Genomic DNA, 144,179 nt, shown 5'->3' on the forward strand with positions numbered 1-144,179 from the left:
ACATCAGCTGATGTCACAAAGTGCTGTACAGAAACCCAGCCTAATACCCCAAACAGCAAGCAATGCAGGTGTAGAAGCACGGTGGCTAGGAAAAACTCCCTAGAAAGGTCGGAACCTAGGAAGAAACCTAGAGAGGAACCAGGCAATGAGGGCTGGCCAGTCCTCTTCTGGCTGTGCCGGGTGGAGATTATAACAGAACATGGCCAAGATGTTATATCTTTGTTATTCTTGTTAAATTATTATTATTCATTGTTTAATATATATTGGACTGCTATTATTATTGTTGTCACTAGGTAAATGACCTGTGCTATTGAGTCAGATTGAGTGTATTCAGTGTGACTGTGGAGATTTAGTCACAATAGTGTGTTCAGTGGTCCGTGGCTCAGGCCCCTCTTGGGCTCCCAGATCCTTGGCCCCAGTCCCACAGTTCAGCCATTGTAAACATTAAGCAAAGGCCAAGGATTCATACTGATATCCCCGAAGGTACACAGCCTTCTGCTGCATGTGTGTTTGTGTATGTCTGCTCGGTAATGACTGTTTCAGAGCTTGTGTGTGTGTGTGTGTGTGTGTGTGACTTTAAATGAAAAGAGAATCTAGGACCATAGAACATGAGAGCATGTTGGGACTGAGAAGAAAAACAAACGAATTGGCATTTATGCCCCCCCATGTGTGTGCGCATGTGTGTCAGAGGGGGGAGGGGGGGAGGGGCCCCCCCTCCCCCCTCTGACACACATGCGCACACACATGCAAAGTTGGGTGGGCAGTTGTTTGTTTTTAAAGGAAGAGGAATATGCATAAAGGGAGATATGGGAATAGTCAAGGAAATGAAACATCCAAGAACAGTAAGGTGACAGACCAAATGTTTGGGACGAAGAGTGAAGGGAGAGAGTGAGAGACAAAGAAAGAGAGAGAGAGAGAAGGAAAGAGAGAGGAGGGGGGCTGAGAAGCTGAAACCTAAGCTTTCTGGACTCTATTTTCCATTCCTTCAGGCATTCTGTGGCTTGTAAAAAAATGCACTGTATATTTGAAGTGTTGGATCACGTGACAGGGAGGGTTTGTAAATCAAAGTGCATAATGATTTCAGTGGGGGAGAGAGAGGGAGCAAGAAGAGAGTGAGTGAGTGAGCGATCAAGGGAAAGAGAGAGAGGGATAGAGAGCAAGAGAGAGAGAGAGAGAGAGAAAGAGAGAGAGAGAGAGAGAGAGAGAAAAGGGAGAAAAGGGAGAGGAAGGCAGAATGCAACAGGCTGTGCTTTATCTTCGCTCTGAGAGGGACTTCTGACTGATGAACTGAACTCTACTACACATATCTCAATCCATTATCTTCCTTCATTCGTCCATCTGTACTCCAGACCCACTGCAGAGCTGGTGAGTTTGGGCTTCGGATTGAACTTTACAGACCGTCTCTCTTTTTCCAGTTTTTTCTTTGTTTCTGAGTCTTTCTTTGGAGTGAGAGAGAAAGAAAGAAAGAGAAAGAGAACATGTCAGAGCAGGACTGAGACAAGAGTGTTTGTGTGGTGTGTGTGTGTGTGTGTGTGAGTGTGTGTGTGTGTGTGTGTGTGTGTGTGTGTGTGTGTGTGTGTGTGTGTGTGTGTGTGTGTGTGTGTGTGTGTGTGTGTGTGTGTGTGTGTGTGTGTGTGTGTGTGTGTGTGTGGATGGAGAGATGATTGAAACAGAGACTGCTTGTGTGTGTTTGGGGAGGAATGGGACTCTACAAGGGGAGAGTTTGAGTTTCCTGAGGACAGCTTTAATTGAGAACAGATTTAAAGAGAGAGAAGGAGGTAAACTAGTGAGAAAGACAGAGATCGCCTCTTTCTTGTGCTTGACCGTTGTTACAAGTGTGAGTAGATGTGTAGTATTGTATGCATGAGTGTGTGATATGTTTTTTTAACGTGTTCTTGTGTGTGTTTGCTGATTGTATGACAACTTTATAGTTTCCTAATCAAACGCTTACATTCTTAATGTGACAAACTGGCATGACATGAGCACTGCGTTGCATGACACGATATGTGAAAAACCTTGAATCTATGCACAAACTGTTGTCTCAGTAGTGATCAAAGTGATTCCTCATTCCATTTGAATATTCTCACATGGTATCGTCCGCACTAATGTTATGTTATAGGGACGTGCACTGCATGTCAGTGTAATACACCTTCATAATGCACTTTCTTCCCCATGTCATGATATATGTGCACCGAGTGTACAAAACATTAAGAACACCTGCTCTTTCCATGGCAGACTGACCAGGTGAATCCAGTTGTAAGCTATGATCCCCTATTGATGGCACTTGCTAAATACACTTCAATCAGTGAGGATGAAGGGGAGGAGACAGGTTAAAGAAGGATTTTAAAGCCGTGAGTCAAGTGAGACATGGACTGTGTATGTTTGCCATTCAGAGCATGAATGGGCAATAACAAAATATTGAAGTGCTTTTGAACGGGGTATGGTCTTAGGGGACAGGTTTGTGTCAAGAAATGCAACACTGCTGGGTTTTTCATGCTCAATAGTTTCCTGTGTGTATCAAGAATAGTCCACCACCCAAAGGACATCCAGCCAACTTGACACAACTTTGGGAAGCATTGGAGTCAACATGGGCCAGCATCCCTGTGGAATGCTTTCAACTCCTTGTGGAGTCCAAGCCCCAACAAGTTGAGGCTGTTCTGAGGGCAAAAGGGGGATCTACAACTCAATATTATGAAGGTGCTCTTAATGTTTGGCATACTCAGTGTATGTCAGTGTAATTCCATCTCAATGTCTTTATAGTATGGGTCCTTATATGTCAGTATATTTCCTCCCCATGTTATGGTCACACCCAGCATAAAGTAGCACAGACCTATTAAGCAGTGACTACGCTAGGATTAGACAGAGCCTCTACTTTGCCCACAGGCTGCTCAATCATATTGTGAATTGTCACTCTCGGCAGATGCTTCATCAGTCATGCAAATGGCTGGAGCTGGTCTGGTCTGGTCTGCTCTGGTGTGTGTGTGTGTGTGTGTGTGTGTGTGCGTGCGTGCGTGCGTGCGTGAGTGTGTGTGTCGGTGCGTGCTTGCGTGCGTGCGTGTGTGTGTGTGTGTGTGTGTGTGTGTGTGTGTGTGTGTGTGTGTGTGTGTGTGTGTGTGCACTGTGCAGTAGTCCTGTCACATAACACATAAGGTTATGTAAACAGGTTACAGAGGTGCAATTATACAAGCGACATGGAAACATTGAAACGACGTGATTTGAATATCGGGAGATGACTGAGAGCCGTGTGCATCTGATCTCTGTTTCCTTCTGGTGTGCAGTGTGTGTGTGCGTTTGTGAAAGAAAAAACAAACTCTTTGACCCCATGTAGTAAACCTTCAGTACATGGTGTTACATGTACTTCCATCCTCTCTCAGCAACAACCTGCAACCGTTTGAGGATCCTCAGTTTGGGTTTATTTTACAGGAAAAGTGAAACTAAGTGTTTTACACACATTTGTGAGTCACTCATACAGTGGGGATAGGCACAATTCTTGTCAAGAACAACATGTCCCCCTCAATTTTATTATAAATAGATTAAGTTATATTATTGAATCGAATTTGTTTAGATTCAACTTTTACCATCTCTTACTTTGTGTACAAAGCTGTGGTTTAAATGTTGTGTTCCGTCTTGCTGTGATATAATGCTGATCAGTAACACTCAGCAGCTCAGTGTTCTGACCTCAGTGTGCTGATCTATGGAGTACAGCTCTATGCAATGCTTATCCTGCCCTTTGCCAATGTAGCGGATGCCCGACAAATCTATTCCAGATTCATTTTCCTAATGTCTGGTGGAATGTTAGTCAGCACATCTAGTAACTATCTTGGCATGGAGAGACGAGGAGGAGGAGGAGGAAGAAGAAGAGGCAGCAAATAGAGCACAGACAGGGCACAAAGGTTTAATGTGGCTAAGCACCACATTAAATGCTGGTTTGTGTCCACACACACTAATAAAAACACACATTCACTATAGTAACACACTCTCTCTCCCTCATCTACACTAACAAGCACTGACAGTCTCACTGCAGAATTAGACGTTTATCCCACTTTTCTCCAAATGTCACATTTCAAAGTTGCTCTAAATGTCAAATTTAGAAGGTTAAGGTTTTGGATAGAGTTAAAACATTAAGTTTAGGCACTCATTCTGAATGGTTAAGGTAAGGGTTAAGGTCTGGGGTAGGGTAGGGTTAAAGCAACAACAACAAAAACAACCTAGACGTCAAATTTCGAAGTCAAGCTTAAGCGACCTGCCTAATGAACAAACACACACACACACACACACACACACACACACACACACACACACACACACACACACACGTTTCCCTAAGAGATCAACACAACACACTAGTGTGTCCCACCAGAGCGAGACCAGCCAGTTCCAGTAAAAGCATTGTGTGTACAGATGTAGGATCTTAATTTGATCACTCTTTTGTTGCTGAGAATGCAAACTTGTAGTGTATTTTTATGGGGGTAAAATACTCAGACTTGATTTTCCGTAACGATAAATGTAACCCCTACAAAAATTACAATTTATTATAATCCACATAATAATTAATATTTCCTGTTGGGTCAGCATAATTCTTCTGCTGTAGCAAACTGGCTCAAGTTAAGATCCTGTCTGTGAAGTGTTTGGCAGACAGCATGGTCGGAGTATGTCTAAATATACTCCACGGAGAGTCCCTTTCTTTTATTCTCTATCACCACAACTCTGTGTCAGACTGGATCTCTCTCTCTCTGTGTGAGTGAAGTCAGTGGAGGTTTACTAGAGCCATTCCTTACTGTATATGTGATGTGTCTGAGTGAGTACTCATGTCTTTGTGTGCTAGTGATCCTGGTATTTATGAGAATGTGTCTATGAACTGGCAATCTTGTGTATAGTCACTGTGAATTGCACCGTTCAGTTTAAATGTGTAGTTAGCTGTTAGCTGTTATGTGTGTTTTTGCGTGTGTATTGTGTGTGCGTGTCTGGGGGTGTAGATGTAGGATCTTAATTTGAGCCAGTTTGCTCCAGCAGGAAAATAATCCATGAAAATGATCCTGCAACAGGGTGATTAAATTAAGGTCATACATCTCTATAAATTTGAAGTCAGAGATCCAAACACTTAGAGTGGTTTTCATCACCCTGTAATTTTCTCAGACCAAAGATATCTGGAAAGAGTGTCAACTAATCGGCCTGAGCAACAATACTCTCAATCCCATCAAACCCTCAGGTCACCCACTAGCAACCAATAGGAAGGCACAGGTCTAGGATCAGTTTACACTCTCTAAACCCTAACCTTAACGATCAGGGTGGGCTAAAATGACTAACTATGCCAATGACTGCCATCTCTTTAATGGCCATTTAGTTAGCCCCATTCCCTGATTCACATACTCTATGGGGGTTAGTTTGGTTAGAATATACAGTACATAATGTATACTGTACATATGTGTATGGACCTCTGAAGTCTGGAAATGTAATAAGTCGTGGAGCCCAATTTATTTCAAATAATGTATGCTATTGTTAAACTTGTTTCTATAGCATTCGTTTATGACTAAATGTTTGTTTTATGATCAAACTCACCTTACCTGCCAGACTGATGTTTCTTGTCCTGTCTGCCCATACACTTTAGATACATTCCCAGCAAACACACATGTATAAAAATGTATACACGTGTGTCTAAGTAATATTCTCTCACACATCTTTCACACGCACACAAAGAGAGATTCATGACGCACCTGCAGTGTTTGTGCTTAGGTTATTACCGCCTAACTCCTTTAACTGCCTTGCCATCTCTGTCTCTTTGTTCCCTTCGCTTTGCAAGGCAGGGCCCTCAGTAGGAGAATGTTGTCTATCTCCTCTCTTTCTTCTTTCTCTCTCTCTGTTTCATGGTCTCCACTCGTCTGTCAACACGAAGCATTTCTCATTACCTCTCTCTCTCTATATTTCTCTCTCGCCCCCCCCACCTGCCTGTCTGTCCATACCAACCCACTTTCAAACTCTCCTCTTTTGAGGTGCTGAATAGAACAAATAGTAGATGGCAAATATACTTTTCCATACTGTATCTGACAATAACATTTTTTTTATAATTAGTGTCCAACAGCAGATTGTGAGAATGTTGAGAAATACAGTATGTCATCATCAGAAATAGGGGAATTGTAAATCAGTTGGATATTGTAAAAAAAAAAATGATACAACGGGTGGATCTAATCCTGAAGGCTGATTGGTTAAAAGCACATTCCAGCCAGTGTCTATTCCCCAAGTTAACACCGGCTAAATCTATCATGTTAAAATGCCTATCTACTCTGTTAATCTGACTGTGCAATCCATTGTCTCATCAGGCCACTTAGGCAAGTTATAAACTTGATCTCCACTATAAAAAGGAGTCGGGATGAGACAGACAGACAGACAGATAGACAGACAGGTCGGCAGTGTTTCTCAGCCAGTTGAAATCTTGAATTAGCTGGTATCATTTTTATGGATATAGTTTTCAGTCTTTCCAGCTTCAGTTGGAAGTGATTATGTTAGCTGTGTCATTGGCCTCTGAACATCAGTGTCCTGATAAGTGAGCACATGTTCTACGCCAGGTGAAATCCCACCTCATTAGCTCATTGTTATGGATGTATCTAAATAAATGTCTCTAGAAAACAGCTTAAACAAATGCAAATGCAGCTGTTGTTGTTATTCTGGCTGCACTGTTTGACGTGACCGTAAGTTAGCCGTAGTTAGCCGTAGTTAGCCGTAGTTAGCCGTAGTTAGCCGTAGTTAGCCATAGTTAGCCGTAGTTAGCTAGTCTGTGTCCATAGATACAGAACAAAAAGACTGAAGGACTGGGTCGCGTCTCAGGAAACCGAACCGATAGAACGAACAACCAACCGGCTTGGGTAGCAACCCTAGATCTGTGTCGAGACTATGTCTTGTGGAAGGATGAAATAGTATGAATTTATTCATACAAATTATGTTTTTAAATAAAATATGTCAATCATTGTTTGAATATGTTGGTAACCTGTTGTATAAAAGTGATAATGCCCCTGAAGCCAGTGTTTGGAGGATATATTGGCACAGGTGTTGTTAGGCCCGAGACGAAGTCGGCTTCTGTGGCATTAAACGTAGCAGTGTTATACACCTTTCATTGTGCATTCATTTTGTTTTTAGACATCTTTCCCCACATAACCATCAATCAAAATATACATTTACTGTGAAATATAATGAGTACATTGGTTTAATCACCAAAACACATAATCTTCTCAATTTAGTAATCTTAACAACCAGTTAATCCAATAGCAAGGAAGGTAAGATACATGTTTCAAAATTGCCCTTTGAACGTAGTATGCTACACAGTACTGTAAATGACATTAAACTGTTTTCCCATTGTGCACTAATATTGACTGAATATTACATTTCCAGAATTTTGACCCCATGTGTGATCAAAGGTGTGGTGATTGAAGACAGATTTCACAATGTAATGAAATGAAAGGAATAAAATGGCAGTAAATATCATGTTGTCACTTTGGATAAAAGTGTCTGCTACATAAAAGGCATCAATCACGGTATTACAGTACCCTATTGGCCAATGCAAAACAGTAGAGCACATGCTTCAAGAGATCTATGCAAATGCATTGAAATGGAAATACAAAAATATCTCATTTACATAAGTGTTCACACCCCTGAGTCAATACTTTGTAGAATCCCCTTTGGCAGTGATCACACCTGTGAGTCTGTCTGGGTAAGTCTCTAAGAGCTTTCCACACCTGGCTTGTGCAGCATATTTTCATTATTATTTTCAGAATTCTTCAAGCTCTGTCAAATTGGTTGTTGATCATTGCTAGACAACCATTTTCAGGTCTTGCCATACATTTTCAAGTATTGGATTTAAGTCAAAACTGTAACTTGGCCATTCAGGAACATTCACTGTCTTCTATGGTAAGCAACTCCAGTGTAGATTGGGCCTCTGGTCCTGCTGAAAGGTGAATTCAACTCCCAATGTCTGGTGGAAAGCAGACTGAACCAGGTATTCCTCTAGGATTTTGCCTGTGCTTAGCTCCATCCCTGAGCGATTTCTTCCTCTCCGACAACTGAGTTAAGAAGGACGCCTGTATCTTAGTAGTGACCTGGTGTATTGATACACCATCCAAAGTGTAATTAATAACTTCACCATGCTCAAAGGAATATTCAATTACTGTTTATGTTTACCCATCTACCAATAGGTACCCTTCTTTATGAGTCACTGGAAAACCTCCCTGGTCTTTTGATTTGGTTGAATCGGTTTTTGAAATTCATTGGTCGACTAAGGGACCTTACAGATCATTGTATATGTGTGGGGTACAGAGATGAGGCAGTCATTCAACAGTCATGTTAAACACTGTTATTGCACACAGAGTGAGTCTATACAACTTATTATGTGACTTGTTAAGCATATTTGTACTCCTGAACATGTTAAGGCTTGCCATAACAAAGGGGTTGAATACTTATTGACTCAAGACATTTCAGCTTTAAATTTTATATTCATTTGTAAATATTTTGAAAATCATAATTATACTATGACATTTTGTGATATTGTGCGTAGGCCAGTGACAAAAAATATATATTTAAAATTCAGGCAGAAAAAGTACTTTTTAATTTTTTTTACTTAAGGTGAAGTTAAATCATAATAGTCATCATCATAGAGGTACATTTGAGTATATATAATACTTTTTATGTTTCTACAGATGTAGGACTTTAATCTGATCCAGTTTGCTACAGCAAGAAAATAATCCTTCAGCAACAATACATGTGAAGTATTATGTGGATTATGATTAATGGACATTTTCATAGGGGTTGTTGCATGTTTTGTTCGGGCAAATCAAATCTGAAATTTCTAAGTGGAAATTACACATTTTAGAAGGCTTTTAAAAACTCAAATTTTCTACCAGTTTGATTGTAGAAAATTCTCAGCAGCAAAAGAGTGATCAAATTGATTGTAACGATGTTCGTCTGAGGAAGAAGGAGTAGACCAAAGCGCAGCGTGGTACGTGTTCATATTTCCTTTAATTAACTGAACACTAAATACAAAAGAACAAGAGAACAAATGAAAACCGAAACAGTCCCGTATGGTGCAAACACTGAAACGGAAAACAACTACCCACAACCCATAGTGGGAAAACATGCTGCCTAAGTATGGTTCTCAATCAGAGACAACGATTGACAGCTGCCTCTGATTGGGAACCATACCAGGCCAAACACCTAGAAATATAACACACAGAACCAAAACATAGAATGCCCACCCAAACTCACACCCTGACCAAACCAAAATAGAGACATAAAAAAGGAACTAAGGTCAGGACGTGACATTGATGAACTTCATGTAGTTCTCAAAATCTATAGGTTTACCAAACGTTTAAGTGATCATCAATTAAGAGCCGTCAAATTAAGTAATAACAGTAATAGTGTCTGGGAAAGGCCATGGGAAAGGCAATGATTCACTTTTTATGAACATGTGTTGCAATGTGAAACATGTATTTGTAGATGAAACACTGATTCAATTTGTTGAAAAAGTGATGGTATGATTTTGTGTGTTGTACTTAGTCAATTAAATATGGGCTTAGAGTTTGGAAACATCTGCCTTTTTGATTATCTATTTAGAGTGTTGTACTAATAAGAGTTGTGAAAAGCACCACATACTTGTGAAAATAAAACAAAAGCAATTTAAAACAAGGTAGGCACTACATCACTTTAGTTCAGTAGTTATCAGTTTTGAGCAGTTTGATTAAGTGATAGTTAATTGTATTGTTAACAAATTACAAGAAAATCATATCAAAAGTACTATTCATATTGCATTTTTAATATGTATTCAAATTGTAATTGATTTGGTGCAGTGAACAAGTCAATTTGTGAATGTGTTTGTTGTACACAATCAATTCAAAATGTGCTTAGAGTTTTGAAACATGAGCCATTTTTTGTCCTTAGAGTTGTGAAAATATACCACGTACTTGTGTAAATTGCACCAAAGCGATTGATTTTATTTTCATTTGAGGGGACTAGGTACCAGCAATAGTTGAGCTTTACTTGCTCAAAATGTAAATGCCTGTTCTTCTTGTTTCCTCTTGTGTGCCAGTATAGTCACAATGGTGTACTGAGTACAGAGAGAGATGTTGCTCTTTTGTCGACCTTTCAGTTTTTCTCTATGAATATCAATGGCAATTTCATTAAATGATATATTTCCAGAATTGTATTTTCTTGTTTTCCAGCCTGGACGAAACAAACATATTTTTGTTCGGTAACGATGACGTATTTTCTTTGGTGTTACATAAAGGACTCTTAATGGAAACCATGCAGGAGTGTGGTTCTGCTTTAAGTGTTGAGTTGGAGTGCTTGTTCACTTCTGATACAGGCTATTTAACAGCTCGTCTGTTCTGCATTGTTTAAGAACAACTCTCTTGTGTGTGGCTACTCATCACATTTAACTCTTTCCAAATGAACATTTTCCTCCAAGTAGGACTGTTCTTCTTCATGTTTAAAAAAAAATGCTTTATGCTTCACTTTTATTGGTGCACTGCTATTTAGTTCAAAATCTTTGTCTCATAAGGTACCGTGTTTGGTACTTTAACACTGTGTTTAAGTCTGTTGAATAGTGGTCATTGTCATTGGGTCAGGTTGTATCATCTGGCCACCTGGTGTACCAGTGAAGCTGTCCTCTGTCTGTGTGTTACTTTAATCACAGCCTCAGGCATGCCTTCAGATCAACATCCACTAGTCCTTTAAACACAGCAGGTCACCTCTAGTCCTTCCTCTGTGGCGGAACGCAACCCTCGACCCCCGAGAGAGAGAGAGAGAGAGAGAGAGAGAGAGCAAAAGAGAAGAGATAGAGAGAGGGTAACTCCAGCACTAGGGCAGACTGACACAGACCCGTGAGCACAGAGCTAAAAGGTGCCTACTAAATGCCTCGATTAAGAGTGACCCCTGAACCCTATCTGTAGCCTGGAGCGACATGGGGTGACCTCAGTCGCGACCTGGCAACCCCAGAGTCAGCCGGAGGGGTTGGGCTCCCCATAACGGCACCATTGTGCGTTTGATTTAAACATTATTATCATCATTACCGTCATTAGTGCTGTTATTGCAGCAACTATTATGATTAGGCCTGCCATTAAGAGAGTAACAGTATTATAGTCACTGGCGTATCTGTAATTACCATTATTTATGGTTAGTAAGTTATTGTAAAGGTTACGACAGTGATTGTAACAGTAACAGTAGTATTATTACAAAGACTGAAAGCCACTTTTATGTTATTTTGACATTATGTGGCTAAAGCACAGCTCAAATGATTGTTTGCAGTGGAAGGTATAGAGGACAGTATAGAAACACATTATAGGCTTGGTTGGATAAAACATATTCCAATTTCCATAGGCGGTATTATGAGGCGTGTGAGAAGCAGTTACTGCTGCCTAAACAAATCCCATGTTTCTGTACCATCTGTCCGTCTGACAGGGAGAGATACAATGAGATGGCTGTGGCTAGAGGAGACAGGAGCTGTGAGTGAGAATGTAGACTCAATGGTTACATAGAAACAAAGCAACCATAATGAATGATTATGAGGTGAAAGTTTCCACAATTGGAAGTAAAATGTTCACATGAGGTTAAACATTTCATTCACACGACAGTGTTTGTGTTAGCACAAGAGTCTAGTTTGCGTCAAAGAAGTTAACAGTCGTAAAAAGGGCATTGTCGTTTTTTTACTTACCATCTTGGTCATAAATAGTATCTAAATATCTGGCTAATAAAGGAAATGTATATGCATAGTTACAACAACAAAAAATAGCAAAGCCAACAATATAATAGCTTTCATAAATTATAGTTATTGTTCGCAAGCCTGGACCACAATCGTAAAAATATTTTGGTTTTACGAGACCGATGGTAGCCTGTTTTTTAGAGAGCCAGCTATATGTCAACATAGCTCATATACTATGGCCTTTTATTTTGTCTGGGAAAGAGAGAACATTTAATTGAATTGTGTATTGTTTGTGGGCAAATATATTTTGCATGCGAGCGTGTGCGGGCGTGTGTGTGTGTAAGTTTATCAGCATGTCTGTCTGTGCGATTGGCCGTGTGTGTGTGTGTGTGTGTGAGTGTGTGTGTGTGTGCGTGTGTGCGTGTGTGTGTGTGTGTGTGTGTGTGTGTGCGTGCGTGCGTGCGTGTGTGTGTGTGTGCGTGTGTGTGTGTGTGTGTGTGTGTGTGTGTGTGTGCGTGTGTGTGTGTGTGTGTGTGTGTGTGTGTGTGTGTGTGTGTGTGTGTGTGTGTGTGTGTGTGTGTGTGTGTGTGTGTGTGTGTGTGTGTGTGTGTGTGTGTGTGCCATGTGAAACTTGCCATGCGGACCGTTTGACCCTGTGCTAATTCAGACACAGCAGACATCACTTCTGCAGAGAGAGGGAAAAACACACACACACACACACATACAAATACAAGGTTATATACTTTTTTTGTATTTTGACTACATACTTTAACTCCACTTAACAAATAAGCCCATGTTTTTAACTAAAGACGGCATGATTTTACACACTTCGATTTGAGAGGATTGGAGTTTGGGACTTTTTCAGTTTCTCTCCTGCTGCGATTGTAAATTCTCCATCCCTCAGTCTTACTGCATCAACTGTATGTAGTAGCTGCATAACCTGGCAGTTTTGACAACTGGTAACAAATTCTAACCAGTTCTAATACCAGCTCTAATTCCATATTGGGAAAATATATTAGATCGTAACGTCTTGTTCTATAGAACATTTATGGATTTAATGCTGAATAGTTGAGCTGCATGAGGTTTTACACAAACTGCTTTAGATAGCTGTGAATGCTCCTCAAATCTACATCACTTACACACAGTGATGGTCCGTCTCTGAATTAAGTGAATTAACTTGTATTGTTTCAGTAAAAATATCCAACTGTACACATGGAGATTAAAACCTTAAGCCAGTCGGTGAAACATGTCTGGCAGGCAGAGAGGTGATTTAATAAGTCATTAAATAATGACTTTGGGGTCACAGTGTGCAGTTTTTATGAGTTTGATTAAAGCTCTCTCTGCATGCCCACCTCAGTAATGACCTGGTGTGTGTGTGTGTGTGTGTGTGTGTGTGTGTGTGTGTGTGTGTGTGTGTGTGTGTGTGTGTGTGTGTGTGTGTGTGTGTGTGTGTGTGTGTGTGTGTGTGTGTGTGTGTGTGTGTGTGTGTTTAAGTCAGTAGTTAGAGGCATATTAAACCGCGCCTCCATATTACTCTGTGGGTTGCATTCGCCACATGAAAGCTGGATACTTAAAATCCCCCAGAGACGCTTCGCCTCACAAACAAGCCGTTGTGTGAGTTTAACTCAGTTGGAAAAAACACATTTTACACTGTACATGGTCCCTGAATAACAAGAGGCAGGTGCAGTTGGTAACACTGGAGGACAGCTTTTACTTGTGATTAGCTTCAGACAGGCTTTTATTGTTTGTTTTATTTGTAAAGGAAATTAGAAGTAGGATTAGAAAAATATCCAAAGGTCATAGTTATATATCCAGTGGCTGGTGTAGGATATTTGTAACCTTTATTTAACTACACAAGTCAGTTAAGAACAAATTCTTATTTACAATGACAGCCTACACCGGATGACACCGGGCCAATTGTGCGCCGCCCTATGGGACTTCCAATCACGGCTGGTTGTGATACAGCCTGGATTTGAACCAGGGTGTCTGTAGTGATGCCTCTAGCACTGAGATTAAGTGCCTTAGACTGCTGTGCCTTAGAACGCTGCGCCACTCGGGAGCCCAAATTCAAGCCTATGCTATACAGTATAAATATATGTATACATTTTATATGTCTAGCCGTTCGACCAACGTCAAATACTTCTGTAAAATAAACATTTTCACGAGAACCAGTGTGAAGAGAGGCAAGAAATGTTTTTTTTGTTTGGTGTGTGTTGAGGTCTGCCCTTCAGTTAAAGGTCTTTTTGGATAAGAGAGGGTGGAATGGAAAACCTCCGACACACACACACCAAAGCTGCTTTTAATTCCTCTGCATTCGGAAAGGTGGGCGTCAGTTACCTGTGCACCCCTCGGGTGTGTGTGTGTGTGTGTGTGTGTGTGTGTGTGTGTGTGTGTGTGTGTGTGTGTGTGTGTGTGTGTGTGTGTGTGTGTGTGTGTGTGTGTGTGTGTGTGTGTGTGTGTGTGTGTGTGTGTGTGTGTGTGAAGAGTGGCAGGTTGAGTCAGGTCGGGACTTGGGGTAATGGACTTGAGGGTGATGGTGGGCGATGAGATCACTGAGACAACACCCCTTTGCCCCCTCCACACACACCATGTTTGTACGTGTGTGTGTCTCAGCAGGGCCAGACGGCCCAGTCTGAACCGACCCAGCCCGGCCTCATAAAGGCAGCATTGAGGCCTGGAAGCCCAGAAACGCACAGCACTGCTTTTGTTGCCCTGCCCAAGGTGTGTTACCCCTGGAGGGAGAGAGAGAGAGGCTCCCCTGGCTGGTGTGACTCATTAGAGAAAATGCAACAGTTCTCTGGGTTGGAGGCTCATTATTTTGTGTGTTTATTGGGGGAAATAAACCGTTTCTTTATTTTTATGTACGTATTTCATCAGCCAGTTCGCTCCCTCCCTCTTTCTTCACCAAAGTCCCCTCTTTCTCTTCTCAATCCAGCTCCCAATGTGGGAGTAATTAATGAAACGCTACTCACCTCTTACGAATGGAGAAAAGGCTCAGTGCCTTCCAGATGCCTGAAACAAACTCTTTCTTTCTCTCTCTCTTTACTCTCTCTCTCTTTTTCCCTCTGTTTTCTATCCTCTTTCGCTTTCACCACTTTCTTTTTTCCTTCCCTGCTTTTCTTTCTTTCCTTCCTTCTTTTTCTCTTTCTTTCATAGTACTAGAGAGACTTGGGTCTTGTGTTGTGATCAGTAAGGGAGCCCATTGCAAGTGAAGCAACACCAGGGCTGTCTGCGGTGTGATTCCTCTCAACAGATCCCGTAATAACTTCATCTCTCCTCCATACTTCACCTCTTCAGGGGCAATTTGAGATAGCAATGGGGCTTCCGACTGACCCTGGTTCCCACCAAACACTTCCCCATAAGGATGCTTAATAAAGTCAATGATTGTGTATCTGTGCGGGAGTGAGTATGTGTGTCTGAAGGGATAGTCTTTGCACCACTTACTTTCATTTGTATATTGGACACCCGTCTATATCAGTCATACAATCCCACCTACTCAATTATTTATTTTGTTGCCCATACTTCTTACTATAAGAGATTCTTTGTCTCTGGCGCACAAAAGCCTTTTTTCTCTCTCAGTGAACATATTTGGATTAGAAATTGGCCCTCACAGAGTAGTGCTGAAACCCCTGAAGATCCAAACATTTAAAGAAAATATGTCAATAAGAGAATTTATGGCTTGAAAAACAATTTGTGAGATAGTTCATGCTTTTGTTTGCGTGTACATGCATACATGGGTGTGGTTGAGGAATAATGAGTAATGAGCTACAAGGCATGGTTATTCACAACAGAACACAACAAGACAAAAAGCAAACAAAACAACCCAACCATAGCATCCCGTAAACCTCCGGGTCAGAGCTCGGCCTAACAGCAGACCTGATGGAACAAATAGAACAATGAGAAGCAGATTAAAATCCTGGCAGAGGGATGTATTTCGTGGACTGATTGGAAACGGTTGAGAGGGAGGTTTAGGGATGGAGGAAGAGGTGGTTAGAGCAGGGGAGGGGATAGAAACAGGAAGAGGAGAGGAGAAAGAGAGAGGGTAGTTGTGATGATAGATGGGGCAGGGTATTGATAGGGGGCGTAGAGGATCCACTGGGTTGATTTAGTGGATCGAATGTCTTGGGTAGAAGGGTTAATCCTATGTGTATAGTGTAGGGGGGTACAGTGTGACCTGAACAGGAAAAATGCAGGGCCCTATGTATTGTATATGGTATATGGTATAGGGAAGCACACGTGCGTGAGTGGTGTGTGTGTCCTTTCTGTGACGTGGCTGGGTTGGCCAGCCGGCCTGGCCCCACATGTGGAACAGTTTACTGGAATGGAACTCAAAATTAGCGGTGCCCCGCTGCAGTAGGCTGTAATTAGCTAGCTCTGTGAACATGGGAGAGGGACAGACAGACAGACAGACAGACAGACAGACAGACAGACAGACAGACAGACAGACAGACAGACAGGGGGAAGGAGGAAGAAAACAATACAAGTATGTGTTTGCGCTGATGGGTCCGTTTTCAGGGGTTGAGTGTGTTATGGCCTCTTTGTGTACATTTGTGTATGTGTGCATGTTTGCGCTCTTGCTCAGTATGCCACCCTACTGCCCCTGCAGTGCCCCCCAGTGCGTGGAACAGGTCACTGCAGAGTGAGTGTGTGTGTGAGTGTGTTTTTCCACTGTACATGTTAATCCATGGACATGTTCTTCCCTGTTTTGAGACGGTACTGTGAGTTCCTCACCCTTCCCTCCCTCTGCTCCTCTCTCCTCTCTCATTCTCCCTCTCCCCCTCTTTCTCTCTCTTTCTATCTCTGTCCTTCTCACCCACCTTCTCACTCTCCCTCTCCCCTCCTCTCTCTCTCCCTCTCCCCTCCTCTCTCTCCATCTCTCTCTCTCCCTCTCTCCCTCTCTCTCCCTCCCTCTCCCTCTCCCTCTCCCCCCTCCTCCTCCTCTCTCTCTCTGACTCTCTCTCTCTCTAACTCTTTCTCTCTCTCACTCTCTCTCTCTCTCTCACACTATGATTCATAAGCTGCAGCATGCCGAAAACAACACTACATTCTTTGGCTCCTGTGTGTTAACCACAGATCTACCGGCGAGAATGTGACCCCATCCACTCATCACATCACTCTGTGGGGGGTGGGACGGTACACCAGGCGGAGATACGGAGGGAGGGAGAAAGGGAGAGTTACAATGATAGATAGAGGAAATAATTTGAACTGACACGGTACATCTTCTGCTGCCTTCTGTGTATCTGACCCAGAAGATGGGGGGGGGGGGGGGGGGGGGCACACTTAACCCTTGTTGTAATGGATTAAGTGTGTTGGGCACAGTACCCTGGGCAGAGCAGCCACAGTTTCAGGCTGGCAGAGAAAACACAGAGACTCTTTATAGTGGAGTTGGGATGATGGCATTGCACTGTTTGGAAGCCTTTCTCTGCTCTGTCTCATCCTCTCAGTCCTACTTTGTACTTATTTTCCCTAGAAATGTCGCTGCCTCTCATTCTCTGCCCACTGCTGTCTTCATCATATCCCATATTCCCTTTATTCCTCATCATTCACTTTTCTTCTTACCATCTTTTGAGTCTGCTACAGTTTCTCCATGAATGATGCCATCCCTCTTATGTTTGTAACAGACTTCTCATTGGATCATATATTGATGCATTTGGATTGAGGCTGTGTAGCCTACTTTAAACTGACAGGCATTGTAACTAACCTCCTATTCTCTGTTCTTTCCCTCTAGAGAGCGTAGATCTGAGGCAGTGTTGCCCAGGCTTGGTGTCTCATCTGTGGGTCCCACCTCAGCTCACCATCCTTCCTCAGCCCTGTACTCTCCAGGCCCGCAGGACCAACCCCAATAAGACCACTGCCTGAGCGGGACAGTGGACCGGAGCTATCCTGGACCGGAATTATTCTCCCAACGCCATGGCAACCAATAGGGAACGGCAGGTGGGTCACATGACTGGCTTTTCACCTGCTGTCTACCCCTTTGCCTTCAACTCCATGAGGAGCCACTCCCCCTTCGACCTGCTGGCCAATAGCAGCCTGTTTGGACGATTTGGGGCAGACCTACCGAAAGAGATGGCTGCATTGTGTAAGTACTGTTAATCATATTCTCCATATTCAATACATAATGTATACACACACACAATAACATACTCAAAAAGACACCCTTTTGCTATATTTTACTCAGTCACAACTCTTGGGATGGATTGGGATGGAGAGAGAGAGCAAGAGAGAGAGAGAGAGAGAGCGAGAGAGAGAAAGAAAACAAGAGAGATTGAGAGAGAGCAAAAAACAGCCCTTCCAGGAAAGCAGGGTTTTTCCATGTGGTAAAGCAGGCAGGCAGGCCGGCAGGGGAGGGGGGGAGGGGGGGTGCAGGCAGTGGGTTGGCAGGGTACAGGGCCGGGGCCAGCCTGGCCTCTCTCTAGTCTGAAGGCAGCAGGAAGAACAAGTGTCCCTTTATGAGCTGGCTTTACAGAGGTGAATCAAATTATACCATATAAAAAACAACATGAAAAGAGAGGGATTAGAGAGAGAGAGGGGGGAGAGGTTTGAAACAGTTTCTTGTTTTTGAATGGGTGAGCCAGTGGGGCTGTCAGAGTTTCCACACAAGTTCAAAGGGGGTGCTGTTGTCCAGAGAGAGAGAGAGAGAGAAAGAGAGAGAAAGAAAGAGAGTACTCCCATATCTATGTGCAGCACGATTTGTGACCTGTTGCCACAAGAAAAGGGCAACCAGAGAAGAACAAACATCATTGTAAATACAACCCATATTTATGTTTATTTATTTTCCCTTTTGTACTTTAACTATTTGCACATAATATGACATTTGTAATGGCTTTATTCTTTGGATAATGTTTACTGTTAATGTAATGTTTACTGTTCGTGTAATGTTTACTGTTAATATGTATTGCTTATTTCACTTTTGTTTATTATCTAGTTCACTTGCTTTGGCAATGTTAACATATGTTTCCCATGCCATTAAAAGCTCTTAAATTGAATTGAATTGAGAGTAGAGAGAGGAGAGAGAGATAAGAGATAGTTGGATAAATGTAGGTAAACTTGAACTTTTTCACAAGAACTTATACAGGAAACTAACCTCAACATTAAAACCTTCAATCCGAATCAAAATTCCATACCTAAAACCTTGATTTTGGACAAAATTACATGAATGGACTGTTACTACCAAGGACTATCAAGAAAAAATTTGAACAAACCAAAACCTGCGGAAGAAACACAGCAGAACCTGGAAATACCATCCAACACAAAACTGAGTGATTCATATTCAGTCTGAAGCTTCTTCTGAAGCCAAAAAGTAAAAGACAATAATAATTTTGTTATATAACGCTAAGTAAATAAGTATACTAAGCTACCAAGCTGCTAGGACAGAACAGACCTGGAGGCACCTTCAATTAGCACTGAAGTGTGAAGGCAGATGTGTGAAAACTCCTGAGCCCAACAATGGCAGGAGAGTTTCACAGCCCAGGGTGGAAACTCAGAATACGAGACATTGAGGAAATTGAAACAACCTCTGTCAACGTGTACAATTCTGGGACAGTAATGGTGCAGGGCATCCTCATGCAGTTCCAGCAGGACTTTTACAGGATCAAAGAGAGAGCACACTGCAGGAAAATCCCTCTCTCTCAGTGACGACTCCCCCATCCTGAGTGAGTCTGATCACACCTCTTCAAACTGTCCTGCAGACGAAGATAGGTATTCCCCCAGCACTGATCACACCTCTTCAAACTGTCCTGCAGATGAAGATAGGTATTCCCCCAGCACTGATCACACCTCTTCAAACTGTCCTACAGACAAAGATAGGTATTCCCCCAGTACTGATCACACCTCTTCAAACTGTCCTGCAGACGAAGATAGGTTTCCGCCCAGTACTGATCACACCTCTTCAAACTGTCCTGCAGACGAAGATAGGTATCCCCCCAGCACTGATCACACCTCTTCAAACTGTCCTGCAGACAGTTAGCACTGAAGTGTGAAGTCAGATGTGTGAAAACTCTTGAGCCCAACAATGGCAGGAGAGGTATCCCCCCAGCACTGAACACACCCAGTCCCACAACTGCACTGTTCCTCCATCATAGAGAGGGATAAATTCACAGAGCTGGAGAGAGACATAGTGGAGCTCAGAGAGCTAGTCCACACAATCCAGACAGAACAAGACAACAAAACAGACCAGCACCCCCCCCCCCCCCCCAACAAGACCCGGAGGGCAGAAGGTGGAGATGGACGGCTGTCTGAGAGAGCTGGCTGCTCTACGGACTGAGGTGAGAGAACTGAAAAAGGCACACATGGCACTGAAGGATGAGGTCAGAAGGCTGAGGTGTGACAGAGAGCAGGACACTCCCCCGGACAAGCCAGAAGAACAGCCCCCCTCAGACCCGGACCAGCACTTCAACATCACAATTGGACAGACAACACAGGACCCACCAACCCAACAGACCCCGCCCCCATCTAACAGCCAGCCTTGCAGCTCCCCCGATAGCCCTCCTGACAACCCCCCCACATCCACCGAGGACACACAAAACCCACAGATTGTGCTTCTCATTGACTCAAATGGCAAATAGATTTGAGAGGATTAAGTTTTTCTCAAACACAAAGTGGCTAAACTCTGGTGCCCAAACACTAGGCATGCCCTGGAGCTGTTGTCAGAGACTAGGTTCCCCCAGCCACATCATAATTCACCCGTGCACAAATGACATGAGGGCCCATCAGGAAAGAGTGGCAACAGCACTCGCGGGTGTGATTGAAAAAGCTTCTTCCACTTTCCCCAACGCACAAGTGGTTGTCACCCTGCTACCATGAAAATACTTTCACCCTGCCACCATACAGTGGGTGAATGCAAGCATTTTGCGAGACTGTGATTCAAAACATAATGTCTACCTGGCCCACAACTCCACCCTGGACTTGAACAGCCTTTACAACCAGGTCCACCTCTACAAGGCAGCAATCCCAACTTTTTCCAGGACCCTGAAGGATGTCACCCTCAACCATAGCCCCAGCACCTCACACAGGAACAACAGAGCAACAGCCACCCCGCCCAGACCAGCGAGATACCCTCCCAAACCTGTAAAAAAAACTCCCGAAGGACCTTCACCAAGAGAACCCATGCCAGAGGACCTACACCCAGACCACAGCATCACCTGCCACACCACAACCAGCTAAGAACACCACAAGCAAACCCTGGCCACACCGTATATAGGCCCCCCATATCAGACCAATGTGCCATCTGCCCACCCCATGCCACCCACCCCTGCGGCAAGGACCTCAGCATGACAGCAGAACATATGCCCAGGCCGTGAGCAGAGCAACAGGCCCAAACCCCTCTATTACACCCGCCCAAGCCCCATCCTGCGACCTAAGAGGTATGTATCAGATGCTCAACATGCTCTGCTCACACCTACTGTGGTGGTCCAGGCCTAAACCACACAAAGCTTTCACTATCTCATCCTGGAATATACAAGGTCTGAGGTCATCTGCCCTTGGCCTAAACAGCAGGAACCCGGATTAATCAAATACAGACATTGTCATCCTACAAGAAACATGGTATAAAAGAGATGGATCCACTGGTTGCCCTCTAGGTTACAGAGAGCTGGTATTCCCATCCACCAAACTACCAGGTGTGAAACAGGGAAGAGACTCAGGGGGTATGCTAATTTGATATAGAGCAGACCTAACCCACGCAATTACATTTGTCAAAAGAGGAACATTTTACATCTGGCTAGAAATGAATCAGGAAATTATCTAAACAGAGAAAAATGGCCTCATGTGTGCTGCCTATATCCCCCAATAGAATCCCCATACTTTAACGAGGACAGCTTCTCCATCCTAGAGTGGGAGATCAACAAATTCCAGGCTCAGGGACTTGTACTAGTCTGTGGCGACCTAAATGCCAGAACTGGACAAGAACCCGACACCCTCAGCACACAGGGGGACAAACACCTACCTGGAGTTGACAGCATTCCCTTCACCATATGCCCCCCTAGACACAATTACCACAACAAAACAAACAAAAACGGGTCCTGCAACTCTGTTGGGTATGCTGGGTATGTACATAGTCAATGGTAGGCTTTGAGGGGACTCCTCTGGTAGGTACACCTATAGCTCATCTCTTGGTAGTAGTGGTAGTAGTATTGTAGACTACTTTATCACTGACCTCAACCCAGAGTCTCTTAATAAAGCGTTCACAGTCAGTCTACTGACACCCCTTTCAGATCACAGGAAAATCACACTCCACTTAAAATGAGGCTATGCTCAAGGAACTGAATAATATTAAGAAATACTATAGATGAAAAGAAAATAACAAAAACTATTGGGCAACAACAAATTCAATCCCTTCTAGACAATTTCCTGGACAAAATGTTTCACTGTAACAGTGAAGGTGTACACTTGGCAGTAGAAAACCTAAACAATATATTTGACGTCTCAGCTTCCCTATCACATCTAAAAATGTCAAGCAGACAACCTAAGAAAATTAACAACAATGATAAATGGTTTGATGAAGAATGCAAGAACCTAACAAAGAAGTTGCGAAACCTGTCCAACCAAAACCATAGGGACCCAGAAAACCTATGCCTTCACTATGGTGAATCACTAAAACAATACAGAAATACACTACGGAAAAAGAAGGAACAGCACATCAGAAATCAACTCAATGTAATTGAAGAATCCATTTTCCCACCACTTCTGGGAAAATTGGAAAACTCGAATAAAACGACAACATGAAGAGTTATCTATCCAAAGCGGAGATGCATGGATAAACCACTTCTCCAATTGTTTTGGTTCTATAACAAAGAACAAACAGCAAAAACATATACATGGTCAAATGCAAATCTTATAATCAACTACTAAAGACTACTAGAACCCACTGGATTCTCCAATTACATTGAATGAACCACAGGACAAAATACAAACCCTCCAACCTAAAAAGGCCTGTAGTATCTGAAATTAAATGATAAAATATACAGACCACAAATTCCAATTGGCTATATACTTAAACTCTTTAACATCATCCTCAGCTCTGGCAAAACCTGCTGCATTACCATTAACTTCCTCAATGAAGAAAATGTACTGAGCAAATGTCAAATTGGCTATTTACCAAATGACCGTATGACAGAACACGTATTCACCCTGCACACCCCAATTGACAAACAAACCAAAACAAAGGCAAGTCTTCTCATCCTTTAAAAAAAAGGTTTTGACTCAATTTGAGGGTCTGCTGTACAAATTGATGGAAAGTGGTGTTGGGGGAAAAACATACAACATTATAAAATACACGTTCACAAACTACAATTGGCAAAAAACACACATTTCTTTCCACAGGGCCGGGGGGTGAGACAGTGATGCAGCTTAAGCCCCACCCTCTTCAACATATATAAGGAATTGGCACTAGAGCCGTCTGCAGCACCGATACCCACTAATGATCCAAATCCAGAAAAGAGCTGTTAAATTCAACAACTACCTAAAAGGAAACAATTCCCAAACCATCCATAACAAAGCCATCACATACGGAGAAATTAACCTGGAAAAGATCCCCCCCTAAGCAAGCTGGTTCTGGGACTCTGCTTACAAACACAAACAGACCCCACAGAGCCCCAGGACAAACCAACCAAATCATGAGAAATCAAAAAGATTATTACTTGACACAATGGAAAGAATTTGCACAAGAAATGAGCAAACTAGAATGCATTATGGCCCTAAACAGAGAGTACACAATGGCAGAATAGCTGACCACTGTGACTGACCCAAAAATAAGGAAATCTTTGACTTTGTATAGACACAGTGAGCATAGCCTTGCTATTGAGAAAGGCCGCCAAAGGCAGACTTGGTTCTCAAGAGAAGACAGGCTATGTGCTCACTGCCCACAAAATGAAGTGGAAACTGAGCTGCACTTCCTAACCTCCTGACATACGTATGTATGACCATATTAGAGACACATATTTCCCTCAGATTACACAGATCCACAAAGAATTTGAAATCAAATCAAATAAACTCCCATATCTACTGGGTGAAATATCACAGTGTCCAATCACAGCAGCAAGATGTGTGACCTGTTGCCACAAAAAAGGGCAACCAGTGAAGAACAAAGACCGTTGTAAATACAACCCATATTTATGTTTATTTATTTTCCCTTTTGTACTTGAACTATTTGCACATCATTACAACACTGTATATAGACATAATATGACTTAAATGTCTTTATTCTTTTGGAACTTTTGAGTGTAACGTTTACTGTACATTTTCTATTGTTTATTTCACTTTTGTTTATTATCTATTTCACTTGCTTTGGCAATATAAACATATGTTTCCAATGCCAATAAAGCCCCTTAAATTGAAATTGAGAGAGAGAGAGAGAGAGAGAGAGAGAGAGAGAGAAAAAGTCAACCCAGTATCACAGATTATCGTGAAATAGACACTAAATGTACATGAATGCGTTACGAAGACAGAAAATCATGTAATACACACAAGATGCGTTATGAATAACTTTTTTGTGCCTCACAAATGTCTAATTATGTAATTTCTGTCTATTTCACAATAAGCTGTGATAGTGTGTTGAACAAGTAGAGGGATGAGTGAGGGAGAAAGCATGTGGGAAATAATTTGAAATACTACTATCTCTTTTAAGCATGTTGAAAGGAGACTGAAGTCTGACACACACACACGCACGCATGCACCCACACACACACACGCATGCACACACACACACAAGCACACACACACACACACGCACACACACACACACACACACACACACACATGCACACACACACACACACACACATCCAGCAGTCCCAGGGTAGTCCTAGTGGTTAGAGCATTGGACTTGTAACCGGAAGGTTGCAAGTTCAAACCCCCGAGCTGACAAGGTACAAATCTGTCGTTCTGCCCCTGAACAGGCAGTTAACCCACTGTTCCTAGGATGCCATTGAAAATAAGAATTTGTTCTTAACTGACTTGCCTAGTTAAATAAAAATACACAGTACAGTAATTTCCTTGCCCCTGTTCCTCTCCAGCAGACATGTAGAGGCTGAGAGTAATGTGAGAATGAGCAATTTGCTCTGTTATTAGTGCCCTGGCTCTGACTATAACCACATGAAACACATAGATGTCAATACTACAGGAATGAAGCCTGGAGAGGAACAGATCAATGACAGATGGATGCTGGAGAGAACAAAGAAAAATTGACACTAGTACATACAGTTTGATCGTAAGTTGCAGTGGACTGCTAACCCAAATGGTTTGAGGAAACAAATGGCCTTGAACGGTTTGAGTTTGAAAGCTCAGACATTTGAGTATTTTGAATTAGTTCCAAAATCATCATTATTGACACTACTTAAATACAAGGTACAAATCTGTAGAACTTGAAACTATTGAGATAAGTTAGTAAAAAAATGTAATAGTGCCTAGGGTTTTTCTTGGTCAGGTTGGATGGTCAGGAAAATCTACCAATACAGTATAACAATTGAACATTCATGCTAACAATGATCTCAACAATGAGCATACACTTTGATCCAAAATGCCCTCCAATTCAGTGTAGTGGTCATAAAAACTGTAAAAGACTTGTAAAACAAAACACTCATGACTCCCCCTCTGCTTTCCCTGTCCTCCATGTCCAAACTTGTCTGTTCTCCTTGCCAGGCTTTCACATGTCAGTCCCTCCCTCCTTCCGTCCCTCTTTCCCTCTGCTCAATCAATCCCATAGGGATTTGAGGAAGAGGCAGAGAGCAGTAGAGAGGACTCCCCATTAAACCCCCTGGCTGAGCCATGGTTGGGGAGTAATCTGACAACACATCCTGCCTGGAGAACACACACTCACTGGCAGACGAGCACACACACACACGGACGCACTCTGACAAACACACACACAGACACTAAACGATAGGAGTATGCACCCGGGTCGTGAATGCACATGCACGCACGCACGCACACACACACACACACACACACACACACACACACACACACACACACACACACACACACACACACACACACATACAAACACACACACACCACACATGCCACTCCTGCACACACAGGCAAGTCGACACCGTATCTGCTATGCTGGCATCAAGATTAGAAATACCTGTTGAGCACAGTGTCAGTGAGAGAGATACAGTGAAGTCCAAAAGTATTGGGACAGTGACAAATGTTTTGTTGTTCTTATGGCTTTGTCCCAATACGTTTGGTCCTGTAAAATGTGCGGACTATGTACAAAAGGTGCTGTAATTTCCAAACGGTTAAAACTGACAGTCGGTAATCTAATCTCATAGTCATTGTATCATTTCAAATCAAAAGTCCTGGAGTAGAGTGCCAAAACAACCAACAGTGTGTCACTGTCCTAATACTTCTGTAGCTCACTGTAGCTGCCTGATTGAGTTAGTAGGGGAACGTTGTGGTATTGCTGTGTGTGTGGGTGCCTCTGCATGTGTGTCCTGATCTACCAGGGAGATAATCAGCTCATCTGGTCACAGTGGCTGTTATCTGTTGATCCCTGCTATTATCTGGAGTCTTCAGACCAAACGGCAGGGAGTCCATTAGCACCACTTAATACCTGATAACATCTCAGCCCTGCCCCTCAGAGAGAGGGAGGGAGGGAGGGAGGGAGAGGGAGGGAGGGAGGGAGAGGGAGAGAGAGATCTGCCTTTGGCCTAAAGAGCAGGAACCCGGACTTCACCAAAGAAATCGGTAATACAGACATTGTCATCCTGCAAGAAACCTGGTATAGAGGAGATGGACCCACTGGTTGCCCTCTAGGTTACAGAGAGCTGGTAGTCCCATCCACCAAACTACCAGGTGTGAAACAGGGAAGGGACTCAGGGGGTATGCTAATTTGGTATAGAGCAGACCTAACTCACTCCATTAAATTAATCAAAACAGGAACATTCTACATTTGGCTAGAAATTAAAAAAGAAATTATCCTAACAGAGAAAAATGTCCTCCTGTGTGCTACCTATTTCCCCCCACTAGAATCCCCATATTTTAATGAAGACAGCTTCTCCATCCTGGAGGGGGAAATCAATCATTTCCAGGCCCAGGGACATGTACTAGTCTGTGGTGACCTAAATGCCAGAACCGGACAAGAACCTGACACCCTCAGCACACAGGGGGACAAACACCTGCCTGGAGGTGACAGCATTCCCTCCCCCATATGCCCCCCTAGGCACAACTATGACAACATAACCAACAAAAACGGGTCACAACTCCTGCAGCTCTGTCGCACGCTGGGTATGTACAAAGTCAATGGTAGGCTTCGAGGGGACTCCTATGGTAGGTACACCTATAGCTCATCTCTTGGCAGTAGTACTGTAGACTACTTTATCACTGACCTCAACCCAGAGTCTCTCAGAGCGTTCACAGTCAGCCCACTGACACCCCTATCAGACCACAGCAAAATCACAGTCTACTTAAACAGAGCAATACTCAATCATGAGGCATCAAAGCCAAAGGAACTGAGTAACATTAAGAAATGCTATAGATGGGAGGAATGCAGTTTGGAAACCTACCAAAAAACAATTAGGCAACAACAAATTCAATCCCTCTTAGACAATTTCCTGGGTAAAACGTTCCACTGTAATAGTGAAGGTGTAAACTTGGCAGTAGAAAATCTTAACAGTATATTTGACCTCTCAGCTTCCCTCTCAAATAGAAAACCGAAGAAAATTAACAATAATGACAAATGGTTTGATGAATAATGCAAAAATCTAAGAAAGAAATTGAGAAACCTGTCCAACCAAAAACATAGAGACCCGGAAAACCTGAGTCTACGCCTTCACTATGGTGAATCACTAAAACAATACAGAAATACACTACGGAAAAAGAAGGAACAGCATGTCAGAAATCAGCTCAATGCAATTGAAGAATCCATAGACTCTAACCACTTCTGGGAAAATTGGAAAACACTAAACAAACAACAACACGAAGAATTATCTATCCAAAATGGAGATGTATGGGTAAACCACTTCTCCAATCTTTTTGGCTCTATAACAAAGAATAAAGAGCAAAAACATATACATGATCAAACACAGATCTTAGAATCAACTATTAAAGACTACCAGAACCCACTGGATTCTCCAATTACATTGAAAGAGTTACAGGACAAAATAAAAACCCTCCAACCCAAAAAGGCCTGTGGTGTTGATGGTATCCTCAATGAAATGATCAAATATACAGACAACAAATTCCAATTGGCTATACTAAAACTCTTTAACATCATACTTAGCTCTGGCATCTTCCCCAATATTTGGAACCAAGGACTGATCACCCCAATCCACAAAAGTGGAGACAAATTTGACCCCAATAACTACCGTGGAATATGTGTCAACAGTAACCTTGGGAAAATCCTCTGCATTATTATTAACAGCAGACTCGTAACATTTCCTCAATGAAAACAATGTACTGAGCAAATGTCAAATTAGCTTTTTACCAAATTACCGTACAACAGACCATGTATTCACCCTGCACACCCTAATTGACAATCAAACAAACCAAAACAAAGGCAAAGTCTTCTCATGCTTTGTTGATTTCAAAAAAGCCTTCGACTCAATCTGGCATGAGGGTCTGCTATACAAACTGATGGAAAGTGGTGTTGGTGGTAAAACATACGACATTATAAAATCCATGTACACAAACAACAAGTGTGCGGTTAAAATTGGCAAAAAACACACACATTTCTTCACACAGGGTCGTGGGGTTAGACAGGGATGCAGCTTAAGCCCCACCCTCTTCAACATATATATCAACGAATTGGCGAGGGCACTAGAAAAGTCTGCAGCACCCGGCCTCCCCCTGCTAGAATCCGAAGTCAAATGTCTGCTGTTTGCTGATGATCTGGTGCTTCTGTCACCAACCAAGGAGGGCCTACAGCAGCACCTAGATCTTATGCACAGATTCTGTCAGACCTGGGCCCTGACAGTAAATCTCAGTAAGACCAAAATAATGGTGTTCCAAAAAAGGTCCAGTCACCAGGACCACAAATACAAATTCCATCTAGACACGGTTGCCCTAGAGCACACAAAAAACTATACATACCTTGGCCTAAACATCAGCACCACAGGTAACTTCCACAAAGCTGTGAACGATCTGAGAGACAAGGCAAGAAGGGCATTCTATGCCATCAAAAGAAACATAAATTTCAACATGCCAATTAGGATCTGGCTAAAAATACTTGAATCAGTCATAGAGCCCATTGCCCTTTATGGTTGTGAGGTCTGGGGTCCACTCACCAACCAAGACTTCACAAAATGGGACAAACACCAAATTGAGACTCTGCACGCAGAATTCTGCAAAAATATCCTCCGTGTACAACGTAGAACACCAAATAATGCATGCAGAGCAGAATTAGGCCGATACCCACTAATTATCAAAATCCAGAAAAGAGCTGTTAAATTCTACAACCACCTAAAAGGAAGCGATTCACAAACCTTCCATAACAAAGCCATCACCTACAGAGAGATGAACCTGGAAAAGAGTCCCCTAAGCAAGCTGGTCCTGGGGCTCTGTTCACAAACACAAACACACACTACAGAGCCCCAGGACAGCAGCACAATTAGACCCAACCAAATCATGAGAAAACAAAAAGATAACTACTTAACACATTGGAAAGAATTAACAAAAAAACTGAGCAAACTAGAATGCTATTTGGCCCTACACAGAGAGTACACAGCGGCAGAATACCTGACCACTGTGACTGACCCAAAATTAAGGAAAGCCTTGACTATGTACAGACTCAGTGAGCATAGCCTTGCTATTGAGAAAGGCCGCCGTAGGCAGACATGGCTCTCAAGAGAAGACTGGCTATGTGCTCACTGCCCACAAAATGAGGTGGAAACTGAGCTGCACTTCCTAACCTCCTGCCCAATGTATGACCATATTAGAGAGACATATTTCCCTCAGATTACACAGATCCACAAAGAATTCGAAAACAAATCCAATTTTGAAAAACTCCCATATCTACTGGGTGAAATTCCACAGTGTGCCATCACAGCAGCAAGATTTGTGACCTGTTGCCACGAGAAAAGGGCAACCAGTGAAGAACAAACACCATTGTAAATACAACCCATATTTATGCTTATTTATTTTATCTTGTGTCCTTTAGCCATTTGTACATTGTTAGAACACTGTATATATATATAATATGACATTTGTAATGTCTTTACTGTTTTGAAACTTCTGTATGTGTAATGTTTACTGTTAATTTTGGTTGTTTTTCACTTTATATATTCACTTTGTATGTTGTCTACCTCACTTGCTTTGGCAATGTTAACACATGTTTCCCATGCCAATAAAGCCCTTGAATTGAATTGAATTGAATTGAATTGAGATAGAGGGAGAGAAATACAGAGAGAGAGAAAGGAGGGGGAGATAGAGGGAGAGAGAGATATATAGAGAGAGATAGAGATATCTACTTCACTTGCTTTGGCAATGTTAACATATGTTTGCCATGCCAATAAATCCCCTTGAACTGAATTGATAAAGGGAGAGAAAAACTCCAAAAGATTCTGGGACAATGTAAAGTCCATGGAGAATAAGAGCACCTCCTCCCAGCTGCCCACTGCACTGAGGCTGGGAAACACTGTCACCACCGAAAAACCTACGTTAATCGAGAATTTCAATAAGCATTTTTCTACGGCCATGCTTTCTACCTGGCTACCCCTACCTCGGTCAACAGCTCTGCACCCCCACAGCAACTTCCCCAAGCCTCCCCAATTTCTCCTTCACCCAATTCCATATAGCTGATGTTCTGAAAGACTTGCAAAATCTGGACCCCTACAAATCAGCTGGGATAGACAATCTGGACCCTCTCTTTCTAAAACTATCTGCTGCAAATGTTGCAACCCCTATTACTAGCCTGTTCAACCTCTCTTTTGTATCGTCTGAGATCCCCAAAGATTGGAAAGCTGCCGCGGTCATCCCCCTCTTCAAAGGGGGAGACACTCTAGACTCAAACTGTTACAGACCTACAGTGCCTTGCGAAAGTATTCGGCCCCCTTGAACTTTGCGACCTTTTGCCACATTTCGGCTTCAAACATAAATATATAAAACTGTATTTTTTTTGTGAAGAATCAACAACAAGTGGGACACAATCATGAAGTGGAACGACATTTATTGGATATTTCAAACTTTTTTAACAAATCAAAAACTGAAAAATTGGGCGTGTAAAATTATTCAGCCCCTTTAAGTTAATACTTTGTAGCGCCACCTTTTGCTGCGATTACAGCTGTAAGTCGCTTGGGGTATGTCTCTATCAGTTTTGCACATCGAGAGACTGACATTTTTTCCCATTCCTCCTTGCAAAACAGCTCGAGCTCAGTGAGGTTGGATGGAGAGCATTTGTGAACAGCAGTTTTCAGTTCTTTCCACAGATTCTCGATTGGATTCAGGTCTGGACTTTGACTTGGCCATTCTAACACCTGGATATGTTTATTTTTGAACCATTCCATTGTAGATTTTGCTTTATGTTTTGGATCATTGTCTTGTTGGAAGACAAATCTCTGTCCCAGTCTCAGGTCTTTTGCAGACTCCATCAGGTTTTCTTCCAGAATGGTCCTGTATTTGGCTCCATCCAACTTCCCATCAATTTGAACCATCTTCCCTGTCCCTGCTGAAGAAAAGCAGGCCCAAACCATGATGCTGCCACCACCATGTTTGACAGTGGGGATGGTGTGTTCAGGGTGATGAGCTGTGTTGCTTTTACGCCAAACATAACGTTTTGCATTGTTGCCAAAAAGTTCAATTTTGGTTTCATCTGACCAGAGCACCTTCTTCCACATGTTTGGTGTGTCTCCCAGGTGGCTTGTGGCAAACTTTAAACAACACTTTTTATGGATATCTTTAAGAAATGGCTTTCTTCTTGCCACTCTTCCATAAAGGCCAGATTTGTGCAATATACGACTGATTGTTGTCCTATGGACAGAGTCTCCCACCTCAGCTGTAGATCTCTGCAGTTCATCCAGAGTGATCATGGGCCTCTTGGCTGCATCTCTGATCAGTCTTCTCCTTGTATGAGCTGAAAGTTTAGAGGGACGCCTAGGTCTTGGTAGATTTGCAGTGGTCTGATACTCCTTCCATTTCAATATTATCGCTTGCACAGTGCTCCTTGGGATGTTTAAAGCTTGGGAAATATTTTTGTATCCAAATCCGGCTTTAAACTTCTTCACAACAGTATCTCGGACCTGCCTGGTGTGTTCCTTGTTCTTCATGATGCGCTTTTAACGGACCTCTGAGACTATCACAGTACAGGTGCATTTATACGGAGACTTGATTACGCACAGGTGGATTGTATTTATCATCATTAGTCATTTAGGTCAACATTGGATCATTCAGAGATCCTCACTGAACTTCTGGAGAGAGTTTGCTGCACTGAAAGTAAAGGGGCTGAATAATTTTGCACGCCCAATTTTTCAGTTTTTGATTTGTTAAAAAAGTTTGAAATATCCAATAAATGTCGTTCCACTCTTAAATGCAAGTAAAACTAAATGCATGCTCTTCAACCGATCGCTGCCCGCACCTGCCAGCCCGTCCAGCATCACTACTCTGGACGGTTCTGACCTAGAATATGTGGACAACTACAAATACATAGGTGTCTGGTTAGACTGTAAACTCTCCTTCCAGACTCGCATTAAGCATCTCCAATCCAAAATTAAATCTAGAATTGGCTTCCTATTTCGCAACAAAGCATCCTTCATTCATGCTGCCAAACACAACCTCGTAAAACGGACTGTCCTACCGATCCTTGACTTAAGCGATGTCATTTACAAAATAGACTCCAACACTCTACTCAGCAAATTGAATGCAGTCTATCACAGTCCTATCCGTTTTGTCACCAATGCCCCATATACTACCCACCACTGTTACCTGTATGCTCTCGTTGCCTGTCACCAAACCCACTGGCTCCAGGTCATCTATAAGTCTTTGCTAGGTAAAGCCCTGCCTAATCTCAGCTCACTGGTCACCATAGCAGCATGCACCTGTAGAATGCGCTCCAGCAGGTATATTTCACTGGACACCCCCAAAGCCAACTCCTACTTTGGCCGCCTTTCCTTCCAGTTCTCTGCTGCCAATGATTGGAACGAATTGCAAAAATAACTGAAGCTGGAGACTTTTATCTCCCTCACTAACTTTAAGCATCAGCTGTCAGAGCAGCTTACAGATCATTGCTCCTGTACATAGCCCATCTGTAAATATCCCATCCAACTACCTCATTCCCATATTGTTATTTTTTTTTCTTCTCCTTTGCACCCAAGTATCTCTACTTGCACATTCATCTTCTGCACATCTATCACTCCAGTGTTCAATTGCTAAATTGTAATTATTTTGCCACGATGGCCTATTTATTGCCTTACGTCCATAATCTTACTTAATTTGCACACACTATATATATACTTTTCTATTGTGTTATTGACCGTACGTTTTGTTTATTCCATGTGTAACTCTGTGTTGTTTGTGTCCCGCGGATTTGCTTTATCTTGGCCAGGTTGCAGTAAAAAAAACTTGTGTATTTTACTATTTTACTCTCAGCCGTAAGTTGAGACCTGATGGAGTTGTTATAAAATGTTTAAAAAAAGAGTATTGGAAACAATTCAGTGTCCTCATTATGTATCTATGGCCCTGCAGACACACAAACACGTTCTGCTGTCATATAAGCCTGCGGCTCTTGGAGGTCTGCCTAGACAGCCTGGTCAGAAGCAGTCAGAGATGAGATGGAAAACAAAGCGATTAAAATTAATGCCACATTTTGATGAAAAAATAATAATGAGAATGGCCTAAAAGTAAAGGTTGCTGTGGTACTGAAGGGGCCCAGAACAAACAGGGCATTGTGTCTAATTATTTATTTATATAAAATCGGTTGGAATTTTGTTTCTGGTCCCAGCTCTCAACCAGCAGAGAGGCCAGTGTGTGTGTGTGTGTGTGTGTGTGTGTGTGTGTGTGTGTGTGTGTGTGTGTGTGTGTGTGTGTGTGTGTGTGTGTGTGTGTGTGTGTGTGTGTGTGTGTGTGACAGTGATCAAGAGAGGGAGATAGAATGTGTTTATGGTGAAAGATAATTAAGCATAATGTGGTGAAGTTAATTCAATTCTGGTTGAAAAATGTTTCAGCCCTTTTTTATTCTGCCCCAAACTTCATCAGAACAGGGTGCGCAACAAGACGAAACACACATAAATCAGAGAATGAGTCCATTCCTTCAGAAAGAAACACGAATTGTTTTTTTTGTTTTTTTTCAATGTAGTTGTTTAGAAGAGAAACTTGAGTCAGGAACAAAATCCAAACAAATGCACAGATGGTGGCTGTGAGTAGTGTGGCTGACTCCACATGATGACAGATGAAGATTAAGTAGCCTTTGACAAGAGTTGGACACAAACATAAACCAATGAAAATCTTCCGCATAAATAAAGGCGTGGTGTTGAGAGCAAGGTGGTCCAATGGAGCTCACTAGGTGGTTGCAGTCCAAGGAGGAGGACGGCGCATAGGCTCTCCAATTTGCCTTGTCTGGCCGACGCGCCAAAGCCTTTCACGAGCGCTCATACAAACAGAGAATCCCGACAATCAAGATTCCTAATTATCATAATAGTAAAAAATAATAATAGCATTTTGTGTTCGTCATGTCTAGGCACAAACTTATGTAGGACTTCATGGATCTCTTCCTGATCCAAAGCTCTTCCTGGCTTTGTTCATCATCCTCAGACTGTGTTATTTATCACTCCAATGTCAAGATTACAATAAGCTTTCTCATTTAGAATGATCCACAGTCTGATACACAGGTTTGGATTTATGAGCAAATGCTGTACATTCCAACACAGGCAAATACCACACAAAATGCAGCCAAAAGTTCCCAAGCCCCTTAAATGAGACCATAATTGTGACTGCAGCTTTATTGATGAACACATTGTGATTTGTGCCCATACTGTTAGTGCTGCTGTTATGAAAGACAGAGAGAGCTCATTGTTCTGGCCTGTGTGTGTTTCTCTCAGAGATGATGACAGGATGAATAGCTTAGGAACCAGATTCTGAAATGCCCTGTGAGGAGCTGGAATGTGACTTTGCGTGTACTATGTGTGTGTACTATGTGTGTGTATGTGCGTGTGTGTGCATGTGAGTGTGAGTGCATGTGTTAGAAAAAGAGTTGGAGAGAGAGAAAGAAAGAATGGACCGCCCTTTTCCTGTCTGCATTCCCTCTTTCCTTTCTGTCTCTCTTTCCTCGGTCCTGGGGCTGGAAGCTGTAGGAAGGGGGATTTGAGGGGGTAAGGGGGGCTGTAATTGTCCCAAGGTGTGGAGAGAACAGAGCAGGCTGAGATTGTGCAGCTACGCTCCCTGCTGTGCGTCACAGAGAAGTGTGTGTGTGTGTGTGTGTGTGTGTGTGTGTGTGTGTGTGTGTGTGTGTGTGTGTGTGTGTGTGTGTGTGTGTGTGTGTGTGTGTGTGTATGTGTGTGTGTGTGTGTGTGTGTGTGTGTGTGTGTGTGTGTGTGTGTGTGTGTGTGTGTGTGTGTGTGTGTGTGTGTGTGTGTGTGTGTGTGTGTGTGCACGAGCGTGTGTGTGTGACGTGTTGAAAGACAGGTAAAAATGTTGAGACTAAGAGAGGGACACGTTTGGTGGGGGACTTGCTTACATGAACAAAGCAAAGGCAAAAAGAGGCCAGAGCATTATGAAAAGAGTGACTTTTTTCATGGAAGTTTCACTATTGTTCAGTTGACCCTAAAACTTCCATAGTGAGATAAAAGATAGCAAAAAAGAGGAAGAGGCAGAGAGAAAGAGTAAAAGAGAGAAAAAAATGCAACAGAACATTAACATAATGGGGAAGATATTGACATAACAGCAAATTTGCAATTTTACAATAAGGGAAAATCATTATGGATAATGAGAATCCAAAAAACTGAGTGATCAGAAGAAAAGTGAGCCAGGGAAGGAACAGAAACCAGGGAAGGAGGGAAGGAGAAGAGCCGGAGAAGTTTGGAGGGGGAGTTAGAGCCCCAGTGGGGGTTTCTTCCAGAGTTCATCCCTCGTGAACGAGGAAAGGAAGGGGAGGGAGGAGGAGGGTGGAGTTGACCGTATAGAGAGCGTATGAAGTATCCAAAGTCACGGCAATTGAGTTGGCTTGTGGGGGAAGCGTGGTTTTAATGGGGCTGAAGTAGTCAATAACCCCAGGGCTGGGCAAATCAACTGAATGTAATGAATTGAATTAGAAAGGCAACACAAGCCAGATGAAGAGGAAAGAGAGAGAATCTGAAAGAGTTGAAAACACAAAACAGGGAGGGAGAAAGAGAGAGAGATAGAGAGAGAGAGTCTCTATTCTTTTGAAACGTTTGTGAGTGTCATGTTTACTTACTGTTTCACAATGTAAACATATATTTCCCATGCCAATAAAGCCATTTGAATTGAATTTAGAGAGAGATGAGAAAGAGAGAGATGAGGTAGAGAGAGAGACATGAGGTAGAGAGAGGGAAAAGCACAAAACAGAAAAACACCAAACAATGCAGCAGAGCAAAATTAGTCCGATACCTGCTAATTATCAAAATCCAGTAAAGAGCCGTTAAATTCGACAATCACCTAAAAGGAAGCGATTCCCAATCATTCCGTAACAAAGTCATCACCTACAGAGAGATGCATCTGGAGAAGAGTCCCCTAAGCAAGCTAGTCCTGGGGCTCTGTTCACAAACACAAACAGACCCCACAGAGCCCCAGGACAGCAACACAATTAGACCCAACCAAATCATGAGAAAAACTAAAAGATAATTACTTGACACATTGGAAAGAACTAACAAAAATCTGAGCAAACTAGAATGCTAATTGGCCCTAAACAGAGAGTACATAGTGACAAAATACCTGACCACTGTGACTGACCCAAAAGTAAAGAAAGCTTTGACTATGCACAGAATCACTGAGCATAGCCTTGCTATTGAGAGAGGCCGTTGTAAGCAGACCTGGCTCTCAAGAGAAGACAGGTTATGTGCTCCCTGTCCACAAAATGAAGTGGAAACTGAGCTGCACTTCCGAACCTTCTGTCAAATGTATGACCATATTAGAGACACATATTTCCCTCAGATTACACAGACACACAAAGTATTTGAAAACAAATACAATTTTGATAAACTCCCATATCTACTGGGTTAAATACCACAGTGTGCAATCAGAGCAGCAATATTTGTGACCTGTTGCCACAAGAAAAGGGCAACCAGTGAAGAACAAACACCATTGTAAATACAACCGATATTTATGTTTATTTATTTTCCCTTTTGTACTCCCACTATTTGCATATCATTACAGCACTGTATATAGCCATAATATGACATTTTCAATGTCTCTATTCCTTTGGAACTTCTGTGAGTGTAATGTTTACTGTTCATTTTTTATTGCTAATTTCACCTTTGTTTATTATCTATTTCACCTGCTTTGGCAATGTAAACATACAGTACCGGTCAAAAGTCATTCAAGGGAAAATTCCAAGAGTGTGCAAAGCTGTCATCAAGGCAAAGGGTGGCTACTTTGAAGAATCTCAAACATAAAATACATTCTGATTTGTTTTACACCTTTTTGGTTACTACATGATTCCATATGTGTTATTTCATGTTATTGCATGTAGAAAATAGTACAAATAAAGAAAAACCCTGGATTGAGTAGGTGTGTCCAAGCTTTTGACTGGTACTGTATGTTTCCCATGCATATAAATCCCTTTAATTGAATGGAATTTAATTGAGAGATGAGCTAGGGAGATAGAGATGAGGTAGTAGAGAACTAGAGAGATGAGAGAGATGAGGTAGAGCGAGAGATGAGGTAGAGCGATAGAGATGATGTATTTGATATTATTTGATTTTAGTAGGATCTCTTTTAGTCCTCATTTGGACTAATCTTTTCAAGAGTCCTTAAACATTAAAATACAATTTATAATACAATCACATTTTCACATTTCACTGTTACAAACAGACATAATACACTGACATATTGACCAGTACCTCATAACCTTCCAATTTGTTATATTTCAATGGTTCTAAAGTATTGTTTGAATTTATATATTGAAAGGTTTCTGGTTTGCTCAGATAAATTATTTTATTTCTTTATTACTATAAATTGAAATGCTCTTTTGCCTATTTCTCTTTTCTGTCTGGATAACACATAGATTGTGGACAATCTATTCCTAGAATTTACTGAATGTCTGTCTCTTACAAACTGAATACTGTTGTGAATGGAGTTTGACTGTTTTAAATGGTGTACATTGTGAAATAAAAGAATAATGTTTTTTTTCAATTGTCTTGTTGATTGATGGCCAACCAAGAGCATTGAGCATGATTATACCTGCAGAACAGTATCTCCACCTTAAAACCATCCTTGCTGATGTGTTCTGTGCAATCTGCAACCTTCTAATTTCGATTGCTGATGCATTTCCTCAGAACACAGAACAGTAGTTCACCTGACTCTCAATTAATGCTTGGGTTATTTGCTTAAGAATCTTTCCCTGTAAATATTTAACTATCCTTCTGATCATGCTTGCAGTTGTATATTTTTTATTTTTTTACATAGATTCGTTTTTTGAGACAACCATGATAAGCAGTTGTCTAGTTGCACCCCTACTAGTTTGGTTTCTGCCACTTCTGCCACTCAATTTGCACTCACCCACACTTAATTGTATACAATGCTGTGTTGGCCTTTTCCTGGTGGAACTGACCAACATAACCTTGGTTTTCTTGGTGTTCAAAAAAGTTTGTTCCAGCAAAACCACTCCCTGATATTTCCCTGATCTACTTGTAGAGCTTGCTGTATGTGTTGAACCGATTGTCTATTTGAATAAATTGTAGTATCATCTGCAAATATAGTAGCTTGAGTTTTAGACAAGGCGTAAGGAAGGTCGTTGGTATATATTAAATAAAGAAGTGGCCCAAGGCAGCTGCCCTGTGGTATTCCACAGTTTGGAGCGTGAGGGGAAGAAAACGACTCATTGATATAGGTGGACTGTTTCCTGTCAGTTAGATATGGCTGTACTCAATTCAATGCTGCCTCCTTAAAAACTTCTTATGGCTGCAATCCCGTTAACGGGATCAATATGACAACAGCCAGTGAAAGTGCAGGGCGCCAAATTCAAAACAACAGAAATCATACATGTATCTGATACCGTTTTAAAGGTAATCTTGTTGTTAATCCCACCACAGTGTCCAATTTCAAATATGCTTTACAGCGAAAGCACCACAAACAATTATGTTAGGTCACCACCAAGCCACAGAATAAATCATCAAATCAAATCAAATTTATTTATATACATCAGCTGAAATCTCAAAGTGCTGTACAGAAACCCAGCCTAAAACCCCAAACAGCAAGCAATGCAGGTGTAGAAGCACGGTGGCTAGGAAAAACTCCATAGAAAGGCCAAAACCTAGGAAGAAACCTAGAGAGGAACCAGGCTATGTGGGGTGGCGAGTCCTCTTCTGGCTGTGCCGGGTGGAGATTATAACAGAACATGGCCAAGATGTTCAAATGTTCATAAATGACCAGCATGGTCGAATAATAATAAGGCAGAGCAGTTGAAACTGGAGCAGCAGCACGGCCAGGTGGACTGGGGACAGCAAGGAGTCATCATGTCAGGTAGTCCTGGGGCATGGTCCTAGGGCTCAGGTCCTCCGAGAGAGAGAGAAAGAAAGAGAGAAGGAGATAATTAGAGAACGCACACTTAGATTCACACAGGACACCGAATAGGACAGAAGTACTCCAGATATAACAAACTGACCCTAGCCCCCGACACATAAATTACTGCAGCATAAATACTGGAGGCTGAGACAGGAGGGGTCAGGAGACACTGTGGCCCCATCCGAGGACACCCCCGGACAGGGCCAAACAGGAAGGATATAACCCCACCCACTTTGCCAAAGCACAGCCCCCACACCACTAGAGGGATATATTCAACCACCAACTTCAACCACCAACCATCCTGAGACAAGGCTGAGTATAGCCCACAAAGATCTCCGCCATGGCACAACCCAAGGGGGGGCGCCAACCCAGACAGGATGACCACATCAGTGAATCAACCCACTCGGGTGACGCACCCCTTCCAGGGACGGCATGAGAGAGCCCCAGTAAGCCAGTGACTCAGCCCCTGTAATAGGGTTAGAGGCAGAGAATCCCAGTGGAAAGAGGAGAACCGGCCAGGCAGAGACAGCAAGGGCGGTTCGTTGCTCCAGAGCCTTTCCGTTCACCTTCCCACTCCTGGGAAGAATAAACACAGCCATTTTTCCAGACAAAGATAGGAGTCACAAAAAATACAAATAGAGATAAAATCACTAACCTTTGATGATCTTCATCAGATGACACTCATAGGACTTCATGTTACACAATACATGTATGTTTTGTTTGATAAAGTTCATATTTATATAAAACAATGTGAGTTTACATTGGCGCATTACGTTCACTAGTTCCGAAAACATCCAGTGATTTTGCATAGCCACATTGATTCAACAGAAATACTCATCATAAATGTAGATGATAATACAAGTTATACACATGGAATTATAGATATACCTCTCCTTAATGCAACGGATATGTCAGATTTCAAAAAAACTTTATGGAAAAAGCAAACCATGCAATAATCTGAGACGGCGCTCAGAAAAATAATCAAATTAGCCGCCATGTTGGAGTCAACAGAAACCAGAAAATACATGATTAATACTCCCTTACCTTTGATGATCTTCATCAGAATGCACTCCCAGAAATCCTAGTTCCACAATAATGCTTGATTTGTTCGAAAATGTCCGTTATTTATGTCCAAGTAGCTACTTTGTTAGCGCGTTAGGTATTCAAATCCAAACGCTGGTGCAGGTCGAGCATTACTTCGGAAAAAACTTCAAAAAGTTATATTACAGGTCGAAGAAACATTTCAGCCTAAGTATAGAATCAATCCTTAGGATGTTTTTATCATAAATCTTCAATAAAGTTCCAACCGGAGAATTCCTTTGTGTCTAGAGGAGCAACGGAATGCAGGTCGATATCATGTGGAATGCGCGTGACCAGGAAATGGCTCTCTGCCAGTAACCTGACTCATTCATACCAAGATGGCGTAGCAGTGAAGACGTGTTTGTTTGTTTGTCCTCTCGTGTACTTTTGTATTTTTCGTATTTTTTGTATATATATTTCAATTTATTTTCAATCTCTTTTCGATTTTTAATTCGATTATACCTTCCGGTAACCTGTCTCACCCAATGTGATACGGAATCGCTATTATTTTAAATTTTAGAACACATTCAAGAACCTCCAGAAGCTAACCAGCTAATTAGCTACAAGCTATTTAGTCATTGTTAGCCATTGCTAGCGGCTTTTACCTTCTGCACAGATACCAGCCCTGTTTTTAGCCTGGATAATATTCGCTAGTCTACCAGTATCGGACTGTCTCTCCACATCAACCCCGGATTCCTGCCGTAATAGCTTGCAGCTAGCTAGCTCACAGCTTGCAGCTAGCTAGCCCACAGCTAGCTTGCACTCACCGTGGTACCCAGTACCGAAGCTATCCCTGAGGCCCACCTCCCGGCCTACTCAGCTGTTCACCCGAACCCCACTCATACACAGCTAGAGCCCAATACTCCACCGGATCCTTGCTGTAAACTCTGGACCTTGGCACCGGATCACCGCTGCTACCGATTGGATATAGTGGCTAACGCCACTGCCACGAAGCTAGCACCAGTTAGCCGTGAGCCAGGCACATCTCCCGGCTAGCAAACTAAATTCCACAATACCTCTTTCGCCATCTGGCTTGGATTCTCTGTCGACACGGCGCCCCACCGCACCACCACGACTAGTCTGCCGACGAATACTCCATCCGCTGTGCCTTCATCCGGCCTCCGTCGGAGCAGACGCTCCTACTAGCCCAGGGCTACTAACTTTAAACACAGTGTCGCTAGCGTAGTGGTGGCTTCCCTGTTCCATCTACTGTTGTCCCCTGGACACTATGATCACTTGGCTACATAGCTGATGCCTACTGGACTGTCCATTAATCACGATACTCCATTCTGTTTATTTATTTTTTATCTGTCGGCCCCAGCCGTGAACTCAGGCTCTGTGTGTAGTTAATCCGACCCTCTCTGCCTAGTCATCGCCATTTTACCTGCTGCTGTTGTGTTAGATGATTAGCTGTTGTTGTCTCACCTGTTGTTTTAGCTAGCTCTCCCAATCAACTCCTGCGATTACTTTATGCCTCGCTGTGTGTCTTTCTCAAATGTCAATATGCCTTGTATACTGTTGTTCAGGTTAGTTATCATTGTTTTAGTTTACAATGGAGCCCCTAGTTCCACTCTTCATACCTCTGATACCTCCTTTGTCCCACCTCCCACACATGCGGTGACCTCACCCATTACAACCAGCATGTCCAGAGATATAACCTCTCTTATCATCACCCAGTGCCTGGGCTTCCCTTCGCTGTACCCACACCCCACCATACCCCTGTCTGTGCATTATGCCCTGAATATATTCTACCACGCCCAGAAATCTGCTCCTTTTATTCTTTGTCCCCAACGCTCTAGGCGACCAGTTTTGATAGCCTTTAGCGCACCCTCATGCTACTCCTCCTCTGTTCCGCGGGTGATGTGGAAGTAAACCCAGGCCCTGCATGTCCCCAGGCACCCTCATTTGTTGACTTCTGTGATCGAAAAAGCCTTGGTTTCATGCATGTCAACATCAGAAGCCTCCTCCCTAAGTTTGTTTTACTCACTGCTTAAGCACACTCTGCCAACCCTGATGTCCTTGCTGTGTCTGAATCCAGGCTTAGGAAGGCCACCAAAAATTCGGAGATTTCCATACCCAACTATAACATTTTCCGTCAAGATAGAACTGCCGAAGGGGAAGGAGTTGCAGTGTACTGCAGAGATAGCCTGCAATGTAATGTCATACTTTCCAGGTCCATACCCAAACAGTTCGAACTTCTAATTTTAAAAATTAATCTCTCCAGAAATAAGTCTCTCACTGTTGCCGCCTGCTACCGACCCCCCTCAGCTCCCAGCTGTGCCCTGGACACCATTTGTGAATTGATCACCCCCCATCTAGCTTCAAAGTTTGTTCTGTTAGATGACCTAAACTCGGATATGCTTAACACCCCGACAGTCCAGCAATCTAAGCTAGATGCCCTCAATCTCACACAAATCATCAAGGAACCCACCAGGTACAACCCTAAATCTGTAAACAAGGGCACCCTCATAGACGTTATCCTGACCAACTGGCCCTCCAAATACACCTCCGCTGTCTTCAATCAGGATCTCAGCGATCACTGCCTCATTGCCTGTATCCGCTACGGGTCCGCAGTCAAACGACCACCCCTAATCACTGTCAAACGCTCCCTAAAACACTTCTGCAAGCAGGCCTTTCTAATCGACCTGGCCCGGGTATCCTGGAAGGATATTGACCTCATCCCATCAGTTGAGGATGCCTGGTCATTCTTTAAAAGTAAATTCCTCACCATCTTAGATAAGCATGCTCCATTCAAAAAATGCAGAACTAAGAATAGATATAGCCCCTGGTTCACTCCAGACCTGACTGCCCTCGACCAGCACAAAAACATCCTGTGGCGGACTGCAATTTTTTATTTATTTTATTTATTTTACCTTTATTTAACCAGGTAGGCAAGTTGAGAACAAGTTCTCATTTACAATTGCGACCTGGCCAAGATAAAGCAAAGCAGTTCGACAGATAAAACGACACAGAGTTACACATGGAGTAAAAACAAACATACAGTCAATAATGCAGTATAAACAAGTCTATATACAATGTGAGCAAATGAGGTGAGAAGGGAGGTAAAGGCAAAAAAAGGCCATGATGGCAAAGTAAATACAATATAGCAAGTAAAATACTGGAATGGTAGTTTTGCAATGGAAGAATGTGCAAAGTAGAAATAAAAAAATAATGGGGTGCAAAGGAGCAAAATAAATAAATAAATAAAAATTAAATACAGTTGGGAAAGAGGTAGTTGTTTGGGCTAAATTATAGGTGGGCTATGTACAGGTGCAGTAATCTGTGAGCTGCTCTGACAGTTGGTGCTTAAAGCTAGTGAGGGAGATAAGTGTTTCCAGTTTCAGAGATTTTTGTAGTTCGTTCCAGTCATTGGCAGCAGAGAACTGGAAGGAGAGGCGGCCAAAGAAAGAATTGGTCTTGGGGGTGACTAGAGAGATATACCTGCTGGAGCGTGTGCTACAGGTGGGAGATGCTATGGTGACCAGCGAGCTGAGATAAGGGGGGACTTTACCTAGCAGGGTCTTGTAGATGACATGGAGCCAGTGGGTTTGGCGACGAGTATGAAGCGAGGGCCAGCCAACGAGAGCGTACAGGTCGCAATGGTGGGTAGTATATGGGGCTTTGGTGATAAAACGGATTGCACTGTGATAGACTGCATCCAATTTGTTGAGTAGGGTATTGGAGGCTATTTTGTAAATGACATCGCCAAAGTCGAGGATTGGTAGGATGGTCAGTTTTACAAGGGTATGTTTGGCAATAGCATCAAATAGTCCCTGCGATATGCAACTGTTCAGGGAAGTCAGGAACCAATACACACAGTCAGTCAGGAAAGCAAAGACCAGCTTTTTCAAGCAGAACTGTGCATCCTGTAGCTCTATCTCCAAAAAGTTCTGAGACACTGTAAAGTCCATGGAGAACAAGAGCACCTCCTCCCAGCTGCCCACTGCACTGAGGCTAGGTAACACGGTCACCACCGATAAATCCATGATAATCGAAAACTTCAACAATCATTTCTCAACGGCTGGCCATGCCTTCCTCCTGGCTACTCCAACATCGGCCAACAGCTCCGCCCACCCCCCGCAGCTACTCGCCCAAGCCTCCCCAGGTTCTTCTTTACCCAAATCCAGATAGCAGATGTTCTGAAAGAGCTGCAAAACCTGGACCCGTACAAATCAGCTGGGCTTGACAATCTGGACCCTCTATTTCTGAAACTATCCGCCGCCATTGTCGCAACCCCTATTACCAGCCTGTTCAACCTCTCTTTCATATCGTCTGAGATCTCCAAGGACTGGAAAGCTGCCGCGGTCATCCCCCTCTTCAAAGGGGGAGACACCCTGGATCCAAACTGTTACAGACCTATATCCATCCTGCCATGCCTATCTAAGTTCTTCGAAAGCCAAGTCACCAAACAGATCACTGACCATCTCGAATCTCCGCTGTGCAATCAGGTTTCCGAGCCGGTCACGGGTGCACCTCAGCCACGCTCAAGGTACTAAACGATATCATAACCGCCATCGATAAAAGACAGTACTGTGCAGCCGTCTTCATCGAACTGGCCAAAGCTTTCGACTCTGTCAATCACCATATTCTTATCGGCAGACTCAGTAGCCTCGGTTTTTCTAATGACTGCCTTGCCTGGTTCACCAACTACTTTGCAGACAGAGTTCAGTGTGTCAAATTGGAGGGCATGTTGTCCGGTCCTCTGGCAGTCTCTATGGGGGTGCCACAGGGTTCAATTCTCAGGCCGACTCTTTTCTCTGTATATATCAATGATGTTGCTCTTGCTGCGGGCGATTCCCTGATCCACCTCTATGCAGACGACACCAGTCTGTATACTTCTGGCCCTTCCTTGGACACTGTGCTATCTAACCTCCAAACGAGCTTCAATGCCACACAACACTTCTTCCGTGGCCTCCAACTGCTCTTAAACGCTAGTAAAACCAAATGCATGCTTTTCAACCGTTCGCTGCCTGCACCCGCACGCCTGACTAGCATCACCACCCTGGATGGTTCCGACCTAGAATATGTGGACATCTATAAGTACCTAGGTGTCTGGCTAGACTGTAAACTCTCCTTCCAGACTCATATCAAACATCTCCAAACCAAAATCAAATCTAGAATTGGCTTTCTATTTCGCAACAAAGCCTCCTTCACTCACGCCGCCAAACTTACCCTAGTAAAACTGACTATCCTACCGATCCTCAACTTCGGCGATGTCATCTACAAAATAGCTTCCAATACTCTACTCAGCAAACTGGATGCAGTTTATCACAGTGCCATCCATTTTGTTACTAAAGCACCTTATACCACCCACCACTGTGACCTGTATGCTCTAGTTGGCTGGCCCTCACTACATATTTGTCGCCAGACCCACTGGCTCCAGGTCATCTACAAGTCCATGCTAGCTAAAGCTCCGCCTTATCTCAGTTCACTGGTCACGATGGCAACACCCACCCGTAGCACGCGCTCCAGCAGGTGTATCTCACTGATCATCCCTAAAGCCAACACCTCATTTGGCCGCCTTTCCTTCCAGTTCTCTGCTGCCTGTGACTGAAACAAATTGCAAAAATTGTTGAAGTTGGAGACTTTAGTCTCCCTCACCAACTTTAAACATCTGTTATCTGAGCAGCCAACCGATCGCTGCAGCTGTACATAGTCCATCGGTAAATAGCCCACCCAATTTACCTACCTCATCCCCATACTGTTTTTATTTATTTACTTTTCTGCTCTTTTGTACATGACCATCTGATCATTTATCACTCCAGTGTTCATCTGCTAAATTGTAATTATTCGCCCTACCTCCTCATGCATTTTGCACACAATGTATATAGACTCTTTTTTTCTTTTTTCTTTTTTTTCTACTGTGTTATTGACTTGTTTATTGTTTACTCCATGCGTAACTCTGTGTTGTTGTCTGTTCACACTGCTATGCTTTATCTTGGCCAGGTCGCAGTTGTAAATGAGAACTTGTTCTCAATTAGCCTACCTGGTTACATAAAGGTGAAATAAAAAAATAAAAAGTTCAGTCCCACAACACAGTAGAAGCCTCATTCAAGTTTCTAAAGGCGGTTGATATCTAGTGGAAGCCCTAGGAAGTGCAACTTCATTCATATCCCACTGTGAATTCAATAGGGCCTGGGTTGAAAATCGACCAACCTCAGATTTCTCACTTCCTGTTTGGATTTCTTCTCAGGTTTTTGCCTGCCATATGAGTTCTGTTATACTCACAAACATCATTCAAACTGTTTTAGAAACTTCAGATTGTTTTCTATCCAATACTAATAATAATATGCATATATTAGCAACTGAGACTGAGGAGCAGGCCGTTTACTCTGGGCACCTCTGAGCACCTTTCATCCAAGCTAAATACTGCCCCTGCAGCTATAAGAAGTTAAACCCATGATGCAATAATTTAGTCAAAGTTAATTCATGATCCACTAAATCAAATGCTGCATTAAAATCTAAAAATAGTACACCCACAAACCTGCCATTATTCATAGCATTGAGCCACTGGTCAGTCATGTCAACCAATGCAGTGGTAGTGGGATGGTTTTTGCGATAAGCATGCTGATTGGCTGTAAATCAGATCATTTTCCCGTGTACTCCCATATTTGTCTACTCACAATACCCTCCAATATCTTACAGAGTGAAGGGAGTAGATAAATTGGTCGACTATTGGAAGGAGTAATGGATTCTTTGCTCTCTTTCGGGATTGGACACAGTTTAGCATTCTTCCATACATTTGCAAATGTCCCCTTTTCTGGTGACCAATTAAATATGTATTTCAGTGGAGCTGAAATCTCGGGAGCAGCATAGCGGAGTACTTTTTTTCTCCATATGTTCATAACCTGTAGATTTACCATTGGGTAATGACTTCAATAGGTTTAATACCTCTTCTACTGACACCATTTGTAGATTCAAAGATCATGTTTTTTTGCTCATAATATGATCATGGAAGAATGGGTATTTACATTATCGCTCAGTAAATACATTTCTCTTTGGAAAACAATCTGCCAAATGATATCAGCTGGTTTTGTTATTGTCCTCCAGTCAACCTCCACACTAAATGGGCATGTTGAAATAGATGTACCAAGTAAGCCCTTAACTGTATTCCATACCTTTTTACAATCATTTTTACAATCAATAAAAGCATTTTTGTAAAATAGCGTATTTTTCTCACGATTTAATTTAACTGCATATTTACGTAGTGTTCTATAATTCTGTTCATCAATTTCTAGTTTAGATTTGACAAAATGTCTTTGACAAAATGCCTCACCCAGTTCATCATCAATCCATGGAGATGGACAAGCCCCAACTGTACTCTTTCTTACTGGGGCATGATGATCCATTACCTCAGTGAGCAAATCAATAAAACATTCTGTGGCGTGATTTAAATCATCATAAATCATCTCCCAGGTAGAGATAACATGATAGACAGACTGGAGAACACACTGTACAAACAGCTGACGTGTTGATTTATGGAACATGCTCCTCTCTTCACATGTTATGAAATAACATCTGTATCAGTAAAAATGACTTCCCCTCTCTCTTTAATACACCACAGCTCTATAAGCATCTCCATTCGGGTCGGTGGCTGAGATTTTGTCAGTAGAAGTTTTGTCTACGTTGCTGCTGTGGTTTTTTATGTGTTTGGTCAAACCTTTTTCTTGTGTTTGAACTCGGTGACTGTGGTGTGCATGAAACTAGCACTGCGGTGCTGGATGCAGTTCAGTATACGGTCATTGAAATTACCGACTGTGTGAGAGAGAGAGGGAGAGAAAGAGAGAGAGAGAGAGAGAGAGAGAGAGAGAGAGAGAGAGAGAGAGAGAGAGAGAGAGAGAGAGAGAGAGAGGGAGAGGAGAGAGAGAGAGAGAGAGAGAGAGAGAGAGAGAGAGAGAGTTGAACGGTACAGAGTGTACTAGTATGGGCAGCAATAATGTGATCTGAGACTCATTCCAATAAAAGCAGGATAGAATTAAGGAGGGGAGGGGTAGAATGAGAGAATGAGGACAAAAGAGAGAGAGCTAAGGGAGAACGAGACTGTGTCTGCTCATATGTGCGTGTTTGCATATTTGTTTCCCCCCTGTTCCTCCCCACGGAGTCCTCTGGGTGGCGCCTCTGACTTTAACCATCACCCTACAGTCCCACACACACTATATAACCATCAGAAATTACCATTTGCCACTTAATGCAAACTAACAGTGTGGTATACTCAGTCTCAGCATTCATTTACAATAGGATGGCAGTCTTCTCTTAACATTGTCTGTTGACTCATTACATTTGCCCTCCCATGGGGACACTATGAAGTGGCATTGGGGACACATAAATGACTTTGGTGTTTGAACCCTAAGGAGGGATGTGGGAGGCTCAAGTTTGTGTGGGAGGGAGGGAGAAGGGGGCTTTTCAATAGAGAAAGGAGAAGAAGAGGGGGGCTGAGAGAAAGAGTAAGAGTACACAGTGACAGAATACCTGACCACTGTAACTGACCCAAAATTAAGGAAATGTTTGACTATGTACAGTCTCAGTGAGCATAGCCTTGCTATTGAGAAAGGCCGCCGAAGGCAGACCTGGCTCTCAAGAGAAGACAGGCTATGTGCACACTGCCCACAAAATGAGGTGGAAACTGAGCTACCCTTCCTAACCTCCTGCCAAATGTATGACCATATTAGAGACACATATTTCTCTCAGATTACACAGATCCACAAAGAATTCGAAAACAAATCCAATTTTGATTAACTCCAATATCTATTGGGTGAAATACCATAGTGTGCAATCACAGCAGCAAGATTTGTGACCTGTTGCCACAAGAAAAGGGCAATCAGTGAAGAACAAAGACCATTGTAAATACAACCGATATTTAAGTTTATTTATTTTCCCTTTTGTACTTTAACTATTTGCACATCATTACAACACTGTATATAGACATAATATGACATTTGAAATGTTTTTATTCCTTTGGAACTTTTGTGAGTGCAATGTTGACTGTTCATTTTTATTGTTTATTTCACTTTTGTTTATTATCTATTTCACTTGCTTTGGCAATATAAACATATGTTTCCAATGCCAATAAAGTCCTTAAATTGGAATTGAAATAGAAAGAAAGACAGCGAGGGAGGCATGGTGTTTGTTTTCATTTGTAAAATATGAAATATGAAGAGGAGGAGGGAAATTAGAGGGAGAACATAGGATAAAAAGTTTGTTATGTGACCGACCAGACTAATGGGCCCGCCCCCGGCTTTCTAGTTCCCTCCCTGCTCCCCCCCCCCCCCCTTTTGCTGAGAGAACAGGCTGTTGGTTTACTCCACAGTATCACTGGCTGTGTGTGAGAGGCCCAGAGAGCTAAGGAGAGGGGGGTGTTTAGATCAGTTACAACTCCCAATGAGAATCACCCAGACAGTGGAGAGGGTGACTGAGGACTGTGTGTGAGAGTGGGAAGTAGTCTGGAGCTCAAGAGAAGAGAGAAAGAGCAGACAAAAGAGAAAAAAGCTGTTCAACTCCAAGACCAATACACAGAGAGAAGCCAGTCAAGGACTTCATCAGAGTGGAACCAAGCAGAGGCTGAGACAGACGCACAGCACCTGGAGAAGGTTCACCCCGACTGAAAGTGACAGAGGTCCACTATTACAACAACCACAAGCCTGGAATGCCAGTCCTGCTCTGAGCTGCTCTTGTTTTTCTCTGGGTGGAAATTCCTCTGAGACGTCACTGCTAGCTAAGCTCAGCTGAACAACCACAGCAGAAGAGGACTCTGGTGTTGTTGTGGTTGTTGGACAAAATAGTGTGTGTGTGGAGCTAGAGAGAGGAACATGTTTGACTGTATGGAGGCTCTAGGGATGGCCCCTCGGCCGCTCTTCGACGTGTCCACTCAGGGGGCTTGTATGCTGGGCAAGGCCACCCCCTTCTTCCCTGGTCTGGACCCCTTTGCCTGGGGTGGGACAGCCAGTGTTCAGTGTAAGTGAAGTATTTGCTATGTCTCCTCACTCGACTCATCAGACTGTAAAGGCTTGTGTGTGTGCTGTGTGTGTTTGTGCAGAGACACGGTTTTCACTCTCCTCATCAGGCCGTCGGTGTTATTGTGATCATGTGGAAAGAGTGACAATCTCAGTGTGCATGTGTGTCCTTATCGGAGTGCTGGTGTTATCATAGAGCTCTCTCCACAGGAAGAGACCGATTCCATTTGATTCTCAGTGCCCTTTCTCGTCCTCCAGTCTGTTTGTTTATGTGCTCAGTGTGTGGGACTGCATATTTATTCATCATCACATTTGTTTTCTTTTTGAATGACTTCAGATGACTGATTTAGCTTTCTCTCACAATATGGGCCCCCTGACCTTGTGAGGTGTTTAGAAGCTAACTACCAAAGTCAAAATGAACGGGGATCCTTAAAAGGGATCACAAGAGGCCCAATGATCAAAGCCTATGACCCATTTCAGTAGAGATCTGGGTAACTGATGCAATGTGAATAACTAGGCCTACTTAAAAACATAATTAGCATCTAACTTAAAAGTTCATTTGAGGGCAAAACTGTTAATGAAGAATAACTAGAGCATGAGTAAGTAGGACAATACAGCTTTACAGTAACAACTGAGGCCTTGGGGTATAACAGGGCCATGTCTCTCTCTCTCTCTTTTCCTAGAGGCTTTGCCACTTTGCTAACACACTAGCCTGTATGAGTGAAAAGGAGTGAAAACAATGGGTGTGAGAAAATAAGTTGTTATTGTTATGCAGCCCATCTACCCTCACCACTGTATTTCATATGATAATAGCATACTCTGGCACTGGCAACATGGTGTTTCTGGCATGCTCATTTGAATATGAAAGATGGGGGGGCCTTGCCATTGCGCTATAGGAACGTGTTCAGGCAGGGAAGACACAGGAAACTATTACAGATGTTATATTTATCTATTTCATCCAGATGGCCTACACGCTTGTACGCAAGGCTGTGCCCCTTAGCGCCTTTTGTGTCGGTTTAATAATTGCGACCCAGGTGAATTCTACTTCATGACAGTAGGCCTACACCGTGTGCTGGTTAGTTTAAGTTCTTCAAGGTGAAATGCCTATATATCTTCATTAATCGTGAAGACACCAGGGTTTCAGGCGCTGTCAGCCCCACGGTGTTTCCCGTAATGAAGACGAATGAGCTGTCAGGACGAGCGAGACCACAGCCGGTCTCAACTCGCTAAATACAATCGCCAACTTCTGAGGGGACAGGAGGACAACAAAATAAAGCTACAGTTGTATTGGGCATCGAAACTATGAGCCGTTCTTTATTCGGTAACAGTCTAGGTCCTATAATGTCCTGTCCAAAATGTCCTTATTATTACGTTTCTGTTGCGCAAATGTACATCGTGGCCACCACAACACCTTTTGATTGAAGAGAATGAGATTTATTTTTCCACGAACACTTTAAGTGAATTAAGTTCCGTTTATAAACTACTTTTCTCTGGTCGTAAGATTGGTTGCCTTCACAAAATAGTATCTGTTGTTAGGCAGTTTGAGAAAGAGACAAAGATAAGGAGAAAACAGAATAGGTCTAAAGACCACAGAAATGTCCTTTGATAGGCGTGGATGGCCCCGGGCGGGGGAGAGAGAAAAGAGGGATCTAGAGTGTTGAGTGTTCATCTTTAGAACGGTGTTCTGTTTCCATCCTCTGTTCCCAATAACCTCAGTAAACATCGAGAGACAATAACTCGCGAAGAGGCGTAATTCACCCACTCTATTCACACTGGTTAGCCCTCATTGTTGCCAACAGACGGATGAGCTAGCAATGGCTCACCCTTACATTGCCAAACATGGAAAGGTCGGACTAAAATCTAATTTAGAAAGTAGGATAGCATAATAACCAGTAAGAACTCATTCACATTCTCAAAGAAGTGGGTCTTTGTGAGTGTGTTCAACCTGGACTCAGGGGTAGACGTAACATAGTAAAAGAAAATCACTGGACACTCCAATTATTATATGTTATGTTCCGTATGGTAGCCTATATATTAACTTGTGGATGTCCCTCATCCATTTCGTATGATATTTTATTAATTGCAATTTGTTTTGACTAATGTTAGCTAGGTGGCTAACATTTACTACGCTAGGAGTTAAGCTTAGGAGTCAGACTAAAGGGTTAGGGGAAGGGTTAGCTAAAAAGTAGCTTAAAAACTAGGCTGATGACATTGCAACTTTTGGGTTGCTAGACGTTCGCATTATACCACGCACCCTACTTTCCTTTTTGCCTTAAAGATGCTCCGACATTTCCTGGTTGCTATAATTTGAATAGTTCACCTAATTTCCGTTTATGTGACAAAACAAACAAGTATAGTGTAGAGAATTATTCTAAACCCCTGCAAAATATATTTTCCATAAACAAAAATATTGTATTTTCAGCTGTTTGAAGCTGGTGTACGAAACCAAAAGTTAAAGATGCAAAAAGGAAACTTAAGAATGGGAAGTATAGAAATAGCGCACATAGAACATATTTACTGCTTCTTAGACTTGCTTTCAATGAGGATGACAGATCTATAACATACATTTCTGTGAATTTGGTTGTGTTGACCAAAAATGTACGTATTACAGCTTTAAGTAAACTTCTGTCTTATATAGCCATACCAAACTTAGCATGTCATACTAATTTTTACATGTTAAGTCTATGAGACCAGGCTGGTGTGTTTGATGTTTGATGTTTTTTGCCCTTGGAAGCTGAACTACAGTGTGTCATTGTTTAGCATCTACAGAAAGGAGGTCAATGATAGATTGACAGGCTTGTCAACAACAAACGAGGCCATCACTTTTTCACAAAAAGACAACCCAAGCTCATATTCAGCTCTATGACTACACACACCCATTGTGTTTTATCGAATTTGACAAGGTAAATATTCTGAAGGCTGTAGGTCTTTCTCATATATCATCAGCAGAATAGAACATTTGGCCTACAGGAGAACACAACGCATCAGCACTAGTATCAACAACACAGCCAACCTATGATGGATCCGCCAGGGGGTAGATTGGAATAGAGGCTCTGCCACAGTGTGGAACTTGGTCATGTTACTTCTCTAAATTCTCATAATCAGGGATAGGCATTCAGGCGGCCCTAGTGTGTTTGTGTGTGGCCAGTTTTCCTGTTTTCTGTTGTTTTTGGTTCAGGACCTTTCTGCCTCCCTTGGTTTTCTCCCTTGGTCAGGCGTAATGGAGAGAGCACAGACAGGCCAAAGTCAGGATCTGTGTGCGTGTGTCCCTCTTTGCACACTGGTTGGTGGGCTTCCTAATAAAGAAAGAGAAAGGCATCATTTTAAACACCATTAAATAAAGTAGACATGGTATTGTACAGTAATGAAAGCAACACCAAACAAGGACTATACATGCCGTTATTTTGAATTCTTATGAGTGTGCTGCTGTATATGTGTGTCGGTCTCACTGAATCATGCATACAGTATCCCTCGGATCTTGTGTCTTGTCAGAATACGTCAACGTCATTTGTTTGCCTTTAATGAAGGCCTTTAATTATTCAATTATAATTACAAAAGGCTCAATTAAGAGATCAGACTGCCTGCAGGGGACGGGGCAGCAAGAAGAGAGGGATGAAAGGGGGATTGATTAGGGATTAAGATTTACCCCCTACAATTCCATCCCTTCTTCTGTATTCAGGGGGTTTCGTCCTTTCATCAGAGAATAGGCCAGCATGTCTTCTCTGGGAGTGATAACACTAATCCATTGTCTCTCTCTGCTTCTCTCCTCTCTGCCCTTGATGTCTTATTCACTACCACCTTGAAGGTCATATGGCCACATTATACGTGTCATGACTATGTTAGGAAGCTCAGGTGAAATAGTATTAATTGATAGTTTGTAAATGCTGTGCCTTTGTAACAGTATAGCTTCCGTCCCTCTCCTCACCCCAACTTGGGCTCGAACCAGGGACCCTCTGCACACATCAACAACAGTCACCCACGAAGCATCGTTACCCATCGCTCCAAAAAAGCCGCTGCCCTTGCAGAGCAAGGGGAACCACTACTTCAAGGTCTCAGAGCGAGTGACGTCACCGATCGAAACGCTGTTAGCGCGCACCACCACTAACTAGCTAGCCATTTCACATCGGACACACCTTCAGGATTAAACAATACGGTTACAGATTAACTGGAAAGTTAGAATATTTCTCTAAGAAAATTTGGAGAGGCAGGATGAAATCTCCATTGCAGCATGTAGAGTAATACATTCGCATAAATGTACTTTTTTCATGGTCAAATAAAAATGGCAAATACTTTGACACTCACAGGTATATGTTTTTAGTTTCCACAGTAACACATGCATGCACAAAGGCAACAGGTTGTACAGTAAGAATTTACACAAACATACTTGGGCCAGTTTGATTAAATCTGTCTAAAACAACGATAGGGAGACAGAGTGAAATACTATATGTGAGGTAGATGGTAGTTGAGAGGGTTTAGAGGGAGAGTGAGAGAGAATACATCCCATAGACGGTGTGTGTATTTGTGTCTGTGGTGTGTGTGCTTTTGTGTGTCTCTCTCAGTGCTCAGACGGCTGTCCCTGTTTGTGCCTGCACAGATTTCACAGGCCCCTGATGGAATTCAGTAATAGCATTTTATAGCTTGTCTTCAGTGGGCAAGGGAACACAGTAAATAATATTGGTTGTCCATGGTGCGTACACTCCCATGCGTCCTGCCCAGTGTCCTGGGACACATCTGGGCTGGCTTTGTCATAGTGCCATTGGGCCAGGGCAAGTGGGAGAAGGACCCAGTCAACCCTACCTTTTGTATTAGTCTGTAATTGTTTTCCAAAGTCAGAGAACCACTCATTTACATGATATAAAGATTTTCTACATTATACAGTACCGGTCAAAAGCTTGGACACACCTACTCATTCAAGGGTTTGTCTTTATTTTTTTTCTACATTGTAGAATAATAGTGAAGACATCAAACCTATGAAATAACACATATGGAATCATGTAGTAAGCAACAAAGTGTTCAACAAATCAAAATATATTTTATTTTTGAGATTCTTCACAGCAGCCTCCCTTTGCCTTGACAGCCTTGCACACTCTTGACTGGTACACTATATTTTGTACAATGTTGGACTGTCGTCAGGCACCTCTCTATGGTTTCTCCCAGATAGACATAGAATGGTTATAAATGGCGTGACGTGACGCCTCAGGACTACCTGTGTGTGTTAGTGTATGGTCTGTCTGTCTGTCTCTGGGAGTGTGTATGTATCGAAGTTTGGGATTTTTATTTTATTTTATTTATTTTACCTTTATTTAACCAGGTAGGCAAGTTGAGAACAAGTTCTCATTTACAATTGCGACCTGGCCAAGATAAAGCAAAGCAGTTCGACAGATAAAACGACACAGAGTTACACATGGAGTAAAAACAAACATACAGTCAATAATGCAGTATAAACAAGTCTATATACAATGTGAGGTGAGAAGGGAGGTAAAGGCAAAAAAGGCCATGATGGCAAAGTAAATACAATATAGCAACCCCAGAGGAAGTGGGGATCCTGTCTTCCTGTGGCAGGGCAATGCTGAGCAGAACACCAGTAAGTAGCTAGTCAACTGATTGTTACTCTTCAGACAAAAATAACCTGTGCCAAGCTTTAGCTACTGTGTATGTTTGAGTTGCTGTTTGAGTTATTAACTGAGGCCTATTCAGATGTGCTAAGCTGGCCAACCACACAAAAGGGATTGATTTTGAGTGACTGATTAGTTGATTGATATATTGATGACTGATATATGTTGATATACTGGTTGAGAATCCTGGTCTTAAATTGCTAACGCAAAGTAGTTGAAATGCCTTGTGGGACTTGTAGCTAGGTTGTTTAGATACTCAAACCTCACTCAGTCAGATGAGTGCTTTAGTAATTGTGGTGACTGAACCACTTGTATTGCACTAGGATTAGTGGTTCTTGACAGTAATGACAAATTGTTTCCCAATTTCAGTGTAACTCAAACAATCTTAAAAGTAATGGGATTAGCTTGGTAGAGTTATTGAAAAGCAGTTACTGTAGTATGAGGAGCAGCCAGGCAGCACTGTAGTGCCTCACCTGTTGTAATGAATAGTATTTACCATCTAGTCTTGTTCTAGCTTGTCTCAGACTCTGTAATTCCCCTCTTCATTGTGTCATAACAGTCTTTCCCATCCATGGCCACAACACATTGATTTCAATGGTTGGATGTTTGGAAACAATTGAAACGTGTGTGTGTGTGTGTGTGTGTAGGTCTATGTGTGTTTTTGTCTCAGTGTTGTTGTTCATCAAGGTGGGATTAGGAAGGCATGGCTGTTTGAAGCATAGTGTTGGTCATCTGACAAGAAAGTGTTGTGCGGAAAGTAGGGGTAGTTGGTGAGTAGGGGAGATGAGGGGAGGCCAAATGTTGACTCCGTTTAATAAAAAAAAGGGGTGAAATAAAAAGGTAGCTTTATGAGGTGTTGTAAAGAAGAAAGGCTGCTTTGTATGCAATGTGAGGTGAATGTGAGGGGCAATCCTGATTTAACAACCGTCCCTAAAAAATACCCCCCCCCCCCCCCCCACACACACACACACAGAGAAACCCTGCCTTCCTGTCCATCTCTGTTAGGAGAAAAACATATGGGAGTAAATATTGCATTAAACACTGCAGTTGTATTGGACATATACAGAAGCCAGTACAGATGTAGGATCTTCATTTGAGCCAATCTGCTACAGTAGGAAAATAACCCTGCAGCAACAGGAAATATAAACTATTCTGTGGTATTCTGTGGTATTCTGAAATTTCAAGTCTGACATTTCAAAATGGAAATTACAAACTTCAGAAGCCTTTTTAAACCTCAAATACACTACAAGTTGTACATTTCCTAAAAGTTCCCTGCAACAGGGTGATTAAATTAAGATCCAACATCTGTAGGTGAACTTGCAGCATTACTCTCCACATTATCTGTGTGTATGTGTGTGTGTGTTTGCCGTATAGTCCATGGCTGTGTGTCGTTCTAGTAAGGGTGTGATAATTCCTCTCGGATTGTGTGTGTGCATGCATGAGCTGGTGTGTGCTCATGTGTTTGTGCGTGTGACCCCCTCTTGCCTGTGCGTTTGGTGTTGCTGTTTTTATGGAGCCATCTCCTGGACGGTAGACTGGTTTTATCACAGGCTTTCCTTTCAAAGAAACTGCCAATGACAGGAAGGGCTCCTCCTCCCAACAGAGCAGGAAGGCAGAGGGGGGAGAGAAGGAGGGAGGGATATGGGACAGGCCAGGGAGGGGGAAGGGAAGGGAGGTGAGGGAGGATTGGATGTGTAGGTATTGAACTTAAGACAGCTGACGAAAGGAAGTGCCATTGCTCCACATTTTAGACTGAAATCCCTTCGACCCCCCCCGCACGCTAACGCATCCACTCACTCAGCATATCCTCTCCTGGGGTTCAGGTCTATTTGGAGCTCCTGAGTGGCGCAGCGGTCTAAAGCACTGCATCTCAGTGCAAGAGGCATCACTACAGTCCCTGGTTCAAATCCAAGCTGTATCACATCTGGCTGTGATTGGGAGTCCCATAGGATGGTGCACAATTGGCTCACCGTTGTCGGGTTTAGGCCTGGGTAGGCCATCATTGTTCTTAAATGACTTGCCTGGTTAAAAAATGTAAATCCTTATTGGTTATCTGTAAACATAGGCCTATCTGTTATAGAGAATTAGTCTGTTCAACACCAGTGTACAGCTACAACTCTAGAATGATCCATTAAATCACACATTTGCTCATTTCAAAGAGTGAGTGGTCATGGTGGAGCATATGGGTTTGAAGACACACAAGGGGATTGTTTTCCTGTTTGTTGGTATATACAGGATGGAATGAGTTAACGTAGTCTCCATTTTCTCCCTCAGATCAGGCTTAAGGTGGTGTTCTTGTGTGTTGTTCCCACATACTGTATGTGTTGTTCCCCTATTTCACACTGAAAGTCACACTGAAAGTCACACTGAAAACCGACACACACATTCCAACATGTTCATAAGCTGAAACCAGGCTACACTCACACACATTCACACGCACACACATTCCACAGCAGACTCCAGAACATTTTGTGAGGCGAGAAGTTATGTAAAAGGAAATTTGCAAACCAAATGAGTCTTTGGAGACCTGATTGCGCCATACTGTAGATTGGATCACGTCCAATTTAAAACTGAACGCCTACAGTCATGTACCGAGATTCCATTATGTTGGCACAACTGAAATTTGTGCAGAATCTCATCTCTATAAAATGCCATCTCAAAATCAATCATTAGAACTAGAAAAGGCCATGTGACCTGACCAGGAAAAAATGATATTACGTTATTGCCAGGTATCACTAGGACATGGAGTTTTTCCTTGTCAGATACCTGGGTCAGGAACACTACTTATGAGTCCTAAGTGGCGCAGCGGTCTAAGGCGTCACTACAAAGACTGGTTCGATCCCGGGCTGTATCACACTGTGATCGGGAGTCCCATAGGGCGCCGCACAATTGGCCCAGCGTCGTCCGGGTAAGCCGTCATTGTAAAACAAGAATTTGTTCTTAACTGTCTTGCCTAGTAAATAAAATATAACTTTTTAAAATATACAAGGGAAGATAAACGTAGACAAAATCACAGGATACTCCCATAGTAACATCCCATGGAGGTCTGTCAAGCCCACCAGGCTGGCTGAAGCCCACCCCTGAGACATCTGAACTGCCCCTTAGGCAATGCGCCCCACTCTGTCGCCCACAGCGAATGAAAGGAGCCCTTCATCACAGCACACATTCAACACGCTACACTGTGTGCGTGTGGGTGTGTGCCTGATATGAAAATGCATTTCTCACCACTAGGATCCATGTGACATATATGACAAATGGGTGAAAAGTTTGCATAAGGTCTTGACTAAAGCTTCTTCACGGTCCGGCTGTTGTAGCAAGCAAACTGTACTAACGTAGGCTATAGCCTACACGGACAAAAAAAATAATCATTGTATCTACATTGAGGTTCATTCAGACATCTAATAGGACTCAAAAGTCAAGAAAACTCTGTAATTAGGTGAAAAATGTATGTCAGCCTCAAGCCCCAGCTGTAATAGCGAGCATAGGTAGAGGGAGTTAAGACAGACAGACCTAGGATGCATGGTTGAAAGACAGACAGAGAGAAAGAGAGGGATAGATGGGGGAGTGTGTGAAGGCCAACCGATGGTAGAAAGTGGCGCATGTATAAGTGACAATGAGGGACTATGAAGACTCACTCCCTCTCCTGCATAATGGGGCTGCAGGGTGGCCTAGTGGTTAGAGCGTTGGACTAGTAACCGGAAGGTTGCAAGTTCAAACCCCTGAGCTGACAAGGTACAAATCTGTTGTTCTGCCCCTGAACAGGCAGTTAACCCATTGTCATTGAAAATAAGAATTTGTTCTTAACTGACTTGCCTAGTTAAATAAAAAATAAAGAAGCCATGCAAAGACAGAGGGGATTAGGAGTAGAATTATATGGAATTGTGATGGCTCTGCTGTACCTGCCCCTCCCCACCCACCCACACCCACCATCACCCCTCCTCATAGCCTAGGCTGACACACGGCACTCAGGATGGGGATTGTCATGCTAATTGAGTCCCAGGCTTCTGGGGGCTGATAAGGAAGGCCTCAGGTTTCACAGGAGCTTTTGTTTTCTAAACAGTGATGTGTCGAGCTGAGAGGGGATTAGGAGTACTGAAGAAGAAGCAGAGAGAGAGAAAGAGGAAGCAAGAGAGTGAGAAAGCAAGAGAGAGAGAAAGACAATTAGACCCAACCAAATCATGAGAAAACGAAGAGATGAGGGACTTGACACATTAGAAGGAATTAACAAAAAAACAGAGAAAACTAGAACGCTATTTTAGCCTTAAACAGAGAGTAAACAGTGTCAGAATACCTAACCACTGTGACTGACCCGAACTAAAGGAATACTTTGCCTATGTACAGACTCAGTGAGCATGGCCTTGCTATTGAGAATGGCCGCCGTAGGCAGACCTGGCTCTCAAGAGAAGGTTATGTGCACACAAAATGAATTTTATTTCCCTCAGATTACACAGATCCACAAATAATTAAAAAAGAAATCCAATTTTGATTAACTCCCATGTCTATTGGGTGAAATACCGTAGTGTGCCATCACATCAGCAAGATTTGTGACCTGTTGCCACAAGAAAAGGGCAACCAGTGAAGAACAAACACCATTGTAAATACAACCCATATTTATGTGTATTTATTTTCCCTTTTGTACTTTAACTATTTGCACATCGTTAAAACACTGTATATAGACATAATATGACATTTGAAATGTCTTTATTATTTTGGAACTTCTGTGACTGCAATGTTCACTGTTATTTTAAAAAATAGTTTATTGTTTATTTCACTTTTGTTTATTATCTACTTCACTTGCTTTGGCAATGTTAACATATGTTTCCCATGCCAATAAAGCCCTTGAATTGAATTGAAAGAGGGGGAGTACGAGAGTGAGCAAGAGAGAGATGTGTAGAGCTGAGGAGAGACACTGAAGGAGAAGCAGAGAGAATGAAAGGAAGAGGGAGAGAAAAAAGGTGAAGGCAATAGAGCGAGAGATAGAGAGAGAGCAAACTGCAGCTAACTAAAGCACCAGGGTAGACACAGACCCACTTTTGCACAAAGTGAAAAGGTGGAAGAAGGAAGGTAGAGGGATAAACAAGGATGGAGAGAGGGAGGTGGGAGAGAGAGGGATAAAGTGAGATGGAAGGAGTTGTGAGGGGTGGAGCTGGTCTAAGTGCTTGTCTAGGGGTAGTCCTATGGAGGCTGATTGATGTAGTGACACGCTGTGAGGTAAGCCCTGGGCGAAGAAAGAGACAGAAGGAGAGAGAGAGGGGCGTTTTTTCAGGCTGAGGCTCAGTTCAGGATGATGACAGATCCAGGCCCCCTCTCTCTCGGTCTCTTCCAGCCAGGTGGAGCTGGGATTGTCCCAATCTATTTCTCTGTGTTCTCCTGTTTTCCCTCACTCCTTCTATGCCCTTTCCCTCTCTCCCTTTATCTTGTGTCCTGTTGTCTTCTCCCCCTTTTCTGTCTATCCCTCTCTCCACCTCTCCCCCCTCACGTCAGACATTGTCAGTCACTACCTCTCCCCTGGCGCCACATGCAACTCCTCCTTTTCAATAGGAGCTTTTTTTCTGGGCCTTTCTTTCATTGTAGTGTTACTACATAAACAGAAAACAGCACTCCGGTTACAGTGTCCCTCACTCAGCACCAACCCACTCCCACCTCCACTACCTGTCTCTACTGACAGCATGGGTGTCCCAAAAGGTACCCTATTCCCTATATAGTACTCTAATTCCCTATATAGTACTCTAATTCCCTATATAGTACTCTAATTCCCTATATAGTACTCTAATTCCCTATATAGTGCTCCAATTCCCTACTATATAGTGCTCCAATTCCCTATATAGTACTCTAATTCCCTATATAGTACTCTAATTCCCTATATAGTACTCTAATTCCCTATATAGTGCTCTAATTTCCTATGGGCCCTGGTAAAAAGTAGTCATTTTGGACATATCCTGGGACTGGGTCTCTGTCTGTCTCAGGCCATGGTAGAAGGATTTGGGGCCCAGGATTATATTTTGGAATGCTCAGACATATTCACTTGAATGTCTACATGCGATCACAATTAAGCAACCTCAGTCTTCTGTAACACTGATCAGAGACGTTATAGTGAACGAGGGCCCAGAGTTATTCCTGGTCGGGATTGCAGGTCATGAAAAAGTTCTGACTCTAATCACTAGCCGTAAAAGCAACAGTGGCTGTGGTTCCTGTGACCATAGGATCAACAGTTGAAGTAGTGGTAGCATCCCAATGTAGGCTATTGGTTGTAGTAAGATGTTGGGCTACCGATGGTGGTAGTGGTTTTGGTAGTGGTTTTAGGCTATTGGTCTAGTAGTAGTACTAATGTTAGTGGTAGACTCGTAGCTTATTAGTAGCTAGTACCAATGGTATTATTAGTGGTGGTAGTAGACTGTTAGGCTATTGGTAGCTAGTAATAGTATTTGTATTTGTATTTATTATGGATCCCCATTAGCTACTGCCAAGACAGCAGCTACTCTTCCTGGGGTCCAGCAAAATTAGGGCAGTTCTAAAATGTTAAATACATTACAATACATTCACAACAGATTTCACAACACATTAAGTGTGTGCCTTCAGGCCCCTCCTCTACTACCACATATCTACAACACAAAATCCATGTGTACGTGTGTGTATAGTGTGTATGTTATCATGTGTGTGTATGCATGTGTCTGTGCCTATGTTTGTGTTGCTTCACAGTCACTGCTCTTCCATACGGTGTATTTCTATCCGTTTTTTAATCCGATTTTACAGCTTACATGAGTTACTTGATGTGGAATATAGTTCTGCGTAGTTATGGCTCTATGTAGTACTGTGTGCCTGCCAAAGTCTGTGCTGGACTTAGGGAATGTGAAGAGACCTCTGGTGGTGTGTCTTGTGGGGTATGCATGGGTGTCTGAGCTGTGTGCCAGTAGTTTAAACAGACAGCTCGGTGCATTCAACATGTCAATACCTCTCACAAATACAAGTAGTGATGAAGTCAATCTCTCCTCCACTTTGAGCCAGGAGAGATTGACATGCATATTATTAATATTAGCTCTCTGTGTACATCCAAGGGCCAGCCGTGCTGCCCTGTTCTGAGCCAATTGCAATCTTCCTAAGTCCCTCTTTGTGGCACCTGATCACACGCCTGAACAGTAGAGTCCAGGTGCGACAAAACTAGGGCCTGTAGGACCTGCCTTGTTGATAGTGCTGTTAAGAAGGCAGAGCAGCGCGTTATGATGGACAGACTTCTCCCAATCTTAGCTACTGTTGTATCAATATGTTTTGACCATGACAGTTTACGATCCTGGGTTACTCCAAGCAGTTTAGTCACCTCAACTTGCTCAATTTCCACATGATTTATTACAAGATTTAGCTGAGGTTTAGGGTTTAGTGAATGATTTATCACCAAATACAATGCGTTCAGTTTTTGAAATATGTAGGAAAGACTTATTCCTTGCCAACCATTCTGAAACTAACTGCAGCTTTTTGTTAAGTGTTGCAGTGCTGGTTGAATGTCCTTCCTGATAACCGTACTGAAAGTCTGTTGTCAATTTGTTTATTGTAAAATAGCATTGGCAAACACAATTTTTCCCAGAAGATTACTAAGGGTTGGTAACAGGCTGATTGGTCGGCTATTTGAGCCAGTAAAGGGGGCTTTACTATTCTTAGGTAGCGGAATGACGTTTTGATAAATTGATAGCGTCTCATCTCATATGTACAGTATATGTATATACATGTAGATATATGTATACTGTATTCTATACCATCTACTGCATCTTGCGTATGCCGCATGGCCATCGCTTATTCATATATTTATGTGTATATATTCTTATTCATCCCTTTACATTTGTGTGTATAAGGTAGTCGTTGTGAATTAGTTAGATTACTTGTTAGATATTACTACACTGTCGGTACTAGAAGCATAAGCATTTCGCTACACTCGCATTAACATCTGCTAACCATGTGTATGTGACCAATACAATTTGTTTTGATTTTATATGTCAAATAGGAGTGGCAATATCGTTCGCTATTATCCTGGTAGTGGTGGAAGTAGACTGTTAGGCTATTGGTAGCTAGTACTAATGTTAGTGATGGTAGTAGACTGTTAGGCTATTGGTAGCTAGTACTAATGTTAGTGATGGTAGTAGACTGTTACTGTTGTTGCTGTTGATAGCTGGTACTAAAATGTTCAGCTAAAATGGTGCCGGAGCAGATGGCAGACGTTTTACGAGCCCCCAAATTATCGTGTTTTGTTTTGTTTATCTGCATGTGTTTGTAAGTAATTTTTTTACTATTTTTGTACATAATGTTGCTGCTACCATCTCTTATGACCGAAAATAACTTCTAGACATCAGGACTGCGATTACTCACCACGGATTAGCAGAATTATTTTTCTTCTTTCACGACTCTGAAGAGCCCGAGGCGGAGGATATACGGCTCCCTCGGGAACAGGCCCCGATCCCAGTGATCTACGTGAAGAGGAGGCGGAGAAAGAGAGGCCAGAGGGCGGGCTACCTTCTGAGTAGTAGGAGGCGATCGAATAAACGAATCGAATAAATAAAAATAAATAAACTCCCCTCAATTCTGCTCACGAACTTGCAATCTTGGACAATAAAATGGATGACTTATTGGGAAGATTAAACTACCAACAAGACATTCAAAACTGTAACATCTTGTGCTTCACGGAGTCGTGGCTGAACGACGACAATATTAACATACAGCTGGCTGGTTATACGTTATACCGGCAGCATAGAACAGCGGCGTCTGACAAGACAAGGGATGGCTGTCTATGTATTTTTGTAATCGACAGCTTGTGCGCGATATCTAAGGAAGTCTCGAGTCATTGCTCGCCTGAGGTAGAGTTTCTCATGATAAGCTGCAGACCACATTACCTATCGAGAGAGTTTACATACCACCACAGTCAGAGGCTGGCACCAAGATAGAATTGAATGAGCTGTATTCCACCATAAGCAAACAAGAAAACGCTCACCCAGAGGCGGCGCTCCTAGTAGACTTGCAGGGAAACTTAAATCAGTTTTGCCAAATTGATATCAACATGTTATATGTGCAACCAGAGGGAAAAGTCCTCTGGACCACACAGAGATGTATAGAAATCTATCCCTTGCTCTCCATTTGGCAAATCTGACCATAATTCTATTCTCCTGATTCCTGCTTACAAACTAAAATTAAAGCAGGAAGCACCAGTGTTAGATCAATAAAAAAAGTGGTCAGATGAAGCAGATGCTAAGCTACATGACTGTTTTGCTAGCACAGACTGGAATATGTTCCGGGATTCCTCCAATGGCATAGAGGAGTACACCACATCTGTCATTGGCTTCATCAATAAGTGCATTGATGATGTCATCCCCACAGTGACTGTACGTAAATACACCACCCATTAACCATGGATTACAGGCAGCATCCACACTTAGCTAAAAGCTAGAGCTGTCGCTTTCAAGGAGCGGGACTCTAACCCAGAAGCTTACAAGAAATCCCGCTATGCCCTCCAACGAACCATCAAACAGGCAAAGCGTCAATACAGGACTAAGATTGAACTGTACCACACCGGCTCTGACGCTCGTCGGATGTGGCAGGGCTTGCAAACCATTACAGACTACAAAGGGAAGCACAGCCGAGAGCTGCCCAGTGACACGAGCATACCGGACGAGCGAAACTACTTCTATGCTCGCTTCGAGGCAAATAACACTGAAACATGCACGAGAGCACCAGCTGTACCAGAAGACTGTGTGATCACGCTCTCCGCAGCCGATGTGAGTAAGACCTTTAGACAAGTCAACATTCACAAGGCCGCTGGGCCAGACGGATTACCAGGACATGTACTCCGAGCATGCACTGAACAACTGGCAAGTGTCTTCACTGACATTTTCAACATCTGCCTGTCTGAGTCTGTAATACCAACTTGTTTCAAGCAGACCACCATAGTCCCTGTGCCCAAGAACACTAAGGGAACCTGCCGAAATGACTACCGACCCGTAGCACTCACGTCGGTAGCCATGAAGTGCTTTGAAAGGTTGGTCATGATTCACATCAACACCATCATCCCTAGACCCACTCCAATTTGCATACCGCCCCAACAGATCCACAGATGATGCAGTTTCTATTGCATTCCACACTGCCCTTTCCCACCTGGACAGAAGGAACGCATGTGAGAATGCTATTTATTGACTACAGCGCAGCATTCAACACCATAGTGCCCTCAAAGCTCATCAATAAGCTAAGGACCCTGGTACTAAACACCTCCCTCTGCTACTGGATCCTGGACTTCCTGACGGGCTGCCCCCAGGTGGTGAGGGTAGGTAACAACACAACCGACACTCTCATCCTCAACACAGGGGCCCCTCAGGGCCATTGGTGCGTGCTCATTCCCCCCCTGTACTCCCTGTTCACTCATGACTGCAAGGCCAGGCACGACTCCAACACCATCATTAAATTTGCAGATGACACAACAGTGGTAGGCGTGATCACCGACAACAACGAGGCAGCCTATATTGAGGAGGTCAGAGACCTGGCTGTGTGATGCCAGGACAACAACCTCTCCCTCAATGTGATCAAGACAAAGGAGATGATTGTGGACTACATGAAATAGAGGACCAAGCACGCCCCATTCTCATCGACGGGGCTGCAGTGGAGCAGGTTGAGAGCTTCAAGTTCCTTGGTGTCCACATCACTTACAAACTAACATGGTCCAAGCACACCATGACAGTCATGAAGTGGGCACAACAAAACCTACTCCCCCTCATGAGACTGAAATGATTTGGAATGGGTCCTCAGATCCTCAAAAGGTTCTACAGCTGCACCATCGAGAGCATCCTGACTGGTTGCATCACTGCCTGGTATGGCAACTGCTCGGCCTCCGACTGCAAGGCACTACAGAGGGTAGAGCGAACAGCCCAGTACATCACTGGGGCCAAGCTTCCTGCCATCCAGGACCTATATACCAGGTAGTGTCAGAGGAAGGCCCTGAAAATTGTCAAAGACTCCAGCCACCCTAGTCATAGACTGTTCTCTCTGCTACCACATGGCAAGCGATACAGGAGTGCCAAGTCTAGGTCCAAGAGGCTTCTAAACAGCTTCCACCCCCACGCTATAAGACTCCTGAACATCTCGTCAAATGGCTACCCAGACTATTCACATTGCCCCCCTCCCCTCTCCACACCACTGCCACTCTCTGTTTTCATCTATTCATAGTCACAAAAATTAACTCTACCTACATGTACATACTGCTTCAACTAACCGGTGCCCCCACACATTGACCCTGTACCGGCACCCCCCTGTATATATTGTTATTTTACTGCTCCTCTTTAATTACTTGTTACTTTTATCTCTTATTCTTATCCATATTTTTTAAAACTACACTGTCGGTTAGGGGCTCGTAAGTAAGCATTGTAAGGTCTACACCTGTTGTATTCGGCGCATGTGACTAATAAAATTGGATTTGATTTACTAATGGTAGTGGTGGTAATAGACTGTTACACTATTTGTAGCTAGTACTAATGGTAGTGGTGGTAATAGACTGTTACACTATTTGTAGCTATTACTAATGGTAGTGGTGGTAATAGACTGTCACACTATTTGTAGCTAGTACTAATGGTAGTGGTGGTAATAGACTGTTACACTATTTGTAGCTATTACTAATGGTAGTGGTGGTAATAGACTGTCACACTATTTGTAGCTAGTACTAATGGTAGTGGTGGTAGTAGACTGTTAGGCTATTGGTAGCTGGTACTTATGGTAGTGGTGGTAATACACTGTTAGGCCATTGGTAGCTAATACTAATGGTGGTGGTGGTCTTACAAAACATCTCATCAGTCAAGGTCAAAGCTAAAGGGTCAGAGTTTTATTCCACCTCTCTAGCCACTGGTAGCACTCTGTCCTCCAACTCGTGTCTTTCTCTTTCTCCCCCTGTATTTCTCTCTTCATTTGTCCCGCTCTTCTTTTATGACATTTTTCCTTTATGCCCTTTTCTACTATTTTTGAAGTCTCGCCTCTCTTGTTAAACGCAGGCCCTAGTGTGAGAGAGAGGGGGCTGGAGGGGGGTAGAGGTCCACATTTGGGCCAGAACTGTTCTATCCATTGAAGATGGCAGCTAGGAGGGGGGCTGTGCGTGGCTTTTGGATTTTCAACCCCTCCATTTTTGTTTTTTTTGTCTTTTTTTTTACGGGGAAGGGATGCGAGGGTCCAGCTGGTGGTGTGAATGGCTGTCCAAGGTGACTGGATCCCAATAAAGAGGCGGTTGGCCTGGCCGGGGGCCTCCTTCCCAGCCCAGACACAGCCTTTATAGGCCAGCTTACGAGCCTGGTCCTCTATTAAACCCTGGCCAGCCTGCGCAGAGGAATTTAGGGCCAGGAAACAAGAGAAAAACAGGGGGGTTTGGGAATGGGCATGTGGAGGTGAAGTTGGGGTGACTGAAGGTGAAAGTTGAAAGGCATGTTAGAGGGGATTGTTTGGGGGGCTTGGTCAGTGAATGTAGCTAAATGTATGTGTATATCTGCTTTTGACCATTTATAAATGAATGTGTGTGTGTCTATGCAAATGTCTGATCTTTTTTGTGTGTGTGAAGTCAGGAAAAACACAGTGCATTTGTAGTTATGTTGAGTAGCTAGATGGTGCATATATCTGAAATGGTCAGTGATGAAAAAGAGAAGGACTGCACTCTTAGAATTAAGGTGAATACAAAATAAAGACGATGTCCCTTTTAGACATGGACCAAGGTTTCACTCATCTGGGCTTCATCCATGTCGTGTTGTCTCTGTGTTCAAATGTTTGTCTCTCTTGTCTCTCTCTGTGTGTGTGTGTGTGTGTGTGTGTGTGTGTGTGTGTGTGTGTGTGTGTGTGTGTGTGTGTGTGTGTGTGTGTGTGTGTGTGTGTGTGTGTGTTTGACGTTGTTTATTTTGAGGGTTTTCATTGGCAGCAGTTGAATGACTGCTTGTGGGACAGCAAATGGTGTTATATTGTGTGCCATTTTCCCCCTGCGAGACAGAAGGGAGGGACAGAGGGAGACAGCAGTCTCATAAACACCTTCAGTCTGTTTGTTCAAATGTGGCTAGAGGTATACAAGCATGTTGGGTTGGACAGGCATTCCAATTAAAACACACACACACACACACCCACACACACACACACACCCACACACACACACACACACACACACACACACACACACACACACACACACACACACACACACACACACACACACACACACACACACACACACACACACAAACACACACACACACACACACACACACACACACACACACACACACACCATTCAGCTGTCAGTTAGTCAGACAGTCAGAGGTATGCTCCACCCCCCACTCCTCAGAAGTGGAGACGGCAATCAAATATCATCTGCCAATCAGCATTTTATCAGCATAGCCATCTGGCCATCAGCTAATTGTGTCTCTTTTCCCTCTTTCGATCCCTCTCTTTCTCTCTCTCTCCAATGTCAATCAGCGCTGAACCAACCCCCCCCCCCCATCTCTTAAAATGTTTGCCTTTGAGCTGCCCTCCTGGGTAGAGCTGAAAGGTTGGGCTAGAGGGGGGTTGGGCTTGTTTGTTGACAAGTCTGCCTTTATCAGTTACTCCATATTTATATATCAGCTTAACTTATTTAGGGAGCAACACTGTGGGTCCCATTGAACCGCAGTCGTGTACTGTATTTGTAATGTGCCTTCAAAGATGTTTTGCATTAATTGCATTAATCATCTGACATGCAGTTTACCTATTAGCTGCAATACTGAAATGTGCAGTAAGTTAAAGTCTGTTTTTATTGCCCACTCTCTCTCTCTCTCTCTCTCTCTCTCTCTCTCTCTCTCTCTCTCTCTCTCTCTCTCTCTCTCTCTCTCTCCAATTACATTCAAAGTGCTTTATCTCTCTCTCTCTCTCCCTTTCTCTCTCTCTCTCTCTCTCTCCAATTACATTCAAAGTGCTTTATTGGCATGGGAAACATATGTTTACATTGCCAAAGCAAGTGAAATAGATAATAACCAAAAGTGAAATAAACAATCTCTTTCTTTCTCTCTCTCTAACTTTCCCTCTATCTGAGCAGCAGTAGAGACCCAGAGCACCAGCTCTGAGGAGATGGTGCCCAGTTCACCCTCTCCACCCCCTCCTCCCCGCATCTACAAGCCTTGCTTCGTGTGCCAGGACAAGTCCTCTGGATACCACTATGGGGTCAGCTCATGTGAGGGCTGCAAGGTGAGACACACAAAGAGACTCAGTCAATATGTACAGACAGGATGTATAAACCCAAGCAAATACATGATATATACAGAACATGCATACACAAACAAACAAGCCATGAACAGTCAGACAGGGGCACACAGACAGTCTACCATAATTGTTTCCATGCAGTTCATCACTATTGTGATGTTAGAGGATGAAAAGATGCCTGTGCTGCCCTCTGGTGGAATCTTTATCTAAGGACAAATGCATGGGCTCAAATCCCCTCCTGTGGCTATGGAGTGAGAGATCTATGCTCCCGGAAACAATGGTTTAATGGCTGATTTCTCTCTCTTGGTCCCTCTCTCTCTCTCTCTCTCTCTCTCTGTATCTCTCTCTCTCTGTATCTCTCTCTGTATCTCTGTATCCCTGTATCTCTCTCTCAGGGATTCTTCCGGCGCAGTATTCAGAAGAACATGGTGTATACCTGCCACCGAGACAAGAACTGTCAGATCAACAAGGTGACCCGTAACCGCTGTCAGTACTGCCGGCTGCAGAAGTGCTTTGAGGTCGGCATGTCCAAAGAAGGTGAGTGCCAGGGCCTCAGAAAGATTACATTACAGCCAGTTTTGCCTATACCTTCCAGGTATGCTGTGCTCAAGTGTAAAGGTGGGATCAGAGATGGTTTGAATACAGAGAGCGTGTGAGAGTGATTGTGTGGCAAAGAGTGTTTTGGAAAGGGATCTCAGTACAGTTCATGTCTGTACTGGGGTAGCACTGAAATCACAATATAGCCACTCTATAAGTGGACATCCTGAGAGGAAGGAAGGAGAGAAGCATGAGGGATGTGATGCTCTATTAGATGACAACAACTACCACCAATCTATCACTTTCCCTTTCACTCATCTTTTCTCCCTCCTTCGTTTGAATTTAATTTAGTGGGTGCTTTTTTTGTCCTAGGTCACATATGTTCAAGAGTGTATTAATAGTTGAAAATGTGTTGTCTCAAAGAGTAGGGTCACGGCCATCCATTATCGACGGTAACCCTGAAGCAATTAGAGTTAAGTGCCATGTTCAAGGGCACTTTGGCAATTTTTTCACCTTGTCGGCTCGTGGATTCGAACTAGCCACCTTTCGGTTACTGGCCCAACTCTCTAACCGCCAGGGCACCTGCTGCCTTGTCCCCCATGCAGCAGTGCGTAATGACAGGAACAAGAAGAAGAAAGATGTGAAGGAGGAGGTGGTGTTGCCGGAGAGCTATGAGCTCAGTGGAGAACTGGAGGAGCTAGTCAACAAAGTCAGCAAGGCCCACAAAGACACCTTCCCCTCACTCGTCCAGCTGGGCAAATACACTACAGTGAGTCAAGTACACACACACACGCACACGCACACACAGGCACACACAAATCTCACCACTCTCTCTCTGTGTCTCTCCTGTGTTCCAGAACTCCAGTGCAGACCACCGTGTGCAGTTGGATCTGGGGCTGTGGGATAAGTTCAGTGAACTTTCCACCAAGTGCATCATCAAAATAGTGGAGTTTGCCAAGCGCCTGCCAGGCTTCACCACCCTCACCATCGCTGACCAGATCACACTTCTCAAATCAGCCTGTCTGGACATACTGGTACCTGAACACCCCCCCACCCCCACCTCCACTCTGTCTGTACTCCTCTCTCCCCCACTGCTCTTTACAGTTCACACTCATGTCTCCCTCCACCTTCACTCATGTCTCCCTCCACTTTCACTCATCTCTCCCTCCACCTTCACTCATCTCACCCTCCACCTTCACTCATCTCCCCCTCCACCTTCACCCTTCTCTCCCTCACTACAATCTATTCACTCCTCTCTCTCCCTTACAATGCTCTATCCATACTTTTCTTTCCCTCAACACACTATACACACACATTTTACAATGCACATGTCACTGTCCTCTGTCACTCCCTACGCTTTACACTACCTCCTCTTCTTCGTCCTCCCTTTTCATCATCTTTGTTGTCGTTATTCCCCTAACCTCTCTATCTTCTCCTATCCTCACTCTCAGATGCTGAGGATCTGCACTCGCTACACTCCGGAGCAGGACACAATGACCTTCTCAGACGGGCTGACCCTGAACCGGACCCAGATGCACAACGCAGGCTTCGGCCCGCTCACAGAACTGGTGTTTGCCTTTGCTGGCCAGCTGCTGCCTCTGGAGATGGATGACACAGAGACTGGCCTCCTCAGCGCCATCTGCCTCATCTGTGGAGGTACTGCAGCATTGGCTGTTATTGTTTGTGTTCACGTGTGTGTGTGTGTGTGTGTGTGTGTGTGTGTGTGTGTGTGTGTGTGTGTGTGTGTGTGTGTGTGCATGCGCATGTGTGTTTGTCTTAACATACTAAGCACTCTCTCCTCTTCTCTTAATGTTCCAGCCCCCCCCCCAACCCTGTCATTGGCTGCTTACTCTTCCTCACCCTCTATCATTGCCCACCTCCCCTCCTGACCCTGTGTGTTGGCTCTCTCCCTCAGACCGTATGGACTTGGAGGAGCCCCAGAAGGTAGACAAGCTGCAGGAGCCCCTCCTGGAGGCCCTAAAGATCTACGCCCGCCGCAGACGCCCCAACAAGCCACATTTGTTCCCCCGTATGCTGATGAAGGTCACTGATCTCAGGGGCATCAGCACCAAGGGTCAGTACAGATAAGGATGTAGTACACAGTACAGAACAGAGACACGGCACAGCCTAGATCTCTATTCATAACATAGGCTATAGCCTTAACACATCCTGACACATAGATCAATATGCATGTACGGTAGAGCCTCAGACTCCGGCATTCAATCAGTATTGATAGAGACATAGAGCCCCAAATAATTAACAATGAAAAACTAACTGATTGTAAGTTGCTCTGGAGGAGTCTGCTAAATGGCTAAAATGTAAATGTGAATGTAAACTCATGTTTATGCATGTCTCTGTCTCTCTCTCTCTCTCTCTCTCTCTCTCTCTCTCTCTGTGTACTGTAGGTGCGGAGAGGGCCATCACTCTGAAGATGGAGATCCCAGGCCCCATGCCTCCTCTGATCAGGGAGATGCTGGAGAACCCTGAAGCCTTTGAGGACAGCAGCGACTCTGGGGACAGCGCCTCTGCCGCCGCCCCCCCTGCCATACAGACCATCAAGAAAGAGAGAGAGGAGGAGAAGAGCCTGGAGGAGGAAGATGAGGAAGACGAATGGGGGGATGAGGATAGGGAGAGAGGGGCGGACAGCGATGGGGAGCCTTGGGGGGAGGCTGCAGTGGCAGCAGGGGGGTCCCAGAAAGGGGCGAATGGGAGAGCCCAGTGAGAGACATAGTGATGCACTCTGACCCACACACATCACCTCCTGCTCCACCACCCTCAGACAGACCAACACTCCCTGTCCTAGCACACCAAGTCATCTCCCTACATGAGCAGCCCATCCTGTAACAAGGGTCTTTGCCAAGACATAGCATTCACCTCTGTTGTTACACTACCCCCCCCCCCCCCCATACATTTACAAATATACACACATACACATACATACTGTATACCCATAATAATTCCCTCTTTGCTCTAGATAGACAGAGAAGGAAAGGCTGTATATGTGTTGAACCTACTCTGACACTCCCTGGTGAAACGGGCCCTTTCTATAGGAACAAGTGGAACACATAGTCCGGGAAATAAGAGAAGAGGGAGAAAAACAAGCACTAAATGTCACTGAGTTGGGTCAAGGGTCGCGACAGATCACTGTGCCAACCATAACACTGACCAATATGTTACTTTACAACGCTGTCGCCAAACAAACAGAAACGCAAGGACATGCTAAATGGAGGGGCAGCAGCTTCGAGAGGTGGTCTATAGGAAATGCTAAATGGAGGGGCAGCAGCTTCGAGAGGTGGTCTATAGGAAATGCTAAACGGAGGGGCAGCAGCTTCGAGAGGTGGTCTATAGGAAATGCTAAACGGAGGGGCAGCAGCTTCGAGAGGTGGTCTATAGGAAATGCTAAACGGAGGGGCAGCAGCTTCGAGAGGTGGTCTATAGGAAATGCTAAACGGAGGGGCAGCAGCTTCGAGAGGTGGTCTATAGGAAATGCAAAACGGAGGGGCAGCAGCTTCGAGAGGTGGTCTATAGGAAATGCACTCCCCCACTTTCCTTAACGGCTAGGATAAGTGCAAGAGCAATGACGAAACGACATCTGCAACAACCAAACTCAATGTGGAAACCATTGCCACACATGCCTTTGAAAATCATTTCCAGTGACATTTGACCTTTTTTCTTCTATTGTATGACTTTCCAAAAGAAAACGTTTGCATTCGTATTTCATCATATTGTATATTCATGTGTATTACTATGCATTTTTCTAGTTTATTGTTGTTTTGTATGTTTGGGCTTCAGTCGTGCTCATGTTTGATGAGCCATCTCAAACTAGCGATAGATTCTCAATCTGGCAACCCATCTCGCAAACTGGCAAGTCTCTTCTGATCTTTGCATTGTCTGTGCTTGTGACTTCACTCATTGGGACAGAGCTTACATTAGATCTCTGTAGGGTGAGACAAACAAAAACAACAATGATTTTTACAAGCTATAGTTCAGAGCAACACGTACAGTTCATAAACACACAAACACATTAAACATCCATGTGTGCAGGGTCAATTTGATGCTTTTTTAATGCCAATGCTTTGACTCAAGGTGACTCTAGACTCTAGAGAAGGACCACATCTCACCAGTGGGAATGTTGAAGAAAATCACCACAAGGAAGTGTGGGGTAGCACCGATGGTCCGCTACACTCCCTGTTCTTTTCATCTACAAGCCATTCAAGCGGGATCTGAATGTGAAAGAGGACTCTCTTTTCGTTGTCATTTCCTTTTGTTCTCAGTGGAATGCCTGGTGGTCTACCGGGGGGGGGGGGGGGATCTGATATCTGGGTGGGCAGAATCCAGCACATAGCTGAGTATCTGTGATAATGAAAGTGGGTGTCTACTCCCAGCACCAAGCCAAGGCTCAGGTGGTGTGTTGATAACAGTACAGTACAGTACATTGAAAGTGAGCCATAATGAGCAGCGATATGATGAAGAATACATGGAACTGGATTACTGGATCACTAAGCAACACTCACCGGACCAGTTCAGTCTAGGGTCCATTCCATTAATCCAATGGAATAACTCAAGCATGTAGGTCATAATTACACATATCACCGATGTCCATGAAATTTCACCCTCCTAGAGCGGTGAATAAGAAATATTGGAATTATATGCAAACCCATGAGAGGGAGATAGCCTTGTATGAGCTGCCTGAATCAGGAAATGACTGTGTGTGTGGTATGTAGATGTGTGTGTGTGAATGAGGGTGAGGGTGAGGGTGAGCGTGAGAGTGTTTCTCACATTACTTGTATAATGTACATTTTGTGTTTTGTGCTTACTTTACCATAGAGCAGATGAGACAGTATTTTGGAAACTGTCTACATACATAAACTGGGTTATAGGAGTTTTGGTCCATAGTTCTCTCCAAGAACATGCACAGAACCATATGGTTCATTTTCTTACTACAGTCATATAGAGAATTCTTCATTTGTAAAGTGAATCTATGCCAGGGCTCTCCAGCCCTGTTTCTGTTACCCTCCTGTAGGTTTTCACTCCAACCCCAGTTGTAACAATCCTGATTCAGCTCATCAACCAGCTAATTATTAGAATCAGGTTTGCTAGATTAGGGTTGGAGCGAAAAACCTACAGGACGGTAGCTCTCCAGGAAGAGTGTTGGAGAGCCCTGATCTATGCAAAGCTGGGATTCTGGCATTCTTTTGATGCCATTTCATTTTTGATATACTGTACTTTACATGTGTAATAAGAAATGTTTCTGATGAATTTGAGATTTAGATAAGTTAGTCCATTTAGAATGACTACATTTCATTCTCTGAAAGTCCACAATTGAGATATTTCACCCAGTTATCATGTATCATGTATCTATACATGTATCTTCCTGTCCCAAGCATTACTGTACAAGATATTACTTTGATAATGGAGCAGCATATTAATGCTCATAATAACTCAAACCCCACATCTACAGTATATTCAGATTGCATACCGTTGGCACCTTGCCGTTGGCCTCTTACTATGACAAACAGACACAGCAGTGTGTGGATTTATTCAAACCTGTGGTTGTAAAGCATTAACATGGACCTCAGGCTGAGTAAGACTTCCAGTCTATGGAATGGATTTGGAGTTAATCCCCAGTGTGCATTGAGGCCATTAGTTATTCTGAAAGAGTGATTTACACCTTCACGTCAGCAGCCACTGCACAAGCCTACGTCTTAGTCAGTACTCAGCCCTCATGGAGTAGAGGGAGAACTTTCCTATACAGTCAGTCACACCCTGATGCATAAACCTCAACCCTTACTGGAGCGCAGTTCACACACTGTAGCTACTGTAGTGGGATATCTGACAGAGCTCGTTCAAAACAAAAGCCATATTAACTGTGTTCTGTGTGTGTGTGTGTGGTCTCATAATGCTGCAGAGGACTCTCAGCCTCTGTCTCACAATATTAGTCACATTAGCAATATATTTGATACCATCGTCATACCTCTAAATGAGATTTTCAATCAGGTTCATTGGACTCCCGGGGAGCTTCTTGGAATAGCAGTAATGAATAAAGGACATTTATTTAAGTGTTTGTTCATTGTTTCCTTTTTATATACAGTAGTCAATGTTTTGTTTGAAGCTAAGCAGATGTAGCAAAAAGCCATGGTTCTTGTGCATTTAGCGAGCACTTAGCAAGCAACCAATGTAGAAAGAAATCTAGATGTGGGAACCTGTATTTTCTTAGGCCTATTTGAAGAAAATAGGGCATATATTTTGGTGCAAAAGCTTTTCATAGACAGCTGACATTTAGTAGTGATTGTTTGATGGTAACTGAAAATAGATTGGCCAAAGAAAAAACAATTACACCAGTGTTATAATTCATGAAGAATCTCAATTAGGTCATTCATTTGAAATAATGTGTGCTATTTTTTTAGTTTGAATATTTGTGGCTCTTCACAGCTTTTATTATTGATAATAAGCGCTTCCTTTTCAATGCTTTAGGATTGTTGGGTATTTTATGAGAAAGAAAAGCTTTTCAGAATGTACTATACTTATTTTCATTTGCATTTTGTTCTTATTTGTTGGTGTTACTTTTTAAAACCATAACTTTACATTTGAATTGAAATTGTAAAAAACTAAGGATACAACATTTTAATTAAATTCAGGGATTTCAAAATCAGCCTAAGATTTGTATTTCTGTTTGTGTCCAAACATGAAATCCCCATTTTTGTTTGTATGCTCTTTTGAGATAAAATGTACTGGTAGTTTGTTTTTCTATTGTTTTTCTACCTGCTGTCCCTTTCTCAAAACAACGCTTTGTGTAGCCTGTCGTTGTTGTTACTATTTTGTTTTATTGTCATTGAGGCAGTTGTCTCTTCTGTACGTCTGGATGTTGTTGTATTTTCAAATAATTTGATTTTATAAAGAAACCTCTCTTTTATATGTGTGTGTTCATTTGTATTACAAGGTAATTTGCTTCAATACAGATGGCATACCTGGTAAAAACACATGGACACAAGGGGGCGATGTAGTCATGCCATAGCAAGGTGAATCTACTGCTACTCTATTGGGAGTGAATGGGGCAACATTGGCATGTTACACATTTGTGTGTAACACACCACCCTTTTATTACTAGGCTACTGAGTCGAGCCAATCTGAGTGGAGCTGTACTGCGCTGGCCTGGTTGCACATCCACAACAGTTGCTGGAACCTTGCTGAAAGAAAATATCTGAACCAGCACTGTACTGTAGGCTACAGGTCAGCAAGATACTGCAGTGTGAAAAGGCTGTTAGGGTATTATCAAACCAAGTAATTTAGTTGAATTAGCCATGCCCAATTGGTAATGCAATTTTGATTTATTTTTGCAGAATTTATCAGTGTGTCGCACCCTGACCTTAGTTATCTTTGTTTTCTTTATTATTTGGTTAGGTCAGGGTGTGATATGGGTGGTTTGTTTAGTTTTGTATTGTCTACGGGTTTTTGTATGCTTATGGGGTTTTCTAGTCTAGGTGTTTATGTCTATGGTTGCCTAGATTGGTTCTCAATCAGGCAGCTGTTTATCGTTGTCTCTGTTTGGGGACCATATTTAGGTAGCCATATTCCTGAGATAGTTATTATTCTATGTTTAGTTGCCTGTTTGCACTAGTCATATAGCTTCACGGTTCGTTTTGTTGTTTAGTTCAGTGTTCGTTCTTTTCATTAAAAGAGTTATGTACACTTATCATGCTGCGCCTTGGTCTCCTCATTATGACGACCGTGACACAGTGGCTGTTTAAACTAATCTGAACCACGGATCAAGGTTACTCCTAGCCCATAGACTACTTTAAAGGTCAAATAAAAAAGACAATACCAAATGTGTCCTATAAGGCAGAAGAGACCAGAGTTGTAGGAGCAAAATAAATGGTTTATTACATGGGATCGAACCAGGTGCCCGATCACCTCGACTGCACCAACCACATTGCATGTGCTAGCGTTGCAAAAACAAATGTACACATACGTTATTCAATCATTTCATCCGCACTGCTCATTTCTGTGATGCCAAATGTTAAAATAGAACTTGGTTTATTAGAGACAATGCAAGTCCCAGGTGCATCTGCTACAGTCGAAAGTCAGACACTAATGTGGTTTTCCAACAGCAAGGTTCAGATCAACTTGGCAGTGTTGCCATTGTTTATAAAAAGTTGTCTTTATAGTGTTGAGAAACACTCGTATCCCACACTCACAAACTGAAATCATACACGTGAACATCATGCAATCAATTAGTGAGAGAGCCTCAATCACATTTATTTATTCACTGTAGGCTACACATTAATTGAAGTAATTGGTCACATCTTTGGTCACGTTTGCGTTGGTCAAACAAGAACACCCTAATGATTGGTTGACAATAGAGCCTCCCACAAAGTAGATGATGGCTGCAGGATGAAGTTGTTGAAGAGCAATTTGGTCCATGTTTATCCCAAGAATGCAACACACTTTGAAAGGCGGTGACTATCTTGGACTTCTCACTCAATGTCAACAAAACAAAGGAGATGAACGTGGACTTCAGGAAACAGCAGAGGGAGCACCCCTCTATCCACATCGATGGGAAAGCAGTGGAGAAGGTGGAAAGTTTTAAGTTTCTCGGCGTACACATCACGGACAAACTGAAATGGTCCACCCACACACAACATCGCCTCTTCAACCTCAGGAGGCTGAAGAAATTTGGCTTATCACAAACTTCACAATTGAGAGAATCCTGTTTGTGCTGTATCACATCCTGGTACGGCAACTGCACCACCCACAACCGCAGGGCTCTCCAGAGGGTATATACAGTTGAAGATGGAAGTTTACATACACCTTAGCCAAATACATTTAAACTCAGTTTTTCACAATTCCTGACATTTAATCCTGGTAAAAATTCACTGTCTTAGGTCAGTTACGATCACAACTTTATTTTAAGAATGTGAAATGTCAGAATAATAGTAGAGAATTATTTATTTCAGCTTTAATTTCTTTCATCACATTCCCAGTGGGTCAGAAGTTTACATACACTCAATTAGTATTTGGTAGAATTGCCTTTAAATTGTTTAACTTGGGTAAAACATTTTGGGGAGCCTTCCACAAGCTTCCCACAATAAGTTGGGTGAATTTTGGCCCCTTCCTCCTGACAGAGCTGGTGTAACTGAGTCAGGTTTGTAGGCCTCCTTGCTCTTACATGCTTTTCCAGTTCTGCCCACAGATTATCTATGAGATTGAGGTCAGGGATTTGTGATGGCCACTCCAATACCTTGACTTTGTTGTCCTTAAGCCATTTTGCCACAATTTTGGAAGTATGCTTGGGGTCATTGTCCATTTGGAAGACCAATTTGTGACCAAGCTTTAACTTCCTAACTGATGTCTTGCGATGTTGCTTCAATATATCCACATTATTTTGCTGCCTCATGATGCCATCTATTTTGTGAAGTGCACCAGTCCCTCCTGTAGAAAAGCACCCCACAACATGATGCTGCCACCCTGTGCTTCACGGTTGGGATGGTGTTCTTCTGCTTACAAGCCTCCCCCTTTTCCCACCAAACGTAATGATGTTCATTATTGCCAAACAGTCCTTTTTTAGTTTCATCAGACCAGAGGACATTTCTCTTACAAAAAGTAAGATCTTTGTCCCCATGTGCAGTTGCAAACCGTAGTCTGGCTTTTTTAGGGTGGTTTTGGAGCAGTGGCTTCTTCCTTGCTGAGCTGCCTTTCAGGTTATGCCGATATAGGACTCGTTTTACTGTGGTTATAGATACTTTTGTACCTGTTTCCTCCAGCACCTTCACAAGGTCCTTTGCTGTGGTTCTAGGATTGATTTGCACTTTTCGCACCAAAGTATGTTCATCTCTAGGAGACAGAAAGTGTCTCCTTCCTGAGCGGTAATGACGGCTGCGTAGCCCCATAGTGTTTATACTTGCGTACTATTGTTTGTACAGATGAATGTGGTACCTTCAGGCGTTTGGAAATTGCTCCCAAGGATGAACCAGACTTGTGGAGGGCTACAAATTTTTTTCTGAAGTCTTGGCTGATTTCTTTTGATGTTCCCATGATGTCAAGCAAAGAGGCACTGAGTTTGAAGGTAGGCCTTGAAATACATCCACAGGTACACCTCCAATTGACTCAAATGATGTCAATTAGCCTATCAGAAGCTTCTAAAGCCATGACATTATTTTCTGGAATTTTCCAAGCTGTTTAAAGGCACAGTCAACTTAGTGTATGTAAACTTCTGACCCAATGGAATTGTGATACAGTGAATTATAATTGAAATAATCTGTCTGTAAACAATTGTTGGAAAAATGACTTGTGTCATGCAAAAAGTAGATGTCCTAACCGACTTGCCAAAACTATAGTTTGTTAGCAAGAAATGTGTGGAGTGGTTGAAAAACAAGTTTTAATGGCTCCAACCTAAGTTTATTTAAACTTCTGACTTCAACTGTATTTATATTTAGATACTCTTATTCCATTCCTTTATTTAGATCTGTGTGTATTATGTAGTTGTTAGATATTAGATATTGTTGCAGTGTCGGAACTAGAAGTACAAGCATTTCGCTACACTCACAATAACATCTGCTAACCATGTGTTTTTTTTTGTTGCTAACCATGTCTATGTGACCAATACAATTTGATTTGATTTGAAAAGTGATCTGCTCGTATGCGCCCATACCCTATGAAAGTGGTACCTCGTTTTCCAGGAAGGATAGAATTGTCATTTTTGAACTTTTGTAAGCTTTTGAATGATATTCAACGGGTGAAAATGCAGTGCAATGGTCTTCAGTGCAAAAACTTTACTGGTAGACTTAAATTCATCCATAAACACAAATATAATTGTATATCTTAAATGACCGCCTTTTCACGAATTTGATGATACGGTATAATCGTGAATTCAAAAGGTTAGTGGACATGTAAGTAAATGTATGTAAGTAAATCGGAAGGGACAGTTACTTTCACAGGGTATTAATCACACTAACTAAAATCGAACTAGGTTTCCCTTTGTATCTGTGGATGAATTATTGGAGAAGAAAAACACACGATTTTTGTATGATCCAGGTCAAAATTCTACAAAGAACCAGTTTAAATGAGGACCATATACATGGTCAGGTAAATGTTCATCTCCCAGCAAAAACTGCTAGCAACAGCTATCTAACTGATGTCCATGAATGTTTTGTGTGTTTCCCACCATCTGTGCCCAAATTAATATAGTTGGTTCACAGTTGGTTTTGGTATTTTAACCTGCGTGTGTAACAGTATAACTTTAGTCTGTCCCCTCACCCATACCCGGACTCGATCCAGGGACCCTCTGCACACACAGGCAACTGACACCTACGAAGCATCATTACCTATCTCTCCACAAATGCCGTGGCCCTTGCAGAGCAAGGGAAACCACTACTTCAAGGTCTCAGAGCGAGTGACGTCACCGATTGAAACGCTGTTAGCGCGCACCACCATTTCACATCGTTACACTCACCCCGCTTTTGATCTTCTCCTTTTGTGAGGATTGAAAATATGCTTGGCCTATCATGAGGGTGTCTGTGTATGTTAAAAGCAATATTTTGCAACATATGGTGTGACTAGCGGAAAGGCTGTGGCTGGCCTTGGTTGTAGGCAGCTATCATGAATTGTTGGGGGCACATACAGAACGTAGGGTAGTGAACAACTGGTCTTTTGTTAGATAACAGGAGCCAGGTGTGTGATGACTGTATCGAGTGCATGGGTGCATAGATATTCTACACAACTACAAAGACTGACCTCCGAAGCGCCTAGGGGGCTGGGACCAGCTCGTGCGCCAACGATCAACGATAGGCTGGGTGAGTTTAAACCACGCCCAGTCTCTACTCTGTGAATCAGGAACTACTTCTGTCAGAGTATATTATAATATCTTTGTCAGGAACAAGTCAGTTCTCTGGTTGCCCTGCGAGGTGGGACAGAGAGCCCGTATATATGAAAATTGCATTTACCACGTATTGCTTAGCTAATAAAAAGTACATAATATACAATTCGGTGACTCAGTGTCATACTTATCCTGATACCAGATTCGATTGACGCAACCCTAACACTTTTCTGCAGCAACCAGTGATCCGGGTCAACAGCATCAATGTAACAGTATAGCTTCCGTCCCTCTCCTCGCCCCTACCTGGGCTGGAACCAGGGACCCTCTGCACACAGACAACAGTCACCCACGAACCATCGTTACCCATTGCTCCACAAAAACAATGGCCCTTGCAGAGCAAGGGGAACCACTACTTCAAGGTCTCAGAGCGAGTGACGTCACCAATTGAAACACTATTAGTGCGCACCACCGCTAACTAGCTAGCCGTTTCACATCCGTTACACTCACCCCCCTTTTGACCTCCTCCTTTTCCGCAGCAACCAGTGATCTAGGTCACGGCACCAATGTAACAGTATAACTTTAGTCCGTCCCCTCGCCGGGCTCGAACCAGGGATTGAGATGTGGTGACTGGTGCAGGCCGCTGCAGTAAGCTGAATTCACTGTCCTGTTTGTGGAACCATTCCTGGACAATTCTAGCCATGGGGCGGCAGGTAGCCTAGTGGATAGAGCGTTGGGTCAGTAACCGAAAGGTTGCTGGATTGTATCCCTGAGCTAACAAGGTAAAACTCTGTCATTCTGCCCCTGGACAAGGCAGTTAACCCACTGTTCCCCAGTAGGTTGTCATTGTAAATAAGAATTTGTTCTTAACTGACTTGCCTAGTTAAATAAAAGTTAAATAAAAAATGATATCTCAGATACCATGAAGGGATGCACCTGATTGGCAATCATCTTCAGAAATCCTGTGGCATTCAAATGTTGCCCCAACGTGTGCCATGAAAACATGCCCCACCAGCCTGCAATGTTGACACGCAGCATGATGGATGCATGTATTCATGTAGTTTTCTCCATACCCTAGTCCTCTCATCAGCATGAAACATCAGGCAATGTTTTTCCTATGTTTAAAAACATTTCCAATGTTTGCTAAACGTTTTGCAACGGAATCCGACGAATGAATACACCCCATACGCTTCTGCCCATGCGCAATTAGCCAAACATGGACAATGACGAATTACATGCCCCTTTTAATTAATATTTTAAGTAACTATGAATTAATGTGCATTTGCATATTGAAACTGCAATGAAGTAAGCTGCAGGACGTTGGGGAAGACCCATTTTTCATCCGTCGACTCAAGTTGACAGTAAGTGCAGTGGTTGCTCTCTTGTCCTCTAGATTTAGACCATTAACTGTTACCTCTTAGTTTGTAATGTCATGTTCTCCATGACCACATCTACAGGGACACTAACCAAGTTTCCATCACGAGTTTTATGCGAGTAAAGTCATACCGTAATAAAAACAATATCACGACAGATATGATGGAAACAGGTAGTTTTGGGACAATTTTATAAATGCGGACAGATAATTTGTTCGTTCATCATGGTTTAATATTTTTGTGTCTGTAAAATGTAGGCCTATTATGAGAGAAATTGTGGTGGAAACGCCTTATGAGAAAATATTAATAATATGTCCATTATATCTAAGCAACTGTGGGAGTCACGCGATGATATGGTGTGTGGTCCTCCCATTACGACTCAGGAAACCATACAGTTTATTAGGCTACAGATGAAATAAATGATGAACTTCACAGGGTGGTGAAAGTGCACGGTGATCTGGACGCTGCTTTCGAATAGATATCGAGGGTTTTATTCTGGTGACAAGGTGATTGATGCTTGTTTGACAAATACAAATTATTCTCGCTCTTATCCATAATAATGTCATGTAGAACTACAATACCCTAACCGCACATCCGATCTGCACTGCGAGCTGTTGACTGGAGCACACGTACCAAAACCAGACTAGACACATTTGCTATTTAACGCAACAGTTTTTGTGACAAAACTAGTCAAATATGCGATTGAAACACATTAAGCGAAAAAAGTACATTTTCTTTAAATTACGTCATCACGCAATGACTTTTATCCTCAAGAGGTCAAATCCGTTTGGTGGAAACACCACTGGTGAGAAAATGCGCATATTTTTTTATGCGTATTTTAAAATATTCGCATGAAGATCTGTCGCAAATTGGATGGAAATGTTGACACGCAGCAGGGAGGGGACCACCTGATTTGGTTAGATTGGGGGATAGGCCCTACTGTTTTTTGCGGAAATGCTCACTCTCATCTTGAAAGTTGGCATAATGAATCTTTGCATGCACACATACACAAGCCTCCCTTCAATGATGGATGTGTTTTCAGCATGGTCATTTTTAGTAATAGGGAGAGAGAAAATGTAATAAATTGGGATAGGACTGCTAATTAAATGATTGCTATAATTAACTTTCATTAAACAGAGATCGATAAAGCAGTGCAAGGATTAAAACAGGGTCCATACATTATACACTGTTTTACAAGGAAGCTTTTAACGACCTTGTATATTTGACTGCGCTGAGGCACGTTGCCATGGGAACGCGGATGGGGGATTTAAGGAGGCTGGGCAGTATATTTTATTCCCCCTTTTTTATGTGTTTCTGCCTTCATTTATATTTGATCTGCCTTTGGCTGCCTGGAGTGAGACTGCTCTAAAAAAAATAAAAAAAATAAAAAAACTGCACAGAGAAAAAAGGAGGAGGGGGAGCCTCTCTTACCCTTGGGTGCAGATGAATATGAGGAGAATATTATCAGATACATCAGAGGGTAAAGGCATTTTGGACCATACATCATTCAAGGGTCACTCAGGGAAGCCTTGTAGATTAGTTGTAGATGGCAGATAGGGATGTTCTTGAGCCCAAGAAGGATACAGAGTTAGAGGCCTTAAGATAGACAATCATAATATTAACGGAGAGTGAGGGCGAATGAAAAGGAGCAGATTAAGGAAGGAAGGACTTGTTGAAGAGTGGTGGTGTGATATGTGATGCCATAGTAGAGTGGTAGTGGGATTCTCAAAGAGGGTAGCTCTAATGTTTGCGTTTTAGCACAGAGCAAACAGAGCACAACCACAAACCAGATTTCAGACTCAGAGCATGAGACCGTTGATTTTACAATGAGCGCTTTTCCTCCATCTCAGATTCCGGTGTGGGAGGAATAGGGCCAGCGGATTATGTAGAGGAGGTTGCTTTCAGAATGTAAATGTTTTAGTGCTAAAGAAGGAAGGTTGAGAAGAATGTTAGACTGGACTGATGGGGTGGGGGGAGGCACAGGTGTTTGTGTGTGGGAGGGAGGAAAGTGCATGGAGCGGACTACTGCAAAAAGTCAGTTGCTGGGTAGAGAGGGAGTATTGGAGCATAGTAAGAGAGTGTATAAATTGGAAAGATGACCAGAGGCAGAGTAGCCGTCAGCTGACCGCCGTCCTGATCTTCCGCTCCATCCAGCCAGTCTGTGATAGAGTATGGACCGTTTGTTTTAATGCTGCCTCAAAAATCACAGGATAGAGATGAGCATAAATCGGTAAACAGACAGTGTTTTATTGCAAAAACTCATCCACACAGTGTGAAGCACTCTGAAAGTAAACCAAAGAGGGAACTTGTTCATTCTATCACTCTTGTGCACACTTTTACAACACTACACACATCTTTACAGCCGGCTCCCAAATGTATCGGGCTAGTTTATAGCACCTAGATAAAATGTATACCAAGATAAAAATAGTGTATTGGACAGATTGCTTTCAACTAGATGGCTATCTAAACTTCTAGTATTGATCCAATTACCGACCGGGGGGGCCCCATTGATTTTGTTAGTCACTTTCACTCTAATATCATATTCAAAACTGCAAACATTTCTCTCCACCCATTGGCAAAATGTGTCGAATTGCCTCTGGCAATATTTTTCTTAGTGTCCCCAAAAGGCTAGGGCTGGCTCTGACTGCATATGTGGGTATGCAGACCCACGAGCCACTGCTGCCCGTCATGGTGAGTTCAGATTTTTTGTGGCCCCCACCCCCTTCAAAGTTGCCCATCACTGTTTGTAGGATATTCAATCAATTTTCCTTATTTTTTTACCACAAGGGGGAGCAGTCAGCAAGCTCACAATGAAAGAGGGAGATGGGGAGACATTAGGTGAGGCTCTGTGGATGGATGCATGCATGAAAGCGAGAGAGAATGGGCATAGTAGTTAATAATGGTTGGAGAGAGAGAGTGGGAGAATGAGTAATGCTGTGGTGAATACAGAACACTGTGGGTGACTAGTGATGGATCATCCCCACACTGCTTCCAGCACTGGTATTTATTTCCCTCTACTCCCATCCCTCCCTATGTGGCTCTGCTCTACTCCCGCTGGCCTACTCCAGCTGATGCATTACCTCTATAACACTCAAATATTTTTTGGGGGGGAGGAAAATCATTATCATTTTATAGATGCTCTTATTCCCGCTGTTCTTTAATTCAGGGGCGCTGCTGCAGTGCTTTACATATTCTCACACATGAAGAGGACAGGAACAGGGCCGTTTTAAACAGCAGTCTGCACTGTGTATGTCGGAAGGCCAGAATGGTCACCTTATGATTGGGTTGTTGTGGTCTGGTCTTCACCTTTACTGGTCTTGTGCTCCTCCTCATCCTTAGTCCAGATTGATAGAAGGACACATACACACACAAAAACACAGAAAACAACTAGTGAGGATTTCAGGGATATTGATATGCATGTACTGATGTCATTTGGTATGTTTTGTTAATAACATGCTTTTGTGTTATTTGGATGAGCCATAGTCTTATATACTGAACAAAAATATAAACACAACATGTAAAGTGTTGGTGTCATGTTTCATGAGCTGAAATAAAAGATCCCAGAAATGTTCCATATGCACAAAAAGCTTATTTATCTCACATTTTGTGCACAAATGATTATCCATCCACCTGACAGGTGTGACATATCAAGAAGCTGAATAAACAGCAGGATCATTACACAGGTGCACCTTGTGCTCGGGAAAATAAAATGTGTAAGAAAAAAACAACTTCTTATTGGCTGGGCCTGGCTCCCAAGTGGGTGGGTTTATGCCCTCCCAGGCCCATCCATGGCTGCGCTTCTGCCCAGTCATGTGACATTCATAGATTAGGGCCTAATTCATGTATCTATTTTTGTTAAGTACATTATGCTGTGTCCATTACGTATTCTGTGTTTTGGTGGTATGTATATAGTTTGACTTTGGCTGTAATATGGTGGCCTATTGTCTCTGTCTGGGGACACTCGACACTCTGGTGAGAGGAGCTTTCCAGGGTGGCATTCCAGTAGGGTAGTCTGGGTGTCTGGTAGTGTAGTGGAGACGTAGGCTTCTCATCCTCTGAAGAGGCTTTCTCATCCTCAAATCATTTGTCATATTAGGAGTCATCGCCACGAGCTGCAAAGGAAGACAGGGTGTCTCTTTAAATATGAGTTCATGAGCATCCAAGAATGTGACAACGTCTGTACTATACTGTATATGACTAGAATTTATACTGTGAGTGCTTGGCTTTGGGTCTGTACATAAGCCTCTGTGGTGTTGATATCAATCACGGGTTGAGTAGTAGAGAGCCACTTCCTTCCTCTTATTGTCTGTAGGCACTTCCAGCCTCTGCTCCAGCTGATGCATGTAGTCCAGCAGGTCCTGTATGTATTTGAATGTGTACACGGCAACCATTACATGGTAAGACTAACAGAGATTGAAACATCCACATGGTTTACTCAAACCAAATCTTACACTAAAATGTAATTTTTCAGATCTTATTTGATAAATAGTCATGCCACACATAACAACAGTTAAATATACACTGAGTTGCACCCCCTTTTTGCCCTCAGAACAGCCTCAATTCGTCGGGGCATGGACTCTACAAGGTGTAGAAAGCATTCCACAGGTATGCTGGCCCATGTTGACTCCAGTGCTTCCCACAGTTGTGTCAAGTTGTCTCTATGTCTTGATACAGGGGGAACTGTTGAGCGTGAAAAACCTAGCACCGTTGCAGTTCTTGACACACACGGGTGTGTCTGGCACCTACTACCGTACCCCGTCCAAAGGCAGTTAAATCTTTTGTCTTGCCCATATACCCTCTGAATGGCACACACGCAATTCATGTCTCAATTGTCTCAAGGCTTAAAAATCCTTCTTTAACCTGTCTCCTCCCCATCATCTACACTGATTTTAAGTGGATTTAAGAAGTGACATCAATAAGGGATCATAGCTTTCACCTGGTTAGTCTGTCATGGAAAGAGCAGGTGTTCTTAGTGTTTTGTAAACTCGGTGTATAGACATAAATCCACCTGATTTATAAATGGCACATAGCCTGATCCTTGCCTGTCTCTCTAGCTGCTGCTGCTCCTTCTCCTTCAGGTTCATTCTCAGGCTGGCCTTCATCTCACGCTCCTCCCTGCGGGCATCGCTCAGCAGCACCTGCAGGGGGCACTGGTGTGTTTAGAGTTGGTAGGTTAAGTGTGACTTCCAGCCTCTTGTGAATTACTGTGGGGAGCAATGTGATGGATGGGTGTTGATGCCAGGCTGCCAGCATATGTGTCTTTCTGTGTTTACTGTGAACGTGGCAGAGGATGTTTAAAACAAAAAAATGGAAACAGTTTCCGATATGATTTGAATGTCCGATGAGGACAGATTAGAGAAACTAGGGGAATGGCAGTTATATTTAGGATGTGTGTTTTTGTGTGCCAATAATGGTCTATGGTTTATGTGTTTTGTGTGTAGCCTACTTATTGCAATACACTTGACTATATTACCCTGTTGCAATCATTCTCTTTCCCAAGCTCCACTTCTATTTTCTCCCTCTTAATCCTATTCTCTTGGAGCCACTCCTCCTTCCACTGCACGTCGCAGATCAATTTCTGCACCCTCCCTTTATCAAGCTACAGCAAGGAAGGATGAATAGATAGATGAGAAATAGGATACACGTACAGTGCTTTGTAAATACATCTAGAAATTAGTCATGCGGGAAAGAGTTGATACAATTGCGTATCAAAATATTATTTTTGACTATATGTTGTATTGTTTTGAAGATATCGCAGTATAATTATTGGGCTAGTTGGTTGTACGTGCACCAGAACTCCAGTATTTTTCCTTCATATCGTGTTCTCCATCTTCTTTTTAAATAGGGAGCCCACTTTGTTTTCAGCACTTTTATTTCCGTGACTGATCAAAACTTGTTTTCTCATGGCTCTCTTTTGTCCCTCTGTAGCAGACATATGGTGAGTCCTTGACATTCTGCTGCCATAGGCAAGAGCAAACAATTCCTCCCCCCACAAAACTAGAATAATCCCAGTAAGCAAAAAGACATTGAAAAGACTTCTAAAATAAGTATTTTCCAGACATTTTAAGTTCTATTTAGGTTCTGAATGAAAGGTGGAAACATATTTTCCGTATGTTTAAAATGGTTTAAAAACACGTATTATAAACATATTTTCCGGACATTGAAATCAGGTTCATTTTCAGTTCTGAATGAAAGTTTAAATACTTATTTTTCAGATGTTGAAATCAGTCAGATTTTTGGTTCTGACTGAAAGTTGAAAATAAGTCATTTATAGACATCTATGTTTGGGCCAAATCAAGGCTGGTACAGACCGGTCAATATCTGAACCAAACATAGACGTAGACAGTTCGTGCTTACTGAGGTGTAGGCAGCAGTACATACTTACTGAGGTGTAGGCAGCAGTACATACTTACTGAGGTGTAGGCAGCAGTACATACTTACTGAGGTGTAGGCAGCAGTACATACTTACTGAGGTGTAGGCAGCAGTACATACTTACTGAGGTGTAGGCAGCAGTACATACTTACTGAGGTGTAGGCAGAGGTGTAGGCAGCAGGACATACTTACTGAGGTGTAGGCAGCAGGACATACTTACTGAGGTGTAGGCAGCAGGACATACTTACTGAGGTGTAGGCAGCAGTACATACTTACTGAGGTGTAGGCAGAGGTGTAGGCAGCAGGACATACTTACTGAGGTGTAGGCAGCAGGACATACTTACTGAGGTGTAGGCAGCAGGACATACTTACTGAGGTGTAGGCAGCAGTACATACTTACTGAGGTGTAGGCAGCAGTACATACTTACTGAGGTGTAGGCAGCAGTACATACTTACTGAGGTGTAGGCAGAGGTGTAGGCAGCAGGACACACTTACTGAGGTGTAGGCAGCAGTACATACTTACTGAGGTGTAGGCAGCAGTACATACTTACTGAGGTGTAGGCAGCAGTACATACTTACTGAGGTGTAGGCAGCAGTACATACTTACTGAGGTGTAGGCAGCAGTACATACTTACTGAGGTGTAGGCAGCAGTACATACTTACTGAGGTGTAGGCAGAGGTGTAGGCAGCAGTACATACTTACTGAGGTGTAGGCAGCAGTACATACTTACTGAGGTGTAGGCAGAGGTGTAGGCAGCAGTACATACTTACTGAGGTGTAGGCAGCAGTACATACTTACTGAGGTGTAGGCAGAGGTGTAGGCAGCAGTACATACTTACTGAGGTGTAGGCAGAGGTGTAGGCAGCAGTACATACTTACTGAGGTGTAGGCAGAGGTGTAGGCAGCAGTACATACTTACTGAGGTGTAGGCAGCAGTACATACTTACTGAGGTGTAGGCAGCAGTACATACTTACTGAGGTGTAGGCAGCAGTACATACTTACTCAGGTGTAGGCAGCAGTACATACTTACTCAGGTGTAGGCAGCAGTACATACTTACTGAGGTGTAGGCAGCAGTACATACTTACTGAGGTGTAGGCAGCAGTACATACTTACTGAGGTGTAGGCAGAGGTGTAGGCAGCAGTACATACTTACTGAGGTGTAGCCTACAGTGTTCAATTCTGAAATTGAATTTTATGAATGCCCATCTATGTGGTAAGCCTACCGTTTGTAAAACACATTAAAACGACATCCGGGCAGGACTAGGAATTACGTCCAAATTACGTCGGCTCGTGCTTACTGGGGTATAGCCGGTCAACAATGGAATTTTATGAATTCCCATCCATGTTGTAGGCCCACCGTTTTGAAAAAACAGGCCATTGCATTGGCTTTATTAGTCCTGATTCCTGTGACTAAGAAATTTGGCTATTTAAGTTCTGAATGTCAGCTACCCAACTTTATCAGGAGTTATCGTGAGCCTATTTGCAGTGTGTTTACACAGCGGGAAATGTAGAATTATTTTCTTTTTCGCTATGATCACTTTGTCAAAGATGTATGGATACAAACGTGAAACCACTAATCATGACAATGGGGTGAAACTCCTGGACCACAGTTGTGATTGTTCATTCCATATAGTCTATTTCACTTTAACCTGTCCTGTTTTTAGGATATGTTTTTTTTTCTTCACATGACAGCAAAACATGTATTTGATTGAGCTCCATTTAGGTCAGGCTATTTGATTAGAGAAACCTGCATTGTGTAAAAAGTGTCAAAAGAAAATGTATTTGTCACCTGCCGAATACAACAGGTGACCTTACAGTGAAATGCTTACTTACAAGCCCTTAACCAACAATGCAGTTTTAAGAAAATACCTAAAAAAAATAGATAAGAATAACAAATAATTTAAGAGCAGCAGTAAATAACAATAGCAGGCTATAAACAGAGGGTACCGGTTCAGAGTCAATGTGCGGGGGCACCCGTGTCGAGGTAAATTGAGGTAATATGTACATGTAGGTAGAGATATTAAAGTGACTATGCATAGATAATAACAGAGTAGCAGCAGCATAGAAGAGGGTAGCCGTTTGATTAGCTATTCAGGAGTCTTACGGCTTTGGGGTAGAAGCTGTTTAAAAGCCTCCTGGACCTAGACTTGGCGCTCCGGTACCGCTTGCCATGAGGTAGCAGAGAGAACAGTCTATGACTAGGGTGGCTGGAGTCTTTGACCATTTTTAGGGCCTTCCTCTGACACCGCCTGGTATAGAGGTCCTGGATGGCAGGAAGCTTGGCCCCTGTGATGTATTGGGCCATACGCACTACCTCTGTAGTGCCTTGCGGTCGGAGGCCGAGCAGTTGCCATACCAGGCAGTGATGCAACCCGTCAGGATGCTCTCGATGGTGCAGCTGTAAAACCTTTTGAGGATCTGAGGACCTATGCCAAATCTTTTCAGTCTCCTGAGGGGGAATAGGTTTTGTTGTGCCCTCTTTACAACTGTCTTGTTGTGCTTGGACCATGTTAGTTTGTTGGTGATGTGGACGTCAAGGAACTTGAAGTGCTCAACCTGCTCCACTGCAGCCCCGTCAATGAGAATGGGGGCGTGCTCGGTCTTCCTTTTCCTGTTGTCCACAATCATCTCCTTTGTCTTGATCTCATTGAGGGAGAGGTTGTTGTCCTGGCACCACACTGTCCTCCCTATAAGCTGTCTCATCGTTGTCATTGAGCAAACTTAATGATGTGTTGGAGTCGTGCCAGGCCATGCAGTCATGAGTGAACAGTGAGTACAGGAGGGGACTGAGCACACACCCCTGAGGTGCCCCCATGTTGAGGAACAGCATGGCGGATGTGTTGTTACCTACCCTTACCACCTGGGGGCAGCCCGTCAGGAAGTCCAGGATCCAGTTGCAGAGGGGGATGTTTAGTCCCATGGTCCTTAGCTTAGTGATGAGCATTGATGGCACTATGGTGTTGAACGCTGAACTGTAGTCAATGAATAGCATTCTCACATAGGTGTTCCTTTTATCCAGGTGGGAATAGGCAGTGTGGAGTGCAATAGAAACGGCATCATCTGTGGATCTGTTGGTTTGGTATGCAAATTGGAGTGGGTCTAGGGTTTCTGGAATAATAGTGCCTTTCAAAGCATTTCATGGCTACAGACGTGAGTGCTACGGGTCAGTAGTTATTTAGACAGGTTACCTTAGTGTTCTTGGGCACAGGGACTGTGGTGGTCTGCTTGAATACATGTTGGTATTACAGACTCAGACAGGGAGAGGTTGAAAATGTCAGTGAAGACACTTGCCAGTTGGTCAGCGCATGCTCGGGGTACACGTCCTGGTAATTACAGACTCAGTGACCTTGTGAATGTTGACCTGATTAAAGGTCTTACTCACATTGGCTGCAGAGAGCGTGATCGCACAGTCATCCGGAACAGTTGATGCTCTCATGCATGTTTTAGTGTTACTTGCCTCGAAGCGAGCATAAAGTTATTTAGCTCATCTAGTAGGCTCGTATCACTGGGCAGCTCTGGGCTGTGCTTCCCTTTGTAGTCTGTAATAGTTTGCAAGTCCTGCCACATCCGACGAGCATCAGACCCGGTGTGGTACGATTCAATCTTAGTTCCATATTGACGCTTTGCTTGTTTGATGGTTCATCAGTTGCCTGTAATCCATGGCTTCTGGTTGGGGTATGTACAGTCACTGTGGGAATTACGTCCTCGATGCACTTATTGATGAAGCCAGTGACTGATGTGGTGTACTCCTCAATGCCATCAGAAGAATTCAGGAACATATTCCAGTCTGTGCTAGCAAAACAGTCCTGTAGCTTAGCATCTGCTTCACCTGATCCTATATCTGCTACATCATTTATTTTAGATTTTATTTGTACAGAACGTTGGTGGAGCGCTGAAGAGATGCATCTCTCCAACAGCACCCTTAAGAGGTGCGCTGGGAATGGGCAAGCAAAATATTTTGTTCCCCTGCTTTGACAAAGTGGGCACTACTTGTCAAAGGGCGGCATCGACGCTCACTTAAAAAGCCCAAATGCCACTGTTGAGAAGAATTGTCATTGTTTTTGGGCAGAATGTTGTTGTTGTAGATGCGTCTTGGTCAGTTTTAGCTCAGAAAGTGCGTCTCTCGTCAATCTGCCGCCATCGGCAGTCACCTAACCCTGTCCAATGAGCGGTCCAGCCATGTGGTGGGTAATATGTTTAGAACATCTAATTGCAAATAAAATTACAGTATCTAATTGTAATACATATAGAATTGTGAAAAGCTGTACACATACAGTAGGTAGGGCTAAAGTGACTAGGCAACAGGATAGATAATTAACAGTAACAGCAGTGAATGGGATGAGTCAAAATAGTTAGTGAAAAGGGGTATTTGTGCTGGCTTGCATGTTGAAGGTTGTCCCAGAACTCAGGATCTGTGAAACCGAGATATGTTGAAGTCCAACAAGACAATGATCCAAAACATAAAGCAAAATCTACAATGGAATGGTTCAAAAATAAACATATCCAGGTGTTAGAATGGCCAAGTCAAAGTCCAGACCTGAATCCAATCGAGAATCTGTGGAAAGAACTGAAAACTGCTGTTCACAAATGCTCTCCATCCAACCTCACTGAGCTCGAGCTGTTTTGCAAGGAGGAATGGGAAAAAATTTCAGTCTCTCGATGTGCAAAACTGATAGAGACATACCCCAAGCGACTTACAGCTGTAATCGCAGCAAAAGGTGGCGCTACAAAGTATTAACTTAAGGGGGCTGAATAATTTTGCACGCCCAATTATTTCAGTTTTTGATTTGTTAAAAAAGTTTGAAATATCCAATAAATGTCGTTCCACTTCATGATTGTGTCCCACTTGTTGTTGATTCTTCACAAAAAAATACAGTTTTATATCTTTATGTTTGAAGCCTGAAATGTGGCAAAAGGTCGCAAAGTTCAAGGGGGCCGAATACTTTCGCAAGGAACTGTACATACACTTAGGTTAAAATAAATAAATAAAATAGGTTGGAGTCATTAAAACTCATTTTTCAATCACTCCACAAATTTCGTGTTAACAAACTATAGTTTTGGCAAGTCAGTTAGAACATCTACTTTGTGCATGACACAAGTAATTTTTCCAACAATTGTTTACAGACAGATAATTTCAAATATAATTCACTGTATCACAATTCCAGTGGGTCAGACGTTTACATACACTAAGTTGACTGTGCATTTAAACAGCTTGGAAAATTCCAGAAAACGATGTCATGGCTTTAGAAGCTTCTGATACACTAATTGACATCATTTGAGTCAATTGGAGGTTTACCTGTCGGTGTATTTCAAGGCATACCTTCAAACTCAGTGCCTCTTTGCTTGACATCATGGGAACATCAAAAGAAATCAGTCAAGACCTCAGAAAAACAATTGTGGACCTCCACAAGTCTGGTTCATCCTTGGGAGCAATTCCCAAATGCCTGAAGGTACCACATTCATCTGTACAAACAATAGTACGCAGTTATAAACACCATGGGACCACGCAGCCGTCATACTGCTCAGGAAGGAGATGCGTTCTGTCTCCTAGAGATGAGCGTACTTTGGTGTGAAAAGTGCATCAATTCCAGAACAACAGCAAAGGATCTTGTGAAGATCCTGGAAGAAACAGGTACAAAAGTATCTATATCCACAGTAAAATGAGTCCTATATCGACATAACCTGAAAGGCTGCTCAGCAAGGAAGAAGCCACGGCTCCAAACCGCCATAAAAAAGCTAGACTACGGTTTGCAACTGCACATGGGGACGAAAATCGTACTTTTGGAGAAATGTGCTCTGGTCTGATGAAACAAAAATAGCGCTGTTTGGTCATAATGACCATCGTTATGTTTGGAGGAAAAAGGGGGAGGCTTGCAAGCCGAAGAATACCATCCCAACCGTGAAGCACATGGGTGGCAACATCATGTTGTGGGGGTGCTTTGCTGCAGGAGGGACTGGTGCACTTCACAAAATAGATGGTGTAACAGTATAACTTTAGACCGTCCCCTCGCCCATACCCGGGCGCGAACCAGGGACCCTCTGCACACATCAACAACAGTCACCCACGAAGCATCGTTACCCATCGCTCCACAAAAGCCACGGCCCTTGCAGAGCAAGGGGAACTACTACTTCAAGGTCTCAGAGCAAGTGACGTCACCGATTGAAACGCTATTTAGCGCGCACTGCTAACTAAGCTAGCCGTTTCACATCCGTTACAATGGCATCATGAGGATGGAACATTATGTGGATATATTGAAGCAACATCTCAAGATATCAGTCAGGAAATTAAAGCTTGGTCATAAATGGGTCTTCCAAATGGACAATGACCCCAAGCATACTTGTGGCAAAATGGCTTAAGGACAACAAAATCAAGGTATTGGAGTGGCCATCACAAAGCCCTTACCTGAATCCCATAGAAAATTTGTGGGCAGAACTGAAAATCGTGTGCAAGCAAGGAGGTCTACAAACCTGACTCAGTTACACCAGCTCTGTCAGGAGGAATGGGCCAAAATTCACCCAACTTATTGTGGGAAGCTTGTGGAAGGCTACCCAAAATGTTTGACCCAAGTTAAACAATTTAAAGGCAATGCTACCAAATACTAATTGAGTGTATGTAAACTTCTGACCCACTGGGAATGTGATGAAAGAAATAAGTGGAAAGAAATCATTATCTCTACTATTAGTCTAACATTTCACATTCTTATAATAAAGTGGTGATCGTAACTGACCTAAAACAGGGAATTTTTAGATTGATTAAATGTCAGGAATTGTGAAAAACTGATTTTAATTGTATTTGGCTAAGGTGTATGTAAACTTCAGACTTCAACTATAGTATCCGTCCTCTATGTTTTACAAGTACTATGGAGCTGTGGCTCAGAGTATTGTTTCTTCATCCTGTGTATTGTATTCTCTGTAAATATGGTGATGTTTTTCCTCCCTGTTTAGTGAAATAAGTAATTGAAGTTGTTGGGTTTATGTCCCAGTCTTGATATTACCATGTTCTGACCACTAGATGGTGCTGTTCCTGCTATTAGGTGATCATAATCACCCCCTCCCCCATTGTTAAAGGGATGGTTCACACAAATTACTAAATTACGTATTGATTTCTTAAGCAGTCTATGCACCAGGTATGACCCTAACCCTTGCTTTGGTTTTGTTTACCTGGCCACTGTTTGAAATGCATTTCTGTCAAAAATCCAATCTAGTATCTAAAAATGTTTTGTGTAACTCAATGAGGTTACTTATAGATTATTTGGATATGAAGCACATTTAAAAATATATATTAGATACCATTGACTTGCATTGGAGTTGTGCCACAAATGCAAAAAAGTTAGCATTTGAAACAGTGGCCAGGTAAACAAAACCTCTGTCAGGTGGATGGATTATCTTTGGAACGGAGAAATGCTCACTAACAGGAATCTAAACAAATGTGTGCAAAAATTGAGAGAAATTAGCTTTTTGTGATTATGGAACATTTCTGGGGTCGTTTTTATTTCAGATCATGAAACATGGTACCAACACTTTACATGTTGTGTTTATATTTCTGTTCAGTATACATAAGAGATGTTGGGTGTCATGGCTTACAGAAATGACATGGAATGACTAAGGTAAAAAGTAATGGTTGAGGTGTGATTCGACCACATGCCAGACATTAGCTATGTGCTTGTAAGATTGCATCGCCACACTCCCGCACACAACTATTACTTTAAAAAGGAGATGATCCAAACAGGGAATGGTAAACCACTTAACTTGAATGGAGTAACCTCAAGCAACAGAACTATTATGAGACTTCCCTCGTGTGCATTAATTTTACCTGCAAACTGTACTCATGTTGGACTCATTACACCATGAGTATGAAATATTTATAGAGAAGTTGAGTGAAACTGAGTTGTCCATCTATCCACCCCCACCTGCAGGAGCTGAGCTTTGGGCACCAACAGGAGCAAGTCGTCCATGTCCCCCTCTCCTTCCTCCTCATCCTTGTCCTGCTCCTCCGTCAATGTCTCCAGCTCATCCAGAGACTTGGAAATGCCAGTGGGGGCACTTCTCCGGTTTGTTTAATACTATTTTCTTTCCCAAAAACTGATCAAATGTGTATTACCCTTTGCCTTGATGACAGCTTTGCACAGTCTTGGCATTCTCTCAACCAGATTCACCTTGAATGCTTTACCAACAAGAGTTCCCACATATGCTGAGGACTTGTTGGCTGCTTTTCCTTTACTCTGCGGTCCAACTCATCCCAAACCATCTCGATTGGGTTTAGGTCGGGTGATTGTGGAGGCCAGGTCATCTGATGCAGCACTCCATCATTCTCCTTCTTGGTTAAGTAGCCCTTATACAGCCTGGAGGTATGTGGAGTCATGGTCCTGTTGAAAAACAAATTATATTCCCACTAAGCGCAAAGCAGATGGGATGGCGTATCGCTGCAGAATGCTGTGGTAGCCATGCTGGTTAAATGTTCCTTGAATTTTACATAAATCACAGACTGTGTCACCAACAAAGCACCCCCATACCATCACACCTCCTCCTATATGCTTCACAGTGGGAACCACACATGAGGAGATAATCTGTTTGCCTACTCTGCGTCTCAAAGACACGGCGGTTGGAACCAAAAATCAAAAATTTTGACTCATCAGACCAAAGGACAGATTTCCACCGATCTAATGTCCATTGCTTGTGTTTCTTGGCCCAAATAAGTCTCTTCTTCTTATTGATGTCCGTTAGTAGTGGTTTCTTTGCAGCAATTTGACCTTGAACGCCTGATTCACGCAGTCTCCTCTGAACAGTTGATGTTGAGATGTGTCTGTTACTTGAACTCCGTGAAGCATTTATTTGGGCGGAAATCTGATGTGCAGTTATCTCTAATGAACGTAACTCTGGGTCTTCCTTTCTTGTTGCGGTCCTCAAGAGAGCCAGTTTCATCATAGCGCTTGATGATTTTTGCGACTGTCCTTGAAGAAACTGTCAAAAGTTCTTGAAATGTTCCATATTGACTGACCTCAGTCCCCCCCCCCCACCACCACCTTGTCACAATACAACTGATTTGGCTCAAGCGCATTCAGCTGGAAAGAAAGTTCACAAATTAACTTTTAACGAGGCACACCTCTTATTGAATTGCATTCCAGGTGACTACCTCATGAAGCTACCAAGAGTGTGCAAAGCAAAGAGTGGCTACTTTGAAGAATCTAATATAAAATATATTTTGATTTGTTTAACACTTTTTTGGTTACTACATGTAGTTTTTTTTAATAGTTTTAATGTCTTCACTATTATTCTACAATGTAGAAAATAGTAAATATAAAGAAAAACCCTGGAATGAGTAAGTGTGACTGGTACTGTGTGTGTATGTATATTCACTCACAAATTTGGAATCAAATGTATGCTACATCAAAGGGTTTGACTGGTTTGACAATGAATGTCTAATTTACTGATAAACTCTAAAGAATTGTAGTAGGCTAAGCAAATTTAATTGGCAGTCTAGTTGATTCAAGTTTTGTCAAGAGCCATCAAATTTAGTTTCGTTGTCATGGAAGACATTAACAACATTGATAAATGAATACACATACATTCTTATGGAATTGTTTTAAAAAGCTTACCTAATGCTGGTATGCAATTTTCCACCAATGGCTTTAGTGCTGCCTATCCTCAAAGATATGATTGAAATAAAGTGATGCACACAACCACCTGTCAACTAATACTTGGGTGCCTGCTACTGCAACAAAAATAAACAGTTGGCTTGGTAAATACAGTTCTTGAGAGAACAGCATATCCTGAAAGGTATAGAACCTAATATATAGTTTAGAAACTCTGTGATTGTAACTATTGCTCCTGAACTACAGCTCCCTTGTGCCGAGTGGGGTAGTAAAACGTGCGGTCACTCACTGCGGCTGTTGAGATTGGTTGACTTGTTTACAGTTTGTCTATTTTCTTTAGGCTACTATGTAACCAGACTGTACTTCATATGAAAACTCCCGAACTAACAGATGGATATTTGGAACGCAACTGTGTCCGGAAGAGCCGACGTGTCCATGAGTGCTCGCTTTGACCTATCATACCCTGTAGCTGATTTATCAGTAGATAATGTTTTTGCGAATTCTGTTACTTGTATACATCTTTCAACAACCACAGTAATGTAATGTAATAAAATGATATGTTGTAAACAGTGATAGGTCTCTGCTGACTCATAATAGTAGGAGGTTGAGGACACTTGTGTTGTAGATGTTTGGAGGCGTCAACTTACAAGTGTCATTCCCTTAGAAATGTGTATTTGAGTTCAGGAAAGGTAGACAATGTTCAGCCAATGTAGTTATTTATATGACGGACACTTTGTAACATATTCCTTGTCTAGTTGTCATGTTTTATTTTAATCATATTTTTACTTGAAATCAAGTCTCAAGTTATGTGATTTGTTTGAGGTTTTGTTGGAGAATACGAGTTGAGTTTATTGAAGTATTCACTACAAGTAATGTCATTAGTCGTGTAGGCCGTCATTGCAAATTAGAATGTGTTCTTTAACTGACTTGCCTAGTTAAATAAAGGTTCAATTTTTAAAATGACACTGCCATACTGAGTCCACTGAAAGCCTTGTTGCACTGCCATCTAGTGTTTTAGGTGAATCTCAAACCAACCTCACTTTATCACTAAGTCATCAGGACCCTACCTGAGTGGGTGCAGTCAACACCCCGAAGACCAGTGATGGAATAAGTACCCTATTATCATACTTGAGTAAAAGTAAAGATAGTTTAATAGAAAGACTCAAGTGAAAGTCATCCAGTGAAATACTATGTCAGTAAAAGTCTAAAAGTATTTGGTTTGAAATATTCTTTAAAACCAAATACTTCTACACAAGTATGAAAACAGAGAACATTCCTGGTCATTCCTACTGCCTCTGATCTGGGGGACTCACTAAACAGAGAACATTCCTGGTCATCCCTACTGCCTCTGATCTGGGGGACTCACTAAACAGAGAACATTCCTGGTCATCCCTACTGCCTCTGATCTGGGGGACTCACTAAACAGAGAACATTCCTGGTCATCCCTACTGCCTCTGATCTGGGGGACTCACTAAACAGAGAACATTCCTGGTCATCCCTACTGCCTCTGATCTGTCGGACTCACCAAGCACATGCTTCATTTGTAAATGATGTCAGTGTTGTCGTGTGCCCCTAGCTATCCGTAAATTCAATTCATTTAAAAATATATATATATAATAAATGGTACCGTCTGATTTGCTTAATATAAGACATTTGAAATGATTTCTCCTTTTGATTATTGCGTATATTTTAGCAATGAAATGTACTTTTGATACTTAATTATCAAAAGTAAATGTAATTGCTAATTTCTTTTTAAGCAAATTAATTTCAAATCAAATTTTATTGGTCACATACACATGGTTAGCAGATGTTAATGCGCGTGTGGCGAAATGCTTGTGCTTCTAGTTCCAACAGTGCAGTAATATCTAACAAGTAATCTAACAATTCCACAACAATGACCTAACACACACAAATTTAAAGGTGCTGGAGGGCAAGAAGTTTGCCCCCGTTTCTGCGTTGTGCAGACTGCACCAACCTCTGGAGTGCCTTGCAATTGAGGACGGTGCAGTTGCAATGATACAGGCCGACCAGGCAATTATATAGGCCGACAGGATGCTCTCAATTAAAAGTTTGTCAGAGTTTTAGGTGACAAGCCAAATTTCTTCAGCCTCCTAAGGTTGCGCCTTCTTCACCACACTGTCTGTGTGGATGGACCATTTCAGTTTGTCTGTGATGTGTACGCCAAGGAACTTTTAAAACTTTCCACCTTCTCCACTACTGTCCCGTTGATGTTGATAGGGGGTGCTCCCTCTGCTCACGATCATCTCCTTTGTTGATTTACAGATAGCCAGGGGCATGGTCCAACACTGAGATCATTTACAAACTAAGCATATGTTTGGTGAGTCTGCCAGATCAGAGGCAGTAGGGAAGACCAGGAATGTTCTCTTGATAATTGTGTGAATTAGACCAAGCATTCAAGATGTAACAAGTACTTTTGCATGTCAGGGAAAATGTATGGAGTAAAAAGTGCATTATTTTCTTTAGGAGTAAAGTAAAAGTTGTAAAAAATATAAATAGTAATTTACAGATACCCCAAAAAACTACTTAAGTAGTACTTTACACCACTGCCGAAGACACTCCTTGCCATGGTATTGTCCCCAAAACCCAAGCTTAACTTTGGAGAGATTGTTTGTGTTCAACTGCAGTTACTTACTATCAATCACAGCATATTACACAGCATAGCACTGTTAGACAACCATTATATTCTCGGATTGATCTAGCATGTATACAAGTAAAATACATTACTTCACAAATTCACTGTGTCAGGATCCACTCAATATAAAAGTTTGTATTATACACTATGTACAAAACATTAGGAACACCTGCTCTTTCCATGAGACTGACCAGGTGAATCCAGGTGAAAGCTATCATAGCTTATTGTTGTCACTTGTTAAATCCACTTCAATTAGTGTCGATGAAGGGGAGGAGACAGGTTAAAGATGTATTTGTAATCCTTGAGACAATTGAGAGATGGAATGTATGTGTGCCATTGATGGTGAATGGGCAAGACAAAAGATTAAGTGCCTTTGAATGGGGTATTGTAGTAGGTGTCAAGCCCACCAGTTTGTTTGAATGTGTCAACAACTGCAATGCTGCTGGGTTTTACACGCTCAACTGTTTCCTGTGTGTATCAAGAATAGTCCACGAGTCAAAAGGACATCCAGGCAACTTGACACAACTGTGGGAAGCATTGAAGTCAACATTGACCACCATCCCTGTGGAAAGCTTTTGACACCTTGTAGAGACAATGCCCAATGAATTGAGGCGGTTCTGATAGCAAAGGGGGTGCAATCCAATATTAGGAAGGTGTTCCTAATGTTTTGTACACTCAGTGTATACTATAGTATAGGGTAATGTAATAGTGGACATTGATTTATACTGAACAAGAATATTAATGCAACAATTTCAATTTCACTGAGTTACAGTTCAGATAAGGAAATCAGTCAATTGAAATAAATTCATTAGGCCCTAATCTATGGATTTCACATGTCTGGGCAGGGGGTGTAGCCATGGGTGGGGCTGCGAGGGCATAGGCCCATCCACTGGGGAGCCAGGCCCAGCCAATCAGAATTCGTTTTTCTCTACAAAAGGGCTTTATTACAGACAAAAATACTCATCAGTTTCATCAGCTGTCCGGGTGACTGGTCTCAGACTATCCCGCAAGTGAAGAACCCGGATGTGGAGGTCCTGTGTTGGCGTGGGTTACACGTGGTCTGCGAATGTGAGGCCAGTTGGACGTACTGACAAATTCTCTAAAATGACATTGGAGGCAGTTTATGGTAGAGAAATTAACATTAAATTCTTTGGCAACAGCTCTGGTGGACATTCCTGCAGTTAGCATGCCAATTGCACGCTCCCTCAACTTGAGACATCTGTGGCATTGTGTTGTGACAAAACTGCACATTTTAGAGTGGCTTTTTATTGTCCCCAACTCAAGGTGCACCTGTGGAATGATCATGCTGTTTAATCAGCTTCTTGATATGCCACACCTGTCAGGTGGATGGATTATCTTGGCAAAATGCTTATCTTGGAGAAATGCTTACTAAATGAATTTGTGCACAAAATATGAGTGAAATAAGCTTTTTCTGCGTATGAAACATTTCTGGGATCTTTTTTTTCAGGTCATGAAGCATGGGACCAACACTTTACATGTTGCGTATATATTTTTGTCAGTATCGTAAATTATTACAGTTGCCTGTCTTTCTGTAAATGTTTTTTGGGAGGGATGTGTCTGTCCAAGCGATGCCACATTAGTCCTCTCATACCTGGCTAGAGTATGTAGTGGTCTATGGGCCGACCATAGAGTAGTAATTGTATGCAGCCAGGCAGTGAATGAGACTGCTCTAATAAAGGGCCCGTGAGGTGTCCATAACCGAGTGGTTGGGGGGGAGGGGTGGGGGTGGTTGTTACCAATATCTCCACACGCTGGTATCTTTGGCGGCACACCTGGGACTCATTATTCACTAAAACGTGCTATCTAAAACCTCAAAGGGTTCTTTGGCTGTCACCATAGGAGAACCCTTTGAAGAGGGTTTTAGATGGAGGGTTTTACATGGAACCCAAAAGAAGTCTTTGGGCTACACTTGCAGACTTTAATAAATGCATCACTTCTCACTTTAAACAATGCCACTTTAATAATGTTTACATATCTTACAGTATATACATATTAGATGAGTAATGTATCTTATACCGTCTACGCATCTTGCCTATGCCGCTCGGCCATCGCTCATCCATATATTTACATGTACACATTGTTATTCCATCCCTTTAGATTTGTGTGTGTTAGGTAGTTGTTGGATAATTGTTCGATTACTTAGTTAGATATTACTGCACTAGAAGCACAAACATTTCGCTACACTTGCATTAACATCTGATAACCACGTGTGTGACCCCAAAAATTTGATTTGATTTGAAAGTCTACCTAGAACCAAAATGGGTTCTACTTGGAAACAAAAAGGGTTCTCCCTATGGTGACAGCCGAAAACCCCCTTTGAAACCTTTATTTCCTAAGTGTGCACCTTAACATTAACCCCGACCACCATCCTTCTGATTCCATTCTCAGTAACAGGAAAAACAATACCATGCTAATCATCTTTAGGAGCAAAACTGGTACACAGAATTTGTAACAGAAGAGTTTTGTATTTCGTCCCTCTTTTTTATTTACACTTCTCTGCCTTCTTGTCTGCGTTCTCCCAAAGTCTTCTGACCTGAATGTTGACGTGGGTTATTTGCTGTAGTCTGCACATAAAACTCTAGAATGGACAGTAGATTTCCCTACTTCTCTTTCTGCGAGTTGTCGTTTTAAGTCTGTAATAATAAGTTGGGTCAGCTGCATTACCTCCATCTTAGCAGTGCCGCATGATTAGATAATGAGGACTTTCCGGTAGCTACTGCTATTTAGTTCCATGTGCACAGGGTTCGGTGTGTGTGATGTTGTCGGCTTGCAGTGGGGACACTGGGTTGAGCCTCGCATGGTTCACAGGGGAAACTTGCAACGAATGAAGCACAATAGCGTTTTCATGCAATGCACTTTTAGCTGTGTAACCACACACACACACACACACACACACACACACACACACACACACACACACACACACACACACACACACACGGTAGAGGCGCTGCTGGAACTCCACCCTTTGTCTCCAGGGGAGGAGATGCCATTCAGATCTGGTCTACCAATCAGCGTAGTCCAAGCCCCTGCCTCTTCCTCCACGCCCACCACTCGTCCTGCTATGTATCACAGTAAGGAGAACGTCCACCAGCCACCCCCATATCAGCACAGTGCACAATTACTGCCATACGGTATACAGGTAGATGGAAAGCTACCTCCAAACCCTCCTATTGTCATCCTCAACATGGAATGTTATGGGGGGGGGAAACATGCACAACCAGTGGTCATGTTAACATGCCTCTAGGAAGATACAGTAACCATCAATTTGCTGTCTGTGACACAAAGAACCTAACCATACTGAGAAATGTCTGGAAACCTAAAACCTGTGTGGAAACCATTGGCACGTGGTGTTAATTGCGGTGATAATCTTGAAGCTCAAATCACGGTTGTGTAGGTTGTAAGCTGTGTGTGTGTGTGTGTGTGTGTGTGTGTGTTGATTTGGGAAGAATGATACAGTGTATTTCAAGAATGAGCATTGTAAATTCTATTAGGTGAATTTTGAGTGATTGGTTGAGTTACAGGTCTCTGGATTGATGTATCCATCGGTCAGTAGGTTGGAATGTCAGTGTTGGTAGAGGTCATGATTAGAATCCATAGGGTCAAGGTTATTAACAAAGTATCAGATGACGTATCAGGGAAGGTGGTGGGGATATAGGAGAGAGGAGGATGAGGGGATATAGGAGAGAGGAGGATGAGGGGGACATTTGATGGGGTTGTACATAAAATAAGAAATAAATCAACCTGGGATGACAAGGAGAGATGGAGAGGAGGGGAGTGAGAAGATAGGGTGGAGGAAAAATGGTGATTGACAGCAAGCGGCTAGCCCAGGGGGGGGGGGGGGGGGGTGGGGACAGGGGCAGTAGAACCATGGTGATGGAGTGGATTAATGCTAAAGAGAAAATAAGCGTCTGTGTGAGAGAGATGGGAGCGGGGAGCAAGAGCAAGGGACTGAATGACGACAAAGAAAAGGGGGTAGGAGGCGAGGAAAACCAAGGACAGAGAAAGCTAGTGAGAGATTTAAATGGGTTAGAGGGAGAGGTATAGGCAGCATCGGTACTGAGATTGCTAAAGGGAGGGAGAGCGAGAGATGACGGTAGTTAGTATGCAGGGCTGAGCTGCCCCATCTGCTTAGCCCAGCAGTCCTTGTCGTATAACTGTCGCTGGGCCGCAGGCCGCATAAAGAATGTCCCGGATTTGATGTAATTCCACAAAATTAATGACAGCTTTATGCTCGATGGACCGAGAGGGAATGATTAGTGTTTGATCGTCCATCTGATCCGATCCCGGGATGAGGCAGTGGAGGGCAGGCAGGAGGGACGTGGAGAACCCCCCTCTTCTTGGGCTGGGCAGTCACAAGGGCACCCTACTCCCCCTCACACACACACCTTTTAAATACATTCCATATTTCTTGAAAAAACAGCCAGGAGAGGACTAAGACTGGTGCTCTGTGTGGCTCTTTCTATAGTATACTTTTTACATGCCTTTTGGCAATTAGATATGGAACAGGATACTGTTCAGGTTCTAAATTAAGTTAGATGAGGGTTGTCATTAAAGAATTTGGTGATAATGCCCGAGAATCCGGGGTTTGGAGGATATATTGACATGGGCGTTGTTAGGCCCGAGACGAAGTCTAGGGCTTTCAAACTGTATCAATATATCCTCCAAACACCGGCTTTGGGGGCATTATCACTTTTATGCAAGGGGTTACCAACATATTCAAATAATGATTGACATATTTTCATGAAAAACTTTATTTTGATTCATTTATTCATACTATTTCATCCTTCCACAAGATAGTCCCGACACAGATCTAGGGTTGCTACCCAAGCCAGCTGGTCGTTTGTTCTCTCGGTTTCGGTTGCCAGAGACGCGACCCAGTCGTTCTGTATCTATGAACACGACCCAGTCATTTGTTCTAAATGTTCCATTGCCATATTGGCTGGCAACGTGCTTGCTAACTAGCCAACTACAGCTATTTACAGTCATGTCGAACTGTGCAGCCAGAATAACAACGAAGCAGCTGCATTTGCCTTTGTTTATGCTGTTTTCTAGTGACATTTATTTGGAATCATCCATAACAATGAGCTAATGATGCATGGTTTCACCTGGCACAGAAAATGTGCTCTTTCGTCAGCACACTTTTGTTCAGAGAAGCTGGACAACAACACAGCTAAAACAATCACAAGGTTTATACAAGTCTCCACTGTTGAAAATGAAATGTGAGACAATATCTAGGGCTCCCGAGTGGTGCAGCAGCTTAAGGCACTGCATCTCAGTGCTAGAGGTGTCACTACAGACACCCTGGTTTGAATCCAGGCTGTATCACAACCGGCCGTGATTGATAGTCCCTTAGGGCAGCGCACAATTGGTCCAGGTTTGGCCGGTGTAGTCCGTCATTGTAAATAAGAATTTGTTCTTAACTGACTTGCCTTGTTAAATAAATAAATACATATTCTAGATGCTTTTTATAGTAGAGATCAAGTTTATAAATTGTCTGGCTGGGCTGATGAGACAGTGGATTATGCAATCAGATGGAACAGAGTAAATAGGCATTTTAACTTCATGGATTTAGCCGGTGGTAACGTGTGTGTGTGTGTGTGTGTGTGTGTGTGTGTGTGTGTGTGTGTGTGTGTGTGTGTGTGTGTGTGTGTGTGTGCGTACACACACACAGTGAGCACAAGGCAATAGGAGTAAGCAACTGCAACATAGATGCTGTTTTATTTCCAAAATCATCACTATGCAGATAGCTGTTTAAAGTCTGCATGCTCATAATATGCACTGCGTGAATTGATCCTAACTTTGGCGGTAGGTGTTTATCCCCTGAAGGACTCAAATTCCTCTCTGGCCCTTAAAACCAAACCCCCATCCACCCCCTCCCACCCAGACAGCAGAGTTTACAAGCAGGCAGGCAGTGGCATTCCTCTTTACTGCTCAACCCCAGGCTCTCAGTGAGCCGGTTGCATTAAAATCGAACCCCTGTCTCATCCGTGTGAAGACAACGGACGTAAAGGGTGCCCGGGCTCAGAGATGCCCCCTGGTCCTGATGGGTGCGATGCTACTCCATTAGACAGTAACACGCTGCAAAGTTGACAAAAGATAGCCAAGTAATTGAGATACTGACGTAATTGATGGGCTTAGGGAGACACACACTAGTGTCAAAGCTCTTCCGACAGGCAATCGATTGTTGCTTGTCTTCACTTGCGAAGTGCAAGATGGAGAGAGCAGCTGAGTGGATGGTACAAGGATATATTGGTACCCGTAGCTACCAGTGTTTGTTGTTTTTCTGTTGAATTTGCTCCCTCAGTACCTCCAATTGTAGCATAATCATGTTTGTATTGATGTTTTTTTGCTGTGAGCTGAAGCAAGGTTGCCCAGGGGAAGGGCTGAGATTTATGGCCTACAGGGAGGTGGGGAGGGCCGTCAGATGGAGCCATTTTCCCATCTGTCTGGAGCTGTGAACCAGTACCAGCCAGCCAAACGGTACCAGGTGCCTGCGTTAACACGTGTGCATGCGTGCCTGTGTGTGTGCGTGTTTGCATGGCCTGTTTGTACGCATGTGCGTGTGTGTGAGCTGTCTGTTTTCTATTCCATTCTCTATCCTTCTCTCTTGAATATCTGACTCTTCGTTGTTGGGCAGTTTTTCGTCTAAGCCAATGACCTCTCATTGACGTGACCTTTAAGAATGTAAGCACTGTGGCCAGTCTCTTTTCAGTAGCTAAGTTACGAGTCCTCAGAGGAAATGTGTAAAAATGAAAGGCTCTAGTGAAATGGCCTCTAAAAAAGCCGCTTAGATACATGCAACATTGGCTGGCGATTGGTTTGGATGTCATGCGTAAAGCTCAAAGTAGACTGGAGAGGAGCTGAGGAGAAGGCTGAAGGCAAACCACAGAGACATTGCAAATGTCTCCTGCATTATGGGTACAGGAAACGATTTTACGAAGGGGGAGTGGGTAACACAGAATAGCGTTTTGATGACTCATTTTCCCCAGATAGTGATTTTTTTTTCTCTGATTTTGAAAATCCAGGGTCTGTTCCTCTCTCTGACTTTCCTCCTACCATTTCTCATCTGTCAGAGATCAGATACAATCTCAATTGTGATCATTGTAGCTCTCTCTATAACAGGGTGATCGAGGGCTACACGTAATAAATAGCCACAGTTCATATTTGTGCATAGTAATGGATGAAAAGTGCACACACATACACACACACACAGCCATTCATATCCCCCATCCTCCAATGTTTCATGGCACTTGGCTTTGTGTGTTCTTGTTACATGTTGTATGAATTTCAGAGTGGTAAGGTTCATCAGAGACAGAGAGCAGAGGTTATAAGACCACATGCTTTATCTATCTGTCAATAGTAAAGTTCTCTTTTCTGGAAGACATTAACACCCCGTTTACTGCAGGGGAAGATTGTAGGGTTTAAAATGAACACTGACTACACATTCTTCTCTGTTTCTCCTTTTACAGATTCTTCCTGGTAGAATCTCTCTAGTCATACCTAGCATTGGCCGTGGAAAGAATAAAATGTGGACATTGATAAAGAGAAGAATGAAGAAAGAGAATATGTTATGAGGACCAGCACCTTAAATGTTTTTTGTTCTGGCCGGGTTAACGTGTCTCTGTTTCTGTATCTATTATAGCGCGCACACACACACACAGCTATACTCCGTCCCCCGATCTTCCCTTTAGCCCTTATCTGTGAAAGAAGCATTTTTACAGAGTATGAGCCGTAAAGAGCAGGGCTGAGCGGCAGATAGGTCGTAAATCTGGCCGTAAAAACGCTGGGCTGTCAAAGGGGCCGTCAGCCATCAATCGCATGCGCTCTGCAGCCTGATCAAGGGGAAATAGGTGATAAAAAAACAGCATTTTAGGGAAATTATGTCCAGCCTTCCATTTGCAAAGTGCTGCAGTCGCATGGCACCAGAATCTTAATGATGGACTGGTGCAGGGAGCGAGCGAGAGAGAGAGAGGGAGGGAGGGAGGGAGGGAGGGAGGGAGGGAGGGAGGGAGGGAGGGAGGGAGGGAGGGAGGGAGGGAGGGAGGGAGGGAGGGAGGGAGGGAGGGAGGGAGGGAGCAAGAGTATCACAGGAGGTTGGTGGAACCTTAATTGGGGAGGACAGGCTCGTGGTAATGGCTGTGGTGGAATAGGTGGAATGGTATCAAATACGACTGTACAGTCTCATATTATTCCTCTTTGGTTCTGTGAGGTCCTCAGCTCATCTGTTCCCCTAATCTGTTTTCATTTCTCTTCTTCTTGGGTTGTTATACATTCTTTTCTTTGTGTCAATGTACCTCTATAGAGGAGGTATGAAGAGTTCATATATGGAGGATGATTAGGTAGCATATTAGGAAATATTTGTTACTACTATCCCCTGGCACTCTGGACTTAATGTACAAAATAGCTTTTTTATGAAGGGCCCTGTTAATATCTTTTGATTGTGTAATTCTTATGTAGTGCAACACAAAGTACTCTTTGGCATGGACCACTGAGAGACAGCGCGAGAGGGGGAGCGTATAAGATGTAGTCTGGCCATAAAATAAGAGTACGTGGCCTCGTCTCTCCAACTGAGCATTGAGGTGATGAATGCAGCCATTGTCTGACCTGTGACTCCCCTCTTAATTGGGCGTTGTTCCTTAATTAATTTTAATTGCCTTTCTGCCGCTGGCCCGACGCCAGAGATGGTCTTCTGAGTGATGTAATGCTCCTATCAGAGCTGTTTAATAGCTGGAATGTGATTCAGACAGAGGGAGATGGAGCGGCAATGAGCGAAGTGGGATAATTAGATGGGGGAGGGGAGGCTATACTGTATGGCAAGGGCTAATATGTATAACTTAATGACACAAATGTAAACAGACACATGATCATAGGCTGCAATGAAATGAGTATACCCAGGAGCGTTGTTTCTTTCTCCCCAATGAAGGAGCCTACATAAGCAAATGTACACAATTTATACGCCAATGCAGGAGATGTCTATGCTACTGTGTCCACTATCTGAGTAAGATTCAGGCTATTTTCTTCTCAGCCAGCCATCCTGATCAATGAGACCAGAATCTCCCTGACAACCACTTGAAGCCTTCTGCATTCCAGTCAGCACTTGGTCCTGGGTGCTATGCTGCCACCTACAGCCTGATCAGGGAGCTGCAGCCAGCCCGAGTCACGCTACCTCTGTCTGTCTACATCTGCCTCCAAAATGGCAGCCTATTCTACGTAGCATTTACACTATACAAGCGTCACTTGCTTAGCCACGCTAGCTTAAGCCCCCATGTGGGTGCTAACAAGTTAGCAAGCACGGTAGGTAGTGCTAGGTGTTAACGGTCATTGTCAGCAAATCCAGTAGGGGTTGAAAGCTATTGTGAGCTTTGATTGGACACTCGCGCCACGATATCCAGAGGATTTTAATAAAGTTCCTCTTTCACCAACTTTAATTCCACCTGTTTAGGTCCCTGCCCACTCCGCTTCTCTTGCTTTCCTTCAATTGAAATTTAATGGCTTCCCATGTGTCAATGCCTCTTCCGAGTGTAAACAGACACATATAGTGCAAAGGCACCGTGTACAATAGGCTAGGAGCAGCTTAGCCTAAAAGTACATTTGTAATTATATAATTACTCCTGACTATACAGAAATCATTGAAAATACTACACCAGAGAGCATGATTTGGTTACAGAGGATCATTAGCTTCTTTAAAAAAATAGCTGTGTATTATTTAAAATCACAAGCGCATAGTCTACAGTCGGGAAACACCATTTCAGCAGCATACGCTGCACATATCAAATCGCTGGGGTCTATCAGAGTCCAAAACATGTACGCAAACTAGAATATTGGACCGTTGGCTTTCATACTTTTTCAGGTTCTCATCAAGGCTCAAGGAATTTCCCTGTCAACACATTCAAATGAATAGAGGACACGTCCCGGAGCCACATTGGTTGGGAATGTTGGGGAGGTTCCCGTTCAGGCTGTGCCTCCCTGAAGATGGTGGTCTTAGAAGGAATATCCACCTGTATATACAGTACCTGCATTCTCGTGTTTCTTTAACTCCCATTGTAGTTCTTGTGTTTTTGCTTTTTTGTTATATTTTCTATTATTATTATTATTACTCTTTCTTTGCATTGTTGTGAAAGAGGTCTCAAGGTAAGAATTGCACTGTACTGTTTTACACCTGTTGTGTCCTGTGCACTTAGCGAATAAACTTTGAAACACGGCACGTTAATTTAGATAGCCGTTCTAGCTTCTCCCTCACGTGGGTGTTAGCTAGCAGAGTAGGTAGCGCTAGGTATCAACGGCCAATACAGTAGGGGCTGGAACTCCTAAATTGAGCAAACAGTTGGCTAGGCATAACCCCGGCGAGTGTGCATATTCACTGTCATTAACATTGGGTGAGTCAGTGCCACTGGAAAGTTATTTTAAGACAATATAATTTCCTCCAGGCAAGATGGATGTAATATTGTAGGCTACAATATGTGTATCCCCTTTTTGTAGGCCTAGATTAGATGATTGCATTAAGGGCAAGGTCGTTTTTATTGATCTCAGTTTGTTAGTGTCAGAGTAGGGTACCCATGTAAATGTTGTGGAATTAGGCCATTTTAAATATTCTGCTAATATGTCTCCAGTCAAGTGTTGTAGAATAGCATGAAATGTCTTCATAAAGGGCAACATTTTTCCCAAATCGTACTTTTAAATGTTCCTCTAGCTGGGCCTGAGCTCCAATGTGTGCAAAGAAAGCAAAATGTTGAGAATGTTTTTTTTTTTTGGTAACAGTATATCATAATCCTAATTTATGACTATCCAATCTACTCATCACATTAGGAATAGTAGACCATCTTAAATGTGACTACAAACGCTTTATCAAAAATAAGATATTTCTAGGGGATGAAAAATAGCTTCTCCAAACTTGAAACTCACACGCCGCCTATTTAGTGCACTACCACTGACCAGAGCCCTATGGGTCTTGGTCAACAGTAGTCCACTATATGGGGAATAGGGTGCCATTTGGGATGTAGCCTGTGTGTGCCCAGCGTTGTGGTCTGCAGCAGGCAGCACGGACTCAGCTGCAAAGCTGGCCCTAGCCTTTTCGGGGCCCTAAGCGAGCTTTGTTTGCCCCCCCACTTTGCGGGCAAAACATTTTATAGGGCAGGGAACTTCTTTGCTCGCTTTGAGGACAATACAGTTCCACTGACACAGCCCACTACCAAAGCCTGTGGGCTCTCCTTCTCCGTAGCCAACGTGAGTAAAACATTACCAACAACGACAATACAGCCTACAGGGAGGAGGTGAGGGCCCTCGGAGTGTGGTGTCAAGAAAATAACCTCTCACTCAACGTTAAAAAAAACATAAGGAGATGATCGTGGACTTCTGGAAACAGCAGAGGGAGCACCCCCCTATCCACATCAACGGGACAGTAGTGGAGAAGGTGGAAAGTTTTAAATTCCTCTGCATACACATCATGGACAAATTGAAATGGTCCACTCACACAGACAGTGTGGTGAAGAAGGCACAATAGCGCCTCTTCAACCTCAGGAGGCTGAAGAAATTTGGCTTGTCATCTAAAACACTCACAAACTTTTACAGATGCACAATCGAGAGCATCCTGTCAGGCTGTATCACCGCCTGGTATGGCAATTGCAAACAAAGCTCGCTTAGGGCCCCCAAAAGGCTAGGGGTGGCTCTGCAGCTGAGTCAGTGCTGCCTGCTGCAGACCCACAACGCTGGGAACACACAGGCTACATCCCAAATGGCACCCGCAAGGCTCTCCAGAGGGTAATGCCATCTGCACAACGCATCACTGGGGGCAAACTACCTGCCCTCCAGGACGCCTACAGCACCTAGGAAAGCCAAAAAGATCATCAAGGACAACAACCACCCGAGCCACTGCCTGTTCACCCCGCTATCATCCAGAAGGCGAGGTCAGTACAGGTGCATCAAAGCTGGGACTGAGGGACTGAAAAACAGCTTCTATCTCAAGGTCATCAGACTGTTAAACAGCCATCATTAACATAGAGAGGCTACTGCCGACATACTGACTCAAATCTCTGGCCACTTAAATAAATTGACTTAATAAAGGTATCGCTAGTCACTTTAAATGACACCACTTTAATAATGTTTACATGGAGGTATCACTAGTCACTTTAAATAATGCCACTTTAAAAGAATGTTTACATGTCTTACATTACTCATCTCATATGTACAGTTGAAGTCGGAAGTTTACATAGGTTGGAGTCATTAAAACTCGTTTTTCAACCACTCCACAAATTTCTTGTTAACAAACTATAGTTTTGGCAAGTCAGTTAGGACATCTACTTCGTGCAAGACACGGTTCATTTTTCCAACAAAAAATGATTACAGACAAATGATTTAACTTATAATTCACTGTATCACAATTCCAGTGGGTCAGAAGTTTAAATACACTAAGTTGACTGTGCCTTTAAACAGCTTGGAAAATTCCAGAAAATGATTTCATGGCTTTAGAAGCTTCTGATAGGCTAATTGACATCATTTGAGTCAATTGGAGGTGTACCTGTGGATGTATTTCAAGGCCTACCTTCAAACTCAGTGCCTCTTTGCTTGACATCATGGGAAAATCAAAATAAATCAGCCAAGACCTCAGAAAAAAAATGTAGACCTCCACAAGTCTGGTTCATCCTTGGGAGCAATTTCCAAACGCCTGAAGGTACCACATTCATCTGTGCCAACAATAGTACGCAAGTATAAACACCATGGGACCACGCAGCCGTCATACCGCTCAGGAAGGAGATGCGTTCTGTCCCTTAGAGATGAATGTACTTTGGTGTGAAAAGTGCAAATCAATCCCAGAACAACAGCAAAGGACCTTGTGAAGATGCTGGAGGAAACAGTAATATCCACAGTAATACGAGTCCTATATCGACATAACCTGAAAGACCGCTCAGCAAGGAAGAAGCCACTGCTCCGAAACCGCCATTAAAAAATGGTTTGGTTTGCAACTGCACATAGGACAAAGATCATGCTTTTTGAAGAAATGTACCCTGGTCTGATGAAACAAAAATATAACTATTTGGCCATAATGACCATCGTTAAGTTTGGAGGAAAAGGGAGAGGCTTGAAGCCGAAGAACATCATCCCAACCGTGAAGCACAGGGGTGGCAGCATCATGCTGTGGGGGTGCTTTGCTGCAGGAGGGACTGGTGCACGTAAAACAAAATAGATGGCATCATGAGGTAGGAATATTATGTGGATGGAACATTATGTGGATATATTGAAGCCACTTCTCAAGACATCAGTTAAAGCTTGGTCGCAAAATGGGTCTTCCAAATGGACAATGACCCCAAGCATACTTCTAAAGTTGTGGCAAAATGGCTTAAGGACAACAAAGTCAAGGTATTGGAGTGGCCATCACAAAGCCCTGACCTCAATCCCATAGAAAATTTGTGGGCAGAACTAAAAAATCGTGTGCGAGCAAGGAGGTCTACAAACCTGACTCAGTTACATCAGCTCTGTCAGGAGGAACAGGCCAAAATTACCCAACTTATTGTGGGAATCTTGTGGAAGCCTACCTGCTACCAAATACTAATTGAGTGTATTTAAACTTCTGACCCACTGGGAATGTGATGAAAAAATTAAAAGCTGAAATAAATAATTCTCTACTTTTATTCTGACATTTCACATTCTTAACATAAAGTGATGATCCTTACTGACCTAAGACAGGGAATTTTTACTAGGATTAAATGTCAGGAATTGTGAAAATGAGAATTTATTTGACTAAGGTTTATGTAAACTTCCGACTTCAACTGTATATACTGTATTCTACACCACCTACTGCATCTGGCCTATGCCGCACGCCATCACTCATCCATATATTTATATGTACATATTCTTATTCATCCCTTTATATTTGTGTATAAGGTAGTTGTTGTGAATTTGTTAGATTACTTGTTAGATATTACTGCATAGACGGAACTAGAAGCACAAGCATTTCGCTACACTCGCATTAACATATGCTAACCATGTGTATGTGACCAATAAAATTTGATTTGATTTGCCAGGGACCTCACGATACGATATTATCACAATAATTTAGGACAATGCATTCTTTGGTGACAGTGCATTCAGAAAGCATTCAGACCCCTTCACTTTTTCCACATTTCGTTACATTAGAGCCTTATTCTAAAATGTTTTTTTTAATTGTCTTCAATCTACACACCCCATAATGACAAAGCAAAAACGGTTTATTTTTTACAGTTCTGCAAATGTATAACATTTTTTTACTGAAATAGGACATACATAAGTATTCAGACCCTTTACTCAGTAGTTTGTTGAAGCACCTTTGGCAGTGATTACAGCCTCGAGACATCTTGGGTATGACGCCACAAGCTTGGCACACCTGTATTCAGGTTATTGGTCACACCTCTGACCAAGGCCCTTCTCCCACGATTGATCAGTTTGGCTGAGCGGCCAGCTCTAGGAAGAGTCTTGGTGGTTCCAAACTTCTTCCATTTAAGAATGATGGAGGCCATCGTGTTCTTGGGGACCTTCAATTCTGCAGACATTGTTTGGTACCATTCTCCAGATCTGTGCCTCGACACAATCCTGTCTCGGAGCTCTACAGATTATTCCTTCGACCTCATGGCTTGGTTTTTGCTCTGACATGCACTGTCAACTGTGGGACCTTATATAGACCGGTGTGTGCATTTCCAAATAATGTCCAATCGAATTTACCACAGGTGTACTCCTATCAAGTTGTAGAAACATCAAGGATGATCAATGGAAACAGGATGCACCTGAGCTCAATTTCAAGTCTCATAGCAAAGGCTATTTCTGAATATTTATGTAAATAAGGTATTTCTGTCCTCCTGTCATTATGAGGTATTGTATGTAGATTGATGAGGAAAATTGCTTATTTAATTCACTTTAGAAGAAGGCTGTAACGTAACAAAATGTGGAAAATGTGAAGGGGTCTGTGTACTTTCTGAATTCATACCCCTAAGCATTTTGCTTTGGGGAGTAGAGTAAAATGTGCCGTTTTAAAGCAAGCGTTCAGCAATTCTACACATTTTTCCATGGGGTGGAGAGAAGTTTAGTAATTTTATTAAAAATGTCATGCAATTCTACTCATTTTGCCATGAGACAGAGAGAAGTTAAGTTTTAAAGCTACATTTCCTGCAACACAATTTGCCAAGACTTTTACCATGTTAATGATATCTGAGGGAGAGTGACTAACAAAATCAATAGGGGCCCCTTGGAGGTCAGGACTTGTAGGTACGTGCCCTGCCTGCCTGGTTGGTATTCAGCCATAATTAGATAGCTTGCTAGACTAACTTAACAATCCAAAAATGATTAGCTGAAATGGATAATTCAGTGACTGACATAACAAGAGAAAAACAACCACATTTTGAAATTGCACCTTGTGTATTCTACTATTCTGAATCTCAACAGTAAGTTGAGACCCTGACTGAGTTCCAAAAAAAAAAAAGTTAAATAGCGGCTGGGGGCCTTAAGCAACCGCTTATGTCTGGAGCCGGCCCTGCTCTGCTGGGTTTAGTTCAGGATGGGAACCTGCTGCTGAGTGTTAGCCTGGGCACACAGCCAGCCTGGCATTTCCTGTGCGCAAGAGGAACAGACAGACTGCTGTGTAGACATGCAGAAACTATCACACCAGGAGTTGGTGCACTTTGTCGACGCATGTCCTCATTCATCTAACGGAAGCTCCTCCTAGCTTTATGGCCGCAAGGTTAATGGTGCCCTGCCTCTAGTGTTCCTCCTGTGGTGGGCGACTGCACCATTACAGTAGCTGTGTTGAAGAGAAGAGGAGATGTTGACTTGATTGTGTGAGAAAGTCGGGCCTCTCATGCCCTGAGAATATCGGCTGATAATGTTAGATAATTAGGAGGAATATGGGATGCACACATTGCACAGATAGTGATATCGCTAGAGTTGCCTTGTCTGTTTATGAAGTGTATCCATAAAAGCCCACAGGCACTCAGATGGACAGCTACATTAATAAATAGGTGCTTTGTAGTAAGCTTTTGGAAAAGTGAGGAAGAACAAAGCTGTAGTACCTGTCTTTACTGCATGGGGGCGGTAGTGCTGCTCACCACACTATGGAGAGGCTGAATAAACAAGACAGGCACTGGTATGCTGAGGCATTGAGATCTAGTCTGATCAGAACTCTGGGCTGAAACAGAGAGGAAGACAGGCCCAACTCAGCGGAAAATCTGTCTCCCTCCAGCTGGTGGCATTTGTTTAATTTTTTTGCCCACCAAGCAAAGTTTTTTTGTTTGGAGGTCAATGAAAGAGTGTCAAATTTGGTCAACAAAACATTTATGGCTTACAGTGCATTCCGAAAGTATTCAGACCCCTTGACTTTTTACACATTTTGTTACGTTACAGTCTTATTTTAAAATGGATTAAATTGATTTTTCCCTCAAATCTACACAAACTACATAAAAAGACTTAAGAGTTCAGACCCTTCACTCAGTACTTTGTTGAAGCACCTTCGGCAGCGATTACAGCCTCAAGTCTTCTAGGGTATCACGCTACAAGCTTGGCACACCTGTATTTGGGGAGTGTCCCCCATTCTTCTCTGCAGATCCTCTCAAGCTCTGTCAGGTTGGATAGGGAGCGTCACTGCACAGCTATTTTCAAGTCCAGGCTCTGGCTGGGCCACTCAAGGACATTCAGAGAATTTCCCCAAAGCCACTCCTGCATTGTCTTGGCTGTGTGCTTAGGGTCATTGTCCTGTTGGAAGGTGAATGTCCTCTTAGACTGGGGCGAAGTTTCACCTTCCGAGGTCCTGAGCACTCTGGAGTAGGGTTTCATTTTCTCTGTTCATTTTTTCCTCGATCCTTACTGATCTCCCAGTCCCTTCCTCTGAAAAACAGCCCCACAGCATGATGCTGCCACCACCATGCTTCACCGTAGGGATGCTGCCATTCAGGCCAAAGAGTTCAATATTGGTTTCATCAGACCAGAGAATCTTGTGTCTCATGGTCTGAGAGTGCTTTAGGTGCCTTCAATTCTGCAGACATTTTTTGGTACCCTTCCCCAGATCTGTGGGACCTTATACAGTGGCTTCCGAAAGTATTCACCCCCTTGGCATTTTTCCTATTTTGTTGCCTGGAATTAAAATTTATTTTGGGGGGGTTTGTATCTTTTGATTGACACAACCTGCCTACCACTTCGAAGATGCAAAACAAATTATTGTGAAACAAACAAGAAATAAGACAACTTGAGTCGTGCATAACTATTCACCCCCCCAAAGTCAATACTTTGTAGAGGCACCTTTTACAGCAATTACAGCTGCAAGTCTCCTGGAGTATGTCTCTATGAGCTTGGCACATCCAGCCACTGGGATTTTTGCCCATTCTTCAAGGCAAAACTGCTCCAGCTCCTTCAAGTTGAATGGGTTCCTCTGGTGTACAGCAATCTTTAAGTCATACCAGAGATTCTCAATTGGATTGAGGTCTGGGCTTTGACTGCCATTCCAAGACATTTAAATGTTTCCCCTTAAACCACTCGAGTGTTGCTTTAGCAATATGCTTAGAGTCATTGTCCTGCTAGAAGGTGAACCTCCATACCAGTCTCAAATCTCTGGAATACTGAAACAGGTTTTCCTCAAGAATTTCCCTGTATTTAGTGCCATCCATCATTCCTTCAATTCTGACCAGTTTCCCAGTCCCTGCCTCTGAAAAACATCCCCACCGCAGGATGCTGTTCTCGGGGTGATAAGAGGTGTTGGGTTTGCGCCAGACATAGCGTTTTCCTTGATGGCCAAAAAGCTAAATTTTTGTCTCACCTGACCTGAAATTCTTCCATATGTTTGGGGAGTCTCCCACATGCCTTTTGGCGAACACCAAACATGTTTGCCTATTTCTTTCTTTAAGCAATGGCTTTTTTCTGTCCACTCTTCCATAAAGCCCAGCTCTGTGGAGTGTACTGCTTAAAGTGATCCTATGGACAGATACTCCAATCTCCACTGTGGAGCTTTGCAGCTCCTTCAGGGTTAACTTTGGTCACTTTGTTGCCTCTGATTAATGCTCTCCTTGCCTGGTCCATGAGCTTTGGTGGGCAGCCCTCTCTTGGCAGGTTTGTTGTGGTGCCAAATTCTTTCTATTTTTTTTAATGGATTTAATGGTGCTCCGTGGGATGTTCAAAGTTTCAGATAATTTTTTATAACCCAACCCTGATCTGTACTTCTCCACATCTTTGTCCCTGACCTGTTTGGAGAGCTCCTTTGTCTTCATGGTGCCGCTTGATTGGTGGTGCCCCTTGCTTAGTGGTGTGGAATTATGTGACTTCTGAAGGTAATTGGTTGCACCAGATCTTATTTACGGGCTTTATAGCAAAGGGGGTGAATACATATGCACACACCACTTTTCAGTTTCAAAGTAGTTTTTTTCACTTCACCAATTTGGATGTCCATTACGTGAAATACATATACAAATCCATTCAAATTACAGGTTGTAATGATTTATTTATTTTTAAACGCTAAGAGGGGTGAATACCTTTGCAAGGCACTGTATAGAGGTGTGCCTTTCCAAATAATTTCCATTCAATTTAATTTACCACAGGTGGACTCCAATCAAGTTGTAGAAACATCTCAAGGATGATTAATGGAAACAGGATGCACCTGAGCTCAATTTGGAATCTCATAGCAAAGGGTCTGAATACTTATGTAAATAAGGTGCGGGGTTTTGCAAACTATTCTAAACCTGTTTTTGCTTTGTCATTATGGGGTATTGTATGTAGATTGATGAGAAAAACAATTAATTCAAGCCATTTTAGAATAAGGCTGTAACGTAACAAAATGTGGAAAAGGGGAAGGGGTCTGAATACTTTCCGAATGCACTCTATTTGCTACGTGAGGTTTATTTAATCAAATACAAGTTCTGCAATGCTTTAGTTGTTACGAGTGTACTGCTATATATAGAATACTGAACAAAAAGATAAACGCAACATGTGAGGTGTTGGTTCCATGTTTCATGAGATAAGACATATGTGGCATTGTGTTCTAGTTTTGAGAGATTGTACATTTTGGCATGCTGACTGCAGGAATGTCCACCAGAACTGTTGCCAGAGAATTGAATGTTAATTTCTCTACCATAAGCTGCCTCCAACTGTCTGTAATAAAGCTATTTTGTGGGGGAAAAACTCACTCTGATTTGCTGGGCCTGGCTCCCCAGTGGGTGGGCCTGGCGGCCAAGTGGGTAGGCCTATACCCTCCCAGGCCAACCCATGGCTGCATTCCTGCCCAGTCATGTGATATCCATAGATTAGGGCTTAATTAATGTATTTCAATTGACTGATTTCCTATTATGAACTGTAACTCAGTAAAATCTTTGAAATTGTTGCATGTTTAAATTTTTGTTCAGTATAAGTAGGACACACAACATCCCAGAAACCTTGAGAAAAAAACACTTTATATCGGAGTTGTCTCGAGATGGCTATGCATATTCATGGCGTGACGCTAGTAGCATAGCATCTTTCTCCATTGAATAAAGGTGGTTGACGTCACCCTCAACAAATGTTCAAAAAACTATTACAATAATGAGATATATCCACCAATCCAAAGAAAGTATAGGCGGGAGCTAGACAGCCCGTCGTGCTGCTTTGTGGACAACGACTTCCATTGTCAGGGCGGAGAAACATGTGTCTTGTCAGTATATCAATCATCTTTGGCTGAAGTTAATGCTCTCATTGCATTTTTCCCCTGTCTTTTTCTCGCTTTCTATTTTTGTCTAAGAATAACAGTGGCTTAATAGTAAGATACAGAAATCTTAAAAGCTTTGAGGATGCCAATTGCGCTCAGAAACGTTCTTACGCTGACACATCTGTCATGTCATAGTGGAGAGGTGTCACATGGGAAAGAAATGTCCTTCTGTCCACTAAATCCTTCCATTCTCCCCAGGAAGTCATTGGCTCTGTCTGAAATGGTACTCTATTCCCTATATAGTGCACTACTTTTGACCAGAGCCCTATGTGTCCTGGTCAAAGGAAATGCACTATATAGTGAATAGGTTGCCATTTCAGACGTAGCCAATGAGCAGGCAGTTCTGCTGACAGCACATCCTAAACAAACCCTTCCTCTCTAAGGAAATAGTGCACCTCCATCCAATATGGCTTCTCCAACTATAGATTTGAAGTCAATTCCCTTTTAATAATTCCAGTCAATTTAAGAAGTGCACTAGGGACATTTTTCCAGGCTATGAATTGAATTTCCATTAATTTCCTTCATTGAATTTAGTCTAACCCTGACACGAATGGTAAAGGAACCAGGGTATATTTTTGCTCATTCATCCCAATCTACTCAAATCTATTCATTGCTATGTTACATCTCTGGTCCTTTAGTTATGTTGCCAAGGTAAATTTACCGGTCTGGTGGCTATGTCATTGGCTTTACTCTGGCTTGCTGTTCTGCCATTAGTGTATAATGTACTTGCATTAGAGTTTAATGGCTATGATGGGAGAATACTGAGGATGGATCAGCAACATTGTAGTTACTCCACTACTAATACTAATCTAAATGACAGAGTGAAAAGAAGTAAAACTATTCCAAAACATGCATCCGGTTTGCAATAAGGCACTAAAGTAATATGGATAAAAATGTGGCAAAGAAATACACTTTATGTCCTGAAAACAAATCAAATCAAATTGCATTGGTCACATACACATGGTTAGCAGATGTTAATGCGAGTGTAGCGAAATGCTTGTGCTTCTAGTTCCGACAATGCAGTAATATCTAACAAGTAATCTAACAAATTCACAACGACTATCTTATACACAAATATAAAGGGATGAATAAGAATATGTACATATAAATATATTGTAATGAAACAGGCAGGGAGCAGGTCTCGAACCCTCGACCTTCTAGCCCGAAGTCCAGCGCGCTATCGACTGTGCCGCAAAAGCATGCTCAAGCAGCAGAGTCGATATCCTCGCTTATAAAAACCCAGGGTCTTTACAATATGGATGAGTGATGGCTGTGCGGCATAGGCAAGATGCAGTAGATGGTAAAGAATACAGTATACTCATCTCATATGTATAATGTAGGAAATGTAAACATTATTAAAGTGGCTTTATTTAAAGTGACTAACAGACTCAAATCTCTGGCCACATTAATAAATTGACTTAATAAAGGGTTAGTGATGGCTGTTTAACAGTCTGATGGCCTTGAGATAGAAGCTGTTTTTCAGTCTCTCGGTCCCAGCTTTGATGCAGCTGTACTGACCTCGCCTTCTAGATGATAGCGGGGGAACAGGCAGTGGCTCGGGTGGTTGTTGTCCTTGATGATCTTTTTGGCCTTTCTGTGACATCGGGTGCTGTAGGTGTTCTGGAGGGCAGGTAGTTTGCCCCCAATGATGCGTTGCGCAGACCGCACTACTCTCTGGAGAGCCTTGTGGTTGAGGACGGTACAGTTGCCGTACCAGGCGGTGATACAGCCCGACAGGATGCTCTCGATTGTGAATCTGTATTCTGTATAGTTTGTGTGTTTTAGGTGACAAGCCAAATTCTCCTCAACCTCCCGAGGTTGAAGAGGTGCTTTTGCCGCCTTCTTCGCCACGCTGTGCGTCGATGGACCATTTCAGTTTGTCCATGATGTGTATGTCAAGGAACTTTCCACCTTCTCCACTAATGTCCTGTCTATGTGGATGGGGGGGGGGGGGGTATTTTCCTGACACCACACCCCGAGGGCCCTCACCTCCTCCCTGTAGGCCATCTTGTCATTGTTGGTAATCAAGCCTACCACTCTAGTGTTCTCTGCAGACTTGATGATTGAGTTGGAAGATTGCATGGCCACGCAGTCATGTGTGAACAGGGAGTACAGGAGAGGGCTGGGAACACACCCTTGTGGGGCCCCAGTGTTGAGGTTCAGCGGGATGGAGATGTTCTTTCCTACCTTCACCATCTGGGGGTGGCCCGTCAAAGTCCAGGACCCAGTTGCACAGGACGGGGTCGAGACCCAGCTTAATGACGAGTTTGGAGGGTACTATGGTGTTAAATGCTGAGCTGTAGTCAATGAACAGCATTCTTACATAGGTAGTCCTCTTGTCCAGATGGGATAGGGCAGTGTGCAGAGTGATGGCGATTGCATCATCTGTGGACCTATTGGGGCGGTAAGCAAATTGGAGTGGGTCTAGGGTATCAGGTAGAGTGGAGGTGATATGATCCTTGACTAGTCTCTCAAAGCACTTCATGATGACAGAAGTGAGTGCCACAGGGCAATTAGTCATTTAGTTACCTTAGCTTTCTTGGGTACAGGAACAATGGTGGCCATCTTGAAGCATGTGGGGACAGCATACTGGGATAGGGATTGATTGAATATGTCCGTAAACACACCACACAGCTGGTCTGCGCATGCTCTGAGGGCGCGTCTACTGATGCTGTCTGGGCCGGCAGCCTTGCGAGGGTTAACACGTTTAAATGTTTCATTCACGTTGGCCACGGAGAAGGAGAGCCCACAGGCTTTGGTAGCAGGCCATGTCAGTGGCACTGTATTGTCCTCAAAGCGAGCAAAGAAGTTGTTTAATTTGTCTAGGAGCAGGACGTCGATGTCTGCGACAGGGCTGATTTTCTTTTTGTAATCCGTGATTGACTGCAGACCCTGCCACATACGTCTCGTGTTTGAGCCGTTGAATTGCGACTCCACGTTGTCTCTGTACTGACACTTTGCTTGTTTGATTGCCTTGCGGAGGGAATAGCTGCACTGTTTGTATTCGGTCATGTTTCCGGTCACCTTGTCATGATTAAAAACGATGGTTCGCGCTTTCAGGTTTTTTTTGGGGGGGGGGGGGTATACACAGCTGTGACTATATTCAAAGAAAATTCTCTTGGAAGATAATGTGGTCAGCATTTGATTGTAAGGAATTCTAGGTCAGGTGAACAAAAGGACTGTATGTTGTTATGAGTACACCATGAGTCGTTAATCATACGGCATGCACCCCCTCCCTTCTTCCTACCAGAGAAATGTTTGTTTCTGTCGGCGCGATGCATGAAGAAACCCGGGTGGCTGTATCGACTCTGACAACATATCCTGAGTGAGCCATGTTTCCGTGAAACAGAGAATGTTACAATTTCTGTCTCTCTGGAAGGCAACTCGTTCCCTAATTTCGTCCACCTTGTTATCTAGAGATTGGACATTGGCGAGTAATATGCTCGGAAGCGGTGGATGGTGTGCTCGCCTTCTGAGTCTGACCAGTAGGCTGCTCCATCTGCATCTTCTGCGGCGACCGCATTGTTTTGGGTCAGCCTCTGGGATAAGATCCCATGTCCAGGGTGGAGGTAAGAACAAGGGATCCTCTTCAGGAAAGACGTATTCCTGGTCGTAATGTTGGTAAGTTGACATCGCTTTTATATGCAATAGTTCTTCCCGACAGTATGTAATAACACTTGAGATGTTCTGGGCTAACAATGTAAGAAATAATACGTTAAAAAAACAAATAACTGCATAGTTTCCTAAGGACCGGAAGCGATGCGACCATCTCTGACCACCTATGTTTGGGGCAAATCCAACACATCATTGAATACCGCTCCTCATATTCTCAAGCATGGTGGTGGCTGCATCATGTTATGGGTATGATTGTCATTGGCAAGAACAAGGGAGTTTTTTAGGATAAAAAGAAACGGAATAGAGCTAAGCACAGCCAAAATCCTGGATGAAAACTTGGTTCAGTCTGCTTTCCAACCGACACTGGGAGACAAATGTACCTTTCAGCAGGACAATGACCGAAAACACAAGGTCAAATATACCCTGGATTTGCTTACCAAGACAATGCTGAATGGTCTAGTTACATTTGACTTAAATTTGCTTGAATCTATGGCAAGACTTGAAAATGGCTGTCTAGCAATGATCAACAACCAACTTGACAGAAGCTTGAAGAATTTGTAAAAATAACAATGGTCAAATATTGTTCAATCCAGGTGTGCAAAGCTCTTAAAGACTTACCCAGAAAGACTCAGTTGTAATCGCTCCCAAAGGTGATTCTAACATGAGTCGGGTTAAAAACATATCAAGAGACAGTATGTTAGTGTTTTATTTTTTCATTTAAAATAATTTCATTTGATTTTTTATTATCCAATTTGACATTAGAGTATTTTGTGTATATCGTTCAATCTCACTTTGTTAAACAACAAAATGTGGACAGAGTCAAGAGTTGGGAACACTGGATGAATTTACACAAGATATACTAAGAATGTACACTATCGGTCAAAAGTTTTAGAACACCTACTCATTCAAGGGGTTTTGTTTATTTGTACTATTTTCCACATTGTAAAAAAATAGTGAGACATCAAAACTATGAAATAACACATATGGAATCATTTTAGTAACCAAAAAGGTTAAACAAATCAAAATATATTTAAGTTTGAGAGTCTAACAATAGCCACCCTTTGCCTTGATGACAGCTTTTCACACTCTTGGCATTCTCTCAACCAGCTTCATGAGGGAGTCACCTGGAATGCATTTCAATTAACACGTGTGCCTTCTTAAAAGTTAATTTGTGGAATTTATTTCCTTCTTAATGCGTTTGAGCCAGTCAGTTGTGTTGTGACTAGGTAGTGGGGGTGTGCAGAAGATTGCACTATTTGTTAAAATACCAATTCCATATTATGGCAAGAACAGCTCAAACAAGCAAAGATAAAGGACAGTTCATCATTACTTTAAGACATGAAGGTCAGTCAATACAGAAAATGTCTTTGTGACGAGGTGTGGATGAACAGATGATCTCCCAATGTGTATTTCCCACCGTAAAGCATGGAGGAGGAGGTGTTATGGTGTGCAGGTGCTTTGCTGGTGAAAACTGTCTGTGATATATTTAGAATTCAAGGCACACTTAACCAGCATGGCCAACTCAGCATTCTGCATCGATACGCCATCCCATCTGGTTTGGGCTTAGTGATGGAGTGCTGCATCAGATGACCTGACCTCCACAATCAACCAACCTCAACCAAATTGAGATGGTTTCGAATGAGTTGGGCTGCAGAGTGAAGGAATAGCAGCCAACAAGTGCTCAACATTTGTGGGAGCTCCTTCAAGACTGTTGGAAAATAATTCCAGGTGAAGCTGGTTGAGAGAGTGCCTTGCGCGTTCAGAAGCAATGAAATTCCACAAATTAACTTTTAACGAGGCACACCTGCTATTGAAATGTTTTCCAGGTGACTATGAAGCTGGTTGAGAGAATGCCAAGAGTGTGCAAAGCTGTCATCAAGGCAAAGGGTGGCTACTTTGAAGATTCTAATATCAAATATATTTAGATTTGTTTAACAATTTTTGGATTACTACATCATTCCATATGTGTTATTTCATAGTGTTTATATCTTCACTATTATTCTACAATGTAGAAAATAGTAAAAAATAAAGAAAAGCCCTAGAATGGGTAGGTGTTCTAAAGCTTTTACCTGGTAGTGTATGTTGTAGTTCTTATCTTGTGGTTCTTATCTTAAAGTCAAGAGCTCTCTTTGTCGTGATGGTTGCAGAAGGAGCTTTAATGGCTTTGGGGAGATTTTTGAAATGCCAGGTTTTAGTCTGTCTGTAGCCCCAGGGCTGGGAGAGAGATTTCAGTCAAAGCTATTTGAGTCCCCCCAAGCACCAGTGATTTATTACCCCCAGGGACATCTGCAAAGAACCTTCACTTCTCCCTCCCTCCCCTTCTACCCCCCCACCCCTTCTCTCCTCTCTCTTTTTCCCTTCCTCCCCCCCTCCCCCCTCCCTTGTTGCAGAGATTCAGCAGTAAACTTGAATATTGTCAACTTTGATGTGACATGGTGAGGGCAGACAAAAAACATTGAAAAATCCTTCAAACACACTCATAGCAATCTTGGCTCTCCGGGGCCATTTCCTTATGGTTCCAAACCAACTCTGTCCTCAGTCTTGCTTGTCTCCTTCCCTTTTAACTTCCTTTTCCTCTGTCGCTTTTTCTCTGTCCAGCTGGACTCGTCAATCTGTGTGACAGCTGGCCATCATCCATCTATGTAGAATGGGAGATGCCCAAGGGCACTGGGCAGAGACAATTAGGTAATGTTTTCTTTCTCTGACTCTCAGTGGTATATTACAACATATTAAATAAGTGTTGTTTAAAACCATTTCAATTGGACTGTATTGGTATTGGTTACCTATGTCAACATAAGTCTCTGGTTCATTTTGGTGTGTATATTGTCTGGTACAGTTAACCTAACTCTTGGATATTGGAGCTAAGCAGGCTTTTTCTACTGGCCACCCCTGGCATGAAGTGATGGGTGAGATTGCTGTGGGTTTGAAGGTTAGGAGGGGGGCTTTAGTTGGCGTCCAATCACCCCATGGTCTCATTTGGTGGCATCTCAGACTCCACCACATCCTGTTTCTCAACGTGGCCCATTAGCAGAGAAAAAAAGAACTCCCCAAGCTACTCAAGCAGACCTGGCATCCGGCAAAACTGTAATTCTGGAAAATATTTTTTTTTCCAAATACACATTTCCATCTAGTCCCCTTTTCATGCTATTTTAATTGACTGATGAATTAAATTATTTAAATAGACATTTTTGCGGCTCAGTGTTTAAGTTGCACTGTCAGATGTATGCACGTGAGTTTGTGTGTGAGGGTTTGTCTAACTGTGATGAGGATGACTTCAGTGGGTATGAAATTTGCCATCCCATGTTAATAATGTTTTTTTTTAAATCAAGTTTTCCCAGCAGCCTTTTGGAATGAGCTGTTCTAACAGATGGTAAATTACAGCCATGAAATGAATCAGATGATTGTGAATGTGAATTAATTTCACTCAATTCAAAATTCACATTTTTGTTATTCTATTTAACTTTTTATACATTTGATGGATCATAATTTACACAGGACCAGTCTGTCATGTGCAATGTACATGTTAATGTGAGCTTATGACAAGAGCCTCTGAGTCTGAACGTGGTTTGATGCCGTTCATCGCATAAGAAAGAGTGCTTGTAGTAATGCTGAGATGTGGCCTACAGTAAATGACATGTGATTCCTCTATAGCGCGCCAGTCAGACTTCATGTCCTTGTAATATAAAACTATGTGTTTACCACAGGTAAAATACAGGTGACATACACCACACTTGTCTTCATAGTCATACAGGGTTTATGGTCTGGCTTTAGGAGTTTAACAGAATGTCAACGCAAAGCATACTGGCAGCTAGGCTTAGTCAAAACTCAAATAACAATTAGACTATTCCAGGACTCTGCATACCAGTTAAAGCCACACTCGTGAAAGTGAGCCATCAACAAAATTGTAAACAATGGAGCAAATGCATCCCATGGCGTTCACACATGCAAATAGAATTCGATTTTTATGACACATCTAAGTCTCATGACAACAAAATCAAACAATAGCACAGTAATCGGTCCTCAGCTCTTTGGTTATGATGATACAAATATCAGGAGGTTCTTAGCAGTCATATCCTTCCAAATCAAGGGGAGTATTTCATTCATTGAAATTACTGAAGTTTAAATGTTTTTTTTTTTAAAGACATGATTACCAACGTAACTATCATAAACCTATTAATTGTTACAACTTCAACATCAAACCATATACTTTGGCACTTGTGTGATCATTTTTAGAGGTAAACTTGGAAAAGGGTATATCAGCAAAGATTTTATGTAGGGGTGAGTGATATATTTTATATTAGTAAGATATGGATTTGCAAAAACTGTCTGCGACTGCCAGAATACAGCATCTCACAACATGTAAACTAGCATGAGTGCCAGTCTGTTTGTGCTATCATGCCAATTCCGTTACACATTGTGCTATAAAAGGTCATCAATTTGATAACATGCCCAAAAGAGCAAGTATGTTGAAGCTTTACTCCTTTGTATACAGCAATAAGAACAGTGAATGGAAATCTATTGAAGGAAAGGGAAGGGGTAGTACCAGCAGGGATATTACTTTGGGGGCCTTGGCAAAGGTGTTAAATTCTTCCCTGGCTTTGTCATGGATGGAGTAAGGCAAGGTTGGTCCCCATACGCAACAGTCATTTACTTGGCTGGAAAAACAACAGTCGGTTGCTATGTGTCTCCAACCCCACCCAAGTTCAATTACCATGGAGTCTTCTTTCTGCGGTTTTTAATACAAACCGTGTAATGCCATTCCTACTTCCAAGATCGTGTGCGTGTGCATACAGCTGTACTTGCACACATTTACATTTACAATAGGTCTGCAATCATATTGTGAATAATTGTAGTTTCAAATGACACTATACAGTACAAGTCAAAAGTATGGACACACTTACTCATTCAAGGGTTTTTCTTTATTTTTACTATTTTCTACATTTATAGTATAATAGTGAAGAGATCAAAACTGTGAAATAACACATGGAATCATGTAGTAACCAAAAAAAGTGTTAATCAAAATATATTTGAGATTTGAGATTCTTAAAAGCAGCCACAAGTTGAGGTCAGTTGACTGTGGAGGCCAGGTCATCTGATGCAGCACTCCATCACTCTCCTTGGTGAAATAGCCCTTACACAGCCTGGAGGTGTGTTGGGTCATTGTCCTGTTGAAAAACAAATGATAGTCCCACTAAGTGCAAACCAGATGGGATGGCATATCATTGCAGGATGCAATGATCAAGTCCAGTTTCTTCAAGTGCAGTCGTAAAAACCATCAAGCTCTATGATGAAACTGGCTCTCCTGAGAACCTCCACAGGAAAAGAAGATCCAGAGTTACCTCTGCTGCAGAGGAGAAGTTCATTAGAGTTAACTGCACCTCAGATTGCAGCCCAAATAAATGCTTCACAGAGTTCAAGTAACAGACACATCTCAACATGAACTGCATGAATCAGGCGTTAATGGTCGAATTGCTGCAAAGAAACCAGTATTAAAGGAAGCGACTTGCATGGGCCAAGAAACACGAGCAATGGACATTAGACAGGTGGAAATCTGTCCTTTGGTCTGGTGAGTCCAAATTTGAGATTTTTGGTTCCAACCACCGTGTCTTTGTGAGACGCAAAGTAGGTGAATGGATGATCTCCGCATGTGTGGTTCCCACCGTGAAGCATGGAGGAGGAGGTGTGATGGTGTGCGGGTTCTTTGCTGGTGACACTGTGATTTTATTTAGATTTCAAGGCACACTTAACCAGCATGGCTACCACAACATTGTGCAGTGATACACCATCCCATCTGGTTTGGGCTTAGTCCCACTATCATTTTTTTTTCACCAGGACAATGACCTAACACACCTCCAGGCTGTGTAAGGACTATTTGACCAAGAAGGAGAGTGATGGAGTACTGCATCAGATGACCTGGCCTCCACAATCACCCGACCTCAACCCAATTGAGATGGTTTGGGATGAGTTGGACCGCAGAGTGAAGGAATAGCAGCCAACAAGTGCTCAGCATATGTGGGTACTCCTTCAAGACTGTTAGAATAGCATAGCATGAAGCTGGTTGAGAGAATGCCAAGAGTGTGCAAAGCTATCATCAAGGCAAAGGGTGGATACTTTGAAGAATCTGAAATCTAAAATATATTTTGATGTGTTTTAGCACTTTTTTGGTTACTACCTGATTCCATATGTGTTATTTTATAGTTTTGATGTCTTCACTATTATTCTACAATGTAGAAAATAGTAAAACATAAAGACAAACCCTTGAATGAGTAGGTCTGTCCATACTTCTGGCTGGTACTGTATGTTTCTTGATTTTTAAAAAGTTTTGAATTTGATTTTTAGTTCTTTAGATTACGCTTGTTTGTGCCAGTTCTCTTCCTGAATTTAGGTTTTTGAGGCAGAGGATTTGACGTTTTGCTGTAGCTTATGCCATTATTTTGGAAATTATGTCCATGCATTCTGATCAATCAGCTAAAAGTTTGCCTTTATTACACATTTCTTGTGGATAATCCAATGTGATCCATTTCAAGTCTGGAAAGGTTAATAATATGGATTTTAGCCCTATGGACCTTTTACCCAATGCTAATGATTGCAGAGTTGCCAGATCCAACCACAGTCCTTACTGCACTTATGGCATAAAGGCTGAAGGGACAGCCTCCCCTTCAGTCCTGGTATGTGTGAGACTCCCATTGACAGAAAAGGTGATCTTTCACATATTGAATGTCCCCTATAATAGATTGTTAAAGATATCATATCCTCTGAGTCTGCATCCCAATAATGGTTTTATGCAGCAGTTACTCTGCCTATTTACCCAGTTACTTTATCCCTTAACCAATGACAAACAAGTAAAATGTGTCATCTTTACTCTGTAATATAGTTCACACGGCCAACGTTCGAGAATGTAATTTTTCACTGAAACAAAATAGCCCTATTAGTGCATCATCGGTTCACTGAGATCTTTCCAAACATGCGACTTTGACCTATAGAATAAAAACATCGAGGCAGTTTTACGCGCAGTCTATGAGTAGAGGTGTACTGTTACGTGTCTTACATTTCAATAGGAGAAGCGTTAGACATCACTCGGCCATTTTAAGCACACTTTAGAGAGGTATAGGATCGTGATTTCTGACGTGATAATTCAGTGAAGCTCAACAACATGTGGTTATGTGGTTAAACATTTTATGCGAAGTAGAAGTCATCCAGGGGCTTATCAAAACAGACTGCCATATACTCCATTCATGTCAATCATTTAAATGTCAAGTTATGATCAAACCAATTCCAGTTGAGTATCTAGTAAGAGTATCTAGTTTTATTAAATTGTTTGGAGATATTATCTTAATTTATATATGTTTTGCTGCGGTTAAAAAAACACACACTTTTTAACAGTATCTTGTAATATAGGCCTACTATGTGGGTTTATCTCCCATAAAGGCTAATTATGATTGCGTACATGCAGCTTGGATATAGGCCTACCTATATCTGAGATGTACTTTACCTCTACTTATTAAAGAGTTGTGTGGGTAGCCCAGCTAAACACAACACGTTGAACCAATAAAAAAGATCTCGGCAATTGTTAGTAATACAGAAATTATTTTCTTCTTGTTTTTAAACTTTGTGCAGGCTTCACTGAGTGACCTGTTTGGTTCCCTTGGCTGCATAAAAAAATCGTCTTTCTTTATGGGTATCAATTAAAGTGCCTGCCGAGACAAAACATACAACATTCGTTTATGTAAATGATATACAGTAGCGTTTGACATATTTAAATATAGTATTAATTTTACCACATCAATGTATCTTACATCCTGATTATTTGGTTGTATCACACATGCATTATTAGGAAAACAAAGAGCAAGTGGTTAGGCTTTCATTATTGTCAGTTTATTAGGCTATTTATTTATATTAATCTTGATGCATGTTCGAAAAAAGTATTTAAGCTCTTCATATTTATCAGCTTTTGTCCTTTCCATTTTGCTATGAACATGAAACCATATGCATGTTCAAGCGTGCAGCGTCGTTCATGCATCCTATGAAGATAAGCTGATTAGGAAATGTATAGAATAGCCTATATTGTACACTAGACATACAATTGTTTCTTGTTTGTTGGCTGTTAATTGTGTGCATTTTGCCATCCATTGTATCTGACAAATCCATATTTTGCGTTTTGTAAGCTGCCTTGACAAACAACATATATATTTTTACCATAGTTGCACTGTGTCTGATAATGTCGTTTTTTTTTATTAGACTCATGCATGTAAAAGGTTTAGGCTATTGATTTCAAGATTAATACGATACATCACAATCAGGTTAACCTTCATTCATATTCAAGGTTTTTGAAGTATTCCACGTTTATTGCTCGTTATATCAGACAGGCTCATGTGTTTTTACAAACATTTTTTCCAGGATATATAGCCTGTCATAATTCAATAAGATGCCTTATTTGCATCCCTTGAGGTTGAGAATTTAGCTAAATATTATAGGCTTAATATCAAAACTAGTTTGACACGTGGCATTTTCCGATAGCATTGTCTCTTTTCCCGAAGGTGTACGAAATTAAATAATTCTGAATTAAGATCTGTAAAAATGTTTTGATTTTAAATCGTCTTTTATAATGAACATATTGTTTATCAATTCATTTGCTCACTTTAAGATGGTGAATGGGATATACACTGAATATACAAAACATTAGGAACACCTTCCTAATATTGAGTTGCATGCCCTTTTGCCCTCAGAACAGCCTCAATTCGTTGGTTGGGGCATGGACTCTACAAGGTGTTGAAAGCGTTCCACAGGGATGCTGGCCCATGTTGCGCCAATTCTTCCCAAAGTTGTGTCAAGTTGGCTGGATGTCTTTTGGGTTTTGGACCGCTCTTGATACACACGGGAAACTATTGAGCTTGGAAAACCCGGCAGCGTTGCAGTTCTTGACACACGCAAACCGGTGCGCATGTTTGTGGACGCCAGGAAGAGTACCTGCTGCATGTGCAGTAGCTAATGGAGAGCCTAATAATCTAAACCTAATACCATACCCCTTTCAAAGGCACTTAAATATTTTATCTTGCCCATTCACCCTCTGAATGACACACACATAATCCATGTCTCAATTGTCTTGAGGCTTAAAAATCCTTATTTGACATGTCTCCACCTCTTCATCTGATTGAAGTGGATTTGACAAGTAACATCAATAAGGGATCATAGCATTCACCTGGTCAGTCTGTCATGGAAAGAGCAGGTGTTCCTAATGTTTTGTACACTGTCTATGTAACTATAGCCTACATGCCGAATGAGATGTGGCATTTAATGTTTCAAATGTCATCAGCAAAAAAGTGTATTGACAACTTGTCTCCAAATTGCCCATCGATTTACTTTGAAACAGATTAAATTATTAATTATTTCGTATTATTCATATTGATTGTGTTCCTATCTATTTCTGTAGGATAGGATCCTACAGGATTTCCTGTGTTTTTTTGTTTTGTTTTTTTGTTGGCTAAATAAAACAAAACAGGTCTTCATTTCATGTGCAGGCTGTTGTGTCTGAAGAGTCACAATCTTGAACTTGAACTTTGATCTTCCATTGATCATTCAGAAGTCGGCATCAACGTCCTAGCTGCAGATATATAGGCTACAGCACTGGATATGGGCCCATAAATTTGTTTGTAAATTTCAACCACCATTATCAGAGAAAGCATATGCAGAATATACTTGTTTTTAACATCATGGTGTCCAATGTAGTTAGAACACTCTGTCCTGATTCTAGATTTATTACAAGACCCTATTCTATAAAGTCTAAGATTAGACAAACTCTGGATTGATGGGTGGATGGATGGAGGAATTAAGAAATGGAGAGATAGATGGATGGATAGAGATGCTGCTACAAGTAGGTGACTACAGTAATGCAATAATTTACCACTGCATGCACCAAACGGTGCTAGTACCACATTACACTAAGTAAATATAATGTGTAGCAGATTGTGATGAACCTCTTTACTCTGAGTCATGTTGTATGGCTCTGTTGCATCCCTCTTGACTTGCACTGCACTACAAAGTGGTCAGTACGTTCAATTTCATTTCATTGAGAGACTATATGTCAAGACGAATGTGTCTTTCCATTTATTTCAATCTAATGCTACTATTAGTAGAACTATATAACTGATATGCCATAATGCTACATTTGCAACTCTCTGTATGTTACTGTATTTTCCCTTCCCTAATGAGGCAGTAGGGTAAGTGCTCTGTAGAAAGGGGATCTATTTCCAGTGCTAGCCCTTAAATGTATAGAGAATTGAGTGACCAGCAGATTCTCATGCATGGCCATCACTATCGCGTCTTCCCCCTAAGATGGCCGCTCTCCTCTTTTTTTAAGATGGAGCCCAGACTCCTCCTCCAAAGACAGACCTTTTCCAGTTACGCAGGGCCATATGCTCGGTTACACCTGACGTGTTACACCCCCCTTCTTGTCCTGTACATCTCTTGGTTAGTCTATGCATGACATTAAGTTGTTGTTTTAAGAGGCTGCATAACTTTTAACCCAGCAGTTGGTTGCTGAGAACAGCTAACTTGATTCCTAGGTGCACTTGCCGCTTGTTTAAGATTAGTAGTTTACCTTTGTATACTGACTATGTTCTAGTTGGCTATAAGGGGCATGTTTTTAATTGCTCCGTGTATAGTGTTACCATCATTACCATTATCCTCAGATGAAATTCACAAATAAACTCATTCCGTACCACAATCCCCTCTAGTGAAAGTTAAACTACCTTTATTTACTCACTGTTTGACAGTATGACTACACTTGTTAGAGAGATCAACTCACACACTTGGATTGACAGAGCTGCTCCTTTTTCTTAGTCACTGTGTCCCAGAACTATATCCCTGACATTAACTTCCAATTCACTTCTCTTTGCAGCTCCTAAAAATAACCCTAAGCCTACTTTTAAAATCTTAACAAGCTTCCATTGCAGGCTACAAGTGTTGCACTGGGCAAAGGCTCAGCCACTTAAACAAATGTGTCCTTGTGTTTTATTAAATCTGTTACTTTTCCACAGGATTAAATCGGGGACTCTATTATCTTGCCATACCCCTTAAGAAATGTTTTATATCACCTTAATGTTGACATTGCTTGTAAAACCCTTATGGCTGTTGTTTGGTTTTATCTTCTTTATAAGTTACATGATGTTACTTCAACCATTCTAAATGGTTCCAGGAGCTGTTCATATATATTTTACAAAGATTTGACTGAATTACCGTTTGCCTTTACTAGTATTAGCTGACCAATAGATGTCTGTAGAGCGTCCAAAAACATTTTCAGCATCTCTGCTTTGGCAAACCAGATAGTTGTATAATTAAGAACAGTATCTTGCAGGATTCAATAGTTGGAATTTTAAGACTTGTTGCCCTGTCCCTTTCTCTGTGATTGTCATTCTAATGTATTATAGGCTGGTCATCTAGGTTTGTACCTGTACACTTTCCATCACCATGATGAAAAACAATGCATAATACAGTACTTGAGTACATTGAGACATCAAGTGGTTTGTGATGTGGCTCAGTTGGTAGAGCATGGCTCTTGCAATGTTAGGGTTGTGGGATTGATTCCCATGGGGGACCAGTACGAAAAAGTATGAAAATGTATGCACTCCTTACTGTAAGCTGCTCTGGATGAGCATATACTAAAATGGAAAAGGATGAATAGACCATTTCAGTTTTCATATAGAAATATGCTGCATTTGAAAATTATTTCAAGAAACTGGAAAACATATCTAGCAAGTATTTTTATATTTCACAAGTATAACCATTTTAACTGTTTTGTACAGATAATTATCAGACTCAAAGTTACAAATGCTGGTAAACACTTAACAATTTTAAGCTAAATTGTATTTAACAAAAGTAGTGCACTGGGCCCTTACTAGTCCTGTATTAGCAGACCATTCTTAAAGTATTCAGACCCCTTCACTTTTTCTACATTTTGTTAAATTGCAGCCTTATTCTCAAATGGATTAAATATTTTTTTTCCCCCTCAATCTTCACACAATACCTCATAATGACAAAGCAAATACAGGTTAGTAATTTCTTTGCAAATTTATTAAAAATAAAAAAACAGAAATACAGATATCACATTTACATAAGTAATTAGACACTTTACTCAGTACTTTAAAGCAATTTTGGCATTGATTTCAGCCTTGAGTTTTCTTGGGTATGACGCTTTCAGCTTGGCACATCTGTATTTGAGGAGTTTCTCCCATTCTTCTCAAGTTCAAGCTCCCAAGCTTCTCAAGCTCTGTCAGGTTGGATGGGGAGCATTGCTGCACAGCTATTGTCAGGACTCTCCAGAGATCAAATCAAGTCTAACTTTATTTGCCACATGCGTTGCATACAACATGTGTAGACCTTACCGTGAAATGCGTACTTACAAGCCCTTAACCAACAGTGCAGTTTTTTTCTCCCCAATTTTGTGGTATCCAATTGGTAGTTAGTCTTGTCCCATTGCTGCAACTCCCATACGGACTCGGGAGAGGCGAAGGTCGTCAGCCGTGCGTCCGCTGAAACACAACCCAACCAAGCCACGCCGCTTCTTGACACAACGCCTGCTTAACCCGGAAGCCAGCCGCACCAATGTGTCAGAGGAAATACCGTACACCTGGCAACCCTGTCAGCATGCATTGTGCCCAGCCCACCACTGGAATCGCTAGTGCACGATGGGACAAGAACATCTCTGCTGCCAAACCTTCCCCTAATCTGCACGACGCTGGGCCAATTGTGCGCCGCCCCATTAGTCTCCCGGTACCGCTTGCCGTGCGGTAGCAGAGTAAACAGTCTATGACTTGGTTAACTGGAGTCTGACCATTTTTGGGGCTTTCCTCTGACACCACTTAGTATATAGGTCTTGGATGGCAGGAAGCTTGGCCCCAGTGACGTACTGGGCTGTAAGCACTACCCTCTGTTGATGCCGAGCAGTTAGCATAGCAACCGGTCAGGATGCTCTCGATGGTACAGCTGTATATCTTATTGAGGATCTGAGGACCCATGCCAAATCGTTTGTCTCCTGAGGGGGAATAGGTTTTGTCATGCCCTCTTCATGACTGTCTTGGTGTGTTTGGACAATGATAGTTCGTTGGTGATGTGGACACCAAGGAACTTGAAACTCTCGACCCGCTCTACTACAGCCCTGTCTATGTTTTTGGGGGCCTGTTTGGCCCACCTTTTCCTGTAGTCCACGATCAGCTCATTTTGTCTTGATCACATTGAGGGAGAGAGGTTGTTGTCCTGGCACGACACTGCCAGGTCTCTGTCCTCCTCCCTATAGGCTGTCTCATCATTTTTGGTGATCAGGCCTACTACCACTGTTGTCGTCAGCAAACTTAATGATGATGTTGGAGTCACGTTTGGCCATGCAGTCATGGGTGAACAGAGAGTACAGGAGGGGACTAAGTACACACCCCTGAGGGGCCCCAATGATGAGGATCAGCATAGCAGACGTGTTGTTGTCTACCCTTACCACCTGGGGGTGGCCCATCAGGAAGTCCAGGATCCAATTGCAGAGGGAGGTGTTTAGTCCCAGGGTCCTTAGTTTAGTGATGATCTTTGTGGGTACTGTGGTGTTGAACGCGGAGCTGTAGTCAATGAACAGCATTCTCACATAGGTGTTCCTTTTGTCCAGGTGGGAAAGGGCAGTGTGGAGTGCATTAAGATTGCGTCATCTGTGGATCTGTTGGGGTGGTATGCAAATTGGAGTGGGTCTAGGGTATCCGGGAGGATGCTGTTGTGAGCCATGACCAGCCTTTCAAAGCACTTCATGGCTACCGACATGAGTGCTACTGGACGGTAATCATTATGCAGGTTACCTTTGCTTCCTTCACTTCCAGACTATGGTGGTCTGCTTGAAACATGTAGGTATTACAGACTCGGTCAAGGAGAGGTTGAAAATGTCAGTGAAGACACTTGCCAGTTGGTCTACACATGCTTTGAGTACATGTCCTGGTAATCCGTCTAGCCCAGCGGCTTTCTGAATGTTGACCTTTTTAAAGGTCTTGCTCACATCGTGTACCGAGAGCGTTATCACGCAGTCGTCCAGAACAGCTGGTGCTCTTGTGCATGCTTCAGTGTTTATAGTCTTGAAGCGAGCATAAAAGGCCTTTACTTCATCTGGTAAGCTTGCTTTACTGGGCAGCTCATGGCTGGGTTTCCCTTTGTAGTCCGTAATAGTTTTCAAGCCCTGCCACATCCGACAAGCATCAGAGCCGGTTTTATTGGATTCAATCTCAATCCTGTATTGATGCTTTGATTGTTTGATGGTTCATCTGATGGCATAGTGAGATATCTTATAAGCATCCAGATTAGTGTCCCGCTCCATGAAAGCAGTGTTCGATCAAGTTCAAGTCATGGCTCTGGCTGGGCCACTCAAGCTAGGCCATTCCAGGACATTCAGAGACTTGTCCCGAAGCCACTTCTGCATTGTCTTTTCTGTGTGCTTAGGTTTGTTGTTCTGTTGGAAGGTGAATTTTTGTCCCAGTCTGAGGTCCTGAGCACTCTGGAGCAGGTTTTCATCAAGGATCTCTGAACTTTGCTCCCTCGAGCCTGACTTGTCTCCCAGTCCCTGCCGCTGAAAAACATCCCCACAGAATGATGCTGCCACCACCAAGCTTCAACGTAGGGACGAGCGGTGCCCGATTTCCTCCAGACGTGATGCTTGGCATTCAGGCCAAAGAGTTCCATCTTGGTTTCATCAGACCAGATAATCTTGTTTCTCATGGTCTGAGAGTCCTTTATGTGCCTTTTGGCAAACTCCAAGCGGGCTGTCATGTGTCTTTTACTGAGAAGTGGCTTCCTTCTGGCCACTCTAACATAAAGTCCTGATTGGTGGAGTGCTGCAGAGATGGTTGTCCTTCTGGAAGGTCCTCCCATCTCCACAGAAAAACTCTGGAGCTCTGTCAATGACCATCGGGTTCTTAGTCATCTTCCTAACCAAGGCCCTTCTCCCCCGATTGCTCAGTTAGTCCGGGCGGCCAGTCTTGGTGGTTCCAAACTTCTTCCATTTAAGAATGATGGAGGCCACTGTTCTTAGGGACCTTCAATGCTGCAGAAATGTTTTGGTACCCTTCCCCAGATCTGTGCCTCGACACAATCCTGTCTCGGAGGTCTACGGACAATTCCTTTGACCTCATGGCTTGGTTTTTGCTCTGACAAGCACGGTCAACTCTGGGACCTTATATAGACAGGGGTGTGCCTTTCCAAATCATGTCCAATCAATTGAATTTACCACAGGTGTAGTCCAATAAAGTTGCAGAAACCTCTCAAAAATTACCAATGGAAACAGGATGCACCTGAGCTCAATTTCAAGTGTCATAGCAAAGGTTCTGAATACTTATGTAAATATGGTACCTGTTTTTATTTTTAATGCATTTCATAAATGTATGCATTATGTGTAGATTGATGAGGAAAAACATTAATTTAGTCAATTTTAGAATGAGGCTTAGAATGAAAACGTTTCCACATTTTTCAACAAAATGTGGAAAAAGTGAAGGTGTCTGAATACTTTCCGAATTCACTGTTTATGCCTTCAGCGGGGGATAAAAAATAGATTCAGAAAATCGCAGCCTGGAGGCTAGACCTTACGAAATTGGTGCGGTATTATGTATTCATTTCGAAACCAAAACGAAGTGACGCTGATTACTTAGGTCAACAAAAATATGTCCTAATGTCCGTCCAACAAGTGTAGACTCAAAACATCAGCATGTGATGTAAACAACATTATTGGCCTATATGTTATGAGACCGCAGTTGTATACTCTTTCCTCAACCGAAACAGTGTTAGCAGATAATTTTTTTCATGAGAGAAGACGGGCCCAATCCATGTCAGATAGTGTATAGTGCACATGGTGGCCTAATTAGAAAGGGCTGGAAACTTTGTTGGCGTCTGGACAGAAGGAGGCAATGGACGTCTCTTAACTTGAACTTGGACTTCTGAGGGTGCATATGACATGTCTATTGACATTGAGCTATTTGCGTTGATACCAAGATGCTACAGAAAATCACCTCCAATACAGTGAAATGTATGTGTTTTAACATACCATAATAATGGATCATGTTGATTAGAAAAGATTTGCCCAATCAATGTCATATGGAGTATAGTGCACATGGTGACCAGCATAACGGATTATGTTGATTTGTGCCAATAGCCTCATAGGTCCAGTTTGACCATAGCCCACAAATGGTCTTCAGACATGAGGGAATTGACGACTTTTAGGTATTTAATGTAGGCCTAATTAAAATGCTCTTCTGGCCAGATGGCAATTTTAGATTTGCGCTTAACTCCAAGTAATGCAAAGGTAGCCTAATTTACGCATGAAGTTCCGAGCACAAAGATACCTTACCTCTCAAGATAGGTTGCGTCTCCCCACTTGTCACAGTTCGATCTAGTATTACCTTTGTACAATTCAGGATGGTGAATGTAATTAAAATTTTAAGAGGAATCTTAATTGTCCCGTTTCAGAGTTTACAGTTATTTGGTAAAAGCTGAATGAAGGGAACCGCCAGTTGCCTAATTTGGCAATAAAGGAACTTAACCCCGGGCCTTTTGTGATGGAAGGCTGGGGGCACACCTTGGACGATTTAAATGATCTCATATGCTCCCAGACCATTTACTATTCGCCTGGATAATTATAATAGTAAATCTTTATACAAATACGTTGTGGGACTTTTTCAGCCTTTGTGTTCACTTCTTTTATATAGGCCTATCTGACATGAATGAGTTTCGGTATTTGTCCTTTCTTATAGCTAATGTGAGATCATGTCTGATGGCCTGGAAGCCTGTTATTTTTCCTCATGTGGAGTGTTGCCTGTTTTATCATTAAGCGCACGGTATTTTCCTCATACAATAACTGCCACTTTCTGTCGTTGATAAAATTATATACTGACGTTATCATTGTCTCTCTTTTTAGGTTGACGGATGTATCTGCAGTTACCCATGCTGACATGATCTGTGCCTTCTAAATCCACTAATTCATGTTGTGCGTAACATGTTACAGATTTGGAATTGGAGCCCATGTAGAATATGACGGGAAATGTTAATGCAACTATTGGAGCATCAATGACAGGTTTTGAACGATAGGGAGCACATAATCTTAGAACGATTTGTGTTATTTCAGATTCTTGAATATATTGTATATTATATTCGATTGGGAAATCCATGGAGTGCTGTCAGCCAAACTACTACATACAAACAGACTATACATTTGGTTACATTCAGCTCAATGCATAAAACGGTCCATACTGGACAGTGGACATGTTTTAAACACATTCAGAATATAGTTCTATACTTAATACTCACCACTTCGACGTTTCGGGTATGTGGCTCTGGCACCCGTTCAGAAGTGAGTGGAACCCTGTGGGCTAAATCAAAACCTAATTTCCCGTTAAGATTTAAACACGTTCGCCAAGATCCCTGGTCAAGATAAATCCAGAATCCCCATCTCATGTTTTGTATGAATCAAGAAAGACTAGCACTTCTTCCACACACAAAAAAATGTGGCGACTGTGTTTACTATCCAGGTTCTGCAGAGGTGGATGTTCAATCAAATAAGGTTACTGTCAAAACCAGTACATCATCATAGCCCATACTTAGGCAGATGAGCCGAATCGTGTAAGGTTGTTGATACTATTTATTTACCTTTATTTTACTAGGCAAGTCAGTTAAGAACAAATTCTTATTTTCAATGACGGCCTAGGAACAGTGGGTTAACTGCCTGTTGAGGGGCAGAACGACAGATTTGTACCTTGTCAGCTTGGGGATTTGAACTTGCAAACTTTCGGTTACTAGTCCATCACTCTAACCACTAGGCTACCCTGCAGCCCCAATTCGCATTAAAACGTTGCATTAAAACGTTGCAGGACCGGAATTTGATTAAGCTATATATTACAACAGTCCAGTTGTATTTTTAGATGAGACTTATTTTCACCAAATTGATCATTTGGTGTCATGAATCAAATTTAACAATGACCAAGTTTACTATTAAATCAAATCTCCACCTGTTATTACAGATTCGACAGCTTGGGGAAGGTGGTAAAGGATATATGGAAAACTCATCTCACCAATTTGACACGCGTTTCTGATAGGCCTACAGAAGGCTTCTCTTGCCTTTCAGAGGAGAAAGTGCCTGCCCACTGAGCAACTTCACTGGAACTGAATCGCGTACATTACCACCTATGCTCCTGGTTTGAACGTATTGCCAGAAAAAGACAATGAATACTAAAAGCCTCTTGATGGGTTTGTTCTTCAGTTACCCGAACTTTACTTTAAATTCATTATCTAATTAAGATGGGAGAAAAATGTGTATTAATGAGGTGGTCGTCATGCACAGTGCTGTCATTTGAACACTACAGAG

At 42.6% G+C, this 144,179-nt stretch overlaps 1 protein-coding gene across 2 annotated transcripts; it reads left to right on the forward strand.

Annotated features, from left to right (window-relative positions):
* The first annotated feature begins 821 nt into the window (after nucleotides 1-821).
* LOC109895109 (retinoic acid receptor gamma-A-like) lies at nucleotides 822-78,381 on the forward strand. Of its 2 annotated transcripts, XM_020488760.2 has the most exons (9): nucleotides 822-1,365; nucleotides 17,409-17,759; nucleotides 69,988-70,136; nucleotides 70,547-70,688; nucleotides 71,294-71,457; nucleotides 71,546-71,722; nucleotides 72,140-72,344; nucleotides 72,604-72,762; nucleotides 73,094-78,381. In XM_020488760.2, exons 2-9 carry the CDS (start codon nucleotides 17,591-17,593, stop codon nucleotides 73,408-73,410), a joined length of 1,482 nt encoding a protein of 493 aa, XP_020344349.1. In that variant the 5' UTR covers nucleotides 822-1,365; nucleotides 17,409-17,590; the 3' UTR covers nucleotides 73,411-78,381. The 2 variants fall into 2 exon arrangements, with proteins under 2 accessions (XP_020344349.1, XP_020344358.1); XM_020488769.2 differs by lacking the exons at nucleotides 822-1,365; nucleotides 17,409-17,759 and adding an exon at nucleotides 49,662-50,314.
* Nucleotides 78,382-144,179: the final 65,798 nt, after the last annotated feature.

This window comes from Oncorhynchus kisutch, linkage group LG1 (genome assembly GCF_002021735.2).
Source record: "Oncorhynchus kisutch isolate 150728-3 linkage group LG1, Okis_V2, whole genome shotgun sequence".
NCBI classification, from domain to species: domain Eukaryota; kingdom Metazoa; phylum Chordata; class Actinopteri; order Salmoniformes; family Salmonidae; genus Oncorhynchus; species Oncorhynchus kisutch.

Coding starts and splice junctions, on each gene's coding strand:
- LOC109895109 (XM_020488760.2), top strand. CDS start 17,591: ATGGCAACCAATAGGGAACGGCAGGTGGGTCACATGACTGGCTTTTCA. Junction 70,689..71,293: donor GGTCGGCATGTCCAAAGAAG/GTGAGTGCCAGG, acceptor TCCCCCATGCAG/CAGTGCGTAATGACAGGAAC. Junction 71,458..71,545: donor AGCTGGGCAAATACACTACA/GTGAGTCAAGTA, acceptor CCTGTGTTCCAG/AACTCCAGTGCAGACCACCG.